Source organism: Phalangium opilio, unplaced genomic scaffold (genome assembly GCF_054372755.1).
Source record: "Phalangium opilio isolate 3A_F unplaced genomic scaffold, DU_Popi_V2 ptg000013l_1, whole genome shotgun sequence".
Lineage (NCBI taxonomy): Eukaryota > Metazoa > Arthropoda > Arachnida > Opiliones > Phalangiidae > Phalangium > Phalangium opilio.
Window position 1 is genome coordinate 10,149,579 of NW_028324148.1, and position 123,279 is coordinate 10,272,857.

Here is a 123,279-nt window from a genome sequence, read left to right on the forward strand (position 1 = left end):
TTTTATCTAAACCACTATTATTCTAAGCGAGGTGTCCGACATTTCGTGAGTTCTTCTTTGATTTCGCGATTTCTTCAAACATTTCTTGATTTTGTGTGAAAGATTTCACGATTTTGCGAGAAGCGTATGGGGTTTCGTATAAATGTCCGACCTCTCGATTCCAAGACTTCAATTTAAAGTTAATATTAACTGAACCTTCCATAAACACATTTCCATCGGGAAATTTAACCTATTATAAAACTAACATTATTTTTCTAATTGTCATGTTCTTTCTACACGCAATTACTGACAAAATTTGGAATTCATTAACTATTTTTTTCATTTCATAAACCTAGAACTATCACTATGAAAGAAATGGGTTTGTTATTCATCTCACTAAAAATGTCTATGTGGACTGGATTGAAATGTTTCGCTTTGCCAGATGCTCAGGGAGAAGATTCATTAAGCGTCATAGCGATTGACAAATTCGCATTGCCTTTTTACGCTATTTTTATGGGGTACTTTCTGGGACTGTTAACTTTGGTTTATGAATTTTGGTATCAGTACCGCGCAACAAAGAAATTCGACGTACGATCTTACTAATATTATAAAAGTTTGTTAGTTTAGATGTTCGTTACTCCATCCTTCCCACTAATATTATAAACGTGAAAGCTTTAACCACTGAACGGATTTTGATGAAATTTGCCGGAATGATATCTAGTTTATTAGGGAGGTCTAAGATGCCTAAGTATCCGCGCGCCATAGTCCCAGTCCCCCTTTCAAATTACAACGGGGATGTAAAAGGAGGCCGGGCTATTTCGCCTCTCCTCAGTCGGAAAATAAGTAATTTTCGTCATTCGCGTCGCGCTGACGTGAGTTTTCAAGAACCAATGAGATGCTGGTTGTAATTTAGAGGCGGGGATTAACTCCGGGCCTACGTTTGGACTGGAGATAAAGCTGGAAATGTGGCGAATTTATATATTCTCCCTAATAAACTAGATATCATTTCTTGATATGACACCACCATGCAATGAATCCACATTCTTTAAAATACTAGCTTTAAAACGAAATACTAGCTTGCTTAAGTTACTCATCTTAACAAATGTACAACTTCCATGCGAATGAGGTCGCCGGTAACAGATAGTGGAATATTAATAAGAAACGTTTTGTAAATGTCCTAGGTTTTGAGAAATACCAATTTTTTCAATCTTCATCATTTTAAACTAATGTTTAAGCAGACCCAACGACTAGGCTGACTTACTGTAACCTCAGACCACCTAACCATGGACAGGCAACTGAATAGAGAGCTAGGTTTGCTTAGAGTAACGCCTGACACTGGCGCTGTCGCGGCGGATGTCGCAAAGTTTATCACCGAACCCTAGGAAAATTGTAAAATTCGGCGATAAACTGAGGTCGGTAGAAGCGTGAGGGTACATGCTATTGCATTACCATTTTCTAAGGCAGGTTTTATCCCGGCTTTGCATGTTTATTCTAGAGGGCCGGTAGGCCCTTCTAGATAAGAACCCACACCCTCCCGTAATGTTAAAGAAATAATTCACAGATTTTAGGCTTAGCGTCCCATTGAAAAAGCATGGGATTTTTGGTGTTCCACTCCATCGAATAACTTAGAAACTACTGCGAAGTTAAGGTTCGGAACACTTTTGAATTATCAAGCAACTATGTATTGTTGATCTTCTGAAGTTTGATTAAGAACAATTAAGTCTAAGTATTTTATTTTAATTAATTTATAAATCATGTTAAAGCCGTTACATATATTACACTGTTTGCATAGCATTTATTCTGCCTCCAACGGGTTTGTGGCGAATAGGGTAACGCTTCAGCCTACGGAGCAGAAGATTGCAGGTTCGAGTCCTGGCAAGCTCGGTGTTTATTTTTACAGATCTTTTATACATCATAAAAGAAATAATCCTATAAGTACAATGTTTGGATAATTTTTTTGTTGTTGTTACAAATACGGGCATGTGGCGTAATGGATAACGCGTTTGCATTCAAGGCAAAACATCGCAGGTTCGAGTCTTGGAAAGCTCATTGTCCATTTTTGATGACGATTCTTAGTATGTAGAAGGGAAAATTCTTAAATAACAAACTTTCAATGAAATGTGCGCGTGCTGGCGCATGGTTTAGAAATAACTTTTTTTAAAACCTATACAAAATGGTTAACTAAACTTTACACTGAGCGATGTGGCTTTGCTAATATATTGCTGTAAAGTTTTGTTGTGAAAAAAGTGCACCCCCTTGGTTCTAACTCTGAAAATTATTTTCACGTCGTAATGTTAAGCTCCGTAGAGATTAACGATAAGAGTTAGGTTTGAGTATAAATAGAAAATCCCTGGCGCGATTTTGTAAATTATGGGTCATTTAAAAATTTTATTAAACAAAGTTCAGTGTGCTGGTTTTATTTCCGGCCCAGGTCAGGATAGGTGAAACTATCTCAGGGCCGTAAATAAGCACAGGACACTGGACATTGTCCAATAAATATTTATAATGTTCCATAATTTTTATTTAAAACTAAAGGGGTCACCGGACGGTTGACCAGTAAATTTTTCCGAAGTTTTGATGGCTTGAACATTGATAAAGGTTGCGCGTGAAAAACATTCGTCGCTCTATAGGATGTGCAACTCCCTATACTAAAAAGTAGACAAGTAGATACTAGCGCCACCTGGCTACCAGTGCTGGAAAGCATCGCGTGAAAAATAAAATGTAATTAATACAAATTAAGGCTGAAGGAAGAGATATTATATAAAAAAGACTTGGTTTGCCCAAGCCTTAAAAACAAAACGATAAGAGTTTTTCCAGTTGACTGAAGCGTGGATATTTTTTTTTCTATTGAATTTTAAAAAAAATCCGTATTTTACTTCTCTTTAAAATTTAATTCAATCACCTGATTTTACTGCTAATGGATTAGTTTCCTATAAATTAATTGAAATAAAAAATTACTTATCTCAGATTTTTCAACAACAATTCCATTTTCCTGAAACATTTTATCGTGCAGCTATTATTTTGAGGGATATAAAATTGACACTTTCTTTTTTAGTTACTGGGAATTTTCCTTTCAAAAGGTTTTAAACACATCAAGTTTTCATAATGTTGTCAACTAAACAGCAACTCAACCAACACTTCTAACATCTTCCCCACAAGTACTGATATACACAGTTCAATAATTGTCACTGGGCTTAAAGAAACGGACCCCTTTATTAAATATAAGAAAGGTGATAACAGCCCCCTTTTGTATTCGAAAAGACCGCATATAATACATTATTAATGAGAGTATTATTTGAAAATTAAAGTACGTTCTCCCTTGAAAAGAGAACATTTCAGGAAAATGGGATTGTTGTTGAAAAATATGAGATAACTAATTTTTTATTTCAATTAATTTATAGGAAACTAATCCATTAGCAGTAAAATTAATTGAATTAATTTCTAAAGAGAAGTAAAATACGGATTTTTTTTAAAATTCAATAGAAAAAAAATATCCACGCTTCAGTCAACTGGAAAAACTCTTATCGTTTTGTTTTTAAGACTTGGGCAAACCAAGTCTTTAGTTATGTGGTCTGAGCTGTAACTAAAATTCTATACGGGGTCTCAAAAAAAATCCTAGTTTTCAACTCCGCTTTCCAAATTACATTCTACTTGATTGCAGTACACTTTTTAATTTTTCCGCCCATCGATAGATGGCGTAAAAATTTATGGGGAGCATAAACGAGAGTTTAACTCCTCCTTCGTTTCGTCTTCGTCACACCGCTTATTGGACGGCGTCGAAAACCCCGCCTTAATTTTCACCCTCAGCTGTCAGTCAACTCTAGCTTTACAATATGTATACAGTACGCAAACAGAAGGGAAGTTGCAGAGCTCTTCGTAGCCCAGTGGTCAGAACGCTGGACCGTTTTTTCCTCGTGGATTGTTTTTAAATTGAGACTCGCGTGTTCGAGTCTTCCTTGAAATTTTGGTTAAAAATTTATATTTATTTTAAGCTATTTAATTCATTTACAAAATATTATTTTAAATTATATAAATTATTTATTTTAAATAATATGAAAAAATAATATTTTAAATAGTAATTTTAAATATAATTTAAATATATATTTTGGAAAATGCCAGGTGTTGATTTCGCTAAAATATACAAGATGTCGCCAGTGTTTCCACTTTGCAATTATTGACTGTGGAGCTACTCTTCTTAATGCTATTTCTGCATTAGTTAATCCAGCGAGATAACCTAATTTTTAATTTTATTTCATATTTATTGCTTTATTATAATAGGAGATAGGACTCATAATCTGTGCTTAATTTATACGAGATGTGGCGCAAAATTGTAATGGTCCTCTTGGGACCCTTGTTTCTGTGTGGATCTATAGTTATGTCTGTGAAGTTCAGATAATTTCAGTTCTAACGAAGAAGATACTATTTTACTAAGGATTAAAGAATTGGTGTTAAAACTTATTTCCATCTCCCCAATTACCTTTATTTGCATTCTATCGTTGACTAAAAAAAATAATTTAAGGAGTTTAAAATTAACAATTGCATTTCTACTATAAATACGTTCTGGAAATGACAAATTCGTTTATTGCAAAGTATTTTGACGCAAATATACACATAATATGTCACATAAAATAATTTATGTAAAACAAACGTCTTTAATGTCTGGAGCTACGTTTTATTAAACTTAATGCTTTTCGTACACTAAGATAATTTTTGGTATTTTGGTCTTAGTAATTACAAATCCTTTAACTTGGACGGCTTAGGTTGAGTATAAGCGCTCTTTCCAGAAATACGAAGTTGTGGGACTTTGAAAATGTACTGACGAGGCTTTATTTTTGCTGTTACAGTGCGAAGAACATAGCCCAACCTCGTGATAATTGGTTTGTGCTCAATAATGGGATTCGGGACGTAAATTATTTGCTGTGGCAATCTAAAAATGACGTCTTTTGGTAGGAAAATTGGTTTGGGGGCTTCGACAACCGGTACAGCGACGTTAACTTCAAGATCCTGGTTTTGAAGCGTATCCCCCGGAAACGAAACAAGATCAGGCTTGATGTCAACTACTTCAGGGGTTCCTTTGGGTAGGCTGATTTCTGGTGCTGAAACTGCGATATTGGGAGCAGAGAAGTCCAGCGTTTCACTTGGCAATGTAAGTTCTTCGTTAGAAACACCTACTTGGGTGGTCTCGACGGGCGAGGGCTCATTGATTTTAATTTCTCCACTCCAGGAAGAACTGTCTCCGGGAGTTTGTGCTTCTTCTTCGCCTGGATTTTCATTTTCGTCGGCTGGTTTTTCTTCTTCTTCAGCTGGTGTTTCTTCCCCTTCGGCTGGTTTTTCTTCCCCTTCGGCTGGTTTTTCTTCCCCTTCGGCTGGTGTTTCTTCCCCTTCAACTGGTTTTTCTTCCCCTTCAACTGGTTTTTCTTCCCCTTCGGCAGGTTTTTCTTCTTCTTCGGCTGGTTTTTCTTCTTCTTCGGCTGGTTTTTCTTCTTCTTCGGCTGGTTTCGCTTCTTCTCCGGGTAGATTCACTTCTTCCTCGGCTGGTTTTTCTTCCTCCTCGGCTTGTTTCGCTTCTTCTTCGGCTAGTTTTTCTTCCTCCTCGGCTGGTTTCGCTTCTTCTTCGGCTGGTTTTTCTTCCTCCTCGGCTGGTTTTTCTTCCTCCTCGGCTGGTCTTTCTTCTCCTTCGGCTGGTTTTTCTTCTCCTTCGGCTGGTTTTTCTTCTTCCTCGGCTGGTTTCACTTCTTCGGGGAGTGTTGCCTCTTCTTTGGGTTGTGTTGGTTCTTTCATTTCGGGTTTTGGCTTTAATCCGACGTTGTGGGAGCCATTCCTTTTAATGCCATTACTAATTGACTTCTGTTCCGTGCACTATTCATAACATGAAAATTTTAATAAGGCTTCAACGCATAAATTATTAATGAAAAAGACTGAATGAAAGGTATTAAGATAAGGAAATTCACTTACCAAGGCAACTAACGTCAAGATGAGAATTATTTTTAACATCATCTCAATTTTAGCAAACTAACCGTATGAAATACGGAGTAAGTTTGACGATTTCATCTTGTCAATATCCTTTATATACAGTTTTTTCAAGAGGTTTCAAATATACTGTACCCAACTACATTTGAAATCCCGTAATCTAAATTTTATTTTTTCAATGAACATCTCGTATGAGAAAATATATTGAGAGTTTAAGATACTTCTTTTTTATTTCAATTACTTTCCTTCTTTTTAAAAGTTTAATCCAAGGGGTCGGACATGTTCATAAAATTTAAAAATACTTAACACATTACCAAGTGCTAGTTGATACGTATCCGATATCTCGTTTTGAAACGTACTTGTAATTTTTGTAAGAGAACTATATATTTATGATCTGGTCTCGAGATAAAAACCCAGTATCTAACTCCTCAAAATGAGGATCCGAAAAAATTCTTCATTATCATATTAAAGTGTTAGTAAACAGATTTTTGGAGAAACTAAAATTATTGGATTTTTTGAATCTATAATCTCATAAGTACGCGTACTTAAATTTTCATGAAATTCTGAAAACAAAGGGAAAAAAGTGCCCCTTTTTTGACAGCTAAAACGCGTGGCAATTGCAGTCTGACGTCATGATTTTAGTTTCGATATTGGGTTCTAGAATACCTTCGCTTTTTGTCTAAGCGTGTATGATTCAACCCCCTCCCCCCAATAGATAATTCTCCCATCCTCTACTACTACCACTACAAATTTCTTGAAAAAAAGTAATATTTCCTTTCGGAAATAAACATTTTTAGGGAATTTATTAAGTAAGCCTAATAAGTTTACTGACACTTTAACCGGAATTTATAGATAGTAGCATTTAGGAATTTCCCGCTTGCCCTAGAACTTAGCTCAAATGATGGAACGATGTCTGGAGGTATTAGACCGTAGGAAACATATCATTATAATTACGCTATAACCTAACAAGTTGGGAAAACCAAAATATTACCTCTCCGATTCGAGATGAAGACTGCCTTCAAACATACCTAGATAAGAAACTAATGCTGTTTATTGAAAAGCAACAACAAAAGTTAAAATTAATTATGTATTTGAAGCTCGATCCACAACGACATTCTTAGTTCGCCACCAAAACTGATTACCTCTAGCCGCACTAAAAGTTAATGTGCACAATAAGAATGGAATCCCCGACGCTATAACCCGATTAGGTGTCATGATGATACTAATTCTATTAAACAACCTAAAGCCTTTAAGTTCAATGTGTTTGTAACTTTCGCCTCACTCTAAACCATTAAAGTCCTTTCACAGCGGACACGTAAACCAAACCACACATCTCTCTTCTTTCGCTTTAAATGATTATTTTTGGTCCATTATAAACAAATAAAACACCATTGGTAGAAGTGTTAGTCGAAATCGGAGATAAGGCTACGTATAGTATAGCTTAATTAATATGTAAACACTCATTTCCAATAACAATACCAAAAGACTTTGGAATTTCGAAATGAAGAGAGCTTGAAAGAAAACTGCTAACGTGGTGCGATAGTGTAACAACGGACGCACATACACAGACACGCAAATAGCCGACTTTATTACTCTTCAGTTGTTAAACAACATTATCATAAAAATAAAATAAATATAACTAACATTATATATTTTCTTCGTTCATTATTCACCTTAATGCACGTTACAAAATTTTAAGAAAGAAAAATTTAATATATCGGATATAGTAGACGCGACTAAAATTGACGTTAGAAGTGCAGCGTATGCCTGTTGTTTACCCAAATCGGTTGAATAAAAGGGTTTCCAATCACAACTAAGAAGGAGAAGAACGACACTATTATGCGAACCTCTGCTGGAAATCCCGCCATTGAGACGTTAGACGTAAGTAATCTTCTTCACTATGAACTTCAAGTTTATGACTGTAGCACGTTGCCATTTATTTCGTCGACGCGGTTGATACGTGATTGCATATTTTCCAAATATTTCTTAATATCATCAAGTTTGGAGTCAATTTTTTTCAGAAAAGGCAATACATTATTTTCGACCATTTTTGACTGAATCATCTTTTGGTGGTTATGCAACATCATTGTAATTTCACTACACTCACTAACATCCTTGGCTGTTTTTCCATGTCGGTTGTAAATATAGGTATTCGCCCCTTTCGACAATAATGTCCAAACCACGTCAGTCTGTTTATTTTCAGCAGCTAGATGCAAAGCTGTATCGCCACTCTTATCAACCGCGTCAAGTTCTGTCCCTTTCTCTAATAACAATTTCACAACATTATGATGGCCCACTTGGGAAGCGTAGTGCAGTACTGTGAAATTCCTTGTTTTTACTTTGGTATCCACACCATTTTTAATGAGACACAACAGTAAATGTTCCGGACAAAATTCCATATTTTTCAATGCGGTGTAAAGAGAGTTGTTCCCATCTGGACCTCGTTGGTTTACATTAGCTCCCTTTTCCACTAGGCACATGGCAACGTTAGACTGTTTGTTTTTTATTGACAACAGTAAAGGTGTCATTCCCGAATTGTCGGTAGCATTCACATTGGCTCCGTTTTCAAGTAAGATTTGCAAAACGGCGAGGTGATTGTAATATCTGAGAGGTTTACCATTTTTGTATCCCGGAAAGTGGAAATACTTTTTCAACAAGACGGCGTGAAGAGGTGTTCTACCTTCCCTGTCAGTAGCATTGATATTAGCGCCACTGGCCAATAAAGATTTAGTCGTTTCTAGATCTCCCCTTCCCGCAGCTTCATGTAACTCAGTCCATTGAGAATCAAACATGTTGGGTTTAGAAGCTGTAAATATTCCCAAAAGGAGTTCATTGATTAACTCACGAATATACAAGGTGTTTCTAAAAAGTCTATAAGAATAGAGATGTTCTTTGGACTAGTTATGTTTGGAGTGTTTTACGGTCGAAATAAAAGGCATCTTCATTGCTAACTTAAATGAATTTATTCATACACACACGATAAACCACCATACAATACACCATATGATTATAAAAACTTGACAAATTGCTGACTTAAATTACGCCTCATAACAAACGTGGGGCCTCTATATGTATGTGTAGTCAGCAATCAATAAATCAAAATTTAAAAGTCAATCTGATCAAAATGTGCTCTGATTTTCATTTCAAGAGGCTCTCTTATTATAAAAATTATATTCTATGGTTGATACAAATATTTTACAGTTGATGAACTGGACTAAAGAAGTATATTGAAAGGATAGATATTTGACGAACTGTATTTTCAATTTTTAATCTTCATAACAAACAATTGTACCAAATAGGAAATCTATCAAAAGCGTCAAGCTCATTGGTAACACCCATATTGTGTAAACATTTCCGTTAACAAAACGACAATATCTGAACAGCTTCTAAAAATTTCGTGCTTGTGTATAGTAAATCAATAACCTTTCCACCAACTTCCTAAGCTTCTATTCAGTACAGCTTAAAAAACGACCTACATTTACTCAATTATAATTTCATAAATGCCACATTCAGTTTTTCTTGACACAGCTATGGTAATAACCTGTAATTCGATAAAAGCCAAGACGAAACATAATACAAACAGCAAAGGCAAATAAAAATAACAGAAGGGCATTGGTGTATCCTTCTCAACTCTTTGGTCAACCAATCATCGCTCTACTTTTTGACCATTATTTTTATTGTTTTCAGTTAATTCTGGTGTTAGATATGTTTCGTTGTTGGGGACCACTGACTTCATACAGCAGAGCTGGTATATGTAGTTCGTTAGATTTGCCTCGTATTTGTGCTAGTATTCATTCAAAAGATTTCAACTACTCTACCAAATGGGGGCAGTAAATATGCAATAATTATCTTTGTTTTATTTGCAACACGAATCAGACTAGATCTCAGCATTTTCTATTCACTATCCGCAAATAAGTGGATAACCAATTATTCGCAAGCAACGTAATGGTTATAATACGATTTAACATGCAAGTTCTGCGGATAGTTTTCGAGTATATATAAAGATAAAATGACGTGGACCATGGACAGGGCCGAAGGGGCACTGGTCCCCGGGCGCCAGGCTTCTTTGGGTCGCATTGAGTTAAACTATTCAACCTTAGCAACATTTGCTATTCCTTTTTTCCGACTTAAGAGGGCGCACATTATCTCGGCCCACGGGTGCTAAATTGCTTAATCCGACCCTCGCAATAGATAGATAATGCCGAACTCTAAAACAGACGTTACCGGTACTCTCCCTACTGTCTCACTTTCTAACGTGTCTATTTGTCTTTGTAAATGTTGGTGCTAAGAAAAAAACAGATCGCGTTTCTTATGGAACACAGGTCAAAAGACTCTAATCGATAGCTTTAGCTAGATTAAAATTGCAAGTAAAGCTTTGTTGCAAGTTAGTCGGAAAGTAGCGTTCTGCGTGCGAAATTCCAAACAATTTAAGTGAAGAAAATTTACGTGAATATCTTTCGAAAATGAAGCATCCTAAAAGCGAAATCTACTCATCTTTAACATGGAAAAGTTTCAAATATACCCTAATATCGTGGATCGTAATTGCGACTCTATATACGCATTACTACATCATTGGAGTCGTTCATATGATGTGCAAATCAACTTCGAATGAAAATATTGTTGGAATGATTGGCTTCGTCACGTCCGGAATTTCAAGCGTTTCCTTTTTAACAATCGTTTACTTTCTCATTGCAAAACGAAACAAGTTGCCAATTCTAATAGACGACATCTTGGATCACGTCTATTCGGTCAATAAGGATAAATACAAATCTGTTTTCAAGTGGATAAAAATCACTTTCGTAGCCACTGTTATTTACACTGTAGTTATTTTGGCATTGGGACTCGCGGCTTCTCTTACAGAAAAAAGCATATACAATTTTGTTGCCCATGAAATATATACCTTTGGAAATAGTCGAAGAGGAGAAATTTCAGCGTTTGAATGTAACATCATTTTAGCGTTTGATTTGGTTCTATACGCCATGTCTCAACTTGGTTTGGGAATGTTTTTTTCACTCAGCTTCACGGCAATCTTGTATTGCGTTCTCATAATTTTAGACGATCTTAGAATTAGTTTAACACGTATTTCAATGACTGAAGTCACCAACATAGAGTGTTCATTGACAACCTGGATCAAGAGACATTTAAAAGTTTGCGATTTAGTCGACCGAATCAACTCAACCTTTGAAAACATATTATTTGTGTGGTACTCCTTTACGCTTTTAACAACCAGCATTAACATCACGAACTATTTGTTGGAAATCAGCGTTATGGAACGCATTTTCATCGTCTATCACTTTTTCGTCAATTTTCAAGACTTGTTCGCATTGACTTTCGTCACAATGATCGCTTCAAAGGCACCAGAAAAGATGGACACCATAATTGAAGGTTTCCCGCTTTTATTTGACAAAGCTCGAGAAGTTGGTAAGGAAAAGGATGTTCAGGTGGTTTATTTAGGTGTCATGTCTAATCCAATCGCTTTGCGGATGGGAGAATGCTTTACTATTTCTAAAAGTCTATTTCTCTCTTTTATTGGGATGGGCGTGACTTACGCTGTAGTGGTAGTGCAATTTTTGCCACCATCTGCTATTGGAATTGATAGGGGAAAGCTAAATTTTACTTGTTGATGAAAAATACTTGAAGTTATAGACTTATTGATTAACTATTATAAATTATAAAGTCTTAAAAATTTTAGAGCTTGGCATTATCTATCCATTATCCACGTTATTTTATCTTTATCCATACTCGAAAATTATCCACAGAACTTACATGGTAAATCGTATTTTATCCACAACTTTGTTTATAAATAATCGGTTATTCACCTATTTGTGGATGATGGATAAAAAAGGCTGAGCTCTAAAAACTATAAAAAAATGTTAGTTTTGTTATTTGAAAAATGAAATCACAGGGAAAAATTAAAGGTACTCCGTTCGACTTGGTAATGAGCAGTCTGGGAAATAGCACACGTCCTCAGGTCCAAAAACCAGTTTTTAAATTGACGAAGTGGGGACTACTGTCCCTCGGGACCAGTTTATTATTAGCAAATCTATAAGATAACTAAAGGGGACCTGTCCTAAGGACCAGTTTACTTTTTTGGATGCTAGGGGGTCACTGGTCCCAATGGCTGCTGGATTAAAAATATTCCAAACTGGTAATGTGGTCAGAAGGGTACCGGAAAGATATGTCATGTGGCTAAAGGGCGTAGTTATAATGTATATATTTTTTTAAAGATATCCCCTAAAATGATTTCAATAGAAAATTTGATAAATATTCGCAAAATATAAGACATGATTTGCATAAGGATTTAATTTTTATAATGCATAAGAAAAAACCTATTAGTCCAGAAATTAATCATACGCTACGATCCCTTTTAAACACGAATCACTGCTGATTTAGAAAACTTTAACTTAAAAAACATGAATATTAAATAGTAAATATATATATATGCATATATATATATATATAACATCATATTATAAATTAAAGTTAACGAAGATGTTAAGTTTACTTACCATATGTATAAAAGTGATCTGAAATTTTAATCGTATTCAAAAGCAATTATGCTTTAGGCCACAGTTAATGCTGCAATCGCTAGTACAATGTTGTCGAAAGAATTCAAAAATAGAAGTGCGTTTGTGTTGTCTGGATTACGTTCAATCTTTTTCTGTAGCACTATTTAGGCTTCTAGTGACAACAAAATCGACCACCTCACGAACGTTCACCCGAAGAAAGGTCCAACGAGATTTTTTTTATAAATCCGATAATACTTATCGATTGTTTTGAAAGATTGAATGTTTAACAAGAACAAACAGGGCACATGCGAGTACATAATAGGATTAAACCAAAACTAGTCCTGCGTCGGAGTTAATAAGTGCATTAGTATAAGTGACATAAGATTCTATTAATCTATGTTCTCAATTGTTCATAATTATCTCTGATAATATTGAATTAATTCAAGTTTAGATTAGTTCAGAATTTATTTCACTTTTGAGTCATCTTTGTATACCTTTGTAAAGAAAAAGTTATAACGGTTGACGAAGTAATTTAAGGAGCATTCATGAAGGACACTTCCTATAACTATGAACTAATATTAAAACATTTAAAGAGAGAGTGAAATGAAAAATCAAATGATTTTTTATCGATTCTTCTACTAATTATAAGACCAATCTGCATAGTGAGACATAAAGGAAATATCTCCAAATGATTTTGAAATTCAAATTAGGTTCAGACTTTATGGATAATTTGAAATAAGCCCCTCTGACCAATTGCGTAACACAGAGCAGAGACGGAAATATATTAAAAGATCAAACCCCTTGTATGTCCCGATATTGAGGGTTGCCTACCCCATGTTCTACGTCGAAATGGTCTATAAATAGAATGCAATCCACGACCAACTATTTCGGTAACAAATTGGATATTTTCTTTGTAAAATATAAAGAATTGGTTTAACGTGCTATTAATGCTATCATATCAGTATGATGTCTTTTACTGTACCTAATTTACAAAAAAATTCGAATTGGTGTTATTCTATAGTCTATTTGTCACGCAATAAATTTCCATGTGTATCTTCTTGTGAATCCTAGTGGTTTCTCAATATGCACAATAAAAATATCATTCATTCATTGTTATTTACAGGACATTTTACTTTAAGAAAGACTTTGTCGAAACATGTTTGTTTTAAATCAAACCTGGAATATTGAAGTTAGTGATATTATTAGACAACCATTCCATATCTTACTTTACCACCGATGACTCGTTTAATTATGAGGGCATTCAACGAATCGCAAACAATTATTTTTTATTTTCTCTATTTTAATTTTTAAAATTTAGTTTTTATGGCTCTGGTTTTTCTATTAAACTAGAATTAGATTCAACTTTTACTTCTGATTCAAATGTGTCAGGTTTAATTTCCGTATCCGTTTTGATTTCCCCTTCTGTCTTCACTTCTGGGTCTACTTTTGTTGATGGATCTACGTCATCCTTTTGCTGCACCTTTGTTTGAGTTTCTCCTTTAATTAACGCTCCACCTTCTGCCGCCGGCTCTTCCGCTGGAGCAGGAGCCGCTCCACCACCACCTGCTCCACCGTCAGCTCCACCATCAGCACCTCCTCCTCCGCCTCCGGCATTAGAATAGTAAGCGTATGTCTCTCCAATAGCTTGTTGTATAATTTCAATTAACTGTTCAAGAAGATCCGCATTGCTTAAAGTAGTACCAAAGCTTCCAGTGAACCCGTTGATACCATCTATGGGGAAAACATCTTGTTGTATCGTTCCACCTCCAGTTGTCGCGGGAACGTAGTAAACCGGTTGCATCGCGTAGGCCATAGAAGCAATGCCTTGTCCGTATCCACCATACCCGCCGTAACCACCGTAGCCCCCGTAGCCGCCATACCCACCATATCTACCGTAACCTCCACCACCACATCCTCGACCCCTGTATCCATAAACGTAAGATCGAGACACATTTCCCATGCTATTCATTATCATATCGTTCACAGTATATAACAAGGCGTTGTTCCCGAAAGCCATTGCTGTTTTCATCGTGAAGAGGTAGATTCGTTGCCAAGCTTGAACGTGTTGATTCACCACACTGGAATATTGCCGTTTAACTCTCACAGTACCATTTTTCATTGAGTAGAATGCTGTAGTGTCGCCATTGTTGCGTTCTGCAATAAATCAAAAATACGTACTGTTGCATGAACTGGTGTCAAACATTGACGTGCCTAATTGAATAACGTATGTACAGTATGTTTCGGATAAGTCTGGCATATATCCAAGGGTCTGTTCATTCGGTCAGACTGAGTGAAAAGTGGCAAAAACATAGGGCCTAAAACAATTAGTTTCGGAGGTACGGACCCCAAACATTGGCCCCTAAAACAGGAAAATTGGCATACATGTGGAATAAGACATATCAGAGTGCCCATCTTGTTTAGACAATTTCAATAGCCTAAAATCTAAGAATGTTAGAGAGCCTTTATCTATAGCAGGAATGTACGTTTAATGGTAGTGTGTCTAAGCTAGTAATGTAAAGTAGTAAGACACCACGGACATCGAAGGGTAACTTAGCTAGTCTGCCTATAAATGAATCCGTAAAATCGCGAAACCTAAGTTTAAGTTAAGATATATATGTAGCCAAAACGCCAAATACGGCTTAATTCGAACATAATCCTTTTGTTTGAAGCCATTTCTAACGTCTTTGGAACCACATACCGAATGTTCGGTCTTAATAAAACAAGGTGATCAAAGAGAAAAACGTTCTATTTCATCCTCGCCATTTGAAATAGCTCTGTTAGCGAAGTTTCAACAGTATTTAAAATAAAAAATACTTTATTGTTTAAAAATGTACGTAACATCTCTTTGCTTTCAAATTGTTTCTGAACTTCTTAGTATATTAAACATAAACGTACTCACTTGGTATGGCGGTGCTAATTACAGCGAAGAAGAGAAGAACCGTTGCTAAAACATTAGTTTTGAGAAGTAGAGCCATATTTTTCGTAAGTAAAACTTGACCTAACTCTGTATCAACTGAAATCCATTAAACATTAAAAATTTCTGATATTTTAATTACAGGTACTGTTTTATCAAAGACCATTCAGGCTCACTCAAGCAGAAGGTCAGTCACGAGAGACGTAGCGGGGCGGAAATGGAGATTTCAATGTTTGCACTAAGAGCAGATGAAGTAATGTAAACTAAACAATATCACGAAAGATCGGTTCTCCATAGCTAATTTATTCTATTTTTATAATATTTTATTCCCCAAGTTTAGAATGTTTGGTCCACGTTACGTGCCATAAGCCATTCTATTAATTTCAAGATGTGCACAAATTTAGCACTTTTCAGAAAACAGTTCTTCCTTATAATTGACTTTATAAATGAATTTGATGCAAAAATAAAATTTTTCAAATTTCCCACTCGTCTTTTGAGCATTCTGGAAACTCAGTATGTTAATATCCTTGGAATGCTCAGCCTTGAAGGAGAGGGATGGCGTGCAATCCCCATGACCAAACAGGGTTGGAGCGGCAAACGGAAAACATTAGAGCATTGAAAAAATTAGTCAGACTTAAAAGAGGAAAACAAATTTCTATGTCGACGCACATAACCTATAACTAGTAATAAATCGGTCCAACTATCTCCGCTAAAAACTTTTAAAATCGGTGGGAATTGAGTGCTGTATTAGGTATACATTAAAAATGTTCTAGCTTGATGAAGGCTATTTTGAACTTTTGAATTCATATTAATTTCCTTTTCAACACAAGCGTTTAAAAATTGCGCAAAATACCTATAGACCGCCAGTTATTTTTTTAAAAATCGGAAAAATAAAGTGGACTTCTACTATTACATTCACAACCCAACACTATATATGGAACAACTTGTTTCCTTCCGCGCTCTTCTCTCTAAAACCTTTCCTCGTTGGCTACCACTTACTTCCGTTTGCTTGCCCCGCTTTTTAAAAATTTCTTTCGCGCCAAAATTATTCCTCTGGTTTAGTTTACAAATTCGCCGCTGCGTTTCGCATATACCCTTTTCACTTCAGTGCTGGGAGACAATGCTGATGCACAGCGATGTTATATCGTCCTGTACTTCTAGGGAGCTGTAATATGATCCACTTCTGATTATACATTGTCGAGGGGTCCGACATTTACACGAAATCCCGTACACTTCTCGCGAAATCTGATACGTCAGCAGAAAGCCAATTCATTTAACATTGGATAATCCAAAGTCAAAGCACTCCCGAGTATTGACTTAGAAAAGTGATAATATATTGTATTAGAGAATTAAGAATCTTACCGAAAACGTGTCATTCACAACTTTAAATTGCTCAAGAACTTATAGGAGTGAAGCCCAATATGCATCGAAAATTGAGATTTATATTGTGCGTGTAAACATTAATATGTTTTGAAAATTGAGATCGTTGTATTTGTTCTGGCCAAACTTTAAATCTGAAAAGTCTTTAGTACATATTCTTTAGTAAATTTCTTAAACTCGCTAATGTCAACGAAGCAGGATTTTTGGTGCCGTATGAGTAAACATGACATTGCGTGCAAAATGGAAATTAAGGTAGCGTGCGTAAGATTTTAGAATTTATTTTTTCGTCTCCACGGAGTAAAAATAATTAAATATCTACCCACTCTTAATTCTTGCCTAATGATGATTTGCCATAATTATCGTTACACTCGCCAAGGTATGTCACATGTCCCTGAATACGCGTACTGATGAACTTCTTCTTTCAAATCTCTCTTGCGTTAACTCTCTTGTTTCTTAATGGATCCTTGCATGGTATGGTTTAAATTTTGAAGTATTTTATTTAAAACTCTAAGATTGTATTAGAACATGGGTACCAAGCAGCACCATTCTAAAGTGGCTATTGAAAACGTGAATCTATACCCCGTCTAACCTCTGGGTAAGATTTGAGAGGGTCGTTGATAAATACGGCACTTGTCACGTGGTAGAAGCTTCTTTCCAAGGTTTGATCAAGAGGCTAAGAGCCAAGCCAGCAGTGCCTACCGGCTTAAAAGAGCCAAGGCTTAAGACTTCGCTAACAATTTTTGATTTGTATTACTACGAAAAAAGCACACATGGTGTTAGGATAGTCTCACTGGGTTCTAATAAATGGGTTAACCAGTGAGTGTGAACATATCTTAAATAATAAGGCAATAGTAAAGTAATCAGCATTATAACTTGGTTCGCCGTAAAACTATTCAAGCCACAGTCATGTGTTATTTTAAATCTTGGTTATGAATATGAGGTAGCTTTGCTTTTCTGATTTTTTGCGCTGTTCTCAAAATTGACGTACCAACTATTACTGCTTCAATAAGTTAATCGTTCGAATCTTTAATAATAAATTTTAAAATTGCGATAGAATTGTTTAATTCAACCGTGCTAAAAACATTTAAAAGGGAAAGTGACAAAGTCATTAGGTATGCCTAGGACTGCAATGTTTCTTTTGAATTAATTGGATGTTTTACTCACATCAGGTAGTGCAATTCATACAAGATTCATATCAATGAACACCACCAACAATGGTTTACTTCACAACCTAACGAAACGGCAAATTAGTCTCTCACAAGACCCTCACGTCAAAGCCTGGAGACGAATTTACTTCTTTTCTGTAAAACTTGCCAGAGCTTTGGGAAATAACGCCTTGGTTTGGAATATGAACGACATGATTCAGAATAGCATGGGCCAATTGCGAAGAGCTTACACGTACGGTTACTACAGATCTAGAGGAGGAGGTTGCGGCTGTGGATGTGCTGGAGGTGGTCGAAGAGGAGGTTACGGAGGCTATGGTGGATACGGTGGTTACACAAGTGGTGCAGTGGGTTCTATGAGTTACGCCATGCAACCTGTATATTACACTGTTCCGGCCACCACTGTGGACACGGGATTTCAACAGGAGACATTTCCAATTGACGGAGTTAATGGTTTTACTAACAACTTTGGAACTGCTGTAAGCAATAGCGACGTATTGGATCAACTTATCGCCATCATACAAGACGCAATTGGTGCCACCAACTCGTACTACTATTCCAATGGTGGTGGAGATACGCAATATGTCACTGAAGGTGGACCGAGTTAATGAAAATAAAATCACTGATTAAACGCGAGGTAGTTGAAATTTGTACGAAAGGAAATAAAGTTCTGTTTAATTCCATTTTTATTCTAATTGCATTGCTTTAAATTCAACTTGCAACAAAGCACCAGTATAAAAAGGTATCTTAGGTTTCCATACGCCCATCGTCGTTATGTACAGTACTTGCCAATGTCGGCGGTGATCAGGAAAAGGGGGTAAATTATGGACTTCTAGAACATTACTATGTCCTCGCTGACAAACTCTTATCTAACATGAGCTGAGGCTCATTTTTACCTCTTACACCACCAGGAAATTTCTGATACTTTACTGCAAAAAAACTCACGCTCATCTGTAATTCTCACCCAAATATTATGACAAAATTAAAGTAACTTCAAAACAAACCATCACCATCACTGCTCGAAACCAATTAGGCACCTTCAGACGAGGCGAGATCTTTATGGAGTTTCTTCTCATCGAATTCGAAAATAAGATTGCTTCATCATTAATTGTAAATGTTTCATAATAGTATGGCATCGTTTTTAAGATTATAGAGGCAGATTACTTATCAGAAGTTTATAGATATATATATATACTTTCTGTGCTTCAAATTGAAGGAATAACAGCGTAGAAGGGGTTAAGATATATTTTTAAGAAAGTATGGTTTCTATTTAAAATTACTTCGCTTCAAATTGTAAAGACGGCGATAGGCCTCCATAAACTATGGTATTTCGAGATATTTACACCAGCTGATACCCGGGATTTTGTTCGCGTACAATTTGTATCATTTTTTAATTAATTATCGCAAAGCAAACAAAACCTGAATCGCAAAAGCAAAGGAAAACGAATAACACGCCAGTCAAAAAGACCGCAAATGAAAATAATGTTCTCACGCAAACGTAAAGAATAAATGAAGAGAAATATAAATTAATAATTTATTTCATTGAAAGGGAAATAACCGAAATGAAAAACAGCTATGTTTGTTCGCCGTTATAGCGCAAAACCTTTAAAATTAAAAAATTAATATGAAACGATAAAGCAAAAAAGTCAAAAACAAATGCTCTAAAAAACGATGAACTGATCCCACGGAAACGTATCCTATATGTTAAAAGCACATTAACATCTTAAAAGTAGGAATAGGAATTTCGATGCAATAAGCGCAAAACTCTCGAAATTTACTTGCGGAAACCTTTTACCAGGATGATGAAAAGTATCCTAATCTACCAGCGTGCCAAATTTCATCCAATCTGATCAGTCGTTAAAACGTCATTGAGTTAAAAAATTTAAAACTCACAAACTTGTTGAACATTCGTAGGATGTTAATGGGTGAGCGTGGATATTGTACAATATTCAATACTTTTAGAAACGTTTGTAGCAACTAGTTAGAGAAAAAAGCAGGGAATTATTATAATTTATATAACACTGCCCTACATATCGCTTTTTGGCGCCTGTGCTGTAGCCTTTTTGTATCAGAGTGCGCAGAGACGGCACTGTATCAACCCCCTAGCATGTCCCGATACTGAGGGTTGCGTACCCCTTTTATTACATCGAAAAGACATGCATAGAATATTCAAGCAATAAACCACGGCTTATGACATACAATAGCAGTGTTGTTGAATAGAAAATACAATGTTTAGGAAGTGACAAACAATGTTGGAGACTGACGAGTTAATAGTTGAAAATATATAAAATTTAGTCAAATTTATTTACTTTAAATATAATAAATATACCAGTAAAAAAGGAAAATATTATTAATGTTTTATAAAAACAGTTCTTTATGATAGAAAAGAGGTTGGCGTTCTTCTTCTTTGCAGGGTAAAGGAAAACATCGAATAAATCCAGTTGACATGCACCGACATTCAAGGCATGGGCCAGATAGAGACGAAATCTTCTCGTCCACTTTGAAATGACCACCAGCAGCTTCACATTCTTACGAAATTGAAAATTATACAACGATTAATTTGAAATTCCAAGCAATGAGTTTTTAAAAAGACGTTAAGCCATAAAAAAGTTTTTAATTGCAGGAAATTTCGAATAGACCCAAACAACAGATCTTTTGAATTTTTATAATGGCTCAGATCTTGTTCTCGGGTTTGAGGCGAGAAAGGTATAATCTGGCTTGATTTTTCCATGCGCAGAACCTGTTTTACCCCAAGAGTCAGACTTTAATCCAATCAGAAAAATAAGAGAATTCTTTTCGTTACTGAACGACAGATGGTACTACAGTCAACCTTAATAGTCACGTGATCCGGTCCCTTAGATTGAGGCGAGACCAAGCGAACTTGTTTATTTGTTGGTTGGGTCCATTGAGATCACTAAGAACCTCAAAGGAGTCCATTTCTATCATAACCATATAATACTATCTATAAGTATGAGGCATATAGCAAACCCACAGTGAAATTTAAATTAAAAAGTTCTTTAGACATTTAAAACTAGTATTGGAATTTGTAAATTTTTTAAATAGCAGTTTAAATAGCGTAAGCCAGTTAAGAAGTCGGCATTATCTATACATTATTCACGTCACTTTATCCGTATTTGGGAATTATCAACAGAAGCTGTATGTTATCGAACTTTTTCAGAAACGAAACTCTTACCTTTTACTAAACTGTATTCCTCTTTCGTGTTATTACTCCCTTGTTCTTGACCTTCTACCATCGGCGACTTCGAAGGCAATAATTTCACTTTAGCTGCGTAAATTTCAAGGCTTTAAAAACTCGTCTACTTTGGGTTAATTTCTTCTATACTTACGACATTCAAAAATAGGACAACAACTATTGTGCAATTCGGCTACAACACAATCGGGAGATGGCTTTCCAGGGCACTTAATTACTCGACACATAATATTCCCGTGGAAACAAATACATGGCTGACAAAAGTCTGTGCTGTTGACGGGACTACCGTGGCGATAGGCAATTTTTCCATAAATGCAAGCAGCTTCTTCCGAATCTAAATGAATTGAAAATAAAACTGAACCATATGCTTTTAATCCTAATTTTATAGGAAATTACACCGGGACGGATTTTTTTCTTTTCGTTCGACAGAATTGTACAAAATTGTGAATATCTCAAATTGCTTTCATGTATCCTTCTGTAGTTAGTTTAAAAAACGAATGTAATTAATTAAAGTTTTACCGATATTGGTGCTATTGAGTGAAGATTCAACTGCTGATTTTGGTTCCTCGGATATGCTCGCTGTTAACATTGCATGTATGTATAAACCTGCAAAGATGTTTTTCATAACTCCAAAAAGAAAACTTCTTTATCAAGGTAGTGTATAAAAAGTTATATAAGAACTAAATTAATTTATATTTATGGTTGTATATAAAATTCACTGAATATTTTGAATTAAAAACTAATAGATCCGATTCTATTAATAAAGTTTTACAATCGTTTCAAGCCATAGCTATCCGATTTATCAAAAAATATAAAATTTTCCAATAGTAAAATTTTGTTACAATTAAAATTCTTTTAAAGAGAATGAAATTACCAATTATCATTTAAATATTACTCCTAACACCTTTTAATAGTAAAAGTATAAATCCTACCAGCTTTAAATATTCAAGATATTACTCCTACCAGCTTTAAATATTCAAAATTTTACTCTTACCAACTTTTAATATTGGAAGTTATAATCCTACCAACTTTTAATATTGGAAGTTATAATCCTACCAACTTTTAATATTGGAAGTTATAATCCTACCAACTTTTAATATTGGAAGTTATAATCCTACCAACTTTTAATATTGGAAGTTATAATCCTACCAACTTTTAATATTGGAAGTTATAATCCTACCAACTTTTAATATTGGAAGTTATAATCCTACCAACTTTTAATATTGGAAGTTATAATCCTACCAACTTTTAATATTGGAAGTTATAATCCTACCAACTTTTAATATTGGAAGTTATAATCCTACCAACTTTTAATATTGGAAGTTATAATCCTACCAACTTTTAATATTGGAAGTTATAATCCTACCAACTTTTAATATTGGAAGTTATAATCCTACCAACTTTTAATATTGGAAGTTATAATCCTACCAACTTTTAATATTGGAAGTTATAATCCTACCAACTTTTAATATTGGAAGTTATAATCCTACCAACTTTTAATATTGGAAGTTATAATCCTGCCAACTTTTAATATTGGAAGTTATAATCCTACCAACTTTTAATATTGGAAGTTACAATCCTACCAACTTTTAATATTGGAAGTTATAATCCTACCAACTTTTAATATTGGAAGTTATAATCCTACCAACTTTTAACATTCAAAACATTACTCCTACCAGCTTTTAATATTGGAAGTCTTAATCCTACAAACTTATAGCATTGAAAAAATTACTCCTACCGACTTTCAATATTCAATATATTAATAATACCAACTTTTAACATTCAAAAAATTACTCCTACTAGGTTTTAATATTGGAAGTTTTAATCCTACCAACTTTTAACATTCAAAAAATTACTCGTACAAGCTTTTAATATTGGAAGTATTAATTCTACCAACTTTTAACATTAAAAAATTATCCCTAATAGAATTCAATATTCAACTTCTATCGGCTTTATTTAAATATTCAAGATATTACTCCTACCAGCTTTAAATATTAAATGTATAAATTCTACCAACATTAAATATTCAAGACATCACTCCTACCAGCTTGCAATATTCCAAGTATTAATTAATCCTACCAACTTTTTACATTAAAGAATTACTCGTACCAGCTTTCAATATTCAACATATTACTCCTAGGCCTACCAACTTTAAATATTCAAAAAATAACTCCCGCCAGATTTCAATATTCAAAAAATTACTCCTACCAGCTTTCATTGTTAAAAGTTTTATTTTAAAGTTATTTTAAAATTAAAAATGTACCCGAAGAGCATTGGTTAAAATATAAAAATTTTGTTTTACTTGAAATAATTGTCGAGTAAAATACGAAATTCTTCCGTAAAGCCATCTTTGTCGTAGTCTTCAGTGTGATACTATTTATAGAGAATTTTAAACTCTTCTGCTGCAAGGTGAGCCGAGGATGAACAATATTTTTTTGTTTTTATTTAACTAACCCCAAATACTCGAGACAACGAACTAGTTTCATAAGGAAGATCCGGTCTTCAAATCAAATATCTAAAAAAGTTGTGTTCACACTGTGAAAGACTTTAACTCATTATTTATTTTTACCAATAGCAAATAAAATAACAGTAAGTATCACACGGTGTGAGTGAAATACTCCTGTAGTACGCAGTATCATGTTTACAACGTCAAGTCTCGATTTCTCTGTACCTTCATTGTCCGAGCAATCAGCTCTGTACCATATGACGTTATTTGGTCCCTTTCTCAAACGTAAATAGTTAGAAGAATTAGAAGAACGTGGGTTTTAGCCTATCATTCCAGTTCATCTATGTTTAATGGCCATTGGTGTATGAGTGGCATACGCAAATATATAACATTTAGATAAAGGCGTAAGACCATATTTCTGGAAAATAAAAGTAATACGAACAAAACTTTTAGAATTATGGTATCTTCGCCATAAATGCTGCTATTGTCCCGAAGGCATCTAATAGCCTGGAGAATCGAATTCGCAACCTCAAATTTAAAATATACTTGGAAGGCTTTGTCTGATCCTTTAGTTGACCGGCTTCTTCTTTCTTTTTTACGAAAACTAGTTTGCTTATGGCTCTTAAAACGTGCATTTATAAACATGCTAAACAGTTCAAACATGAAGGGGAATTGCCCTCCCTGGACGTTTCAAACTGCGCTTTCATTGTTAACATTGGCAATAAAAATACCACAAAGCGACGCACTAACGAGTGACGTGTTCAAGGTACCTGACCTCCCTAGGTTACAAATCGCATGTGTAGCTGTTAGTACCACCAGAAGGGTATAATAGAAGAAGGGTGACACTCTGTATTCCCTAAATACTTTAGTTACGTAACATGATTCTTCCCAGGTTCACCCTTTTCGTTTGCTCTCCTGCTCATCAGACTTTAGATGGGCATCGCACCGTGGGTTGAATTATATAACTGTTTGGTACTAAATCCCCAGAAATCTACCCACAAACCTCGTCCTGACGTCGGAAAAAATCCACAAGCGCGCCTTGGCAAATAGTTGAGCAATAATAGACTATGTGATTCGGTTTAGTAACCTTTCTCCAAATGTTCTGATGTTGAGTAGAATCATGTTACAATTATTCCGCTTTGAGGTACACTTCTCTCGAAGACAAGTATTATATATAAGTATTATTATAAGTATTTTCACGCGCCATTTTCAAAATTAGTTTAGAGTGAGAACTGTGATTAGCTTTTTTTTTAAATTACTAATACTTCACAACACGGGGTGCTAGGTCGCAAGATGAATCAAGAAAGGAGTTGATGTTTGTACAGGTGGTGACGGAAGATGGATTTAGGATAAGTCACCTCTATCGGACACGGGATAGTCGGCATACAATTCCCTTATTTTTGTCGCCCATTAGCTTGGCCTACAGGAGTGCGTCACATTCTTAATTAACACTCTAAAGTTAAATGAAAAGATTAGGTAACTCGATTCCGCAATTATTTGAATCAGTTTAGTTCTACAATCGAAAGCTCTAAGTAACATTTAGTGTACCATTTCAATATATCTCATAAATGGGCCTTATGGTGTTTGGGTTAAAAATGTGGTAACCTAAACGTACTGACGGGTCCCTTCCCTAATAGGTTAGAAAAATATAACAGACCATGTATAATAAAGTGGTTTATTATAATTAAAAAAGAAATGCATTTAATCATCTATACAAAATAAATCAAGCGAAATCAATTGTCTTGTTTTATCTGAATAATAACAGACAATACTATAATAACATTGCATTGTAGTAGTTTTATCCTATTTTAATATAAAATAAGGAATGTACAATTTATACAAAAATGGTTTGTCTTGTTTTTTAAGTACTTAATTTTTTCGAAGACTTTATATTTTTTAAACTTCGATGTTTTACATGGCTTAAACAGTATATTAGATTGAGAAAATAAATGCCCGTATATATAATATGGAACTTCAGTGACTGATGCTTTGTATTCGGTGCTAATTTCGATTTTTAACCTTTTACAAACGGTTTTCCCAATTAACGGATTTTTCATAATTGTTTATGGTAAATTATTTTTATTTAACACCAGACTGTATAGGATAGATCTGAGGTATGTAATTGTTGAGGTTTCTGTAACGCCTGTTTTGGGAAAGACATGTAAAACATGCCTTGGATATATGGATACTAAATGTGTTTTTATATTATAAAGAATTAAAGATTAACCGCTGTAAATTTAACATTGAAAATGTATGATTATAATCAGGAGTGGATCACTTGAAGTTAGAAGCTAAACTTGATTATTGAAACTTTCCCCCATTTGGATTCTACCCCCATAATTCTCGAAAACTGGTCAGATATAAAATATTTCAGTTGTTCTTGGTCTCTCACCCGACGGAAATAAGTTTGGATAAATTTTCATGAAATTCCGCCAGCCTTACTATTCTCAATACAGACATGAAAACGGGGGCCATAGACTAATGAGAAATTTTACCGGTGAGGGCGTTGCCAGGGTAGGGATTCGAAGTGATACCGGAATAGATATTACCTGCCAGTAATTCATTCCTGCTCACAGTTTCAATTCATTATACCAACCAAGATCCAAAAATTAAAAATTAAACGTAGTTTTCCACCAATTATGCTTTAAAGTATCATTATTCGTTAACTTCAGTATTGTTTTTTTGCAATTTAAAGTTGATTTAATATTAAGGTTTAGAAATTGATAAAGAGCTAGTCGATCAAAAGTAATTTATAATTCATCCCATGGCTTAATGAAGGAACTAAAAACCAAATTTGATTGGTTAATTAAAATCGAAATTATTGTGACTATATTTGATAATAATTAAATTAGTAAATTAGTAATCCAGAAAAAAATAGATATTAAATAACAAAATATTATTAAAAAAAAGTTGGTTATTATGTTAAACTGATAGTTGAAAAGTTTTAAAGCTACTAAAAAATGGCTTAAATTTCATTATAGAAAGAACATTATTTGTGAATGGAAAATTGTAACGTTAGCCAATTAGGTACATCGTACAAATTATTAACAATTTGTCAATTATATGTTCTCTTGATGATTTAGAGGCATATAAACAACTGCGTTTGAACTGGCAAATAACATGATTTGGCACTAACATATTTTTGATGTAATTATTGATTTTCGATATAAAGTAACATTATGACAACAGATTTAATTTGTTATTCGGATTCATTTGAATAAAATTTGAATTTTTGAATATTTAAAAAAAAATCAGTCAATATATATAATTTGAGCTATGAAACATGAAAAAACATGTAATTCAGTCGGTTCTAGATTCTGAGACAAATATTTTGCAAAATAAAATTTTGCCAAATCAAAATCAAAATGTTCTATCATGAAATATCAGCCAAAAAATAGAACTATTTCATCTGTTTACATTATACAATTTAACAAAAAAAAATATATACGGTTGACTGTCAGTTTTCTGTATTGTCTTTGCGAATTAAGTACATTTCCAACGAAACGAAATCGTTTTTCGTAAATCGATACTTGTATATCTTTCTAAAAGTTACGCTCAAACAAGCTAAATTCTAAAATCATTTTTATATATATATATATATATTTATAGATTTTTTTTGTATAATGGCTACAAAATTGGCCTACAGTATGTGAGACTACTTATCTCGTATTATCGATAAGATAATAAAATTCAATCAACGTTTCATTTTAACAAGTTTTTTTTTTCACTTATGTGAATTAATCATCAAAGAAAATTAATTATAAAAGAATTAGAAATGCCACTCGGGTTTGAAATGTAAACGTACGTTCTTCAACAGTTGATAGCTTTTTCATTTTGAACAATCATATTTATTGTAAATTGAGAACTAGGAAACACTTGAAATATTAAGTAAATTTGAATTAAAATAGACAATTATTGATATATTGATTAGCTTATCAATCATAACTAACATACTAACAATATTGGTGACACTTTTCATTGTCATAATGCCAAGTTTCTTAGCTTTACATTAGTTTTTGTGTGAAAACCGGATGAACCATTGTGGGAAATTCTATAACATTTCATTACTTAATCCGATTGACCTTTCCTCACCAGGGACCACTTAAACGTACTTTTTTCGCAAAATGCAAGTGAGTAAGTGGAAATCATGTTTACTCGGAAAGAAACGCAAATAAATGCAAATCACTTAGTGTCATATTTATTGTTCTTACGTTAGTTATGCAGATATCATATTTAATATTTAAACTTCAAATTTCTCTTCCTGCAACATTTTTTTGATTTTAAACCTAATTAACCGAATTATTGTACACCGGTTCCTAATACGCTATAACAGAGCTGTACAAATTCTTTTTCAAATTTGACTATGAGAGTAAAATGTTATATAGTTCAGTAGATTAAGAAATTCGTTTACAAATGAGAATTTAGGAAATTGATCGAAAAACGTGTACTCAGATATTAAGAACTATAGAAGTAACGAAATTAAAATGCAGAACGTCTAGTGTTCAACATGTTTTAAAACACGTTTTTTCTCCAACTCTATTATATCGGTGGCCATTCTCGGCAACTCGAATAGAATAGAATATTTTTCTTATTTATAAACCAATATACTGTACATTAATATCAAATTCATGTATGATATGCTTAACATATGTTTTTGAAAATAATTTGAATATTGTACAAGTATTATGAAATATTATACACTTTAGCTAATTAACAGCTTAATTTTCTAAATGCTTTGTAATTTTTGTTACGCGATGAAAAGTTGCCGATTGTTTAGAGGATCTTTTACATTGAACTTAAAATACCGTATTTAGAAATTGAAATGTAATGTTTCCGGAAAATCATAGATAAGTTTAAAAAAAATGATTATTTTATTAACAACAATTTAAATCCTAGAAATTTAATTTAATCTTAATTCCAAGTGTTTCCATGAGCTCTGGTTATACAAACTTGAACATAAATGTGAAATAATTAAGCTGACAATTTCCAAATCTCCAGTACCTACACACTTGTTCTTTGTAGAAAACTAGAGCAATTAAATGTAAAACTAAATTAAAAAAAGTAATTAATTTCTTAAATCAAAAACCATCGCGATTATTAAAAATAGTCCTACAAATTGTTCGTATTAAAATAAAACATTCATATTCGAAAATATCTTTCATTATTCATTTAGGAATACCCGGGAATTGTATAAAAATGTCCAGGCTTTTTTTTTTCTTTTTTTCTTGTTGTTGTTGAAAGGCACATTTGACTTTGTCATATAAACGAAGGTATGTCCCATTCATCTGACACTTAATATTAGTTAAATTTATTCAAAAGCGTTGACTTTCACTATTTAATGCCTCTGAAAACTATCAGAGGCTTACACTAAATCGCGACATGTCCAAAGAAGATGGTAATTTTAATTGAAAAGGTGGCCTAAAATCGTATATATAAAAATAGTGGAACTGATAAACGAGGAAATTTAAACCGAAATTTACAATTTATTAAAAAAAAACTGCAATATGACTAGTTATAGTGTTGAAATACGCAAATGAAACGGCAGTATTTTTTTCACTTAATTTAAAACATATTCGTCTTTTACACGGGCCTTTCGATATTCAAAACTAGGGCTTTTTATCACAATCTTCGCTACACTATTTCCACTTGTAGTTTGAGGCTGCATCCGGTGCAATATTTCACAATATTTTATTATCTATCGCGTCAGAGCCGGACATCTTGGACGTCAGTCGGAGTCTCGGCCAATGAGGTAGGAGAATCTTGGCTATTCTGGGACGATAACTTGTTTTTGTCGCTAATGTCCGAACATTCGTCCATTCCCGATTGACTGGCGTTTCTCCTGTCTTGAAGCATCGTTTCGATTTGTTCCAAACATTCTCTCAGACAATCCTGAAATAGTTAAAATACGTGAGTTCTTTTCTATTTTACTAGTTAGGGCAAACATAGTGAAGAGGAAACCACTTCTCTTAATTTAGAGACTTAATTTGAGTTTTCTGGGAACTTCAAGTTCAAATGGGACTTCATTAGTGCCTCGCAAACTTTAGTATATAGGCTTTGAAGAACGGTTTCCCCTCGTAATACAATATAATGGTAATTTTTCAAAGTAATTGCACTTTCACAAAGCCAAAAACTTGATAAGCATTCCACGTTTTTATTTTAAAAGGAACCACGAATTCATTTCTTAATAGAAGTAGGAATGAAAAACCCCTTTACTTCAGTCTGACTTATTAGCTAATTATCATTGGAATTCACATGCCACTCAGTCACGTGTTATTCAACTTAAATATGGGAAAAAATTCTTATATTTAAATTTTAAAATTTGGTTCTATTGCGAAAAATTACAGAACTTTCTGTGAATTTTAATGATATTATTAATAAATAAATAAAAATTATTTAACGTTTATTTCCACATCAAAAGACAACCGGTGAAATTTCCAATAAGGAAACTATTTTCCAGAAATTTCTCTGCAGTAATTTCAACGTAATCTCAATAGAGGGCGCGATGTGTCTAAGCTACAATATCTTTTTAGAATGAATATAAAATATAGCCTATTGGTAGTTTCCCAAAAATGTTCTTGGGCCATCCATATACGAACAAAATCCGCTACAACTAAACTTGGTAACAGGTCGCTAGATGTAAAAGTTTTTTTACTGTGGGGTTTAGACTCACACCCTTCTTCAGCACCCGTTTAAGCTTGAAGCGGGTACTTGGCTTAAGAAAAACGGAATGGAGTTTAGAACATTTGCCCTTGAGCCCTTGATGGAACGAAAAAAAAAAAAAAAAAAAAAAAATACGACCTCACGCGGAGTTCGGCCTTTTTTTCCACTGAAAAAAAAACGAGTACGAAAAACTTCTTCAAATTATTTTCAGTGTTTTTTATTCAATATTAAATTCAATGATTTTGATTTCAAATGAGGAGAGAAATGAGTTCATTAAGTGAGGAATATAAATGCGACTAAAGTGATAAAACTAAAGTAATTCTCAAAAATTAAACTTCCACGTTCAAAATATATATATTGTTTTTCGAATTTTTTAAAGTTTGTATTTAAACCGGCTAATACTAAGCTAAGTTGCCATGCTTAAGCAGGGGTGGTGAAGCTTGCGTAGCGAGGGGTCAAATTTTGTGGCGCGAAGCGAGATTTTGAGCCGCTCTACGTCAAAACGGTGTCTTTCAGTGGCTCGTAGAAATTCAATACATTGGGACTTTGAAAAAAGGAAAAACGCCGCTTTCTGAAGTTTTTCCGAGAATTCTAGGGGAAAAGATGGGGATACTAAATGGAGGAGGGTGCGGTAAGAGGGGGGGGTGGCTCTTCCAGAATAGCTGATGGTCCTGAAGATAGATAGAAGCCTTAATGCTCAATGAGAAGGGAGAGACAAGTTCAACACGAGCAATTTATTACTGCAAGAAACGAAGTGTACTGTGTGTACGCAACTGCAAATACTATAGCTTTTTAGTGTTTTGCTTCTCTTTCAGAAATATTTGGGAGAGTTTTGGACTTTGACTCGTGTTCCGAAGCGAGTAAAGGAATGGATGGTTATGGCCAAGGGCTCTGGTTTAACCGGTGTTATAGCTATTCTTTCTGTCTAAATATCATTTAGTTGTTTTGGCAAAGACCAGATTTATTTAGAGAAAGAAATTGTAATTATTCAACGCTTAGGACTTGTTTAGTGTTGAAATTGGATATAATACAGTTTCGCAGTTTCTATTTTTGCTAAAGCACCCTTATTGAGGCCTTTGGTATAAATTACCACCATTAAGGATGTCAATCTAAATACAGGAAATATAATGATGAATTAAGTATGCTTACCACTTCAATGCCTGTAATTCTATTTAATTGTTCTAATAGTTCCGATGCGGTCCATTGCCTGGTCAAACCCAAGACAGCAGCTCCAAGACTAGCGGCGGAAATCATCGATGGAGGGTACATCGAGAACTTGAAATCTGTAACGGAAAAAATTAAATTAAGCACTCTTAATTAATCAGAATCATTAAAAACAACTTCCTATAAAATTACGTTTAAATAGTCATGAACATTTTTGTACGATCCAAATTGTAACAGAATAATTTTTATAACAAGAGAACTTCAAAGGCAATTCTAGAAATTTAATTCGTTGCTTTCATATTAAATTTTTACGATTTCATGAAGAAATTAACTAACCAAGGGTTTTACGTTTATTTAAGCGTAATTCCTGTTAACCTCAACCAAAACTGTCATTCCAATTCGGTACAGCTCTATCCTCAACAATGTAAACAAATTATTTGTCAAACTGCAGCTTCCATACAGCTGCGAAGCGTCTAACCACGTTCACTAAAGCACACACTAGAAAAACATTCGAGACACTTTAACGATGTTAAAATGAAGCGTGACAAAACCTAACAATTAGTGTATGACCCCCAATAATGGGAGAACGTGTTTGGATAACCAGTTAACCAAAAAAATGTCTTACACAATTAAGAACAGGAAAGATGATTATATGTACTGCATCAACCGATTTCATGAAAGCGAAACAGAGTATAAGTGGTTACTGCAGACACTGGGCAATTTAACAATGTTGTTATTTCTTGTAACACGCAATTACACACTCCATAATTTCAATGTTATCATAATAATGTATTCATGGTTACCATCGGATTGATTGATATCCAGGGAAAATATATATCGTCTACTTCAGTAGAAAAGTTAAAAGTGATGTAACTAATTGTTATAATACTCCTTTCCTGCAATTTTCAAACTCTTGCATGGAGCGTAAAGAAGAAAATATTATATTTATCACTTAATTATTTTTAACTCCCACCATGTGTTTTTATGTGCTAGAACAAGTGCAAATTATTTTTTAAAAACAAGTTGCACTGCGATGGAGTTTGCCTTATTTTCGCACGAGAAAAATTTGTACGTCGTATTCTCTTTCCTTTCAGTTACTAGTAATCGTGTTTAAACGCAAGGCTTACGAATGGGCCTAACATAAAGTACAATGATTTGCCATTGATATAAATTGAACGTTAGATTTTATACTCTTTTACCAGCGTGGGCTAACAAACTGTTTCAATTAATTGACCCAACTAGTTGAAATAAAATATTGCCTGTTGCGCGGGCGCTTAAAGGAAAATATTCTCACTCTACACTTTATCCCTTAAAAGAACGGTCTTTTTCTAAATATTAAAAAAATGATCTTTTATTGCAAAATAATTAACATTTAATTAGTATTAAAAACGAAGACTACTGCGCCGCCATGTTTAGAGGCGTCTGCTAGCCAGAATTCCATAATCGCCCCTACAGGATTGGTTTAATCAATCCGGTGCGAGTTCTGGCTAGCAGACACCTCTAAAAATGGCGGCGCAGTAGTCTTCGTCTTTAATACTAATTAATGTTTACAATTTTGAAATAAAATATCAATTATTTATTTATTTATTTATTTTTTTAATATTTTCTCATAATTTTTGAAAAAGGCTGTTCTTTTAAGGTTCCTTTACACTTAATAGATATTATTCTAAATTTGCTGTAGAATTTCTTTTAGAAACACGTCGTATTTCACACTTGTTTTAGAATATATCTAATAACAGTGTTCAGACTAGTTTCAATCTTTGAATCTCTGATATTTCATTGAAGCCTTATTCAAACTTTATCAACAGATATTGCGTATCAAACCAAGCTTGGATAATTAACAATTACCCAGAAAATTGTTAATAACGCCACCTGAAATTACGGTATTCTAATTGGACTATCACGAGGTAGATGGTGCTAAAGGTTATATGACCATCTAATCAGCGCACGCTCTAACCATTTTACAGTCTATCTAGTTCTTTATTTTTTTTTCACGATATCTACGGATTCCAATCTTTGTAGAGAGAACTACCCGCCCCTTTGGTTTAAAAAAGGAATAGAGAAAAAAAATTAAATTCAAGCGAGTGCTGCGCTTTTCAACACAAACTCGCTGGGTCACATTCCAGACTTTCTCAACCCTCCATAACTCGCTCCTTCCCAGACTTGCTAAAAATTTTCCGACCGAGAAATAACGGACATAAACGGGAGGAGGATGAGGAGGAGGCAGCCATTTTGCCAGAGGAAAAAAATGTTCGCCAAAAATTGGTGTTTTTTTACGAGGGACTAGCCACTCAGTACCTTAGAATGAACTATTAAACATGATCCTCGAAATCTTAACAAGTTGGGAAACCAAAATAAACCTCTCAGAGTCGAGACGCAACTAAGAGGGGTTTTTGTTGAATAATTTTATAAATATAATTGATCGTAATTATTTTAATCGTCATTAATTTACCTTAACTCTAGTTATATCGTTTTAAGAATTTTTTTCCTGAAATCGTTTTAAACATAGCTATTTTTGACGTTTGAATTCAAGCGTATGCCTCTTTAACAATTTTTGGAAATTTAGGGTATATAACCTCAAAGGCGATTAATTCACAGTAAATAATAAGAATACCCGCAATTGCCTGAACCTTTTGTGGAAACCCTGCCATTGGGATTCTAGACGTTTCTCGTAACCCTAGTCGATCGCCGCGTACTAGAGCTCGGCATTTTCGATCAATTATCCACAAATTGGTCGATAACCGATTATTTATGAACAATTGTGTGGATTATAATAGGATTTAACATAAAGTTCTGTGGATAATTTTCGGGTATGGATAAAGATAAAATAAAGTGGATAATTGATAGATAATGTCGAGCTCTACCGCGTACTTCTTAATCCTAACGATGATAATGCAGAAGAAACAAATATTGCTTTCTGCGAACGCGTTTGCTCCGATTTGCCAGCTGCGAACGCGGTGACACACACAGACATGTCCAGAGTAATACCTCTCCGTGACGTTATCGTCACTCGGAGAGATAAAAAGCCTGGCAATGTTAAAACTATTATAAGCGACACTTAATCGGTGTACAAGGAATCTGAGAGTGAATATCCCCTCGGTTTTTATACATCATAAGCCGTCAAGGAGAGAACATTCCATCTACCTTATTATATATGGTGTCCAAAAGAATTACCATTAAAGGTCCAATTATCTCTTTATAATTGTGTTGAAATGCCACCACCCCTAATCCGTGAAATCGAGATTTCATTTGCCTGCTTTATCACGCTTATGTAATGAATATCACTACTTTTAATGAACTGTAGTTTTTCACGGTTTGTAATGCGGTTGTTGTCTGATATAATATAGAAGCCAAACATACTGGTTACGGACGGAATTGTAAAGGGACAAAACGATTACACGTGTTGGGCGTAATGCATTCCTTTCTCCGGAGTTAAATCGCGCATTGTAATCAAGTTATAAATAGCGCCATAATTTCATAAGATATGTTCCATAAATTTGTCACTGGTTACTGGGAGCTGAACGTGAAGTGACATACTTGAAAAGTCATTGATTTTCGTAAAGCAACGCCTGGGAGGCGCTGTCAAAGGTTTAGTATAGAGTAAATAAGAATATGGACTCCAAAACGGCGTGTAGTCAATTCTCGTTTCGTTTTCGAACTAGCTTTCAGTAAGTCTCTAGCATTACGAAGTATAGGAAGTGTACTACTTTTAGAACATATCTTATGAACTTTTGATAGCTCCATAAGTGATTAAAATATTAATTCGGCCACCAGAATGCTTATTGAACGAAAGGTTAGCTGTTTTTCTCGACGTGTTCAGCCACATGTACCACGTGATAGAGGTTATCGTGATCGTTGTTTCTCGCTGAACGATGTTAATTATGTAACAAAAATCGCTTTGAAACTTGGGCGTAAAGTTAATGCCATAGACCCAGATTCCTATGCGCATGACGGTTAGTAATTCTGTTGTTTTCGTGTAGTAAAAATTACAGTGATGGTGAGGATCCATTTCCCCCACAAAATGTGAAAATGAAATCTAAGCTCTCTAAATTACCAGCAGACCAACAACCAAAGTCAAGTCAGCTTACTGTATATTTGCAGAAACACGATGGCCATTTGCCAGTTTCCTTTCCAGGAATCACTTAAAAACTAATTCAACCATTAGAGGTAATTATAGATGGAACTAGTAACACATGATTGTATCACCTACTAGGCCACGCCATTCTAAAAACTTGGGCTCGAATTCTAGGACCGACTCTGGATCTGGTTATACTTATTATTAAATATTGCTAGATTGGAAAAATTGCGTCTAAATTTTCATTTAATTATTCAAATTGTGTTTTTAATTATAATTACTAAAACGAGGCGTTTACATTCCTTAAAAATGTGATAACCATTTCAGAGGAAAGGTTCCGGTATATCATTTAAGATTTAGGTGATAAAAATTGGCTATGAACCAAGACTGATGATACTTAAAAGTAACTGATTTAATAATCAGGCAATTTATTTAAATTGCTGTCATTCAAGCAAATCGTATGAAGTCCTTAATTTAAAATTTATTGAAATATAATTTAAAATTCTTTCAAAAATCATTAGTGGAATAAAAGTTTTTGCAAATAAACGTAGTAAATGGATGAACGTTCATCAGTCGAATATTATAAACGAAATGAAAACTATACGATAACTGTAATTCTTGTGACTTGATGGATCATCCTAGGTGGCCTTACAAAGAATTTTTTCCTGATAGCCAGAGGCTCTTCTAGCAGGTTTTAGGCGTGATTAGAAGAATTCCTCTCCAGTGGAAAAATATGACAAAAAAGGTAGCCGACAATCATGCCTTCTGGCTAACTAGAACTACTACTGACTCTCATTCCAACGTCATTTACATAAAAATTCCCTTTAACAAATTTAGACATTAATTTGAGAAACGATTAAGGGGTTTATAGTTAGTGATGAAAAAACAAAGCATGGTGCGAATCTCGCAAGTTCTAATTGTACCTAGAGCTGGAAAGTGAACCGTGGATAACTCGAAAATGTATCACATATTCTTATAAGATTACTGGGGAACTGCGTTATAAAAATGTGCGTGGATAATCGACTAATTATTAAGTGCTTGGCATTTAATATTCATTATCTATATTATTTTAAATTTATCCTTATTTGTAAATTATCTGAAGTAACTGTTTTTGAATCAAACTTAATCGATATCATAAACTGATTACCCACATATTATGTAAATTCTCCGTAGTCTGGTTAGTATAAGTCGACCTGGCATTCAACTCACAGATTTTGCAATATTCGAATTGGACAACGAAAAAAGGTTACTATGCCTATCTCCCTATATTTCAGAAATTGGAATTTAGAACCAAAAAAAAAATGGTTTACCCAAAAACTATGAAATTTCAATCCATAAACATATCCAACAATTCACGACTAAGAATCTAATTGAAATTAGATTCTTATCCAACATTTACTTTACTGAAGTAATTTGTAGAGCGATATTTAATCCCAATAACAATTGTCGAAACTAGTCGAGCATTTCTTTAGAAAGAAGCACCCGTTATTGTTTCCCAAAATTATAAAATTTTATTTCATAAACAAACTCAACTATTCTCAACTAATCACATTGAAACTGTAGATTCTTTCATAATATTTGCTTTTCAGAAGTAATTTTAAGAGCGATATCTAATACCAATAACAATTGCCGAAACTGGTCGAAAAAACATGAAGAAAACTATGAAATTTAAACCCATAAACATTTCTCGACAAAACCAACTGCAATTGTTAGATTATTGAGCTACGTTTTCATCGCAGCAATACAACCAAGAACGATACATTCTAATCCCAATAACAATTGTCCGAAGGGGTGGAACATTTCTTTCGAAAGAAGCACCCTTTATTGCTTCCCAAAAACTATGAAATTTAAACCGATAAACATTTCTCGACAAAACCAATTGTAATTGGTAGAATTGTGCAACATTTTCTACGCAGCAGTGTAACTAAGAGCGATATATCCTAATCCCAATAACAATTGTCAAAAATGGTGGAACACATTTCTTGGGAAAGCACCCAAGACAGACATAGCCAACATCGGAATGCTTCTCAATGAGCGCGCCTTTTCTTGAAATGTAATTGAACCCATTTCGATCGGCATGGCATATTTCCTTATAGGAAGAAAAAAACTGAATGGCGACTTCAATCACGTTGTAGATCTGGCGTTTTTCCCAGGCTATATCTTCGGACCCACGCCGCAGCTATGTCGACTATTTCGGCTTCTCCTTTTACCCCTCCTTGAATGGCAACAGGTACCAAATTTTTGCACCCATTATACCGCCCTGGTCTTACAAGTAGTTGAAGGGGCGCCGCGCGGGTGCAGGGAGAACCAAAACTTCGCGGTGCAGAGAGAAAACTATTCAAGCGACTATAATAAGCGATGGAATGTGGATTTCGACCAAGAAAAGAAGTAATGGCCCACGTTGAAGAATCAATATTTTTCCCAGGTAGGAGTACCTGGGTCGTCTATAAAAAATCCTAGACTGCCCTTTAAGCCAGAGGAGATTGTCGTATTCTGGATTTATCCCGAGCGAGTTCGCCCTATTGGATACGGCTATCAATATCTGATTATTCAAGTTGTCCCATTGGCAAACAGATTTGCGGGAATAAGCGTACGCGAGCTAAATGGCCCCTCTTACAAGCGTAACCCGCAGGTATTTCTTATAAGGTAAGAAAATTGCCATTAACAACAAGCTTAGTTTCGCCTATAAAATCCACCTTTATTTGATTAGGGTATACCTTGAAAGTACTAATGCATTGACTCAATTTGAGAATGGGGATCTTTTTCCTATTTTTTAAATATCCAAAACAGTAGTTAAAAATTTTAAATTCTATTTTACGCTAAGTGGTGATATCAGAAAAAGTTAATATGATATATTCCTTAAATATGACACTACCTATACTTCGTGATGCTAGAGACTTACAGCTCGAGCTAGTTCGAGAACGACGCGAAAATTGACTACGTTCGGTTTTGCAATCCATCTTCCTATTAGTCTGTATTAAGCCTTTGACAACGCCTCACCAGGCATCGCTTTACGAGAATCTATGACGTTTCATCTACGTCACTTCATGACAAAGTCTCAGTAACCAGTGACAAACTTATGGTGATATCCATAATGGGATAGAATAGAAACTCCCCACATCACTGACACATAAAGATGACTTGTTTAATTTTCACCATGTTATTATGAAAGTAAAATTAACGCCGTTTTCCTATGGCATTTAACATGGAGTAGTTCAACCAGAGTGAAATTTGATGTTACCTTAATCGTTAGTTACATTATTGCAGCTAGTAATGCATTTATAGCAAACAATGGAACGCAGCATTTGTTAAACTAACCTAGAAACCTACATTTGGGTGGTCGTACAAACCTACACAGTAATTTAAAATTTACCGGTGGTTAAAATGAAATTAAACAAACATATTTTATTTTCTTTAACATAATTAATAAAATTATGATTAATGACTCTTATGACATCAAATTTGGCGAAATTTTAATATTATGCATTGAAATTGAAACCCTCCCATCACGAAACGTTTTTACTTTCATTTTATAAAAAATAAAATAAACCTTTACCCCGTTTCATTTCTAGGGAGGATTTTCGAGTAGACGACGCCCATTTCTTTCGCAATACCGCTTAACATCCGTTTCAAATAACTCAAGATTATTAATAACATGGCTAAAAGTTTTTGATGTGCCATTTTAGATGGCTTAAAACGTCTCGATCGCCTACGTTGTTTTTATCGCTATTCTAAAAAATGGTCGCGTTTTTTCGTAGTTGTCAACTTTTTTTTAAGTGTAATGTCGTATTTAACCGCAAAAAATTATGTCAAAGCAAAAAACGAATACGAAGATAGGATCATGTATTGAAATATTGAAGGTAATTTTGACGTTATAATTTGAAAGTGATTATAGAGGTGACAAGCATTCACTTTTGTTGGTATTTTTCTCTGAATTTTATGAAATGAAGCTAAAACAAATAGAGACCAAATTCGATGTCTATGAAGAAATCTCGATGTCAATCACGAAGTCAAAAAATCTGTGCGAAGAAACTCGAAATCGCAAAATGTATTCGAAGGAACTCGAAATCGCAAAATGTATTCGAAGGAACTCGAAATCTCAAAATCTATGCGAAGGAACTCGAAATTCCAAAATCTATGCAAAAAACTCGAAATTGCAAAATCTATGCGATGAAACTCGAAATTGCAAAATCTATGCGATGAAACTCGAAATTGCAAAATCTATGCGATGAAACTCGAAATTGCAATATCTATACGAAGAAACTCAAAATCTGAAAATCTTTGCGAAAAAACTGGAAATCGCACAATCTATGTGAAGAAACTCGAAATCGCCATACATATGCGAAGAAACTCGAAATCGCCATACATATGCGAAGAAACGTGAAATCGCAAAATATATGCGAAGAAACTTGAAATCGCAAAATCTATGCGAAGAAACTTGGAGTCTCAAAACCTATTCGAAGAAACTAGGAATCGCAATATCTGTTCGATGAAAAACGAAATCGCCAAATCTATACGAAAAAAAGTCGGGACCAAAATTGCGAAAAATCACAAAAGAAATCAAAAAATCTTGGGGGAAAATGGGTAAATCTCCAAAAAAAAATCATAAAATCTTTGGAAAAATGAAATAAAGAAATCTTTATGCAGACTTCAAGATTTAAAAGAAATCAAGAAATTTTGAGGACTAAATCACGGACGACATCACGAAATCCCGTACTTATTGAAAATGTCGAATCCTCATAGCTTTTGGCAAAAAATAAATTTTTGAAATTGGAATAAAGAGAAATTTACACCTAGTACTGTACTACGCATATTGAATAATTACAACCATCCGTCTAACGCTTTAAACTTTACATAATGGATAATTTATAATATAATGGAATTCAAACACTAAAAATTACAGCTTTGGTTTAGGGATTATATCCGTAGATTTTATCTGAAGATTATTCGGTATGCAACATTTATGCACGAACCGTTGTATACACCGCAGAAAAGTAACCTAATCCGACATAATTATAATTGAAAGAGGCACGAATTAAAAAATGAAAGAAAAAAATTAAAAACCACGGTAAAGCGCGTAGACTGTAGAGGAAAGCCTATATTCTGGTCCCGGAATACCGCGAGCCACCCGTTTTTTTTCCCCAAGATATTAGCTTTTGCACGTAATAATAATGTATACGAGGGGATAGACGTAGACGTCGAAAGCAAATCTGGGTTTTTACTTCTCAATCTAGAAGAAGCGGATGGCCATGGGAACTTTGCCGCCCACGAAGCGGCCTTAACAATTTTGGCGGTCCATTCCCCGCGTATTATGTACACCCGGGGGAGTAAGGCGCGTTTGCTATACGTTACTTGGATTTCAAACGAGAGTTCCTACTAATGCCAAGACCCCAAGAAGTTTGCATTACGTAGCTACGTCCAAATCTAAGTGGAATACTACGTCTTGAGTGTAATTCTTTTAATATTGAATGCAAGGATCCTTCGTCTAAAGACATTACAAAACATTATAGCAATATGAAATATCACTATTATGTAATAGTAATATCTACGTGTGATAACACATTTCTTTCTATTTAAAAGTTTAACGTTAAATCCAAAAATTCATTATAAATATTAGGCTAGAACTTAAATAAGCAATCAGCACCGCGCATTTTGAAAAAATAATTATGTACTGTGCTCATAAAAGGGTGGTATGACCGAAGTGCATGGATTTCTTTGGTGATTTTGAGTCGAAAATAGTCACAAACGTAGATAAAAACAAAACCAGAAGCTTATTTTTCTTGACTCCCATCTTTAAGAACGCGATTTTCAACTTGATTATCTTTAAAAGCGCCTCTTAAAGAAGGACGTCATTACAATTCAACTGCGTGGCTTTTAAATTGTTACGCATTTCTGGCGGAAGTTCAGAACATATTAAAAAATACGGTATTTTATCATTTGACCGACATCCCGATGAATATTGTACCATCATGCAAAATTGCACCTGCAAAAATTTGGAGGTTTTTGAAAATCCCTCGACTTTTCTCCAAGGGCCAACTTTTAATGCCTTAAAATATGCTCCGTAAAACAGTTTACTTGGTGTGAAATTAAAATTTTTGTCAGTTTGAACTCCTTTTGAACATCGACTACTAAGTAACAGAATAGCTAATCCCCAACTGGGATCGTTTCTGTGCCTACGTTTTGCTTCATTTGGAATTTTGAGGTTGGCTATGCAAACTGGAGACGATAAGTGAATTAATATGTACCTATTACTTCTACTTCTTAAACCCAAGATTATTTACTCGTGCAGGATTCAAACTGAATACTAATAAATCCATAACGTTCTAAAATATATTTAGATAAAAACAAAGTTACGAAAATAGAGGACGATATACTCAAAGCACCGAGATAGTCTAATAGATTCCTATTTTTACTTCTTTAGATATTAGATTCAAACTGAATATTAATATCGTCTATTACAACTTGTTTATCTTGAAAGAGAAACAAAGTTACGAAAGTGTTCTACCTTGAACCTTAAGAAACGTTTTACCTTCGATACGAGCAAAGCCTCCCTTCCTTTGGCAACTTCTTTCTCTTGGCGGTAATATTTAAAGAAAATTCATCCCTATTTGACGCCGTATAATACAAATCTACGATCGAAGCACATTCGTTAGAAAGAAATCTTCAAAAACAACCGGTTCACGTTCCAGCCAAACTATTAGAATTCCTCAGTTTTACTACTTTGCATAAAATTATCTACTCTATACTTAGTCTCAGCCGTGATGAAGGTTTTTTTTTCATAAATAGAAACTAAGCAGAACTTTGATAAGTTTGACTTAACATAAAATTTATGACTACTAAATTAAAGTATATAAAAAGATGTCGCAATTTGTAATGGACAGGTTTAATTTCAAAATAAAATGAAATTTCCTCATCGTTCGGTTCAAGCACTGATTTTTGTCCTTCGTTGCGGTAGAACTGTTGCAATAGACCATTCCTGTAGTGCCATTGGAAAAGCAAACAGCACAGGGAGGCAAGCCGCTATAAGAGCCTATTTCCCTCGTGCTAAGAAGCGCCGCAAGAGGCAGTGTAAGACGGCTAGTCTCACGCGAGTAGCGAAAGGGGGTCCGTCTGGCGTTTTCCCTTTTGCCAGAAGAATCTTATGGCGGCCCCGCACCTGTGCGTTGGTTTCTCAAAGTTACTAATGGAATGGTCTATATCTGCACCTTTAAGGCTAAAAACTGTTCATCATTCGGTTGCATCACGGCTTTTTGTCCATCAGAGCAAGAGTACTGTTGCTATGTGTACCATAGAAGCTGCAAATTACCTATTCATTCGATTGCAGCAATAATTTAGCCTTCAACGCCGCAGTTGTGTTATTGCAATATCTGTGTTTCAGAACGTTTTTTCCCCTTAACCTCTAACAATAGCTGTGCCAAAAAGGCTAAACATTTTTCATTATTCAGTTGCAGCACAGCTTTAAGTCCATCAAAGTTGCAGTAGTACTATTGCCATATTTATCCCATAAACGCTACAAAGTATTTAAATTTTTTATGAGTAAGTACTAAATTTCGTCTGGACGACCAAGGTTAACGACGAGGACCGTGAGATAAGATTAGGCTCAATTTGGGTTTTGAAGAAATCTGAATACCTTGTTCTATAAAAACCTTTACAACTATTCGTCCTTTTTTTGTTTGACGTAATTCTATCCCAATTTAAATAAGTATCCTTTAATTAAGACCAACCCTTTCATGGGAAAAATTACGAAGTTTCCTTACGTTACTGGACCAGCATACTTAATGCAATAGGTGAGACTAAACAAGACAGTTTTCTTTCTTTTCTGAAGATTTTCCTCTTTGGGTGGAGTCAAATTCCATTTAGCCGCGAGAGCGTTTGAGCATGCACCTTCGTCTTTTTCCCGCGCTTTTCTCTCCGAGGCTTCTCGAATTATCGCCATTCATATCTCGACCTTTGGCGGGAGACCCTAACTTGAGCAGGATATAAGGAGAAGACAGCGAAGACAAGGCTTAGAATACAAGAGGGTGGAGAAATTCTGCCTTGTTCTTATAAAACTTTTAGAGCATCTAATATTAGAGGGACGTACTCGCTTCGTTCAAGGATCAATTACTCAAGCGGCTTCTCTTTAATATAAATTAGCCCCTGTCATGAAAAAATAACAATAAGACTAGGCGTTGCTGAAACAGGTATTGGATCTTCCCCAAATTAATACTAGTTTAATGGTAGGATCTCGCGGAAAGTTTTAGTCATCGAGGTTATTATGCCTATCATGAAAATATCAATTTGCTAGAGCTCTTCCTGCTTAATGAGTGGAACGTTGTCGGTTTAGTGAGATTTCAGCTGGAATGTTGTCGGTCTAATGAGATATCAGGTTGAATGTTGTCGGTCTAATGAGATATCAGGTTGAATGTTGTCGGTTTAATGAGATATCAGGTTGAATGTTGTCGATTTAATGAGATATCAGGTTGAATGTTGTCGGTTTAATGAGATATCAGGTTGAATGTTGTCGGTTTAATGAGATATCAGGTTGAATGTTGTCGGTTTAATGAGATATCAGGTTGAATGTTGTCGGTTTAATGAGATATCAGGTTGAATGTTGTCGGTTTAATGAGATATCAGGTTGAATGTTGTCGGTTTAATGAGATATCAGGTTGAATGTTGTCGGTTTAATGAGATATCAGGTTGAATGTTGTCGGTTTAATGAGATATCAGGTTGAATGTTGTCGGTTTAATGAGATATCAGGTTGAATGTTGTCGGTTTAATGAGATATCAGGTTGAATGTTGTCGGTTTAATGAGATATCAGGTTGAATGTTGTCGGTTTAATGAGATATCAGGTTGAATGTTGTTGGTTTAGTGAGATTTCAGCCCGGAATGTTGTTGGTTTAGTGAGATTTCAGCCCGGAATGTTGTTGGTTTAGTGAGATTTCAGCCCGGAATGTTGTTGGTTTAGTGAGATTTCAGCCCGGAATGTTGTTGGTTTAGTGAGATTTCAGCCCGGAATTTTGTCGGTTTAGCGAGATTTCAGCTGGAGTGTTGTCGGTTTAGCGAGATTTCAGCCCGGAATTTTGTCGGTTTAGCGAGATTTCAGCTGGAGTGTTGTCGGTTTAGCGAGATTTCAGCTGGAGTGTTGTCGGTTTAGCGAGATTTCAGCTGGAGTGTTGTCGGTTTAGCGAGATTTCAGCTGGAGTGTTGTCGGTTTAGCGAGATTTCAGCTGGAGTGTTGTCGGTTTAGCGAGATTTCAGCTGGAGTGTTGTCGGTTTAGCGAGATTTCAGCTGGAGTGTTGTCGGTTTAGCGAGATTTCAGCTGGAGTGTTGTCGGTTTAGCGAGATTTCAGCTGGAAAGTTGTCGGTTTAGCGAGATTTCAGCTGGAAAGTTGTCGGTTTATTGAGATTTCAGCTGGAGTGTTGTCGGTTTAGCGAGATTTCAGCTGGAAAGTTGTCGGTTTATTGAGATTTCAGCTGGAAAGTTGTCGGTTTAGCACGATATCAGCTGGAAAGTTGTCGGTTTAGCGAGATTTTAGCTGGAAAGTTGTCGGCTTATTGAGATTTCAGCTGGAGGGTTGTCGGTTTAGCGAGATTTCAGCTGGAGGGTTGTCGGTTTAGCGAGATTTCAGCTGGAGGGTTGTCGGTTTAGCGAGATTTCAGCTGGAGTGTTGTCGGTTTAGCGAGATTTCAGCTGGAGTGTTGTCGGTTTAGCGAGGATTCAGCTGGAGTGTTGTCGGTTTAGCGAGATTTCAGCTGGAGTGTTGTCGGTTTAGCGAGATTTCAGCTGGAAAGTTGTCGGTTTAGTGAGATGGCATCAAAAAACCGATGGTAATATCAGTGAATCAGAAAACGCTAGCAGACTTATGAAGGGATATTATTTACACTAAAACTTTGAGAGTCATACAACGTTGTCCCAGCCTGCACTCATGTTAAAAACCTACAAGAATAGCTATGAAACCGTTCATTCCGCAAAAATGTAAATGTTTAGTAAAATGTATCACTTTAGCAAAAAAATTTAATTTAAGAAACAAATTAATATCAATGGCTGAACTTGAATCTTCTTGGAAGAACTGAATAGACTATTTTTATTATAAAGATAAGTAAATGAAAGATAACGAGTAACGTCTAACGAGACGTGATGCAATAAATCATTCACAAGTGCTTTTTCTTTTTTCGGAATGTTATTGCACTTGACCGGCCGGCGGGGTCATTGGTGATTATTTAGGATTCGGAAATAATAATAGAGGATGGAAGCATGGAAGTGTCTTTTAATAGTTACGGACGCCTTTTACGCCTTAGTTGACAGACACTTATAATTGAAATCAGGAAGACTGGTGGTGAGCCTTTACTAGCAGCTGAGAAAATGGGGGTCCTTTTGGGATAAAGCGCTATCTGCCGAAAAACTACTGTACTCCATAGAACCGAGCGCAACGTAGGCGTATCATTGTCGTTCAAGCTAAAACACAGAGCATATATTCACACAGAGGAATTCAAAATTAGTCTTGGCAACAACGATCTCGCGCATGCCTTAAAGGGATAGAATCAATCTTTTGACTACAAACGAAAAGCTTTCATTTTTTTAAATCAGATAGAACCTAAAATTACGTTTTCAAAAATATATATATATTGATAGTTTTAATAACTTAACTATTTTTAATTAATGTTTAAAAGAATTAGTTTTCGGCGCCGCTCCCATCACTGCTCCCTCTACAGTCGTTCGGCAAAAACACGAGCGAACCACCTACATTACCCCGCTAGCCTCCTCTCACACGGAAATATAGTAGATTTACACCTAAAAGTAGTTTTCATACTATTGTGCATTTTGCATTTTCGCCAAATTAGTATTTTTCATGGAAGCTAAGCCTTTGCCAAAATAGCGCAAAAATGAGGTGTTTTGGCCATTACCCGTAACTATTTTGACAAATCTCTATCATCCCAACTCTACAACGTAACCAAGAGTTAAGGAAACAAAGGATAATAAACATGATAAATCAGAATTATGTTTACAAATGTCTTCTCGAATATGCGCCGCTTCCCCAGTGAAGGAGAAAAGCTACTATACAGTGATCTAGAGCTACCTATATACTCCTATTTCCAAACAACCAATGAATCAGTGGACGTTAGCAACGTCACTAGGGTAACAAAACAAGTTGGGTGGTATTCGCGGCTAGTTTGAATTTCAAAATATCTAACGTACTTTTCTTAATTTTAAACGGTTTAATTCGATTTTTTTTTTGGCACACATAATTTTAGGCACATTTTTTAACCTAAAACTGCCCTCATCTTGTACTAGTCGGAAATCCTTGATTCTATCCCTTTAATTTAGAGTAAGAGATGAATTCGTTGACTCCCTTTTCCTATTTCACGGGCTAGATAATCAAAATAATAATAATAAAAAAAAGCCGACGATATCTATGAACTTTTTTAAAGACGTCACATCCTAAGTTCATAAGATATGTTAGCCATAAGTTTGTCACTGGTTAGTGAGAGCTTGTCATGAAGTGACGCAGGTCAGATTCCCGTAAAGCGACGAATGGTGAGGAGCTGTCAGAGGCTTAGTATGGACTAAATAGAAAGATGGACTGCCAAACGAGTGTAGTCAATTCTCGTGTCGTTCTAGTTCTCAGTGAGCCTATAGTGTAAGTAGTGTCATACTTATGGAATATATGTTATAAACTTATGGTCACATAAATAGTATTCACACAATTATGTATGATAACATTACGTAAGGCTTACAGTTATCAAGTTTACATAATTCCGTTTGTGTTTTTGTATAACTGTTTTATTTTAGAAAAGTATGGTGGAAAGGCTTAGAACCGATCACTGCGTTGTAAAACAGGACTTAAAATGTTTAAAGGGTTACACTCAGACGAAATTACATTCCTTATTTCCCTTTTGAAAGTAGTTTATGTATTAGGTACGTAAAAGTTGAATATCCACTTTTTGTTACCATCACTAAAAATGTTTTAATCTTACGATAATAGTTTGAAAAAAAAAACCGATTAGCTCGCTCTTGGCTCCACCCTATTTGAACTCTTGAATCGCATCGATTTTAAGTAACCCCGAGGTATGTTTTCAAAAATAAAATAAAAGCTTTCCAGTTTTCGTGTCTGTATTCCTTTAAAATACGTTGATGCCAAGAACCCATATACAACTTTAGAACGTATGAACCTTTGGTCTACATGCGCTCATATAATTGTTAAACACTTGATAAACCGAAAACCCCGAGGAAAAACACTACAACCTAATTATCTCTCATGGGTTCTTGTTTCAAAGACAATTAAGCTAAAATATACCGTTACAGGCAGGTTCAAAAACGAAAACAAAATATTATGAAACAAAAACTATATTATTAATCAGAAATATGAAAGATTAACAGCTTCAAATGTGACTGAATAATGAGGTATTAAGCACGCCCCCTAGGTTTCGACAGAAGAAGTAAAATACCAGTTTAGACTGGAGGCGACGGATCTAGATGGAGGGTGTGATATTTCATCAAAGAGTGCAGAAGAATAAGGCCGTGTAGGATGCAGCACGAGCGGGCCCGACCACGAAGAAGATAGGCTATATCTAGACGAAACTTGAATGAAATTAGAAGGAGGAGGGGAACGATATCTACATGTAGAATAATAAGTGGGAACAGGATATTTCGTCTGGCGTTAGCGACAGATCAGGGTGTGGGAAATTAGACTATGTCAGGGTAGAATCCGGCCCTGAACCCCAACTATAGCGCGCGGCGCCGCTTCTACTACTATTCTTTTTCATCCTGAAAAACCGCCAGACTGGGAAGTTTCAAGTGATGATTTCTGTAGTAGTTAGTACTAATACCAATAGCCGAAACAAGAAAAGTATTTAAATTTTGATTTTTGAATAGTTATGGTAAATCTAATTTTTATGCGTTAGCGTATGCACTTAACAGGGTTCATACAACGTTTGGGAAAACCGATTCCCCTGACATTTGCAGGTTATTTATTTTTCTGAAATTTCCAGGGTCAATGCCACCTAATAATTGCAAGAGTTATTTTTTCGGTAATATTTTCAGGGTATTTTTTAGTTGAAGCAAAGCTTTCATGAGCAAACTTATTCTAGCCTAAGAAACAAGTTTCTCTGATTTCCATAAATTTTAATAAAAAAATTCTAGCTTTTCCTGAGTTTTCCCTTATTTTTTAATCAATAATTAATTTCCCTAAAATTTCCAGGTTTGTATTAACCCTGACTGTGTTATGTACTGTTCTGGAACAGAGATAAGTTGGCGATATAACCTTCAAACTTCTTCCACTAAAATATTCCCAAATATGATTCATCCATTAGCAGGCAGAAAAAAGGAATCTAATCGTTTATAAATAGTTTTTCACTGTAAGATCAAAACAACCGTACACTAGTCTATAAACTTAAATATTAGTTCATTGCCGCAGCTTATTATAATTATTCTTTCTTAAAATGAGTTAAAGCAAAATAACATACATTTATGCCAAAGAAAATAAATAATTGTAACTAAATTTATATAAATAATCAATTATTTGCCTTATTTTAAATAAAAATAAAACAAATAATAAAAACCATTTCTTTCTAAAGTCGGCAAAAAAGTATATTGAGTATAAAATGACGTCTAGGTTTAAAAATCACTATTAACTCATCCTATAGCATTAATTTAATAGGATTGTGCAATCACTTTTTAATTAGGCTTTCAAACTATAAAGTGAGCATTTCGATTAATTCATCCACCCCTTCTTGTTCTATTTCTTGATTATGAGCCTTCATTCGGGGCTTTTAATGCCAAACGATATGAGAGGAATTTTTTCCCGACAGACATTTACGTGGGAGGCTTATTTATGACTGAAGAGCGTAAAGACATTAATATTACATATAAAGACTATATTGAAGATATTGCGGTATCAGACTGTGTTTGCCGGCAAAGACACCGCCACCACGATATTCGGTAGCTGTATTTGGAAAGCTCCTTTGCTGCTTAATTCAATTAAATGACACATCCACAATGCAAAGACTCTATGTAATTGAGCTCATTTAAAAAACCATTATGAGCGCGAAAAGGGCAAAATATGTCACCAAATTACCCTGTTATCACACTATCAATTCACGTAGTCAAGTTAATTAAATTTATTTACACAATATTGCTCTGCCTTTTTTTTTCGTTAATAGGGAATGAAATATGCGAAGGAAACGAAATTTTTCATAGCAAAATTGTAAAGAATAGATGACGATTGCAAATGGCATGTTTAAAAGCTCAATAGATAAAAACAGCGTTTTTTCTAATCCCAGTAAGTAGGGCATTCAATTACTGTAAATTCGTTTCAGGGTTTCAAAAAAACTAATCACAGGGTTTTATTGGGTTTTTTTATAATTAGCAGTTGTCTAGTTGTCTGAATTAGTAATTGCCATTCAAATGTCACTGTTTTATAAAATAAAAAATCTTAAAATCTTTTTCAAAAAATGATAAAATCTTAAAATCTTTTTCAAAATATAAAAAAAAGCTTAAAATCTTTTTCAAAAAATAATAGATATTAAATAAAACCAGAAATATCTTAAACTATATTATTGTAGTATTTAAATTCAACAAAATTGAAGATATAAGAGATGGGTTTTATTAAGTGGGTTTTTATGTTGGGTAAAACCAATAAAACCTAGGGTTTTTTGGGTTTGAACCCAGCTTGATTCATTTCTAAACTTGCTTAACTGAAAGTGTTATTTGAAAAGTCAAGAGATGCGATTTGAAATAATTGACATTGCATTGTTACAATAAAATAATCATGTTATCCAAACAAAGTTGAACAATTACTTATTATTTACTTCTAATTTAATTCCAAGTATGTCGAGAAACGTCTTAAATGTCGAAGAAATTAAATAGAAAAACCATAAGGTTTTTAGGTATGTTTATCAGTTCCAATCTGTGTAAATCTCATGACAATAATTTGTCATTATTGAACAATGAAACGGTGTTGAAAAAGCAATTACACGTATGATTACACAACAGAACAAACTCTCCAATCTGGTGAAAGGCGATACATTTAATACAATAACTTATTATGTTTTAGGGAGACTTCCAATGTGTGGTCCGCAGCAATGAATCATTCAACCGAGAAAATAATTACCAAATTCGTAATACGCGCAAATTAAATTATTACCTACAGAAATTCAATATTTACTAATATACTTGATTTTCTTATCACGCTATTTAAAGGGCCAGTCTCATTTTAATCATTAAATTTTAAACCTAGTACTTTTAAATACAACAATAATATTTTAATAATAATATCTTAAACCGTTAAATATAACAAAAATGAAAAATATTTTCTCTCAAAACAAAATATTCAAAATTTAGCGCAACCGGAAGTTGATGACAATTGCCAGTGACGTAGAAGGTGAAAAGCATACAATAACTAAGCCTTAGTCGTAACTTTATTGGCAAGCCTAATTAGGAACTTTAAATTGCAGCGCGTCACGAGCTCTCACCTTATTAAATTGTATTTATAAAGTGCAATTTAAATGAGACATGCTCTTTGTTCTTAATGTTACAAAATTTTCATTTAATTGTTACAAGAAGGAGACCCAAGTCTGGCTATAGAATATAATCCCGCTGCACGGTTATATCCTTATCAAAATTTAATATCGAAGCTGATATACTAAGTCCTAATTGTTCGCATGAGCTATTATGATAGCCGTATTTTTCGGACAACGTTGCTGCTAGGTGTCCCGGTAATCGCCTCGGGACTTGTAAAAGAGGGTGGTATTAGTATTAAGGAGATAGAATAAAGAATTACTAATTTTTTTTCTACCGTAATCTAGTCACGCTTAGCGGCGCGTAAAATTGGCCGCTTTCACGTCGTGGTGCACCGCTTAGAGGCGCTACATAGTTGACCTTTTGTCTTTAAGGTATTTTGTATTATTAAGAAGAAAAATTTCCTAGTAAGATAATACACCGAACTGAAAACTCGCTATTAGAGAGCTTTTAGAAAAATGGGGGGAAATTAAGACTCGGTTCTTTCGTCCCTCCAACACAACAACGGCGCCCATTTTTTCTAAAAGAATAAAAACGCTACGGCGGATTAGCGAAGGATTAACTTCGAGGTGTTTTTTTCATCAAGTGTTGACTTTCCGCGTTTATATACTTAAGTCTGTTACGTAGACATATGAAAAGTTGTGGGCGATCTTTACAAGGTCGAAACTACCAGCCTGCGTAGAGGTATATTGTAAAATTTGGGGGTGTTTACGTTACGTTCGGCGAAATAGTTTTTCCTTCCATTGCCCAACCTTCAACAAAAAGAAAAACCACGAATTCCCGCCAATCATAGCGCCATTATAATCACGTGACTATGGATTCTTATCAGTTGGGATGAGCAGTTTAAAATATGAATTTTTAAACGTGTGAACCGAACTTTAATACGAAGAACCTTGACCTGTTTCTTTATTTTGTTACTTTCTTCTTTTCATCGATCTCAGCAAGTGTAATTAAACTAGGAGTTGAAATCTCAGGGTTTCACTTAAAGAGACAAAGGAGGCGCTGCTATCGTAAGAAATCGAAAGGCATATAAAATGGTGTCAATATGAATTGTTGTACGTCATTTTGCCATAGATCTTTATCATCTTGTTTTAAGTCCTACTCTAGCGCCATCTACCCTTCAAATATTTTTAAACAAACCCTAAAACATAGCCGTCACCATTTCAGTTACCCCTTTTTGTACGTCATTTTGCCATAGGTCTTTATCATCTCTTTTTTAAGTCATACTCTAGCGCCATCTACCGTTTAAATATTTTATAACCAAACCCTAAACCAAAAAGAAAATGGTCGCCATCTTAGTTACCGTTTTTTTGTCGGGGGGACGAGAATGAATTTATAATGGACAGTTTGTTGCTTAAGTACTTGTCGCAAGAGCATTAAACACATATTTGCGGATTGATACTAATTATGAAAGTAGTAACATAAACAGCATTAATATTTGCGCATTTATTCGCCTATAGTTATAAAAGTGGCACAGCAGAGGGGGTAAAACAAAGCTGGAAAAACAGCTCAGCCTCTCTAACAACAGCAATGACCGCGTGGTCTTCTCACGAATCGCAAATAGTTTCTTACTGCTAGTTCAATTACTCTTGATCTTGGTATTATAGCTTAAAAACCCCACAAGGAAAATATTTACGCGCTAATTTATTAATGTTATTCAGTAAGTTGAAGTAACTGTTATAAAAACACTTCATAATCCGGTAATAAAGCGCATAATTAATGATCTAACGCTACGTGAGTAAAAACAAAGACTTAGTACATAACAGACTCCTAATAAAACGAAAACAGACACAGTGAAACCCTAAACGAGTATTATAAATACAATATATTCGAAAACAAAGATCCGCATTCACAAAATGAATGTTGAAAATTTTCATTATTACTCAATCCGTAAGTAATATAATAACATTAAGTTTGACACTTCTCTTTGCTTCAGCGAATGAATGATCTCATATAAGAGATACGGAGTTTGAGTACTAACTAAAACAATAACTTTCGTTTAACACTATGGCCATATTACTCCATGGTGTTGCCTCTGAATCACCATGGAGGCAAATCACAAGCAATTTGGTGGGAAACATGTTTTACTAAGACTCATTCTTCATTGAGTGACATACTTTTTGTTGTTAAGATATTTACGCTATTTTTAAGGTTGAAAATGGGTTGAAAACTAAGCGGTGTTAAAAGTTCCTGAAGCTTACTACACATTAGCGCGTTTTGTAGCCTTGTGTAGCTTTAATACATGAAAAATGGCGCCGAAGCTCGCGTTACGGTCATAGCGACGCCTGGCGACGCTATTCAAGTGCGAAAACACATGCACTACACGACGCTTCAAAAGGCGTTAATGTGTAGTAAGCTTAATAGGCAATGTTAGAGAGTTACTAACAGATATTATATATTACATTTTAATTATAACAGAGTTATATAGTTTTCTGTAAATCTGGGAAAACAACTATTTGTAATGTAACCAAAACGTCCCCTGACGTCATAAAAACCGAACCATTTAACTGGTTGAACTATGCAAACTGCTACATTTTACCACATAACATTATAACATATTTCAACCTAAATCAGCTACCATCACGCAATACAAAAATCTAATCAAAAAATCTGTGCAACACTCGTTTAGTTAAAACACGCCCTAAAACAAAGTAGCAACCTTTAAACGGCTACATTTCTTGATCAATGTCAAAAGCTCCGTAACAGAAGTCACGTGTTCATTAAACTTGGAATCATTTCATGCTATATAAAGTGTCTCGAGAAAAAAAAATTAGCCCTTCACTTCGAAGCATACGGAGAAGGAGTGATATATAGGTTTATGGGTTAAGTCTGCCAAGCGATAATATCAAAGGAAACCGACCTCCCAAAAGATTGCTACATTTCGCTTGGGGCAAAATTAATGAGTACTCGTACCCCCTCCCTTGAACTTGGATTACGCAACTAGAACTCCAACTGCTTTAACAATTTAAAGGGATAATGGACCACCAATTAAACGGTGTGATGATCGAGTTGTACATTCATACTAAAATTGAATTAAAACATTTTTCAAACATAATATAAAACGAAAAGCCTTTGATATATGCATGCTCATGTTTTGTTAAATATACAGGGTGCAACAGGTCAGATTAACACTTATTTTGAGTACAATTTCGTTGTACTACTTGAGAAATCAGATCCGGCGTTCTTTATTGCTAGTTTTACACTCGGTATTATGGCCTATGTCGTAGGCCTGACATTCGTTATACCCTTTATTTTCATGCGCAGTACAGCAGAATTTTACTCAATATAAGTGTTCGTCTGAACTGTTGATACAGTTACTAGACGTTAAACGGTTCGCCCTATGGAACAAACGTCTTTTGTCACGAGCTACGTATCTTTTCCATCAAGACACTGTTACGACGTCATCACCCACTGAAACGGTGAGCTATGTACAGTTTTCCGTTTTTCAATTATTTTCGATTTTCAAGTAACGTATCTAATATGTATTGATGACATGTTCATTGCAGTTGAGATTTTATATTAAATTATACGTTAAACATTTTGAGAACTGTACAAAGCTATTAACTTATTATAACAACAATAATATTTAACAAGCGAGGAAAATAGTGGGCGTCCCCAAAAACCAAGCCTATTAGTGGTGGTTACCGGGCCATTACAATCACAATAATAAAATTTAAATAAAAACTTAGCTAATCATCTAATTTAGGCACTAATATCTGTAATATGGCATGTGTACTGCATTTTTCAACACCAAATAAATTTATCTTTTGCAAACTATGATGTACGTCTAAATATGCGACCAGAAAAATCTATAAATAACATTTAAGTCTTTGAAATTTGATGGTCATTACAACCGAAATAAGACTTCCATTTCCATATCCCTTTTAACTAAACCAAAAGGGTTTAAGTCTGGCAGATGTATGCAATGGACGTATCCCTTAACCCTAACCAATATGTGCGCGGCTTTTACGAAAAGAACCTTCATTGGGTATCCAACACGCCGTCTGTGAATAGTCTACACAAGTACTTTGATTTTAAAGAAAAAAATCACTGCTCTTGCATATAGTTAAAAAGAGACACGTACAATCTAACACCCGTTCTATTTCGAGGAAAAGGGCTTTGACCAGCTAGATCTTTCAAGATCTTTCGAAATAGACTCACGTATTTCTCGCATAAATATTCGATATTCTACCTTTTTCTAGGGATTAAAAAATATACTTCAACCACGGATTAAATATCTAGAAGCGGTAAAAATTGCTACTGATCGACTGGGTTTGAAGAAAAACCGGTTTCATAAAATTAAAAAGTTTCTCAATACCTGTACAAATTATTATATGACCGTGAATATATTCAATTCTACGAAGGATGATCATAAGATGTTCCATAAGTTTGTCACTGCTTAATGAGGGCTTGTCACGAAGTGACGTAGGTGAAACGTCATAGATTCGAGGTAAAGCCACGCCTGGTGAGGCGCTGTCAAAGGCTTAGTACAGACTAAATAGGAAGATGGACGGCAATTTTTACCGACTGTAGTCAATTCTCACGTCGTTCTCCCTCGAACTAGCTCTCAGTGAGTCTCTAGCATTACGAATTATATGAATTGTCATACTTATGGAACATATCTTATAAACTTATTCCAAATACTAAATACGAATACAATCAGAAACAAGTTGAATTGTCAACGCAAACCATGCTATGGTTCGGATGCAAATTCGCATGGTATCAGGGGTAAAAACCCTCGTCTGAAAGTGATGAAATTTACGTGGCAGATTATTATTATTATTATTAATGGGATATACTATACTGTACTATAATGTTTTCATTCTTAATTGAAATAGCACATAATAGAATATATGTACATGAATTGGAACCATGTTTCTGTCTACAATATGAAAGAAGATATGAGCATTTAAGTTTCCTATGTGTCTCTACACGTTAGGCTTTATAGCGAAGCACAGGGGAGAACCTCTATTGGAGAAATCCGTCACATGGTAGTAGTCGTCCAATAGGGGTAGTCCAAAGTGCTTCTCGGAGAAGCCTAACGCGTAGTGTCCATTACGCGACATTACGTAAACTTAATTGCTTGTATCTTCATCAATACTGTAGACAGAACCATGGTTCCAATTCACCATTCACTATTACATATTCATTATTTTATACGCTATTACGATTAAAACAGAAAAATATTTATATAGCCCGGGGTATCGCTTTTATTCACAAACATTAGGTTCTGAAAATATTTCAGTTGATGAAACCATTAAAAATTGCTTTAATTATTGTTAATTATTATCTAATTAATTTAATGTCTGAAGTTGTATATAGAAAAAGAACCAAAAGCATTTCACCCGTATTAGGAATAGATCGGGGCGATAGGCTAGGGTTACTTTACAGTGAATCAATCGACTTATATAACCTAAATTTCCAAAACTGTTAAAGAGGCATACGCTTGAATTCAAACCTCAACAATAGCTATATTTAAAACAATTTTAGGAATAAAGTTTCTTAAAATTATTTAACTATAATTAAGCTAAATTAATGACGATTAAAATTGTTAACATCAATTATATTTAATTAATTATTTAAGAAAAACTTCTTAATTGCGTTTCGAATTGGAGAGGTTTATTTTGGTTTCCCAACTTGTTTCATAATTAGCATAAATAAATTAGTACGAAAAGCACCTTTACAGTTCAAACTATCGAACACCTTTTCCCGTATAGCAACGCAAATGCAACAACATTTTCTTTGAGCAAAATATGACCCTGCAACCGTGTTGTCAAGAGAACGTCGGCCCATATCCGCTAAAACTATTAAAAGTCTAGAATGCTCGCTAGAAAAACAACAAGATGGATAGATTCTTTTTCCATGGTATGAGAACAAAAATGCAGGTAAACATTTCGTCCAAAATATAGTAACTTCAGTTGACTTTTGTTACAAGTTTTACGTGGTCCAGGCTCTCATCCATGGACTTAGAAATCCTTTTTATCTTTGAAATGTTGCCGACAAGTTTAGAGTACCGGCATTTCTGAGTTAAAAACGACAGCTTAAGGTAAAAGCATTCGAAACTTAGCGATGGTTTACAGTATGGTCGTTTTAATTAAAGCCAGGTTAAGGTGCTCCGTCCAATCCGTGGAATTATAAAAGTCTCGGGGAAAACATGACTAGAACAACCTTGCCGCTGGCCAGAATGAATTTTTATACAACGGGGAAAGAATTTCGCGGTTCCGTGTGTGTGGTATAGGAGCTAGACTTCTTAGAGCATCAAGGAGTCTGTGCCAAACACTGTGCCGACTTTAATTTGCCAAGTTTTTGGTGGGTTGGAGGTTTGGTGTTGGGAAATTCCTCTATGAATTTCATCTTTAAAAAGCTGCTATACTAAAGTAATCATACAGGGTGCTACAATACTGGACTACAAGAAGAACGAAAATGTTTTTCACAGTCAGTGTAAGACCTACTGCTTCCCACCAACTACAATTGTCTAATCTTTAACATCACCTTTATCTTAAGACCATTAATCAAAGTTGGACTGGAATGGTAAGCTATAACCCTCGTTCTTCTAATGGCATCACCTATCGTCGCCCCTAGCGGGAATGTCCCGAAACTTTTCGACTCATAGATTATGTTATGGCTGTGCTTTGAGTCGAACAAGTTTCGTTATTGATCACGGCGTGGCGCTAGCTCTGCGCAGTCCAAAAAGAACAACGTGCCCTATCTCAATTCTAGCCCATCTCTGTTTAATGTTCTTAGTTTCAACAAACCTTGCTACATCTATGGAAATAATTTCATTTGGTCACAACTATCGTTGTTGGTTTGATAATGTCTCGACTGTAAGCAGACGACGTTATTCGTATAAGTGAAACGGATTCACCAGGACGCGGTTTCAAAGAAGAGAGTTCACACCCTGTACAACCTCTTAACTTGGACTTGACACGTTGGCTGAGAAACTAGCCGATAATGTATTAGAGAAAATTTTGTTCTGAGCTAGCAAAGAATAAGACGTTAATATAAAAAAAAATTTGACGAGCTGGTATTTACAAAAATATTAAAATGGCAGTTAAAGAAAATAAATTTTCAACGAAGGAATTTCGTATATTTAAATTTTTTATCTGTAATTAAATAAAATCAAGTTTTGGATTCGCTTTTGAGAACGACCTTTCATATTTATGGCTTTTTCAAAGAGCTAACGATGGCTTATAAAGCTCTCGACAAAAATAATTGGTGTGGAACGATAAACAAGAGAATATCTAAATGACTGGTCCCCGGTTTTTCATTTTATTTTTTCGTAATTTGGTCTCTACTCTTTAATTTACTCTATTATAGGTGCCGCCGTGATTAGGCTAGTCATTTAATTACGCAAGAACCTCTATGTAATTACCATATTTCATGTCAATTAATTTTTGTTTTCATCAAAACATGGCTAGCCTACGCCCCCAATTAGAAAGTTTCTTCGAAGAAAAAGTTTGCTTATTTTTAATTAACGAGATAGAAAAAAATATATAACTGTACTTAATATAAAATTCTTTTAAATTTGGAAACTCAAGTCAAAATTACGTAATATAATTGCAGTTATTCCTCACGTGTTCTGTGTTCACTAACCACGTGACGTTTTGTCAATTCGTAAGGAAAACAGGCTTTAACATATTAGATCACTTAACATTTAGCAAATACACGATTATGAACGGACTTTCATATATTTGATCGCATATACTTTGCCATCTAGAAGGGGTACTGAATTAAAAACAGAAACCAAGGCTTAAAAAGTACTACATCCTATATGCTTTTGCCCATTGCACTAGCCGCAATGTTATACTCTAATCATCAACAAATGAAGATAAAAGTATAGTAATTGTGTCAAATAAAACCATTCAATGCACAGGATTGATATTGTACAACCTTATTTCAAGGTGTTGACAGAGTTGATGATTTCCGACACAGGTTGACAAAACATATAAAAGCATATCTAGGTAACCATTTAAACCTCCAACATTTTTCAATATAATGCGATACGTGAATGCGCATTAAATGTACATCGAATAAAAATGCCCGCGTGTAGGTCGAGGGCCCATTCACTTAACATAATCGATGTACACGCCGTACTAAGGGGGTTCGATATAAGTTTTAAAAGCAATACCATTGAGAGTGATCATCACACGTGTGTACAGAGAATCTAAAAGTGAATGGTCCCTCGCTATGTATAACAAATAAACGCGGTGTCCTTGAATTCTACGTGAAATTTATAGCTTATAGTAAAACACTAAAAAAGTCCTACCCTAAAAAATATTAAAATTAACCTTCCAGTACAGTGCCATACTGGCATACTCTGGTTTTACTTCCCTCAAGAAACTTTTCTATTTCGTTTAGTTTCATTCCCGAATATCACAGTGCTCATATCAATGAGAATCAAGAATGCTGCTGATGGAACATATATTAAAAATGGCAAAGGCTTAGTTTGAGTTTTCGCGGGCTTTATACGCCAAAGAGCAACGTGAGGAACACTTCTTTACTCGGTTTCACTTGTTCTACCTCTAACTTACCCCTGAAAGTAGATTTTTGCATGAGATACTATTTGTAGCCGAGTATTTAGCGTCACCTGTTACGCGCTGGGATTTGCCGAACTTGAAAATCCCCACAATATCCATCCTTCTTACGACCTCTCCCATACCCTACAATCTACCATTGAGAAATGGTTTTCTTTACTTGTCTCTCGTAGTCGTTCGTTAATTGTTGGCTCTTTATGTCGTTTATTCTCACGAAATCATGGGTACCGTTATATTCTAAATATCAAGGACGTGAGACACTAGCCTATCAACTATCGAGAAGCTTAAAAACGTATCAGAGGTTACGTTTTTGAAACATTTCACGACCAAAGATTTTTTTCAGGCTTATTTAATTAATATTACAACCTAAGGGCTGGAAGGCAAAATTCTAGAAATACTGGGTAATTTGCAAGCCCGGAAGCTTTCAATATACACCCTTGAGCTTGTTTTTAAACAAAGATTGGGATTATCAAAGTTTGTAAATTTATATTCAAGAAGTGTCTTTTGAGACTGAATCCCGTTAGTTCTCACGTTTCGGACAGAATTTCTTGAATATTATCTTTAAACAGCCTGCACTTACATCAATTGATAAATTTAATTAAAATAAGTCCTGAGAACGTATAACAAGTTTTTTATTTACCATGGCTTCGAAATAAAACAAATCTACAAGTCCTAAACCAATTTACTAACTTTTCTAATTCAACCCCCGAGCCTCACTGGTCCCAAGGACCACTTTAAAAATTCCCACTTAAATACATAGGGTAGGGGAACTGGACTTTTTGTCTAGTTTAATTATTCAAGACACCAGGGGTCACAAGTCTGGAGGACCAATTCGTAAAAATCCATATTTCGCAGCTTGGCCCATACCTTAATTTGCACCGCTATAATGGCGGCTTTGCACGAGGGAATAGAGAATAGTAGGGGTGATTAAACGTGTGTGCAGTCTAGTGTGGATAGCAATATTAAAAACTTGCAATTTCAACAAGCTTTAGGTAAATAAAAATGGGTGAACAAAATGTGTTACGTAACGACATTAGTGTTATGTTTTGTCAATAGACCATCCCTTCTACAACAATTCTGTAAGCATTCGAAATCCAGACATAGATCTAATTGCGTAGATAGAAAACATTGCGTTTCATCCACGAACAGAATTCGACCTTCATTAAACACTAAACGAATGCCTTCAATTCTACGGTTTACGAACAACACCCTTATGGTAAGTAAGCCCGTTAAGCGAAACATTATGGTAATTCAAAGATAATAATTTAAAACCTAATTGCTTACCTGCTGCGCACAATGAAATAAATATAAGCGCGTGTCTTCTGACTGTGTTTCTGCATTCGCCCAGCGACATGCGACGAAAAATGTGATGGAGGAAGTCGTTTGGTGTGATGGCGCACAAGTCCCATTTCAATCGACTCAGGACTAGTATTTCCCATCCCTGAAACAAAAAAAACAAAAAATACATCGAAGGTTAGAAACAAAACACTGTTAAGCCTTTGTTTAAAACTTCGAAGTGATCGGTTAAATTTTGCGTTTCAATATCAGAGTAAAAACATGTCTATTTTAAAATCAACGTAAACTGTCTGAATTTCAAAATATATGAAAATATTGCGCCATTGACTTAATTTATGACATTTAGCTCGCATTCCATGATATTTCAAGGATTTTAGAAGCTGAAATATTTTTATTCTCCACGTAGAAAAAAACGTATATTGATATGTTTTTTCCTTTACTCACAAATATGTTGATTTAAGCTATTTGGAAATGTAATTTTTAACGTCTTAGCGTTTCGAAAAGGGAGTTGGGATGAGGTGAAATATCAGGTATAGAACATTCATTGAAGGAAAAATTTTTATTCCAAGAGAAAAATATTTCTTTGGCGTTAAAATAGTTAAGAGTTGTAAAACCGGTTTCTTAAGGCTAAGTTTGCGCAATTCCCGTGTTTTTCGAATAAAATACTTCACCTACTTATAAACGCATACCAGCAGCTTCATTTCTAGACAGACAATACCTATACCCCTTACACATTGCGCGCTAGACAATATCATCGTTACTGCTGGAGAGATATTTTGGAATGAATTTGAAAACCAACTTTTAACAGAGCTTTAATAAAGATATATAGTTTTGATAATTATATAGCGGCTTATGAATAAACCATTTTGAAAGGGATAGCCGAATGTCGTCTGCTTTTGTCCAAGAGCGCAGTACCGTGCATTCCATCGTGTGGTTAAACTTATCGAAATGTTTAAGCAAACTAGGTTAGGTTACATTAAGAGATAGATGAACAGCACCACAGAACGTCCACTCGATCAAAGCTACGCTCTTTATGCATTTGTTCTTCACGTCTGCAAATGCGCATCTAGATAGCAACACAACGTGACGACGACAATGCTATTTGCAAGAGGACACAAGAGGCCCAAAAACACGTGCGTGTAGCACGCGCCAACATTGATGAAAGACTATTATTTTTTCAACGCTAACATCAGCTTCCCCTTTTTGAATCCACAGGCCTCTACAACACTTATGAATGACCCGGGTCTACCTTTATTACTTAAACAGCAAACTGTAGAACTATATGTAAAAAAACGTTTATATACAAGCCTGGTTTTGGGGAAAAAAACTGAATCGAGTCTCTTTTAGGGTATGGTATGGAATGTTATGCATACCTTAAGCATCGGTGGCCCTCTCCCAGGTATACCTTGATCATTGTTAGAGGGTACTCAAGAACCGAATTTGATATTTGGGGAAGGGAATGAATTTTTTCACCGTTTACCCTATTGTATGCATGCCTCATAGTAAAATTTGAGACGACTCCCACCCCATGTATGGGTTAGTATTGTAATCGCACCGAGGGAGAGCTGTTTAACCATTTAACCACTTTTTCTAAAAAAATTCATTAAAGAACTGAGACGTAGCATCAAGTTCTCGAAGAAAAAATAAAAAGTAAGACGATCTTAAGTTTAACATTTAGTAGAGGATGAGTGTTATTATTCATGAAAATTACTAATGAATCATGGACTAGACGAGTGTTTAACGACAGCCGATGGTGAATTGAGTACCAGATTATGTGCGATCGATTTTGTTGAAACTTAAAGGGAAAGACTTGGGGGTAAAACCTTTGCCTTCCACCTTACTTTTTGGCGCCTGCGCTGTGGTCTTTTTGTATCGTGAGAGTTGGCAAAGACGGCAATGAATCAACACCGGTGCACGTTTCGATACGTCGAAAAGGTGTATAAAACTTAATTATATAGCAGAACAAAATAACTTTCATAAAAAGGGCCAATCGCATGGGCCTACAATATCAGCATCGTCTACGCGAAATAAACTTCATTTAGCAGTTTCTGCTTCAAACCAGAGAAGAATAGAGGCATGGTCTACTGTAGATATTCTTCCTTGGTCAAATGGACCTATGAACGTGATGGTTTCTGTTACTGGCAACTCCTCCACCAGGAGTCGCAAATCTCGTAGCAAATTTCCTATCAACCAACTTAAAGTATATTGGGTTATATGGCAGTCATCACCTCAGTGGATGATAATGAACAAAGAGGTATTTTACTGGACACACGATCGACGCGTACCATGGCTTAAGCTTGGTAAAAGACGGATGATAGTTATTGCAAACTTAAATTTTCTTCATTCCCAGCTTGTCATCAGCATTCACGACCCTAAAACCGGGGAGATGGGTCTATAATGTAATTCTAAGGGTCTGGAATGTGGTGTTACATATCGCTGGTTTCTGAAGAAAAAGGGGGTTCGTACGATGGTGGTGGCTAGACTCGGACCTTCGTCTTCTTCTGCAAAAAGGTGCCCCCACCCTCGAATGCTGTGTGAATGGTTAATGCCGTCTTGTTTGGGCGAAAAAATCTCCCAGACGGCAGTTAGCATTCCATAAGAGGGGATAGCACCGGAAATGGCTTATTTCTCCGCCGTCATTTGTTAGAAAAATGAGATTTGATCCAAATGTACCGCTCCGTTGCTCTTATACGGTGCCAATTTATGTTCGAGGTAAAAACACGTAGCGATAAGGAAACAGAAAGGCCATTCTTAATTAACCCGTTCATTACGAGATCAAAAGCGCAGAGACACCGTTGATTATAATAATAAAGACACGGCTTAATCGGTAAGTCTTACGCAGTAGCAAGTGTTTAACTTGCAAAACATGTTCAGTAGCTATCGTAACTTAAAATATTAATAAATTTGGGGTTGAAACTCAAGGATAGGCAAGCAGTACATACATGTTTCACATTAAATTGTAAATGCGTTGTTTTACAACTGAATTTTTACTCTGTACGTTTCAAAGCTACAACATTTATAAATTTAGGCTGTAAAGCGATCGCAGTGACGCTGTGACGTTTAAAACAACACAATGCCAATAGTTGCCACAAGTAGAGTTGCAAATAAAGGTGATAAATTCACACGACAACAGCGCCATCTACCTTGTCTATTTTTTCAACATGGTTGTCCTTGCGTGGGACTTATCAGGTTTAAAGTGATGGGTACAAAGTGAGAGATTTACCTTAACCAGATGTTCGATTATTCGATGATATTATAGGGGTACATTAGATACAAACTTGTGGCTTTATTGTTCTTTAGTGCTTATAAAGTGTTACTTATTATTTTACGAGTTAACACGCTGGGAGGCAGTAAAAATGTTGCTACCAAAATAATACCATTGAATATATAAATTTGTCATTAGAAGCTACCTACATAAAATCTTGGAAGGTACGTTTTATCGTTAGTCTGCATTAAAATAATTTGAGGAATTTTTAGTACCAATTATTTCACGCTGAGAACGTTTTAATTAAATCTTGATGAGCGTGGAAAGTCTCGAGGGAAGGGAACCTATTTCTTATGTTTGAGAACGCAAGACGGTTCATGACTAACAAATATATAATATCACGTAATATATCCAAGGCCTCGCATATATTTAAGCTTGAAACTTAATTGACATAAGACGATCAAACATACTACCGCGACTATCCCGGGAAACTTCCTCAACTTATTTTGGAGTTTCGAACGCCTACGGCGATTATTTCAAAGCATTATGAGAAAACGGGTTCCGTTCACGCTCACGTTTCCCGTTCGTGCCAGTTATGTAATCGAATAAATAGGTTTGTATGAATAAAATATTTCAGAATGCGGGGAAACCCGTTATTTATGTTCACTTTCGCAATACTTGGCAATTTCGAGCAATGAGGAGAACAGTTTACATTTGATAATTTTACCACGAGTATAAATTGCTATTACGACAACATACGTTTGGAAATTGTTTTATTTTGTATTTAAAATTCGATATGAAGCATTTCTCTGAAAGTTAACTATATCTTTCATAATTAAAGACTGGAGCGAACGTTTAGGTTATATGGTTAGGATTGAGTTGGATATTAATGTTTAGCGTTAATATAGGTTACCGATAACCATCACCAAATAATGAACTGCACTCTTTCAATACCTATCATCTATGCAACTAAATTTTTGATACCGGTCATTTATACTTGTACCCTTACGATAATGACCATCTGATCACGTACCCTTACTAAACCCTTAAGTTTGATCACGTACCCTTACGAAACCCATCATGTCATAATTTACCCTTACGAAACCCATCATGTCATAATTTACCCTTACGAAACCCATTATGTCATAATTTACCCTTACGAAACCCATCATGTCATAATTTACCCTTACGAAACCCATTATGTCATAATTTACCCTTACGAAACCCATCATGTCATAATTTACCCTTACGAAACCCATTATGTCATAATTTACCCTTACGAAACCCATCATGTCATAATTTACCCTTACGAAACCCATTATGTCATAATTTACCCTTACGAAACCCATCATGTCATAATTTACCCTTACGAAACCCATTATGTCATAATTTACCCTTACGAAACCCATCATGTCATAATTTACCCTTACGAAACCCATTATGTCATAATATACCCTTACGAAACCCATCATGTCATAATATACCCTTACGAAACCCATCATGTCATAATATACCCTTACGAAACCCATCATGTCATAATATACCCTTACGATACCATCATAAAATAATGTACCAACCAACTGATTATATCTAAAGACATACCTAATGTCTAAAATATCACCCGACGATGTGTTTGAAACGGTGGAATTTTTTGAATGATGCAAGAAAAAAATAAAATACACTAGTATAAAACTGCAGCATTCTACACCCGCCCGGGAAATTATCTTTATTTCAATGCCTCCCAAAATTCCACGCATCCTACGCTTTTGTTTCAAAGCCAAAATGTCGTTATTACCGGAAATATTCAGGGTTTTCTCGCTACGCTAAAAACATCGTCATTAAGTAAGTTTTCCTAAATCCTACGCGCAGTGCAAAAAACAAAAATTTTTAATTCATAATTTAATTAAACTGAAACAAAATATTTAAAATTAAAGGACGTTAGTGTAGGTGCGAAGTGTTGTTGAACTCTTCTCTATTTGTCTTGATAGACAGTGTGGAACAGATCAGAAGTGAAAAAGAGACAACACTAGTAATAATGATCTACTTGAAGGATAATTGATAAAAGCATAAACATATTTAACAATAAAGATAGAATCCTTTAAATAAAAGTATGACTTGAAAATTTGGATTTATCAAAGTTGCATTGCAACTCAAGTTCATTTATCGTTAGTTTTGTATCCAATTAGATGATAATAGCCACTACTTTTAAAATGAAATTAGTGTTGCTTAATTTGGTGGTCTTAACCTTTCCACACGGTACGTATATTGTAACGGTACTCAACCCCGCCTTGCTATTAGGTATAGGTACTAAAGAAAAAAGCTGCCGTTTGAAACATTGTAATACAAGGGAGACTTTGGCAAAGTGACAAACAATATCGAGTTCATTGTCTTATAAGAATTGGCTGTCAAGAATCGGCTCGAATACATTTACCAAACTGCTTATATTAGAAAGGAGAAGAAAGATTTTAACAGTGGCATTTTAAGTAATTTTTCCATTCCGATACAGCACATTCCACTCGGTTTAAACACCCATTTATAAGCATCGTGTATAGTGACGGGCGTAAATAAAATTGGATTTGCTTTATTATATCATAGAATTTCATCGTTTAAAGCATAAGTAAACTATGAAATCTTTGAATTTTTATTAAAAAATATTGTATTTCTAAGGTTTGCTGATCCCCATTGTGTAGTGATGAATCCTCTCGATCAACACCGGATTTTAGCAAAATCGGAGGAAATTATAAAGAGGAGATTCCCGAGTAAAACATTTATGAAAAGATTATGTGTTTCGATGAATTATTAATTCCCCAAACAGTAAAGTGCACTCGTCAGTGTTCTATTGTTTTTCTGAAACTATACTTTCATCGAATAATTTTACACCGAATTAGTACGCAATTCATTTTGTCACGATAACAAAAGAAATTGTGAGAGCCATTTTAGTGTACAACGTACGGGTTAGAAAACTTATTTCCTCAAATACGAAATGTTTCATATTATGTCTATCACCCGTTGCTGTTGATTCATCGTATTTCTAAATCCATTTTTATCGAAGAATTATTTCTATTTCACATTGTTGTTATTTTACGCCAAATTAGTACGCAATTCATTTTGCCATTACATTACTGGACATTATAAATGTACATAAAGCGCAAGGGTTGAAAAATTTAGCTCCGAAGTAGATATAACTACGCATATCCATCAAAAATATAACATTTCATCAGATATCTATGACGTGTCATGAAACTGAAGAATGCGATTGAAAAGAGAAAAAAAATCAAAGTTTGCTAGAAAAACAAATAGGAACACAAAATGGTTCTGGACAAATAGGAGATGATATACGAATCCAGTCATACAAAACGTATTATATAGAATAGCGAGTAATAAAAATATCGAATGACGCGTGAATTTTAAAATTGAGCCCTGACTATGTAGAAGCGTTGTGACAATTCGGCGCCGGAGCGACAGTCTTCATCCTGAATAATTCAGAGCGCGTCGATATAGTTTACATTGTCGTCATATCTGAGATGCCATTTCACAGTCTCCAATTCCGAGACTGTCAGTCTTCATATCTATTACTTTCGATTTCCTTTAATTCGGCATTTTCCTACTTCACTATCACAATGAATGCACTTTTCTCATTCAATTTCTAGACTGTTCCAGGAAATTACGTGAAAACTACAAAGTGCATTACTCAGTACTGTATTTCTAATTAGTTTTAAACTTTAACACGTTCTTGTGAAAATTCGACTTAACGAAACTAAAGTACCAAAGATCTAATGCAAAACACGTTTTTCGGTTAATTTGAACGCTGTTTAAAGATTGTTTTCGACATACCTACTTTAAATCTCGTAATACGAAAGATTTACATATTGCATAATGTCAGCTTTAAATTTTACAACATATTTTAATAATGGCGTCTTACTGGATTCATATACAATAGACATATCGACACAAGTAGGACTCAGGTGTTTCACGCGTGAAAATATTATTAGCTAAAAAGTAGCTAATATATTCGAACAATGGAACACATTTCATTTCGTTCAAGTTCTCAATGGAGAGTTCTATTTTTTTAAATAAACTTAAAAAGAAGCTTTCTGAAATGAGGCCAAGTAATAGCTTACCTATAGTTGTAGTGTTGAAATGGCCTAAATTTTAAGAATATTTCGGTAGGGGCCGTGAATGTCTACTGCAAATCAACTTTCACGACCGTAAACACACTTTTTCTATTCGAAAATATCAGAAGAAAATTAATATTTAGAAAATACCATAAAAAATGTTATAGCATCTCAAAAGGAATTGATTCATTTTAAGAAAGTAGGAATGAATGACAGTTTATCTTTACTTCGTTCCGACTCATAACACAATGAAGAACACTACTTTTTAAACAAATCTAATTGGCTTTCTAAAATAAACGTTGTAGCAATGAAGGATGAAACTTTATTAATTCTTAATGCTTTATGGCTGAAACATGACTTTTACGAACCTCAAATTGCCTTCCTTTCCTGATTAGCTAACGAACTGTCGTCGTTTCGCAGTTTAATGTCGTAAGGGGGCGCGTTGAAAACTAAATAAGAGTTAAGGGTGTAATCTCCATTCTTTAAATGCAATTTGCTGAAGTTATCGTCGTGAAACGGAATCAAGTTATTCACACATGGGAATGTGGAGTAACCTAGGGACTATTTTTTGTGTAAGATGGTTTTAAGCTATGCAGTTTCGCGAAATTTCATTGTGTTTTTGAGGTTGGTTGGACTAACGATACAATACTATACCCTTCTCTTATTATTATTCCCTTCTGGTTTTGATGAGGAAAATAAATTGTTTTTCAAATACTGGGGATCATTCTGTTTCCAAATAGCTTGCAGACAAAAATTGACAGACTGTTTTACTTTGAATTTTTAAGGGGTCACTACACTTGATAAGAAGACTAGTCTGGGGAGTCTTTTTTGAGTCTTAAACCAGCGGAAATGAACCGAGTTATCGCAAATTAACCGGAAATTGACTTGTGAAATTCGGGCTTCAACTCTGTTTTGTAAATAAGGGCACTTCACTGTCTTCAGTTTGCACTCTCTAAACGAAGTTCAAGGTGCAACAACTAGTCTGAAATTCTATAGCCTAATTTAGAATCTAACGCTTCGTTTTACCAGAAGTGAGATGAGACTGGAAGTGAAGGGCTCTAGCACTGGTAGTTGATCCTAGCACTATTGAACAAATTTGAGGATTGTATGCCGCTTCCCACGCGCCTACACTACTGAGAAGCAATTGGTCGAGTTCCAAAAACATCTCCTACCCCCTTCCCCTCAACCTAAAGCCGCGGAACACGGACGCGGCTCCTTGAATCTAGTTCGGCCGTCTACCACCGCGAGCGTTGCACGTTTTGGAGGAAAAATTCAGAAACCGCTACTAGAGGGCCAACCGCTCTTGTGTTATCAAGAATATTCTCTTTTGCCGAGTGAAGAATTTGGTTAGCTCAGTACTTCTGGTCTCATCTCACTTCTGGTTTTACTTATCAGCTTCGTGGTACACGGACCAATGCCAGCTGGCTTCGTAATACATTGGAGAAAAATTAAGCCTTTCACAATTAATTTGCATTATCACGTGAAAAAATGGATTTTACTAAATAATGATAAAAAAGAAATCTAACTTCAAGGAAGGTCGTTGCTTCGGACACTTGCATAAACATTAAAATATTCGATATAGTGGCTTTCCTCAAACGTCTGCGGCTGTAACAGTATTTAGACGTAATAATTAAAGAGATAAGGTAAAAAAGAGACTTTCATAAACAGACATATAAAATTAATTCAAATAAAATTCCTTCTCATAGAAATTTGTAATACTTGTTCCTGTACAGCATCTGGGGAAAGCCCTTAGAAACAAATCTATTTTTAACTTCCTTCGCCAGTTTTGAAAAGAATGAACGGATAGGATAATACATGTATAAATGGCAATAGACGTGTTATTAGTGTGATACGATATACGAGACCTCTTTTACTATACTAGACATTGGCACTTGTTAAGAGATTAGGATATGGAAGAGAGGGAGTGGGAGAGAGTTGGATAAATTTGTACCACGTGACCGGAGACCTATGGGGCACCCGGCTTGATAACTAGCTTCCTGTCAATATATCGGGCTGAAACTGATAATAAAAAAAACTCCTATATCTCGCCGCCGCCGTAAAACTACGGAATGAAGTGTGTTTTTAAAGAACAAATATACTTTGAGAATGAACTACTACGATCTTTTTATCTTATTCGCGGTGTTACTGAACGAGGAATTTCTCATCAATTAAAACCAAATGATAACGACAGTGTAATGTTAGATACGCAAGAAAAAGTGAATTCTTATTATCACCTTGAGAAAATCAGAGACTTATCGCGATACAGCCGACGGAGAAATTGGTATGAGGAACTGTAGACCTATGAAACTTGAAAAAGTTCTTTGTTCGTTTTGTATATTTCTTCTTTCGTTACCGAATTTGATCAATCTTCATGGTTAATTTAAGTAACACCATAAGTTCTTAAGATATGTTCCATTAGTTTGTCAATGGTTACTGAGAGCTTGTCCTGAAATGGCGTAGGTGCTTTCAAAGGCTTACTACAGACAAAATAAGATGATGAACTGCAAAACCGAGTGTAGTTAATTCTTGCGTCGTTCTCGAACTAGCTTGCTCTCAGTAAGTCCCTAGCATTACGAAGTATAGGTAGTATTATATTTGTGGAAACCTTCTGGTAACATTTAGGGGAATGTTTTCAACCACATCCTTGGTTAAAAGTGATTTGGTTGTGTTGCACGAGATGGGTCCGGTATACCCGGTATTATACAAGTCCTATTCTAAACCCGTAACGATTATACACAGATATTTCATATGGATACCGTTTCCAATTACAATTGTACATTCAGTATGATAGGTCCTTGTTTTAATCTAAGGTTGCTAGTAAGTTATTTTCAGACAAATAGGGTTTTGCCTAATCTATTCTATACTGTGTTATCACCAGCAAACTGTTAGAAACTATGAGGTACTCAAACTGTGCGTAGCACTTTCTATATGCCTTTCTCTCTGTTCATATACCAATGTATTACACGCGCGTTTGTACTGTATTTGTTTCACCAATTTTGACATAGCATTTTACACAGATTTTGAGTTTTAAATGATTGCAACAAAGTAAAAATGCTTACCCTAATTTCTTCCAATGTAACAGACTCGTCCGTGTAGAGTCTAAGTTTTTCAGCTCGGATGGAGGGCGTTTGACGTAACTTGGATGACAGTAGAAGACAGACGCAGCCCAGGAGCTGAAGCTGGCTCTTTGAAATGCGAACGATGGATAGAAATCGGTCCAAGTAGTTCATGGCCAGGGGAAAGACTTCTTCTTGACACTTTTCTTCCTCGCATACCTACAAAATATATAGTTTCTAAACCACTGCTTTGTTTCAAAACCGTGTTTTGTTTCTTGAATGTGACAACTATATGCGTTCAAATATAACCTATTCATAACTAAGCTATTAGAATTGACTGATAAAATTATACCCATTCGGTTTAAAATAAGAACATAACCCTATTATATTCTCTATAAATATGGGCCTGATGTATTGGCTTATAATATCGGCATTGTCCGTGTGACCCTAACTTGATCAGAGACACTTTTCAAAGGTAACGTAAGAGTCCGGCGTTTGACTACCTTGCGATCGTATGTGGACCCAAAGACGTCAAATGACTTATAAAAATACGGATCAAATTTAGTGGACTGGTAACATTTAAGCCCTATCTAGCGTCTTTGGATTCATATATCGGATGTTTCGTCTTATCAAGTGGACGATCCTGAGGCCCTCTTTCCAAAAGGAAGTACAAAGGCATGGCCTACTCTGGTTTCCATCTTAACTCGAATGATTTTAGATGTTGATCACAGTAGGCAATGGTTACTGTTTCCGGAAAATTCACCAACAGCAGACGCCCCTTAATTATAACTCTTTTCAAAGGAAGCGTTACTACATTTCATTTTTTCAAGTCTCTGTCCATAGGGCTATTTTCTATTAATCCATGCAAGGTCTGAGAAAGTTTCCAGGTGACCTGATTGTCCGAGTGGTTAATCGTTTCACGCTTGCCAATATGGCGGCCATGCACGAGAAAACCAATAACAGATAGCCCAATCTTTGAACGTTCTCATGTTTTCCATGGATTCTCATTATATTTTAAAATCGTTTGAATATTTTGCAACAGAATATTGAACAAAATTATTTTAATTTTTCGTACGTTGAAACGTAATTTAAACTTTATTTATCATAAAATAAATATACGCAGACATAAATTCGACGTAATCAACCAGTAATATTAGAACGTAATACAGACGAAAATTCAAAGTCCGTGTTTGTAAATTAAACAAATTTGCTAAACATTTCCGGCGAGCTTAGAAACCCAAACATTTTATTATAAAAAAGAAAGTTTTTTCGAGTATACATAAAAATAATCAAATTGGTAAAGCCAAAAAGTATAATCTTATTAACAACACAGCATTGTGTTCATAGCAGATAAGCGGAAACATTAAATGTTTATGGGAAAATGAATAAAGCTTCCGTCAACAACTATTTCGATTAAACTTACAAAATGATATCGCCTCAAAGGCATTTAGAAATGCAAATAGAAGCAAAAATATCAGATTGAAACAGATTAATTATAGTGTTGAAAATTGTACGATTCGCAGTGTGAATTCAATGGTTGTCCATAGAGTTTAGCAAATTGACTCATAACGAGAACGTCTGGCGCTCAAAACCTAAGAATTTTCAAGCAAAACGCTACAAAATTAACATATATATTTTTTTTAATTTTCATTTTCAAATTGGTCTTAACACCTAAAAGCGTTTGGTAAATTTCACCTTAAAGAAGAATTGTGGGGACAAAACACAGTGACTACAGTGTTCTGGCTTCTATACCAAGGTATATAGCGCCATTTATCCACGGTTCAAAACTGTGTTAGTCACGTGATTTGATTGTGGACTTTATACTCCCTTTAATGAAATTACGTAGCTAAAATGTATTATGAACCTAAGATGCCTAAAATAGGGCCTAAAACACGAAGGTCTTAATATTCAGTTATATGTTAGGAAGCATGAATGCCAGTAGAATTTTAGTAATCACCTAAAAATTTCGGTTAATGCCCATTTAGAGCTGTCTTTATAAGCTCTATTAACCTTACCCTTTATTGACAACACGTGTTCAAACAGGAACGTGAGTGGTAAGTCAGCTTAGAGTCGATCATCTTACGTTAACGTTAGGCTTAAATTATCAAAAGTATTTGCTATGTCTTTCAATTAAAGGATAAGTCTACAACCCAATCCCTATCAATTGTCTTTAAGTTGAGCTAAAAGGTGTATATTTCTTTCAATGGGGTTTAATATACCATAATAACCATAACACTTTGACTTTAAATATAGAAGTTTTACAAATGCTAAACTTCCCATCGGAAAGCGATAAGATATCACCATTATATCGTGAAATTCATTGAAAGACGATATAAAATCTTTCTTTTATACTTAGGAAGTCGATTAGAAAGCTTCCTTCGACAAAAGGGAAGCAGTTTTCATATTTTACATTTGTATGAAACATAAGAAAATTTCACTTTAAATTCCAAGAAATAACAATGATTTAATTCATAACCCAATAAAAGTCTTCATAAGTAATGACCTATGTTATAAAGATAGAGAGCTTTCAGTTGGAGGAGCTGAGTCTCCTGACATAATTTACGCTGCCATATTGGTGGGTTTAAAGCAGGAATGAAGCTGAGACCACCCAATATGGCTACCAGAACAGCGGTAAGACTTGGGAGGGTGTGTGTGACGTACTACTATCCCATCTGAAAGCTCTCTATTGAATATAGGAGAAAAAATATATTGACTGTTGAACCATCTCTGCTTAAGAAAACAAAATAAAAGGCTTGACCTACTGCCATTTTGTTACGTTGGCCAAGGGGGTTACAGGTAGATATAGAGATGACAGTAGGCTATCATAGTGTCTACGGAACGTTCCATCTGCCGCAGGAGACGCCCATTTACCACTTTTAAAAATAATTCTTCCTGCTAACAAATATGCTATCGAACTAAACTTATGAAGAATATTATAGGGTTATGACTAAACCATACGTTCAAAAAACAAAAAATGACGAACGGTTGCGGTCCAATTAAAGAGATGGACCCGTGAAAAAATTGCGAGAGGTAAAATTTTAACGCGTACTTGGAAATATAGTCAAGAAAAAGGTCAGATTTCGTTTCGACAATTCTGGTGAATTTTATGACATCATAACCAAAAGCTTCGATGACTAAATTGATAGATTTGTTTTTCAGCGCGCTGTTTGAAAATTATCATTTTGACATGTCAAGATCGCAAAGGATTCTGATACTTTATAGACTAGATTTACGATGTATATTATCAATTTTTATATGAAAATAGGTTAAATGATAAAGTCATCATTCAAAAATATTTTTTCAAACAATTCTCGGCACAACTTTCCATGAAATTTATACTGGGGCTAACCTAACTTCAACATTCTTTCATGTTCCAATTTCCAAGATGTTGAGAGCGTGGCTTCTTCGACTTCATACCATGTATCGTGGCTTCGCGGGGTTCGGTCTAGCTTTAGAGCAATAAATGGGCCTTGTCCCAACCTTGAAAATTTCTTGGAAGCCCGCCTGAGGAATAAGTTAAGATTTTTGTCGGACTGCTAGACTTTCCAGTCTTGCTTGCCATTGGCTTCTTATTTGTAGGGGTAAAGCTCTCGGCGTTCATTACCCTACGATACCCATGCGAGTACAAGCGCACTTGATAAAGCATACCTTTCCAACAAAGCTTTAAAACACCCATGATTTTGTTTAGAATAGCAAAACACATAAAAAATACAATGATTTATGAATATACATTGTGTTCTAAATAGGTGGTAGTTCAACTTTGAGTTGAAAATATTCTAGGGCATTTTACCATAAGGGTCAACTTTTAAGAGTTATGATCGTGGTGTTTTATGGATGACCCCTTAAATTGATGTAAGAAAGTGAAAGACCATTGTAATTTAAATAAGGGGTCATCCGTTAAACACTCAAATCATAACTCGTAAATGGTGGCTCTCAGAGCAAAATGTTTACAATAGGTAATCTCTTTGGCAATGTCAAATTGCACCAGTAATTATGGCTACTTCACCCTTTATCATTGGCAACATTGACAGAACGTTTTCACAAATCTTTTTTTTTATTTCACATCTTTCTAATGTTCATTATGTTAAACGTGTTTCGAAAAATAAATTTACCAGGGTCCTGTAAAATGTTTGACCAAGACTATATAGACCCTTCCTGTAATGCCATAGGAAAGGCAAACAGCATAGGGTAGGGGAGGGGAGGGGAGGGGCCGCCATATTAGGCTAGTTCCCTCGTGCTAAGAAGCACCGCAGACGACAGTGTGAGTCGACTAGCCTCCCGCGTGAAGCGAACGCCAGCTCCATCTAGCGTTGCCTCTAAGCGCGAGGGCACTCCTAATATGGCGGCCCTTCCCCTGTGCGTTGGTTTCTCGGCAAGCATTTAATGGAATGGTCTATAGTTGCTGAAGTACACGCGACGACTTATTCGCGTTTATGAGCCTATACGGCTCATGGATTTGTTCTGTCAATGCTACAGAGCATGATGTGCCGAGAGTTAATGTCAGGCACTAGCAAAGGCACGCATACCCTACCCAAAATTAAAAAATCTTAAGTCTACCGCTAGATGGCACAGTTATTTTAAAAAATGAGATCACTAGCAGTAAAACACGTACCCCTCTGGTGAGAGCGGTCATTACAGAATGACAATGGTGTTTTCGTGGTTTACAATATCCTAACACTGCTAATTCACAAAATAGATTCCAAAGAAAGACAATTACAAAGTAAACTGTAACAAATCACTCTACACCTAAATCTTATTCAATATTAATTAATACATTTTGTTTAATAATTAGTATTACCTATTCAAGCCTAAAGCGTAACCATGCGACAAATCTAATTTGCGATTAATTTCTAATTAGGGTTCGTTCGGGTTCACAAGTTTTAACTAAGCATGAAAAAAGAAGACGTGAAAACTAACAAAAATTCAGTTCAGTTTGCTCAAAAATCTTCTAGGCCTAATTTGAAATGAACGCCTTAATTATGATTTCTGTGATTGCAAAGATTTTAAAAATGCATCATTGCCCTACTCATACACGTTCTTATTTAATTTCTTTGAGTTTCTAATGACTTAAAAAAAGTGTGTCAACTAACAGCGCTCTAGTTTGCTACAATTAAAATTAGTCAAGTAAAAAACCTTGCTCGAGTTAAGCCTAATTTGAAAATGAAACTGCGCGCAATTTGTTTCGCGCCAAAACGTTCACGAATTCGCTCTTACTGCACACATACACTGGTTTTTCTGCAAATTAATTAAACTTTCTATTCAAACAGTGTCCGTTCTATAAAATTTAGTCCTAAAAGGGTTGCCACTAAAGTACAAACATCCCTAAATGTTAACTATTTCCCAGTACACTGATAAAAAATTAAAAATATCATACATTTTGACCAAATAACTTGTTAGAATTACTGTAAATTTATCATATGAGTAGAAGAATGTCATTATATGTTTACAAGATAAGCAATGAATAAAGTTTGAGCTGAACTTTACCTCGAGCATCCACATGGCGACGACCTTTCTCATGTACGGCTTGATTTCGGTTTGCAAGCATTTAAAGTAGGAAGACGAAATGGTGTACTTCTCTTCACTAACTAGTAAATTATGCAAGACACGGTCGTCGTCCAGCAGAGCTCGATCGGGGTAAGACTGGAGCAACTTATTCGCCTCCATACAATATAAATCCATAATGAACCGTTTAGGGTAATTTCCCACAAATCACCGATTAAAAAAAATAGCACAAAAAGAAAAGGGTAGGCTTTTTAATAGCCTAATTTAAATTTACTCAAATCGAAATCGACATTTTAATATTTAAACACCTAAAAGCTAGTTCCAAAAACTTGAGAAAATTAATCCCAGTACGGCGTTGCGTTGTTTTCCAAGTATTAAAGTATTTTAAATTGTCTTTGGTCAAACGATTGGTTAATTAAAGATGTGAAACATGGCCGCGAGTTATTAAAAGGATATTAATAATCACTGAAAGCTTATGGCAACAACCGAAAACGAGAGTGATGGTTACTGGTTAGTGCGTCAAAATACAAGAATCCGGGAGAGCTCCAGGCTCCGCCGATCCCTACCAGATACTGTACATGACTGACTGAGTAGGGGATTTCAAGCTTCGTAACTGGAACCAGCTGATTGCCCCCGAAAAATAAAAAAAAACGGGACGGGACCGAGAAATTATCATTCTCAACTTCTTCAGAATATATAGAGGGCGGTTGAATCGCGCCTATATTACAACTAGAGGGACAATCCATTATAATTCAATGCTAAAAAAGTGCTTGCCTATTTCGTTGCTGTTGTTGGGTGCCTTTTATCAGCAAATTGAAATACGAATCCCATTCCCGATTTGAGCTTGAAGTGATACGGTCACTGGTTATTTTTTTTTTTTGGTAAAATATAAATGATATTCGACTATAGCATTTTTGAAAAAAGCATGGAAATGCGATTTTAAATGTGTGATATAAAAATTGCAAGAAGAATTATAAATATGTTAAGATAGGATTTTTTAAACTTTTAACCTCTCCGTGTGACGTAGTCCAGGAGAGGTTCTGTAACGGCCGTGTCTGTCTGTGTGTCTGTCTGTCTGTCTGTCTGTGTGTGTGTGTGTGTGTCTGTCTGTCCGTTGTTACACCCACGTGACCGCGTTCGCAGTTTGCGTATCGGAGCAAACGTGTTCGCCATTTCCGAACTGCTTTCACAGTCACGGAAATGGCTCCTCTACTTGAGTTCTCACACCACCAATCTTCTGGTCTTTGTCCATACCACACGGACACTAGTCTGTTCTTACTGGCTGCTAATCACCACCATCTTCTGGTCTTCGTCCATTCCACGTGGACACCAGTCTGTACATACTGGCTTCTAATCACCACCATCTTTTGTTCTTTGTCAATCCCACATTGACACCCGTCTGCACTTACACTGCCTTCTAACACCACCATCCACTGGTCTTCCGTCTATTCCACATAGACACCAATCTGTATCATTGGCTTCTACTCCATTATCATCGTTTGGTTTTAGGATATACGCGGCGATCAGCTAGGGTTACGAGAAACGTCTAGCCTCCCTAAGGTAGGATCGCTACCAAAGGTTTTCGCATTTGCGGTTTTTCCTTACTATTATAATGGAAACGAATCGTATATATACCCCAAAATTTGAAGAAAGCGGGAAGAGGGGTACCCTTCACTTTAAACGTCAATATTAGCAAAGTTTGAGAAGATAATAAGTATAACTTTATTTTAAACGATTTAACTATTATTAATGTTAATTATTGAAGATTAAAATAATTAAAAATAATTATATTTATTTAAATATTAAAGATAAACCTCTCGTGCAAAGAGAGAGATTATCATTGCCTCCTATATCTACCAAGGCCCGCGCATGCGATATATTTCCTTCATTGCCTCCTATATCTATCAAGGCCCGTGCATTGTGATATATTTCATTCATTGCATAAACATAAGCGAGATTGTTTTGGGAAAAAAATACTGCTTCCACTAATGCGTTTATACTCCTTGTTACTGTTGTATAGAGTAATCATGATAAAAGCTTAAAAAATTACGAGAGGACAGACCTTTTTTATCCTCATTCAAAAATATTTTTTGGTGCTAAGACTGCTTTAAAAAATCCAAACGGTTAGGCATTGGTAAAAAAGACAAATGATATTTTTCAAATCTTATGAGATAACGCCCACCTAGTTGAAAATTGCCGTTTTTTATCCGCGGGAGCCATTCCTTATGAGAATTTCGATGCTAGTAGGTTGTCAATTAAACTACCGGTATATTATTGTTGTGGGAAATTGGATATTAAGTCAAATTAAGTGGTTGTAAAGAGCCAGCAGGTTTTTGCCACTTCTTTTTGTGAGTATTTGATTTTTATATGTAAAATGGAGGAAGATAATGTTGAGAGTAAGGATGAAATGCGGAAGCGCAAAGCGCGGGAAAGGATGAGGGCAAAAGGTCGACGTTTTCATTGGATACTTAAGGTTATATAATCTTCTCGACACGGAGAGGTAATATTTTGGTTTTCCCGACTTGTTTTTTCTAAATAGAGATAGTTTTTAAACTTATGTATTGTACCGTACTGTACGTCATAAACTAAAAGAATCAAGTGATAAAAATAGAAACTAGACGTGATTTCATATGATTGCAAATTTGCATGATTCGTTTTCGCCAACGGCGGGCGTTCCTGTAAATTTCGTACACTTTCAAAAATATCTTTGGAATTTTTAGAAAAACACGAAACTTTCTGTAAATTTAAGGAAAAGACCACCACCTTTTAACATAATCGAAGGCCATGATATGGGGATCTAAATTTGCTAGTACTTTGTGTTTCTGAAATAACTTCAGTTAGTTATAAATTTAAATCCAAATTAAAAATTTAATGATATGAGGCACCCTTGCGGTTTTTTTTAAAAAACTATGACGTTTTACGCGGCTTGGCGATTTATTCGTCAACCACGTTTCGTGGTCACGTGATGGCGCTATTGCTGCATTATTGTTCTGTTTAAAAGGTAGACAATACAGATTCCCTCCCATTGGACCGAAATCCCATTCAACCGAAACCAAAGAAGGGAGGTCCCATTGGACCGAAATCCCGCACCTTGGGCGGTTTACGAAAAGTGGAGATAGCCATTCATGGCTGCACTTAACGTTAGTGTACACTGCCTAATTATCTCCGATAAAAACGAAGTAGCAATGAGTTAACCGTGGAATCGGTTTTAAAGGCTTATGTTAATTTAAGGGAAAGCTAAAATAAGCCGTAAACCGTAACATTTTCTTTAATGTTACTTAAAATTACAAAACGCTTTAACTTGAATAAAAAGTCTAATAATTTTTTCTCTGTTTATTTCAACTTGGTTGTTTCAAATTGAATAGTGTTCTAAAGTAATTTTCCAATGGTATTTTCATGAAAAGTACGAAACATTTACGTCGCTCAACCCAACCTAACCTAACCTAACCAAACCAAACCTAACCTAACCTAACCTAACATAACATAACATAACAGTAATGTTTTGGAAAAGGCATATTATTTGAGAAGTCAATGAAGCTAAACATCAATATTCTGGAAAAGGCGTAGCATTGTTAAATGATTTATAAAATATTACTAACCTAACCTAACATAACATAACATAACATAACATAACATAACAGTAATGTTTTGGAAAAGGCATATTATTTGAGAAGTCAACGAAGCTAAACATCAGAATTCTGGAAAAGGCGTAGCATTGTTAAATGATTTATAAAATATTACTAACCTAGCCTAACCTAACTTAACCTAACCTAACCTAATCTAGCCTAACCTAACCAAACCTAACCAAACCTAACCTACCCAAACCTAACCAAACCTAACCTAACCTAACCAAACCTAACCTAACCAAACCAAACCAAACCTAACCTAACCTATCCTAACCAAACCTAACCTAACCTATCCTAACCAAACCTAACCTAACCAAACCTAACCAAACCTAAACAAACCTAACCTAAACAAACCTAACCTAAACAAACCTAAACAAACCTAACCAAACCTAACCAAACCTAACCTAACCTAAACAAACCTAACCAAACCTAACCTAACCTAACCTAAACAAACCTAACCAAACCTAAACAAACCTAACCAAACCTAACCAAACCTAACCAAACCTGACCTGACCTGACCTGACCTGACCTAACCTGACCTAACCTGACCTAACCTAACCTAACCTGACCTAACCTAACCTGACCTAACCTAACAGTAATGTTTTGGAAAAGGCATATTAGTTGAGAAGTCAATGAAGCTAAACATCAATATTTGGGAAAAGGCGTAGCATTGTTAAATGATTTATAAAATATTACTAACCTAACCTAACCTGTCCTAAATCAACGTCACCCCGTTGCATTCGAATCGATGGGATCTCCTTATCTTACGCAAATCCCAGTGGTTCGAAAACCCGCCGTTCCGCTAGTTTCTTATCTAGTTTGGCGTATTTCGGTTGAATGGGATTTCGGTTCATTGGGAATTCGGTCCATTGGGAGGATACCGACAATACATGCCCCTTATAGTAAGATTTGAGATGATTTTCAAGCAACATTATCCGTATAACCCTTACACGTTTTGCATTTAAATTTTAGAGTGGCTTGTAAGATTTATCCAAATTTGAAAAATTGAAATGAGTGACTATTCTCGAGCCAAACTTGAAAGACCTTAAAGCAACTGTCGGCACCTGTCGCACCCCTAACATTGTGGCTTAACTTCTACACACAAATTTTACCTTACCAAAGGCGGGAGCCAATCAGAACTCGTCCATGAGGGCGGAGCTAAGCCTAGCCTTTGCTAAGCTTAGCGGGCCAGACAACTACACCCCTCGATTATGGGAGCATCAAGTGGCATTAGTTTAAACTAAACCACAGACGAGACCTGCTTTAAGCCTAGAGCGTTTATCCATCAATTTCAAACACCGTCAAATTTCACAGACAGTGTAAATTGAAGTTTGATGAACTGAATGACAAATTATTTGCTATAAATAAAATTGATCGGTGATCCTTTATTTTTTTACTAAGTGCAAGCAGTGTTCGATGAACTTTATATAGTGATACTGAGCTAGGCCTTTGTATTATTTTTACACGCCTTCGAAGTGTGCCTTTGTGCTATATTGAACTGGCTTTATAGGTCTGAACTGAAAAATAACTAGAAATCAATGAAAATCTGATGGGCTGATAACGATCCGCAAATGAACCTTGTTGCACTGGGTTGAAAATGAGGATAGAGTTGCAAAGTGTTATAGAAAAGTGGTGGTATAGAAGGAATAAACTATGATTCCATCTCTCTGAGTGTGCTGGGATACCGTAGTTCAGTAGGAGGTGACACTAAGCAAAGACATACAAGGGTGTGACGCTGCCAACCTCTCATTCATTTTGTCGCTACTGACCTTTCAAAGAACAGTACTTTGCCCTTGAACCTAATGGGTTCACGACCTAATGTTACCCTACGTCCAACCTTCTAATATTCAGACTCTGTTGATCAACAGGGTGTTTCCTACGAGACCATACATCGCTTTCTTTGTTGGGTACATTATAACCAAGCTTCATACTGAATATGAGAAACAAATTCTAGTGAACGGTCCCTGCAGCACAGTGCGGAGAAAAGGGATGAAAGTGTGTGAACCAACGGTATCTCCACCACCCACTAACATTCCAACCTCTATTTAAAATGCAACCGCGTTGTAGAGAGACTGCAGGGAGAGAAAGAGAGAGAGAGAGAGAGCAGAGAGGGAGCGAGCTCTAACGCAGGAAAGAAGAGGCTTCTCTCTCTTGCCAAAAGGCAAACCCATTTGCGAATTTGAAACGACCTTCAGAATCGAAACATCAGTGCGCCGCCGAAGCCTGTTTTCAGCGCTTCAGGCTCTGTAATTTTCTTTTTCGCGGGATTCTCTTCACCAATGTACGAAGAAAAGTTCTTACACTATGCGCGCATAATCTTTCTAGCAGCAGCCACCTGATTCCATAAAAGACTACATGTAGAATACTCGCCGTGACAGCCTATAAAGTCAGGTGTACCAAAGTTGCTCTTCTCAAATCTAAACCCAAAATCTATTTTATCGAACTCCTTTCAAAAATGCCCGCACCCGAGAATTGTAAACATTGAAAGAAGCCCTCGATATACCTTTAGCAAAGAACCCATATTTGAACCGAGAACATCCAAAGATTAATAGATCCTTTTCAAATGGGGGCAGCAGTGTTGTGCTCTTGTTTATATTAAGCAACCTGATCCGGTATGTGGATCCAAAGACGTGACATAATGCATTAAAGCGACCAGTACAACAAATACGTTACATAATGCTTTAAAGCGACCAGTCCACCAAAGACGTTACAGAATGCTTTAAAGTGACCAGTCAACCAAAGACGTTACATAATTGCTTTAAAGTGATCAGTCCACCAATGTCCTTTTGTTTTGAAGCCATTAGCTAACGTCTTATGAATCAGACATTCCGTTTCAATAATACAAGGTAGTCAAACACCTGGCTCTATTGAACCCCCGAATTTTGAACTGGTCTGTAGTGCCTGATCTGTTTTAACTTCACTATGACCGCTTCCCTCTCATTCCTAACGGTCCAATGCTGAAACTTCTGAGTTCACGAGAACCCAAGAAGGGTAGTCATACGTTCTCAGATTATTTTATTGGTTCTTGCTTCAGCTTACTTTGTTGTCATGGGCAAAAAACCTTTTCTAACTATATCAAGATTTATTGCTACATTTATAGTAGGCGTAATAACAATTCAAATTGTTTGAAGGGGTTAACACTACACTCCGGAGTCATTATTTCATTAAATAAATTTAATTGAAGTAGGCCTAGTAAGTTCGTGAAAACTTTTACTTGGGGTTGAATTAAATTTTATCGTGAAGAAAATATTTGCAAGTTTTCTTTAAAAAAAAATCTACTTCAAAATATTTTCACGGTTTTATTAATTTTTAAAACCATAATAATTTTCACAAGCCAAAAATTAAATCAAAAATCATTACGATTGGTTTTTTGAGGGTATTTTTTCCAATGGGTCCAACATTTACACAAAAAATCACGAAAAGGTTTGGAAATATTTCCAGAAATCACAAAAATCTCTCTATAAATCATTATATACTTATAAACTTTAACAAGAAATACCTAGCTAAATCGTTGAAGAAATAGTGATTTATCTTTAGAAATCACTAAATATTTGCGAATAAATTGGTTTTCAAAGATAAAATCACGAAATCTTCCACGATTTTTGGGGAATTTTTGTGCCCCAGCTACGCAGTTTTCTGGAAGATTGAAATACTTTTACTTCAACCTGCTCATGAATTTAAACAACCTGACAGGACTTGACTTATAAAGGCTTTTAGCGGAAACCAAGAATATAGTCATGACGTCATAAGAGCGTAGAAAATTTCAGCAAAAAAGGGGATATTACTAACAACACAACAGACAAATGACAATTTTGGTATTTATTCTAAATGTTGATCACAACTTTTTCTTCTATCTCAACTGTAATCGTAACTGCGCTAAATTATTTTTCCACTGAAATACGAAACATTTTGCACAGCTGCAGATTTGGATTTTTACGTTGGCCATCTTTAAAAATGGCAGCTTCTTAATTAGGCTTAAACGTTACAGATCCAATTAAACACATTATATTACTTAAGATTAAATTATTTTACTCATATATTTTATCATTTCAACCCACTCATTAGCTTAAGAATACATTCATTTTAGTAACTTAAGACCACTTGAAATATCATACGCTCTTTTTTCAAAACAAGAATCAAGATTCGCATCAACAAAAATTTACGTCATCTCCAGAAATAGTGGTTTTCTTATACGTCGATTGTGGAATTTGTCTTTTAAATAAATACAGTCTATGAGACGACTTTGGATCCCCGTCGCAAACTAATCTCTATTACCAACTTTTTCATCGTACCAAACCAATTGTACGTTATTTTTAGGTACATTAAGCGTTAATGCTTAGCTACGTGTGGTTATGTAATAAACGGACATAGCTATTGCGATCATATTATGTTTGTTTGTCTGTGTGTGTGGACCTAGGTACACGAAAACAAGCGTGGCTAGAAACGAATTAAAGGGATAGAATCAAGGATTTCCGACTAGTACAAGATGAGGGCAGTTTTAGGTAAAAAAATGTGCCTAAAATTATGTGTGCCAAAAAAAAAATCGAATTAAAACGTTTAAAATTAAGAAAAGTACGTTAGATATTTTGAAATTCAAACTAGCCGCGAATACCTTCCAACTTGTTTTGTTACCCTAGTGACGTTGCTAACGTCCACTCATTCATTGGTTGTTTGGAAATAGGAGTATATAGGGGAACTCAAGTTGAGGATAGTAGTTTTTTTTTTCGTCGTCTGCTACAGGAGCCAAATAGTAAATGTCATCGTCGACGTCGAGTCGTAGCTCGGAATCCGAAATATCAGACGGGCCTGACTCTGTAGTAGAATCCGATAGTTTAGACTCGGTTGAATCTTTCGAAATTCGTGAGTCAAGTGAGGAAAATTCAAATTCGGATAATTCGTTACTTGGTAGACTATGAAATGACAGAGATTTGTCCGAGTCTGTATTGGTACAGTCAAAAACAACGCACTTTCTACGACATTTTGGCAAAGGCTTAGTTTCCATGATCGATTTTTTTATTCTAAGTGGCCCTAAATTCAAGCTTTTAAGATTTATTTTTCAAATTAAATGTGCTAAACCTCTTACTTAAACGATTTAATTGCTATGAAACTATTTAGCTTCTTTCACGCCTCTCAAAACACGTAAATCGAAATAAAAGTTAAGGCCAAGTTTATTTGTGATCCACAAGTGAAATAGTATGAAAACTACTGTTAGTCGTAAAGCTACCATATCTTCAAATAAGAGGAGCGTATGGAGGGGTGGGTAGATGTTTCAACCGTGTTTTTGCCAAACGACGCAGGAGGGGGTAGTGATCGGAGCAGTCCCAAAAAACAATACTTTTAAAAATTAATTAAAAATAGTTAAGTTATTAAAAGTATCAATATATATATATTTTTGAAAACGTAATTTTAGGTTCTATCTGATTTTAAAATATGAAATCTTTTCATTAGTAGCCAAAACATCGATTCTATCCCTTTAATCCAAGATCCGCGATACCATCTTCGTGCTCGAATAGTTATTCCGATACAAATTTTAAATCAAATAAGATGGATCAAAAATTTCAGTGAGCATAAATTGGCCAATGATCAGGTTTTAATCTTTTCATTCAACTTGTCCAACTTCTGTTCACACAACCCAACTAGTTAACTCAAGTTGACTCATTTAAATGAGTCAAAAAATTGTATGGTCTGAAAAAGCCTTAAGTTTAGATTTTCTGAACCAAAGATTCTAAACGAACAAAATTTCGGGCAAATATTGACATCGCTTTGTGTGGTACGCATTAAAAGTTTGAATACACGTGTAAATTTTAAAATTTCGGATTTTAACACTAGCGTACATGGTTTTCTCCGATAAATGGCGCCAAAAGCCTTTATAGAGGGGGAAGGAATTTTTCGTTCCCTTCATGGTGTTCGAAGGTACGTTTCCATATACATTGTTTACAGACTAGGAGGATTCATACCATTTAAACGGGGAGGTCAGGCTTCAGGTGTTACACAAGGAGGCCTGACTAACTGGTTGAGTCTAGAGCTGGGCTAGGCCTCCTTGTGTGAATGGTATGAATCCTCCTAGTCTGTTAACTATGTATCGGGAACATATTCCTCAAATTGTAAGGAACATGTCTGAAGTCTGTAATGTCTAGCGAAACGCACTTTCATATTCGTTTTGCGACAGTCTTTAACTTGCCAGTAAATTGGGTGTATTTCAAAAGGGTAACCGTTTTAAGGAAGTCTTTACAATAATGACTGTTTAAAATATGAAAGAAAAGCTTAAGGTGTCGTTTCTAATTTTCTACCGTAAATTTATATATACATATTTTTTTTCACATAAATCTAGTATATTCTAGAATAAATGGTTGCATTCTACAAAATTAAAAACGGCCATGATCTCGTCAACTGCTGTCAATTCAGGGCTGTTGTATCCCTGTGCCAACAGAATAGTTGAAAATATTAGATAAGATTCTAGGAATAAACTTACGACTGTCTATGATTTAAGGCCCGTTTTCAATCACCTTTTTGGCTGCAAAGACTAAAAAAGAAAAAAAAAAACACCATAAAACCTGAAAATCGGATCGTTTTCAAACAAGCTTCAAATGATATCTGATTATCGAAGGCCTAGAGTATGAAAAGACGAAACCATGAAATTATATCTTGTTTGAAAACACCTACATTTTTGCTTCGGCTTTTGGCTGCTATACATTTGACGCTAAAACTTAATTTTTGATAAAAAAATCTTGATTGAAAACGCTTCTTTGGGCCAGATTTCAATTTTCATTATTTTTTCCGACTAAAAATTATAAAATTTCTAGCGTAGTGCTATCCCTTTGCATAACTATTTAACAAACCACAGCTTCGAAAAACCCTATATCTTCGTATCCACCACCTTCTACCAGAGATCAGAGACGAGGCTAGATGAGAAAAGGCGTTTTCTTTGGCGTGAATCTCGACAATCCTTTGGCAGCCCACACATTTTGTGATTTAAGAACGGAAGTGGCAAAGGATGAATTGAAGAGTCCTGCTGAGAAATAGAGAGAATCCCCATCTTTGTTCGCATTCAGTTTTTGCACATCGAAAAATGCCACCACCGACAGATCCGTTTCATTTCTTAAATTACATAGTAAATCATGAAGATATAATTGTCAATTTCAATAAAAGAAATTAACGAATGAATTGTAATATAATATCTCTATCTACCTCTCAGTTTCTTTACTGTGGTAAAGGAAATGCATTTGTTAAAGATAAAGCGGAATCTTAAACCTAACCCCCTGGTTCTGTGTGCTACTGAATAAAATGGTTCCACGATTTGCTTCCATTTCCGTCCGCTTCCATACAAACGCCGTTGACCAAGCTGGCTTTAGTTTCGGAAAATCTGCCAGGTGTTTCAGAAATAGTGCTAGATTTTTAACAATTTCAAACGATAAGAAAATACACAAACATCGTCACTAACTAAAAAATAACCGTTCTGTCGGTAATTTATTTTTACGTCTATTAAACTATGTTTAATTGTGAAAAAAGTGCAAAATTTGGAAACTGTTTGGTAATTTACAACAGTAATTAATTGGTAAATTACATTGTAAAATTACTTTATGATATAAATTGATAATTTACGTTGGTATTCAATTTAGTACTTGTAATTAATTCATGAAAGAGCTAAGCTGAAGTAATTTTGAATTAGAACTTGGCAATGCAACGCAATGAATCGTTTCAGACCTAAAATCTAGCGGGATAATGCGCTAATAACTTGAACTCTGACTAAAAATCGTACCAGAATGTCCATTGAATGTGACACCTGAGGTGATACTAAGGTCAAATATCGGATTTACATTTTAAAAATCGAATCGGAACTGATTTTGAATTATAGCGTGGCAATACAATGCAATAATTTGTCATAAAGTTGAAAAAATTAGAGCTTCAACTCTTGCTAAAAAGCTTGCCAGATGTTGATTGAAGGTGGCATTGAGCTCAGTTACGGAAAGTTCATTTTAAAGAACAAAGCTGAACTGATTTGTAACTGGAAATGGGTAATACACCGCGTTGATTCGTCGGAAACATGTAAAAATATCAGAATAACGCGCACAGTGGCTTAAAAACAGTTTAAACTCTGGTATATGGCTAAAAACTTCCCAATATGTTGGAGCGTAAGTTCATGAGATATGTTCAATAAGTTTGTCACTGGTTACTGAGAGCTTGTCATGAAGTGACGTAGGGGAAACGCCATAGGTTCTCTTAAAGCGACGCCTGATGAGGCACTATCAAAGGCTTAGTACAGACTAAATAGAAAGATGGACTGCAAAACCGAGTATAGTCAATTCTCGCGTCAGTCTCGAGCTAACTCTCAGTAAATCTCTAGCACACTTATGGTTTTAGCTAAGCACAATTACGAAGTAGATCTTGCGTAACCTTTATGTTACGTTAAATAAGAATCTATGGAAATTATTAGTTTTCTTTTACAAAGTATGTATAATGAAGTGCTAATTTTCGCATATTATGTAATAGAGCTATAGCTCATTTTATTTCTATAAGATAATTTTAGATATATTGGCAAGTATTTTGCACCCTTGGGCGAATAGTTTATACTTTAAATAACTTAGCATGACGTACGACGTTAAAACGTTAATTTGGTGTTAAAATGGGGAAAGTCTTCTACAGAGCACTATAATTCTTCTATTAAGAAAGTTCCCCGAGAAACATTCGAGTTTCTCTCTCGTGTAGTGTCAAGGTAATTAAACTTCTCATAAAATATGCCAGACAACCCTACCTCGTTGAATACGAACTAGTCCTTGCCTCCAGAGTGTAACATTCGGAAACAGCGTCCTTGAAAGGAAATATTTTCACAACCATTACTGTTCAAAAAGAGATGTCGAACACTTGGCTCAAATTCGACAACGGGATTTTGAGATAATGAAGATTTAACGGATGCTAAAATTTTCTGCATGTCTTTGATAATAAGCATTTTAAACCTTAAAATATGAAATATGGTTTCATAATCTATTTTCATAATCCAGTATTCTATTTGAAATTTTGCCATTAGAAACTCTTGCAATGTTTCACAAGCTTACTGAATTTTGAAGGAGATTTTGCCATACGGAAATATCAGCCTTAATTGAGATTTTCATATTACAGCCATGAGTTTCAAATTTTCAAATTTTAGAAGTAATTTTCGGATTTTCAAATTTCCGCCATCAGTTTAAGATTTTTAAATTTCCACCCTCAGTTTAAGATTTTTAGATTTCCGCCACAAATTTCAGATTTTTAAATTTCCGCCACAAATTTCAGATTTTCAAATTTCCGCCACAAATTTCAGATTTTCAAATTTCCGCCACAAATTTCAGATTTTCAAATTTCCGCCACAAATTTCAGATTTTCAAATTTCCGCCACAAATTTCAGATTTTCAAATTTCCGCCACAAATTTCAGATTTTCAAATTTCCGCCACAAATTTCAGATTTTCAAATTTCCGCCACAAATTTCAGATTTTCAAATTTCCGCCACAAATTTCAGATTTTCAAATTTCCGCCACAAATTTCAGATTTTCAAATTTCCGCCACAAATTTCAGATTTTCAAATTTCCGCCACAAATTTCAGATTTTCAAATTTCCGCCACAAATTTCAGATTTTCAAATTTCCGCCACAAGTTTCAGATTTTCAAATTTCCGCCACAAATTTCAGATTTTAAGATTTTCAAATTTCCGCCACAAATTTCAGATTTTAAGATTTGAAATTTCATCCATCAATTTGAGAAATTTCATCCATTAATTTGAGAAATTTCAAATTCTGAAAATTTCTTAAAATTGAAAGGTTTTGAAACAAATTACTATTATTATTCGCAATTTTGACGTAGATTTCGAGATTTTGGGAGTTTGATCGAGATTTCAGTATCTCAGGATTCGGGCTAAGAATCAAAATTTGAAAGTAATATTCCGGGATCCTCTGATCTTCAAGAAAGAAATAATGAGATTTTAAATAGGGTATAAGAACTAAATAAACGAGATTTTAAATAGGGTATAAGAACTAAATAAACGAGATTTTAAATAGGGTATAAGAACTAAATAAACGAGATTTTAAATAGGGTATAAGAACTAAATAAATGAGATTTTCTACAATATCCGACCCTTCAGTTCAGACCGAAAGCATAGTGAGACGAAAAGGCCGAATCTAGGTGGTTTAAGGCAAAATCGTGTTTCAGTTACACTGATTTAGTAGAATTTCCTTTCGATAACTAACTGCGTATATAAAAGTCGGGGTATGTTTTATTTTAAAATTTGCGCACCACCTTAAAGATCAAGGGCACAGACAGCCGTACCACGTGATAAACTAAACTTCAGAAGAAAAAAAAACTGTACGAAAGGATCATGCCAATGCACGAGTTTAGTGATTTTTTCGATGTCAAAAAAGTATGAGTTAGTCGAGTTTCTTCGAAAGAACATTTTTATTTTAAAATTATGCACATTCCTGTGGCTTCAGCTTGGTAGAGTCTATTTTATTTTATGTGCTTTTTTTATTTTTAAAAAATATACATCAGTTTAAAATAAATACATTTTTTTGATATTTTATTAAAGAGCTAATATTATTATAGATTTGATCGAACTTTATTTGTGATCAAACGCGGTTCAAAATCATAAAATCTTATTGTTTCATATGACTGATTATGAAATTTGTTAAACTGAATTTCAGTTAATTGAGATACTAGTTATATCGTAAGAAAATGATATATAGGGAGCTATGTATTATTTTCTTGAAGTTATTTTTATTAACTTTCAAATATAACCGAAGTATAACATCTCTCTGTTTACAAAGCAATGACCGTGGAAAAATATAACCTCGGTAATAGATAATGAAATCCACACAACCATTTTTAAAACGTATTAGGTTTATCAATAAAATTACATTTAGTAAGTTGTTTGTAACAAAAGTCAAAAAAATTAAATTTTTTTGATAAATTTTCAGTTTCAAAAGCCAAACTTATCCTTTAATTTTGATAAAGTACCTTTTTATTTTATTGAAACTTAAAATCACGAGAAGTTGGTGCTACGGTCGCTAAGTGGTTCATGGATTAACTAACGCTAGGGATTGTTCACTAACCGTATTGCTATCAAAGAGAGTATAGGGGAGGAGTGGAAAGAGGGGCAAAACTTGTCTCGCTTTTCTACCGCGCATCTTCAATGCGCAGTACCGAGGCATTTCCGTTTGAGACATTAAATGGTATCGTAGGTGGCGCTATTGAGCCGGAAACTCCCTCGTACCGCTAGCCTTGCCGCTAGTATAATTTAAGCGAGACATAACTATTTACGCTTGTGGAGCGGGGGAGCTTCCACTCCTCCCTTATATTCTCTGTGTTGCTATTGCCAACAACATGTTCCGAATTATTCCTTGATTCCCCTCTTCATTCCCCAATTTATTGGACCATAACGGATCTAGATATAGAGCGCCATCTCTAGGCAAAAAATAAATCGTTTTTGCGGATTTTAAAGATGACGGTGCCCAATTTAGGCGGTATTTTAATTTTGACTTCATAGGACACGTGACATTTGGTCCAATTTTTTTATAACTTCCAGTTAAGGATAGTAGCTGATGTTAGGGGGCGTTTGGAACATGTATACTTTATCTTTTAGGGGGAGCAAACAATCCCTAGCGCTAGTTAATCCGTGAGTTGTTAGAGCTCATTATGGCGGTCGGTTTGCCGGTTTCAACATTTATTAAGAGAAGTAAAAGTTACAAATTACAACCCCTTTGTAAAGGGGCGGCTCACCAGATGGAGCACTGACCAAATTATTGGTTTTTTTAGCTCCTACATTAAGAAATTATGTAAAATTTTGCTGGTTTATAAGTCAGAAATGGTGCTAGACTTAGCACGTCCACTTTTGAAAGTCAATATAAATGAAATATTTTTGGTAAGTTTTGTTAATGATTTTGATGTTATTTTAAAAATTTATTATCTGTACATTTCATTATCCTTTCAAATTAATCGTTAATTTCATAAAAGATAGAGACAAATACCCCTTCTGAGTTTACGGAAATAAATATCACAAAAGATAGCGTATCGCCAGATTTTTGGGAAGAAAACGCGGTTTTTAACCAATTTTTTGTCTTTAATCAACTTATATAAAAAAGCTATCACTTCCTAGCAACGAAAAAGAAATCAAATTCCGAAATATGTTGAAAGCGAAAGAGGAATGAAGATTAAAAATTTTTTCTTAAAATTGCCGACATAGGCTACAAATCTAATTAACATAAATTACGTAAATGTTTCCATAACTAAGAAATTGATCTAGACCTCGGTTTTGACGTGTGTGATTGGCATTTGGCAAGGACGATGAAACTTGTCGACAGATAATTTAAAAAATTTAGTAGTTTAAAAAAGCTAGTCATTCAAGTTATAGAGCCATCGAATATTTAATGTATTTAAATGCTTTTTGGAAATTGTGAAATATAATTATACCAAAAGTATATATATTAAAACAAAAAGTTTCGATCAAGAAGGCAAAAGAATGCCAGGTGAAACCCGTTCCACAATTTTTTTACCCCCTTTAAGCAGGATGTGGTTACAATCGCCTAAGCCTATTTACTGTACTTGCGATTTCTGGTATTTTACGTTCATGACTAAAGCTATAACCAGGGATAGATTTAATTTTAGAAGTAGGAATGGAGTACAGAGTAATATGGGCGCGCGTCAAAGTCCTGGACCCCCTTCCCCGGGACGGAGGGGGGGGGGGTGAAAGAAGAGGCGGGTCATAGCGACAGAGGTAAAAAGGAATTACGTATTTTTCGCCGTCTCCGTCAGAAACGTCATCAAAACATAGTTTAAGTGAGCCAATAAGATGATTTAAAATTTTCGTTACGTGTTGAAGGGAGGGGCTCTATAATGGGCTATGAGTCTGACAGAAGTAAATTCTAAACGTTCTCCATTCCTGCTTCTAAAATTACATCTATCCCTGCTAAAGCTACAACATTGCTCGCTGAATTATGGTGAAAGACCGAGGGGGAAAAATATTTGTCCAATAATTAAGATATAATCACGGCTTTTTAAACCAAATTTAACATCTAGCTCAAAATGTGTCAAATACAACTTTCGATCAGACGAAAAATGTAATCTGTCAGAATTATTAGCTATAAAACCAATAAATCGTTCACGGTAACTTTAGCAACACCTGAGTGCTTACTATGAATAGTTAATGCAACACCTTAACCTGATGCGTATTAATTACTCACGTTAAACATCGAAGAGATTTAAGTATTTCTTGAAATTACCTTGAACCGCTTTAAGATTAAATAAACACTTTTCAATAAAATATAAATTTTATGTAAAAACTGTTATCACAAATAACATAAAGAAATAAGTATGACATTTTCAATTAAAGTAATTGAAAATTTCTGAAGGAAGGTTTGGTCATATCAAGAAGCGATATCTAGTTTACTAGGGAGAAGGTATAAGATGCCCAAGTATTCGCGCGCCATAGTCCCAGTCCCCCTTTCAAAATACAAGGGGGACGTAAAAGGAGGCCGAGCTATTTCGCCTCTCCTCAGTAGTCGGAAAATACGTAATTTTAGTCATTCGCGTCGCGCTGATGCGAGTTTTCAATAACCAATGAGATGCTGGTTGTAATTTAGAGGCGGGGATTAACTCCGGACGGACCTACGTTTGGACTGGAGATAAAGCTAGAAATGTGGAGAATTTAAACCTTCTCCCTAGTAAAGTAGATATCACTTCTTGGGCATATGTTATAAATATAGGTTTTTCATAAAAGTGGGAACAGCAAGTTGCGGTCAACTCTAAAACCAAGGTATTTCTTCAAGTATCATACTTTTTGACGTTACTTCTGCCTGTTATTATCATCTTTGATAAAGATGTAATTGCCTAGATCGAATTCACCAAATTAATATCAGCACGAAGTTTATTTAATTTTTTTTTAAATTTATGTTTCTCGTGATATTAGGTAACGTCAAGCATTTGCAATCTCACCATAAAATATGTATCGAAGAGTAATAATTATTTCAACCAATTTAATTCAAGATATCCGCGCGATTGAAAGTGTGGATTTTGTAAACTCTGCGAATTTTATGAATAAGGTTATGGACACCGATAAAATGTTTATAATACAATGTATCAAAGGTTCCAAAATGTAATAAATCACAAAGCAACACTGATATACTTTAAGAGTTTCCTTTTAGATAATTATGCTAATTAGGATCGTTCAATATACAGCTTGTCTTTGGTATTTGAGGCCAATAGCGTTTATGAGCCGAAACGGTTCACGATGGGTTAGTAACACGTGGGAATTAGCGTAAGTAAATTCATATCCCTGCATAACAACGGAATGGAAAATAAAACATACAATATAAGTGAACACAGATTCCATCTTGTGTTTCGTCTTGGCGCGAGGAAAATAACCTAAGATAGAACCTTCCGCTTAGGTGTTTGCTTCTCTGCATGTAATTAATTTAATAGTGTATACCCTTTAAATCAAACTTGCTGCAAATACATTCTGATCATCACCCCATAATGCATAAGTATTGATCTGCCGTAGTAGCATATAATATCGGAAATTTTAAGTGACAGCTCCACCATCTTTTTACGTATTTTTGGTCCAAATTCGAAAGGCATCCAAACCATTATGGAGAAACGCACAACAGTCAACCGGTAGAGACTTTTCCCTTCGAATTTGACCCCCTTTTTCTTTTTCAAGTGTCAGCCAACCAAATCCCTTTGCATTTGTCACCTCTTTCTCTTTCAAGTGTCAGCCAACCCAACCCTTGGCATCTGCCCCAACTCTTTCTCTTTCAAGTGTCAGCCAACCAAACTCTTGGCATCTGCCCCAACTCTTTCTCTTTCAAGTGTCAGCCAACCAAACTCTTGGCATCTGACCCAACTCTTTCTCTTTCAAGTGTCAGCCAACCAAACTCTTGGCATCTGACCCAACTCTTTCTCTTTCAAGTGTCAGCCAACCAAACACTTGGCATCTGCCCCAACTCTTTCTCTTTCAAATGTCAGCCAATCAAACCCTTGGCATCTACCCCCCCCCCCCTCTTTCTCTATCAAGTGTCAGGCAAACAAACCCCTTGATATTTGACAATTCCTTTCAATTTCAAATGTCAGTCAACCCAATTCCTTCGTGTTTGGCAAATCCCTATTTCATGTAGGCTATTAGCAAAGCCATTCTGTACACCGCATTTAATGAAATAACTTTATATTCTCAAGTGCGGTATGGGAATCAATTATGCGCCAAAGGTTTTTAATAATAATCTGTAGATACTAGCTAGCGCTTACGCTATCGGTTATTTATGAGAATGAGGTGAACTAGGTTCAAACATTTTTAACCGCATGCTAATACACAGATACACTATCATTTTATAGTTCATAAAGACGACCGTCCTAAAAATAATGTAACGCTCTGTAAGTATGACAATCGTTACCGAGAACATGGTGCCGTAATGAACGTACGCCTCAAATTCTGCTTAAACGAGACCTGTTGAATGATGACGAAGCGCTGTCAAAGGCTTAGTACAGGTTTTGCAGCCTTTACCCAAAGTGTCAGACTTATTGATTGGATAGTACCAGATACTGACGTTAATATCAAAATTTAGTACCATTACGCGAGAAAATGTCTTACGATTATTGTGGCTCATTCGGTCTAACCTAAGCAACACTAAACTTAAACGGGATGTCAAAAGAATAGAAAAATATTAAAAAATAAAAAGTTTAGATCTGAATTATTTTGGATTGGAGTTTTGAGACCTAACATAAAATTGTACTGTTTCGAGGAAGTTCTCATTTTTAAAGAAAATTGTGTAACTAACCCTTATCTCAGTAGGAGTCTAACTTGCGTAAGCGTAACTCATTTCAATATATTAATTTCAGTAATAAGGCGTGCCAAAATCCTTATCGTATAATAAATTACAAAACAAAAGTTAATCCTTAGGAGTATACAGCTTGAAATATATTTCAGCTTTACACGACGTCGTCATGGTAGGAGGAGTAAATATTCAGTTTCAAACCCCATCTTCTATTGGAAATTCTCAAACAAGAATGTATAAATTAGTAGCACTTAAAATGGTCATCATTGCACAAATGTTTGATATGCATAAAAGCACATCGGTTGTAGCCAAGTCATCTTGGTATTTGAACTTTCTTTTCTCTTTAATCTATCAGCCAATCAGGAGTTTTTAGATTATGACGTAAGCGAATTAAAGTGTTTTTGCCCGAGTTTAATACCATAAACAATAGTTTTCATCATTTGGAGACGGCAATACGGGATTAATAACCATAATATAACTTTACAAAATGGTCATTTGAGAGTATCCATTGAGGTAAATATACAATCAACACTAGAAGCAAAGGTCAAGACTTAAACTGTATGTAAATAGATATAGATTATTATTTGTTTATAAGATATGTAATGCTAGAGACTTACAAATGAGAGCTAGTTCGAGAACGACGCCAGAATTGATTACTCTTAGTTTTGCAGTTCATCTTCCTATTTAGTCTGTACTAAGCCTTTGATAGCGTCTCACAAGGCATCGCTTTACGAGAATGTATGACGTTTCAATTACTTCACTTCGTAACAAGTTCTCAGTAACCAGTGACAAACTAATGGAATATATCTTATGAACTTATTGATTACTAAAAATTTAATAAAATTATCAACCTTGTTTAATCAATTATCAAAGAAATATTTCCAAGTGCTCGTTTCTAAAAATTCTAGCAATATGATTTTACATTCGTATATAAGTAGTGTTTAATTGACTCTTGGTTGAAGAAAGTTGTACGTCGTAGAGTCTAGAAGATAGTGACAGTAAATATAATGTAGGTATATTTGTCGGAGTTTTCTGGTTCCGTGTGAATGATTAAAATGTAAATCGGCGCCGAAGCCCCCACATCAATTAAAGATACGAAGCCGCTACTTTAAAATGACTTGAAACGTAACACGATAACGATAACCAACAGTGCTATCAATCAACTAAAAAAGGCTTACAATTTTTCTGTGTAAAAATCACATAACCTTTTTTATCTGAGAAAATGTAGAATTGAAAGAGTAACAATAAATGGTTGCAGTAACCTGAAGAAGTAACGGGTTAGTAAGCGATTTTTAAAATTCCACAAAAAAATCGCGAAAACTGGCTAACTCTTATGTTTCTGGAATTAAGTTGAATGCAGGTTTAGGTTGCGTATGCTAAGAATTGAGGTTTCGTAGGTTCCATTATCCTTACCACTATTGCAATTTGAATAAAATTTTTATTATACTAAAACGACTAAAACAACAAACAACAAAAAACAGTTAAGACTGAAAATATCAGTACTGACGAAGGAAGAAAGAGTTATTCTAAACTGCACATCAATTAAACTCGGTATAAAATTAAAAACAATCAATATTTCGCGTTTTTAATTGTTCCAAAAATTATCAATTGTCATCTAATTGGATACTGGGTAATTGCAGATAATTCAAAATTAACAATAGTAATCAAACCCGTAAAAATATAAGGCCCAAGTAGTGCAAAAATATTGAATTTTTATTCACAGATCTGCAGTTTAGAATTCGGATTTCTTTCCTCGTCAGTACGTCAGTACTGCGATTTCAGATCAAACTGTAAGTGTTGGTCTCTTCTCTTTCACAAACAGTGAACCAAGAAAAATATTAATTAATCTTCATTTCGGATAACTTACGTTTGCTATTTAACTGAATTCGTGCGCATTTTCAAAAGTTTTTGTTTTTCTTTCATCTAGCCGCAATATTTTGCAAAAAGCTTTCTCGAAAAGAAAATTTTTATTCATTTTATAATGAGACAAAAACGTCAGATTATTTTACATTAATGAAAGCTCTTTACACATACCTATAAAATTTATTAAAACCCTTAGGTGAAATAAGATTTTTTTTCAGGAATTTCAATTTAATTGGTTGAATTTGAGTTATCTTACAACACGCCACAATCTTAACGATATTTCCTTAAAAACACCGTTATTGTCTAAAAGAGTTACAAGGATTTACCTTTTCGTTTGGGGTTCTTCGTGAGATACTTAAGGTTAATTTTACGCATCACTGGTTTTGGGTTAAAAGATCAAACAATTACATTAGAGGGTTTTTTAAAACCGCACCCTGTTAAATTATGGAAAATGGGAAAATTAAACTTAATAAATAATTATATAGATATGCACCCCAAAGCGATAACAGACCCGCAATTATATAAAAAAAGAAAAATTTAATTTTAACTTGGAGCTATTTTAATGAAAATCCAGGCTCGAAAACGAAAAAATCTTATATATTTACGGCAGTGGTTTGTTTGTTGCTTAATTATGCACAATCACGAATCTTTACCTAATTGAACCAAATTGCATGGTTCATGTCAGAAACACAAGGGAAGGTATTAGAAGGGGTTAAGTTGAGATCCTCAAGGCTGGGTTCGCGAACCCTTAGCCATTAAGCCTGTTAAGAACTTCCTATTCTAAACCCGTAACATAGTGGCTTTCAAATTAACATCTAATTAAACATCGGTTTATATAATTTGAAGTAAGCTTCTGAAAAGTACATCATGGAAACATTTCATATGGATATTTTGTAAAGACTATTTTGTGCTTAGTATTAACGTGGATTGGAAACTCTTCATGCTTACCTGTCCCTTTTAAAACCAACGCAACACTGGTTGGTGTAGCTAGTTAGCGGTTACATCGGCATTTGAATAATGCTTGAAGAGTTTATATCGATTATTCTATGCTACAAAAACCAATTTTAGTTATGAACTAAGCTGTGTGTCTGTTTCGTGTTTGTGGGTCTGTTTCTTGAGTTCATCTGACACACTAAAAATGTTTCGTGCAGAACTGATTTAGAAAAAAATATGAGATCCGTATTAGGAAAGGAAGAATTGGTACAGTTATATTGTTTACACTAGTTTTATGCGCCCCTAATTTCTTGGATAATCCTGTACATACATCCTCTACTGCCAGGTTAAATAGAGAAAAAAGGTTAAGCTTTATCCACATTGAGCTCGGTCTCGCGTGTTCGCGCCTACGTCTATTCGCATATTTGCAACATATCACGAAAACCGTTTGCTCTACTGTTCAGCAAATATTTTGCTTTCCCTATTCTGGGAGTCAATGAAATTTGAGAAATCATTGTGCCATCTACAATTGTCTATCTACGTTGTCCATATTTATTAATAGTGACTCGACTGCACTGTTGTGAAAACATGGACAAAGCAGTACTAATCGACGCCCTCCACACCCCACCTTTCCTCTCATCTGTGATTGGTGCTTTTCTAGCAAAGGCGCGAAATCCCTAAATTAAATTAGCATTTACATTAAGTTTCTTGCTTTTGATTTAAAGGGTCATCCGTTCTAATCAAACTTATAAGCCTTGGCCCTTAGGGAAGAGTGTTATAGAATATATTCGACTCGAAATAGGAACATCAAGTATATTTTTATTTCTTTATGGGGACAAGTGCACAACTGCATTATATGAGAGTCCTTAACGCTGTTAAAACTAACACAAGTAGACATAATATTACGTAATCGTTATGTTTCTTGTTTATTTCTAACCTAGTTGTATCTAAGATCGAACTAAATCTTCCACAATATTTTAAAAGTATTTAATAAACAGAACGAATACACAAGTTCGCGGCGAATGTTGTCTATACTCCATTGGTACGGCGTATAAAGGCTGGCATACATAAGACCCTATTTGGCCCGCAGGGTTTCTAAGCTTGTCTTCATATTGAATGGAAAACATGTTAATATTTAATTTAGTGTCTGGAAGAAATCCGCATTCTCGACGGGCGTAATAACCAATCGAAGCTCAGAAGGGAGTGGAAAAATCCTGGGAAGGTTAACCAAGGTTGCTTCCGGTGAGATGGACTCAACGCTGCGCTCGGCGTGACGATCGTGAGTCTTCCATCGTTACTTTTATATACAAAATTTAGGTCAAAACGATGAAAATATGTTACAGTGAAAACCAGTTATGTTATCTAACTATCTATGCAGAAGACTGGCAATATACTTTAATTTTACGTAACTAGCTGGTGAAAGCTATAGTCGTTGCCTGGTGTCCATGTTGACATTAAGCCCTATGGTTAGTGTCATACTTAGGGATCATGTTTTATAAACTTATGATATCACACATGCTCAACCCACAAATATTTAACTCTCCGAGTGACGATAACTTCATGGAGAGGTATTACACTGGACGTATTTGTGTGTCTGTCACCGCGTTCGCTGTTGGTAAATCGGAGCAAACGTGTTCGTAGAAAGCAATTTTTGGCTTCTAATCGTTAGGGTTAAGAAGTACGCGGTGATTGGCTAGGGTTATTAAAAACGTCATGCCTCCCAAAGGTTTACGCAATTGCGGTTTTTCTTATCATTTATTGTGAATCAATCGCCTAGTATACCCTGAATTCCCGAAAATTGTAAAAGAGGCATACGCTTGAATTAAAACGTCAACAATAGCTATGTTTAGAATGATTTTAGGAATAAAGCTTCTTAAAACGATTTAACTAGAATTAAGGTAAATTAATGACCATAAAAAAATTATATCAAATATATTTATTTAATTATTTAAGAAAACCTCTTAATTGTGTCTCGATTCGGAGAGGTTTATTTTGGTTTCCCAACTTGTTTAACTCTACATTCGTTTACTTTCGACTTAGAAACTCCTGGCATACAATAGTACCGATTATTATAGATTAAGGCTAATGTTTACGAATGCTACACAAAATCAGTGTCGATGATCATTGTTTTATAGTTAGATGTTGCGATGTTGTCCAATAAGGCATGTCTAAACAATATAGTCTTATTCATGTCCCGTGCCCTGACCCTGTGATTCCATAGAAAAGAGATTTACAACTATTTATGACCTAAACAGTCCGAATGGGCGATATCTTTCTACAAAGACAACCCACCCAGGACACTGGCCTGGAGCTACTCTAATAAACATTTATGGCCGTCAACTATTCGATTTTGTACTCCGTTTAGTTATGTATTATCCAAACCGTGTTATGCACTGATAATTTATCTGTTAGAGAGTACCCCGGACACACGAAAAACAAGTAGCGAAAGCGAAACGAATAGAACCGCAGTCAAAGAAACAATGACATTATGATACGTAATTGCACTAAAGGAACTACAGGGTTAAAAAAGTTTTATATAAGTTAAAGTTTAGAAATTAACTCTGTTTGTTCGACATTTTAGCGCAAGAACCTTATAAATTAAAAATAAGAAGTTTAAATGATAACGTAAGAATGCCAAAAGCAATGTACTAAAAAATGTATCCTACCTGAGTGCCAAATTTCATCCAAATGCTTTTAGTCACGTAGCAAAGATCCAAACTGACAGGCTTTCATATTCATGATTTTATGTATTATTATAGCCTTGATGTAATAAGTTTTACAACCTTTTCACACTGGAAATCACACGTAGTATTGCGAAATGGTTTTTTTGCTCTTGTTACTTTCCATGGAAGAACGGTTGAACGTTTGTGAGCCAGTATTCACCATGCTTAATAGCCAAGCGAGAATAAACGTACTTTAAAACACTTTCTGCTTCTAGTTTTGCTGGAACGTTGGTAGTTAAAGAACTTTACAAAAGATGTAATGTTTTTGTCCATCTTGGAAAATGGTCAACAAGTACAGGACCCATAACATTATTTGTACTACAGGAAAATAGATACTAGTTGTGCATTGAAACTTATACACTTCTTTAGCACTTATTATAAGACTCATTCAATGTGAAATAAAATATCTCAAAATCAAGTACTACTCAAAGCCTGCTAATATCTTAAAAGTAGGTTTTGCAAATTTCGTAGAGCTAGCTGGCTAGTGGAGTTGACATAGGTAAAACCTCATAGATACTGTTGAAGCAATATCTGTTGAGGCACTGTCAAAGGCTTAGTAGTTAGTTCAAACGAAATGGGGAGACAAACTACAAATTATAAAGCAATGGCCCCAAATCTCGCATCGTTATAGAACTATTTCTCAATAAGGCAGTAGTATCACAAAGTTTTGGTAAGCGTCACACTTATCTGGTAGACTTATGCTAGTAAACATAAGAGAACAAACACGCTATGGCTTAGAAACTTGAAACGTTTCTACTCACTGAACATTCGGCTGGATCCTTTATGGGGGTTGGACGGGAAATGGTCGGCGGGTGGCTAAATGTTTCAATACTTACGCTTCTTCTACAAAGTATGAAGTCTTAGTACTAGGGAAGCTGGCCAGTTCTCGGAATTGGACCGCCCATTCCGATTTCCTGAGGGCTTTGTAGCTCCGAAATATCTTATATAGAGAGCAATACACGGTGCGAATTCGCCAATTGTAATAATAATTTTTTTTTTTTAAAGTGGAGAAGTTTTTTAGCCATTTCTCAAATTTTAATGAATATTTTGGTAATCGAAGCAAAGTTTGTTAGTGATTTGTCAAATTGTAATGAATATTTTGGTAAACACAATAAAACTTGATTTTGCAATGAAGATTTGGGTTAAACGTGGCTAACTTTGCTACTAATTTCAAATTAGATGATAACAGACATAGGCTGGAACTAGATTGTCTCTCTAAAATATCGTAAGACAACTATTTCTGGTTAAGCATTGCCATAGTTTAGTTTTCTACTCATTCTTTACTTATTCTGGCAAGTATTGTAGACATATGAGAAATCACAATACTCCGACAAATACGGACTGCAGTGCATTCTTTACTAAGAAAACAAAGGTAGTAAAACTTCCAGGTCAAAACAGTACACCAAGGTTGAGATTGCCAGGCCAAAATAACCATCCAAGAAGAGATTTACATTTGCTGTTTTCTAAGTTTAGGTCAACTCCGTTGGTGTCTGAGACGCCTACGTGGGTCCTGTGTCAGTCTTCTCTGTCTTAAAGGGATAGCAGAATATAAATTGAAACGATTACAAAAATAAAACTTCGACATAACGCATTTCATTTGGGTTCAGTTCAACTAATCTTTGGCGATCGACATCGTATGGAAAACGACACTATTAAGGTGTGAACATTTGGCTTCAAGAGGCTCACTCTATGAAACTAACGCCAGTCACGTGCTACAGATCATTTCCACCAGCATGTGCACGACAATGTTATGACGTCATTAGTTATGTAACTTTGCGTTTTCGAAATGTTTTCCATTTAACTCAAAAGGGTGACTTATCAGGCTGAATTTTCACATTTTGAAGAATTTAAAAGTATCAAATCCTTGTGTGTATAGTCGAGATTGACGCAACTTTCCCTTTAGGAATTTTATAGCATAGGGGTGATATTCCAAGAAGCACACTGAGACACCACCGCTCGCTTTACGGTTGGTTGAGTTCAGGAATGTAGCATCCATGCTCTCCTTTTACTGCCGTTTACAATTTATAACTAAATATACGACACAGCCTACTTTTCGAGCCTATACTTAGAAGATAACATTGACGCGTTGCTATATGGAAACCAAAACAACAACTTTCGGTTTTTGGATTTAAAATTTAGATCTTAAGGTTATAAGGTTAATAAGGTTAATATTCATTAGCCTTGGTTCTAAAATTTAGACTTCGAAAGCATAATGAGAAGAAAGGTTCAAAGTATGGAATAGGAATAAATTGCCAAGAAGTATACAAATAAGGGCGATTAAGAACACTGCGGGAATTAGAACCCAGATCAACAATATTTGGGAAATTCACTCACTGACTGTGTATACAAAACTCATTGACTTACGATGCTGATTAAGGAAATTAATCTTCAGTACTAGATGCTTATAATAACGTTTTTTCAAAAACCAAAAGCAGACATTTTGAAAAATGGAAGCTAAAGTTTTTACAACAATCTGTAGAATTCCGCAAATAAACAATCTATATGTATTTTTTATTATTATATATGGTTAAAAAATTGCAATATATATCAAGTTGTTAGACACTTGTTTTTGGAATTAATTGTCTTTCCCACTAAATAGGTTAGAAAATTAATGAAAACATTCACCATTCTTTTATCTAAACCGTCACTAAGGGTTTGAGAGCCAGGAATATTTGTTAGTTATAACTTTCATATATAACAATTTATATTTAGTTTAAATTGCGAGTATTCCGGAAAGTCCTACCCGGCATGCACTACAAAATTGGTAAGTGAGCAAGAACCAATCAATAATACTCTAACGTCCCTAATGCCTCAAACGCTCAACTATTTTAAAATAATTCCTTTTGGTTCAACTGTTTTTAAGTCAAAAATAATCGTCTGCAAAAACTTTAAATGTCAAGGTGTGCGAAGATTGGACGCGAATTAATCAAGATATCGGGTATCTTTATTCCAAGAGAAACATTATAAATTCATAAGTATAGTGTAAAATTTTAAAACAAAGCGAGTGGTTCTCACGCCATCTTAAAATAGTTATAAAACCACGTTATAAAAATGAGGGATTAGTTCCCACTTCTCCCCTGTCGAATCTAAAGTTTCCCCAAAAAAATGTCTAGCGGCAGGTGAAAAACAATCTACACACCGCATACCTGCCATTTCGAACCTCTAGCGCCTCAACCTGAGCGCGTACCACTGAATAAGTTCCGTTTCCCACAATATCCACACCCAAAAATGGCTCTCAACTAGCGCTAGCGGTAGTTTTTGAACTACGAATTTAAGTTTCAACTCGGCTACGAAGTAGTTCAAATGATTCTCTGTTTCTGACCAATATAATCTTCTTACACGTGATGCAAGTGTGGTATATTCCTGGGCAACACGAATTTTACCTTAATATACCGCCAGGGACTGTAAATATTTTTTGTTGGCTCAGAGCAAGGCGGATGTATACATTCTCCTAGCTCAGAGGCAGTGTTTACGTCCTCCTTATTCTCTGTTTATCAAAAAGGGGTTTCGCATCCCCCCAGTGTTTCCAGGCCATTGATGGGTCAAAAGATTGCAGCAGTTCAGTTTGAATCAGTACTTGACCAACTTGATTCACAGAGAGCCAGACAACATTGCACTGAATTTAAGCTGAGAGAGGGGGTAAGGAAACTACATTTCTTTGGCGTTACATACAGAGAGTCAGACGACGTTGCGTGGTTCGTATCTCATGTTTCAATGCACAAATGCTAGAGTTAGAAAGGCAGTTTTTACTTCGTAGCCGAATATTTCTCCTACAATCTCTCCCCGATTTCTCTGATCTTTGGATGACCCTTTGCAGGGGGTCATTTTAGTCGAGGCCCTCGGATGCTATTCAAAATTCTCCCCATTGCTTGGAATGAAGGCCTTTGCGCTAACACTACGCTCCCTCCCTCCTTCTCATTCTTTACCCTACTACACTTTTACCAATGCCGACTTCATTGAAACAATGATTGAAAACAAGTATTTCCGATCTTTCTTCCATTTATAAAGTATGATTAAATGCCACAAGTTCTCATGGTGCATCAGTTTTAACATATATTTTTCAGAATACACTACGTTGTTACATTCATTCAATTGCAGCCTAACTTCAAAACATTATTCATACATTATAATTCTAAACTATCGGATTACGATAACAGCATAAGCCTATTATAGTCTCCTTATGTATAAGTCGAGATTATTTTGGTAATATTTCTAGTTGGGAGGTGCCTCCTGGTGGCGGATTCACGGGAAAGAGAATCAATGATAACCTACTGTGATCTCTATCTCTACCCGTAACAACAATGAATCGAGGAACATAATCAGTCGGGAATGCATTGATTATTAAAAGCCTTTTTACTTATATACGTAGTTAACAGCGAATATAACAAGTCCTCGGTAGTATAGTGGTGAGTATTCCCGCCTGTCACGCGGGCGACCGGGGTTCGATTCCCCGCCGGGGAGGACATTACTTTTTTCAATTTTTAAAAGTGAAAAAAACATGGATGTATTTTTAACTTAGGTTTTGTTTACTCCAAAAAATCCTAATTAATTTCAAAAAGTATATTTCTTTTATATCTAAATTTTGCAATATGTTGAAATTTAAAGCACTAGGTCTATAGGCAATGATAGGTACGTTTTTTTTATCCATTCACTGATTTGTCTCCTTGAAAAATAATTATGATATATATGTAGCCTCCAATGAAAAATAATATGATAATAACTTATCGCATTTTATCATTAATTTTCGTGAAAATACTAAAATTAGTATATAATGTTATATTCGATTTTCTTAAAATCTTTTAATCAATGAAAATACTTTTACCGACTAAACTGCCATCTATCTCCTTACACGAACATCGTTCAGTACATTGAAATTCAATGTTCATTAATGATTAATTTTACCCTGAAAAGAAATACCTCTCAATCATGTATATTTAATTTAAACATGAGGTAAACCGATGTTGATGAAAGTATTATCTATTGTTACTCCTGTTTAAAGACATAGATGTCGCTAGAAACGTTTATATAGATTTTGTTTTTTGAATTTGAAAATTTTCGCGATTATAGATAGTTTTCACACATGGAGGATTCATACCATTTACACCAGGAAGCCCGGCTATCTGGAGGACAAAAGCAGACGGGTTTTTGTCCGCCAGATAGCCCGGCCTCCTGGTGTAAATGGTATGAATCCTCCATGTGTGAAAACTATCTATTGTTTGTTTTACACAGATACTTCTCTTATAGAATGGTTTATGATTAACCCTTGTAAATATCAATTTCAGTAAATAAATTATGATTTCCACGATTAGCCTTCTTAGTGGTAATTTCGCGCTAAGCCTACACAGAAACAGCCCTGACCAGGAACACTAGATTATTGTCAATTTCAAAAATTATTTACCCGATATCGTTTCTCATTGATAACGAAAACTTCCACTACCGCCACACCAGCGGACGACTCAGTGCAAACTTGTAGTACCAACTTTCGGATTAGATTAAAAATGTGAATGTAAATACATATCACTTGGACTTGCAAAAATTACTGCGCTAAAAGGTTACTAGACACAATGTTTGAAATTTCCTATTTAAATTTATTGAAAGCGATAATTGGGATTTTTTTGCAGATAGGCTCTTCAATTTCATGTCAAGAAAATGAAGAAAAATTCTGTGAAAAAAACAAATCAAAAAAGCACTTCATTTCACAAAGAATAAAATAAGGTCAACTCTATGAAACTGATAAAGGAAACGAAATAAAAAACATTTGGACAAACCTATTGTAGAGTATCTATAGACCAAGTAGCGCCAATAGTCTAAACTTTACGTCAAAGGGATAAGGAATGAGAAAAACATAATGCGTCCGCTTATAGGCGACAGGTAACGCTCTTAGTTTCTTTACCCTGGTTCTATTAACAAAATGAAGCATGCGGACACAAACCGATTCCATAAAATAGCGACACCTATCACTAATAAATGGAAATATAATGCGTTGCCATTTCTTTTCTCAAATAAAAAAATTCAACTTTGACGCTACTCGGTTTATAGATACTCTACCCTATTGACGCCGCTTTCTATTGGCTACTTGGAATCTTGTCACCATGGTGTAATATTTATGGATACCTACCTGCAATGTAATTCGTTCTTAATGCAAGGATCCTGCTACATCCAATGAAATTACTTCATGGAAAAAAAGTATAACATCAACAAAAGAATAAAAAAGGTTCGTGATGGACAATGTTTGAACGGTTAAATTTTCATTGCGTGCTATTTGCTAAAGCAATTCATAGATAATTTGCAATAACCCGGGTTGACTGTAATTAGAAAATCATGCAGTCCAAACGTATCTGCGTAGTTTTTACAATGATGTTGCTAGCACACGGTAAGAAAAATAAATAAATTTTTTAACAAATACCAATAAATTTACAATCACGTTGTTCAAAATTGAAGCTTTGAATGCAGTTGAATCTAGTGTTTCTGGAACCCCAAGATGCTTTGGCGAGTACGATAAATGCTCAAAATTCGCTGCCCAAGAAGGAATAAAAGCCCTACAAGTTTTATCTTCGCTGGACCAAATAGAACTGTCAAGAATAACTTTTTGCAAGTAAATGAAATTTTAAATCATAGATTGTCGCAAATGAAATATTTCACAAACCTCTACGAATCAGGAACTAAATTTTGGTCACTATATTTAGTTACAAAAGTGATATCTCTAAATGCCACGAACTGCTCAAAGGTAAAAGATGTTACAACAGCAAAATATTCCGTGATACTTTCTCGAGACTTAACGGATATAGCACTTCTTATAAATGTCATTAACGATTTAACTTCGTTGTGATTTGTACCTTTACACGATAAAAATTACATTAAAATGCTGTAGTTTTTTTAGTATTTTAATAAAATGAAAACATTCCAACTAGTTGTGTCATTCAATATAGGTTTAATATTAATTCTGTGTTATTGATGCGACTCCAACGTAGGCAAAGGCGGGTGGGTTAAAATGATTTGAAATACGTCAGAAGCACGTGGCCGAGGAGCGGCGTGGTTTTAATTCGATAACTAATACTTTAGGGAATTTGCGCTGCAAAAAACCAAGGACTAGGTATCAGTCCCACTCCATACGGAATCTTTGGATCTTTGCATCACGTGGTGCCTGTGACGTACTTCAAATAATTATTACCCTATTTGAAGTCCCTTAAACATATTTAAAGTTGAGTTACACAATATAGTGGCCAGACATGAAGCCTTGAGCTGATAGGTTTAATTCGGAATTAAGGGGTATTTATCAAACATGGTGAATGATACCCTTGATTAGGATTTAGAAGGTAAAAGACATGGGAAGTTCGAACTCTTTAAATTATTATCGTGGGAGTAGAATTTGAAAATTAAATGCGAATTACAGACAAGCTTATCAAAACCAATAAGGCGACCAAAATTATACTTCGATCTGAGAAAAGTCAATCACTGACGTCACTCGAGCTACACTTTTCCAAAAAATCAGTTTCAAATATTTTCGAATTTACTTCTTCGGTTTCAAACGTCGTGAGAAGAAAAATATTAAAAAAACGAGAAACTTTAGTTTTAATGGTTTAATAATTTAAGTTTAAATTACACTAATTATGAGTGCACCTGGAAAGTGTAAGTGTAACACTTGGGTATATTTTGTTCTATTTACAAATTGATTTAGTTTGCATTTTTCAATCAAGATATCGCTACTGTTAAATACGAGATTAAAGACGTCGACATGTTCATGTCAAACAGAATAAAGAATGAAGCTGTCAGTATTTCGATTAAAGCCTACGTCATTCACCGTAACAATGAAAAATCTATACGTGACTGCATCGAGGAGACCTTTAGACAAAAGTTTGGACGTATGTGGAATTGCGTTGTCGGAGAAGATTGCCACGAAATGTCACAGGACGAGGATTTGGGTCAACATTTGTTTTTGATAGTGGATGAGCTACCAGTATTAATTTACAAAATGTAAAACAATTAAAGATAAAAAATAAATAAATCACCGTGAAAAATATAAGTAGATTCCTTGGTACTTTTGCTTAATTGACCCATTTTCATATTTTCCGCTTTATATTGGGTTTAGTCGGGGTATCCAGTATTTTGATCCAAAGATGTTAGATACGGTGTCAACGTCAGCAGTCCACTAAAGTCCTTTTGTTTGTAGTCACAAAAACGTTAGTAACGTCTTTGTTGCTCTTAAGAAAACTAGGTTGGTCAAACACCAGACTATTTCACCCCCGACCTTTGAAAAGGGTATATTCTCGTTGCACACAAGCCGTTTTGGTCTTTGTCCAAGACTTACCAAACTCGAGCACATGTATGCCTAAAAGCTCGTGAAAGTTCGTCTGCTTCTATTTAAAGCTAAAGGGAACTTTGATTGGTTTACGTGATTATTCTTGTCTGACAAGATTTGGATTTGAAAACTTTCTAGTTTTTTTCCATGAGAAAATCCATGAGAAAACTATATTTTTTTCTTTGTTTTAATAATATACAGTTCAATGGAAACTTTAGCAATCCATCGCAAATAAAATTGTGAAGTTATTAGTTGGATTGTAATCAATAGTTTTCGTGGTTTATCTACTTGGTATCGCTTTCTAAGCGTCGAAGAAAATTCCCGGAAATTGCTAGCTTTCGTTTAAACAGTATTTGCTTTGCTTTATCAGTTTCTTCCCATTATAGAAGAGCGTCACTAAGTTTGGAAGTTTTTTTAGCAGTGGCCGGATTGAATTACAGTATCAACACCGAAATTATTTTCAAACATTAGCATTAATTGGCATCATAAAAATTGGCACAAATTGTATTTATTATGTTAGTTATGATTATTAATGATACATAAATGATGAGCTGCCAAATCTCCGTCAAATATTTAAGTAACAATTAAAAAATGATTTAGTTTTAATGGAACCATCGTTATTTAAAGGTAAAAAACATAAGCGAAAAGAAATTTACTTTCCCAGTAAAAAAGGGTGTTATTTCAATTAACCCCTGCTTTTGTTGGAACAAACACACCTCAAATCGAGGAAGCCTTCGCAGTATCCCCAGGCTTTACCGATAGAACGGCAGTGATTATGGCAGGATTTATCTCTTGGACATCCGAACCCAGCTTCTGTTACATCCACTACTATAGTTTGTAAACAAATAAGTTGCATTTAACATAATCTGTTTGCAAATTTTGCACTTTTAACTTAGCATTTAGACTACACAAATAAGCTTGAGCAAAGAGTGTGTAACTTAAACATACCCAAGGTTGAAAACGCCAAAATAACTAACAGTGCTACAAATACAGATTTCATCTTCAACTTGATTTGTTTCTGTAAATATAAAATACCACAGTGTAATGAAAGCCTTCCTTAGTGCACAGTGCGAATCTCGCTTTATTTCTTTTTTTTTTTTTTGGAGGGTTTCAATGCGAGTGGGTCAGTGGACCTCGGCAAAGATGTGATTATTCAGGTATCAGTACGTGTGTAAGCAGGGGAAGAAATGAGGTTTACTTGGGAGGTGACGGACGGAGTGTGGGGGTCAAGTCACCTCCGGCGGACACGGGGCAGTCGGCACCTATAGGGTAGGATCGCCGACATGTGTCTTATTCCCTCAAACTTTGCCGCCCAGAAGCTTGGCATAGAGGAGTGCGCCACACTCCCGGCCTCGCTTTATTTCTTCTGCAGCTTGAGCAACTGCAGAAGCGCTTGAAATATCTCGAACAAAATAATAAATCAGTGCATAAATTGATTATAAAAAAACGTCTTGGTTTGGACCAAGGCCGAAAAAACAAACGATATGTCTGAGGTTTATCAGTTGACTGAAGTTTCAGATATTGCAATTTCTTTTTAAATTACTTTTATTCCTTTAATCCTTAATCAATATTTAATTCAATCAACTTATTTTTACTGTTAATCGATCTATTCCCTCTAAATTAATTTCAAAAATTACATATCTACGCTTTTTCAAGAATAATTCCATTTTCCGAAAACATTTTATCATGAAATTAATTATTTTGAAGGGAGTACGTGTTGGGTGACGAATATTGAATATTTGAAATATTATACGAAGTGTCTAAAAAGAGCAAGCGATCTTTGATATAACTCGAAAGGAAAATGTAAATATTTGATAGTGGATGCATATATTGGGGACGCGAATTTATACATTTAACTTCGAATATCGAAATGTTACATTTTTTTGTCGCGACTATGAAGGAAAGGTTGCACTGCAGTTTCCCTCTCCGAACTTCAAAGCTTCTTGGCCATAACTCAATCTAGATTTGGAACGTCATCACCCCTTACTACATTGTTGGCGTTACAGTTGTACACCGGTTACGTATTACGCGGAATGATTTTATCAGGCGTAGAGACCATTTCCGAAAACACACAGGGGCGAGGAGACCATTGGGGTATTCTTCCTTGCACCAAGGGCCATCGTCAGACGGTGCCAAAGTTCACTACAGGCGGGAGGAAAGTCAACTCGCACTGCCTCTAGCGGTGCTTCTAAGCGAGAGGGAGAAGACCCCAATGGCGGCATCGCCCCAGTGTTTTAGTTTCTCCTTATGTAATTTGTGTACGATCGGTCCATGGCAGTTCTGGTAAGGTATGATGTGTTCAACCATTTTATTTCCTCAGGAAATAACAAGTCATCGGAACTGAGAAGTATTTCTTTTTATGTAAACTTTACCCTTTCCTTTGGTTATATTTACACCGATATCATATTTTTCCAGTGCATAAAAGGAGAGCTACCTACTAAAAGAAACAAGACAGGACCGAGGCTGTTGCTTTGTCTTAAGTAGACAACATAAGTTTATAAATTAGTTTGAGCAAAATAAATTCTTTATCATAATTTCTTGACATCAGTCTTCCCAGCAACTTACAACAGATTTAAACTTTTTTGGTGCAAACTTGAAAATTTGTCAAGGCAACAAGAATTAAAACTGTGCTTCCAACTTAGTAATCATCGACACGAAATCCCTTCAAAATAATTAATTTCATGATAAAATGTTTTCGGAAAATGGAATTATTCTTGAAAAAGCGTAGATATGTAATTTTTGAAATTAATTTAGAGGGAATAGATCGATTAACAGTAAAAATAAGTTGATTGAATTAAATATTGATTAAGGATTAAAGGAATAAAAGTAATTTAAAAAGAAATTGCAATATCTGAAACTTCAGTCAACTGATAAACCTCAGACATATCGTTTGTTTTTTCGGCCTTGGTCCAAACCAAGACGTTTTTTTATAATATCTGTCCCTTCAGTCTTAATGTAATTAAAATTTGAATAATTTCATGTTTTTTCTACCGACATACATTTGGGGTTGATCTATTTCTAATAGCTTAAAGAAGTACTTAAGTATAGTTAATTATATGAACTCATATCCAATAACATAGTTTTCGAAAAGCATATAATGTTGTACTTTATATATGAAGTTAGTTCAAAAATGACAGTATTTGAAATGTAGAATAAATTTTTTTATTTGTTGTGTACACTCTAAACATATATCAATGAGAATTTTTGAGGAAATGCATCATGAGTAGAAGAGCTTGAAGACGATGTCTATATAAGCATATTGTGTTGTACTTTATTTATGAAAAGTTTAAAAACGACGGTATTTGAAATATGGAAGAAAAATATTTGTTTCGTACACTGTATACATATACAGTGTTGTCGAGATCAGACCAACAGCTTCCTTTATGTACAACCCCCAATACTGCCAACGGGTGATGTCGTGCTAAATTATACAGGGTGTAAATAAATGTTTAGAATTCATGTTTTATTGTATTTAAGTGACAACGAGTGGCAAGATACACAAAGAATACAGGAGAATATGCGTGAATGCAACAAAATATTTTAAAGCACAGTCCTACGATTAGTCTTAGAACCTGGGCCTCAAATTGCAACCTCTAAACTGTTTAGTAAACAACTCAACGTAAATATTCGAAGTGTCTACCATTGTGGTTGAGGCACTCTTCCAGATGACTGTCCGTGTCTTGCATTACATTTGCAACCACTAAACTCATGACGCATGGCAAGACTAATGGTATTGCCGTCTTAGGTACTTCTCGTCCGTTAAGGCTTGATGTAGGGGGATATGATTATGCCTGTAGTAATGCCCTTGTAAACTGGCACGAACAGTAGAATGGCTTAGTGCAACTTCTTGTTCCACCGCTCTACTACAAGCATGAGATTGGCTTCAAAACTTTCTACGATGTCAAAGTCTGTATCCTCATTACAGACTATACAGTCTCTTCTACGTTCACGATCTTGCACTATCGAAATGACGAAAGTCCTCGCACCCAAATGTCGGTGTGGAGACCGTTCGGCATAAAGCACTACCTTTAGTTGAACCAGAGAGAATTTTACACATGTGTAAAATTCTCTATGGTTGAATGTTACCGCGACCTTCACCCAAAATAAACTTGCTAATCAATTTTTCCTGGTTAGAATAAGTTGGCATTTTGCTAGGAAACGAGACCAACTACTGTAATTCTACTACTTAGCGACACTGAAAGCCCCTTTATATCTAAAAAGACCGGAAGTTCCTCAAAGTTGAGTTTTCAAAGATTGTCAGCTTGAGCAGCAGGTCATAGTATGTATAGTGGTGAAGGTCGCTTTAACATTCGACACGTGACACCACGGTATGTTTGGTCCTCCAATGTCCTGACCCTATAGGTCCAAACAATTACCATCCAGTTTTTCGGCTCAGCGTTGCGGTATTGCCGGTCCCATTTGAAATACAATTTCTGTAGTGTTACAATTTTAACAATACGCCTGTTAAAAAGGCACAAATACCGAAAAAAGAAACCATTGTAATAAAGGTCGGCCCCCTAACCTTAAACTATGAACAAAATAAAGAAAACATAAAGGTTTCTTTGGGAATGACTTTGAAGCAGAAGGTCCGAGTTGTCTGAGGAACCGAGAAAAAAGGCCGTAGTGAAAACTAATCGTCGTTACGTAGCAGTTAGGACCGAATTTAATTAGTTAGTCTCGTCTTTTAGCAAAATGCCAGTGTATTCAAACCAGGGAAAATTGAACATGATGTTTACGAGGATTACCCAAAACGGCAAAACCTTTGCGTGAACTAATTGAAGCCGATCCATTATTTTTAGAAAGGTACTGTTCTCTGACGAGGCTATTTAAGGATGGTACCTTAAACCTTCATAACGTGCATTTTTGGGAGGGCATTCTTGGAAACCAAATTATCGGACCCTTTTTCTTGATAAGAAAATCTCTGAAGGCATTTACTTGGACTTCCTGCGTCATGAGTTCGTTGCTAGTAAAGTAATTGAAAGACATGGACAGATGAAGAGTGCCTGCACCACAATGGTAATCACATTGAACATTTACGTTGACGTTGATGTGTACCAAACGGATTCGATTAGAGGTTGTAATTTGAGGCCCAAATTCCAAGACTTATCGTAAGACTGTGCTTTAAAATTTTCTGTTGCTCCCCCCACTTGACTGGTATGCTAGGTGGTATTTCAGTAGAAGAAAATTTATTGAATTAGGGATAGCGAGAGATGGCTAGTGATATGGCTTAGTTATGGGCTAGACGCCCTTGTTTTATTGGCAACATTATTACATTGAATGTTGCCAGATTAAATTGTTGCTGGTGATTTGGCGAACTATGCTAATGATATATTAAAATTTAAATGGAAAAGTTTCATTTTGACACATTCCTTACCCTAAAATTTTGTGTTTGGAGCCTATTAATGCATTATAGTGATAATGTAATTAATTTTAGTGTTAAATAGGAAAACATTTAGGCTGAAAGAACAACTGGCGTAGTTTAATCTTATTTTGTTATTTCAGTTAAGGGTTATCTATAGTTACCCAAAAAAAACCTGTTGTTTTCGATTAATTTTAATTAAATATGATCATTAAGTTGAAATTAACGGCTTATCTTCTTTTACTAGTGTTATTTCAGTTTATTATACGAGTTTGAACAAGAAATTCTGCAAACTTTAGAGGAGTGACTGTTTGACTCTTGCAGAACAATCACTACTTTGCCCCAAAACTTTTAAATATCACGCCTTTTCAATGGCTCTCTTTTCAAAATGGGGAAAAAAGCTTTTAAATGACAATTTAATTAATCGTAAGAATTAAACAGGAAAATGGAGGCTGGGTGAAAGATTTGTTAGTTTAATTATAAGGTATCCATGAATTTACCCAAAACACGAATCTTTCACATTCTGGGAGCACTGCCGTGCTCCCAGCCAAGTCGAGCACTGACATCCTTTTCTCGAAGCAACTCGTGGCACTTTTAAGCCCACTGTAACTTCGTGATGGGTATAGGTGAAAGTCTGAAATTTTGCTTGCCGCGAGGACTGTCAATCCTAGCTATTGTTTCCAAATTTCAAGTTCCTACCCTATATGCTTTTCGAAATATCGCAGGTGAAATTTACCTTATTTTGTCACTCACTCACTCACTCACCGATCATCAAAATTCTAAGGTACTTCTAGAGGAGATAGAAACTTAAAATTCAGGATTTAGTTTTCATTTATTTTATAAAGCACAGAAAAATTAAAACATCCCGAATTTTTTATAAAATTGTTCTTTAGATCTTTATTTTAAAACTAGATGGCGCTGCCGTCTTTTCAACAGAAATAGTGTGTGTTCTTGATGAAAGGACGTAATGGTCCAAAGTTAACCGAAAGTTAAATATATATTAAAGCTAATAGGAGTAGTAGTTTAATAGAAATGTGTCGTAACTGATGCTACATTCTTTTATTAGGATATCGCGTACAATCTTTATTGCATATTCTCTGCGGGTCGAAAGGGGTAATTCAGCGTAAATATGGACAAACGTTAGCGATTATATTGGCAAACGAAGTACCACGAGAGGGTCTTGTTTTAATATAACTACCGAAGTATAACGAGAGGGTCTACAAAAAGAAGTGAGATCCTAAGAAAAACATTACCATGTACAAAAATGGGCCAAGCCTCGCTTCGTGCCCTCTCCGCCGTAAAAGTTCTGAAATCCCATGTAGAGCCAAGTCTGCCTTTTGGTCTCATTCAATCGCCAATTGAACAATTATGTTATAAATTAAGTACTTTTCCTAATTAATAACCAATATTCTTTGACTCTATCATTATTATACATCTTTGTTCGTATCAAAAATATCGTGACTTGGCAAGCGCAGGTGTACATAAGGTTATGCATAACTCGCCTTATAAACTTGTAAATAGGGTTATGCATAACTCACCATATAATTTGTACATAGGGTTGTGCATGACTCATCTTATAAACTTGTACATATCCCCTCGACCATAAACGATTTAGTGAATATCCCTTCGACTTCCTTTTAATATTACTTACTTGCGATTGCCAAGTCACGATCTTTTTGATACGAACAAAGATGTATAATAATGATAGAGTCAAAGAAGATTGGTTATTAATTAGGAAAAGGACTTAATTTATAACATAATTGTTCAATTGGCGATTGAATGAGAACAAAAGGCAGACTTGGCTCTACATGGGATCTCAGAACTTTTTAGGGCGGAGAGGGCACGAAGCGAGGCTTGGCCCATTTTTGTACATGTTAATGTTTTTCTTAGGTTAATTATACTTGATTGAGTTTAATTTAACGGCTTATCTTGTTTATCTTGTGTGGATTTATTTTATAATAAAAGTTTCAATAAAATATTAACTTAAATTGCAATTACCCTAAAATTTTAATGTATGCGCTTTTGATGTATTTTAATGATCATTTAGATTAATTTGAAAGTGAAATAGGAAACTACTGTGGCTGTACGAAAAACTTGTGATGTTTTAATCTTAATTTGAGCATGGTTCGTGAGAGTGGATTAAGCTTAAAATTTATTTGAATTTTTTACCCTATTTGCAATGTTTAGTGCAGTTTAATATTTTTGCCATATATTCATCATTATGGTACCCTAAACTTTTGGGTAGTTTAAACAGTTTATTTAAAAGTTATTTGAGATTTTATCCAAAAATGTATATTTTGGTTTAATTTCACGTTAATTATATTTAATTGAGTTAAAATTAACGTAGGATTGTGTTTTGGCAGTGTACATTTAGGCTATAAAATGAGTTTAAATGTATACTTCACCTTAATTGCAATTTTTAGTGGAGTTTTCGATTCTCATTTTACGCTAAGTTTTGAATTTCGCGCCTATTAAGGTGCTTTCGAGATAATTTAAATTAGCTTAAGTGTGAAAGAGAAAACATGGGGCTTTACCAACGGCTTGGTTAGATACAATCTTAATCAAGGACATCATTTAAGAGTTATCTGAGTTTTCATCCAAAAAAAATGTACATTCGGGGTTTAATTTCACGTTAATTACACTTAATTACGTTGAAATTAACTTGTCGTCAGTGCTCATTAAGCTTATAAAATGACTTTTAATAAATAATTCACCTTAACTCTAATGTTTAGAGGAGTTTTTTATTATTTCCAACACATTGCGTTAAATTTTTATCATATCCTGTGCTAGGTTTGTGGTAAAGATTATCTATACAATATGTTAATGAATGATGTTATTCTATAGTTTAGCTTGAATACCAGTAATTAAATCAAATACCTATACAATTCATAGCAATTTAAACCAATAAACAAACGGCAACGTGGACTGTGGAAATAGCAAACAACGTAACCCTCCGTTTCTAACGTGGTTACGTTGAGAGAATCTGTGATGTAAACATGAAAATTATTTGACTAATTAAATTATATAACGACACTGTCCTCCTGGATTAACCAGCACCACTGTTACTTATGAATTAAACAATCCACTGTTGGTAACAAATAGTTTATAAAATGATAACGTAACATCACAGTATAACTGATTCAATAGGACCAAAATTGTTTTAACGAATAATCTGGTCCTCTACATTGGTTTAGTTTTAAGGAATTATATCACACACCTTCACAATTAGTAGCATTTTAGTGAGATTAACAAATAATGAAACCGCGTATACCTGTCCTCAAATGAGAATGTTGAGTGAACTGCGCTAACCAGTAACCTATACACCACTCTTTTAACTGCCGTAGGAAAACACATTGAACATTTTGTGATCTTTCCTGTAATATTTTGAAGTTGAATTCTTCACAGGGTGAAAACACTACCGTTGATTTCTAAACCATTAACAAATAATGAAACCCAGTATACCTCATACGTAACTCTCCGTTTCCAACGTGGTTACGTTGAGAGAATCTGTGCTGATGTAAACATGGAAATTCCTCTACATTGGTTTAGTTTAAGGAAATATATCACACACCTTCACAATTAGTAGCATTTTGGTGAGATTAACAAATAATAAAACCCTGTATACCTCAGTCCTCATATATTTGTTTGTAGCAGGAAACGAAGCAGACTGCGTATTTTTGGAATACAGAGCTGGAAATGAGCTTTTTTTATCTTGAAAGGGGAAAGACTATATAAATACTATATTACATAGACAAACTAAAATACAACTTAAGCCTTGGCCGTAAAGAACGTTCAAAAACTTACTTTAAATGATATAAAAACCTCTGTTAACTGTAATTATTTACCTGAATTACTTTTCTAGACGAAAATTCGACCTGATAACGACCTATTTCTTATTAAGGGTGCTACAGTTAATTAGAAAATACATATAAAGGTGCTCAAGCTCGGATGAAATAGTAAAGTAATCTGTCAGCGTCTACTGCTAGATAGTCTGACTCAAAAGTAATTTTGACGTACTTTCAGAATTAACTAAAATTAACATACTTAGAGTTAATTGATTTAAATTAAACTAGCCGATAGCACACCTTGAATACATAATTGTTAAATTAAGAGTATTCCGAAAAGTAACTTCGCTCTAGTTTTTCAGTTAGAGGTGGCTAAATATCACGAAAAACCCCATGTTAATCTCCATAGGAAAAATGGTAAAAGCATGTGAATTTTGCTTTAACGTTACAAAAGAGTATCAAGTCATATCTACAAGGGCCTACCGGCCCTGTAGAATAACCTACCAATAAGTTTAAACGTATCTATTGATAATTAGTCTGTCTAGTCACAAAAGCAGGTTTCATAGTTAATGTCACAAAACACAAACCATAGAGGTGTGAAAATTGTTTTTCATGTGCACGGATACTCTAGTGAGCTCGTGACGCGTTATCAATTTGGACGTCAATAAAAGATGCAATGCAAGCTCCTCCTACATCTATGTATATCATAGAGGTACACCTCTTTAATGTCTTGGGAGTAAAATAGTCAACCGCACTTGATTAAGATTGTTCATGAAATAGTGATTTCTTTTTATTCTATTTTCTGATTTTTCTCTCCACCAATAGCGTTTCTTTGTATTTTTACATGAAATTAAGGGTGGGAAAATTTGCTTTCTCTAGACTCTAACCGTGGGACTATACCGATTTCATCACTTTATATCGAGGGATAGAATTTCGAGTCGTTCTCAAGTCCTAGTAGCAATTTCTCTTAAACACATATTTGTTAACCGACCCAGCTCGGCTCGATTGGTTTCGAGCCGAGCCGAGCCGAGCTTTTAAAAGACTGGCTCAGCTCGACTCGTGATTTGATAAACCCAACTTTCACTACTGTGATATATAACATAGCTTATTTATACCCCTAATCTTTCACTATTTTATCAAATGAACTTGCTCAAATTTAAAGAAACAGACAATAAATACCTGAATATGATGTGAACTCCGAGGTTAGAAAGGCTGCTTTATCCAAAGAAAATAACACGCTCGTCTACAAGTCCGTGAAGGCTCCGGGCCTATTTATATACCGCTTTAAATAAAAGGCGGCGATTTGATTGACATCCTCCTGTGTAACGACTTTATCTTCTTGGAATTTTGATGTTGTTGCGTTGCGAAACTATTCAGAATGTTTTCCTATTATCGTCATCAATGTAGAAGTACCGACTTGAAAGAGGGAATACGATGGGTATCTGCGTCTTTGATACTAGTTTTAGGCGAATTTGTTGCAAGTCTTTTTAAAGACTTCAAAATACGAAGAAATATATTTTTTCAAATAAGAACGTAAATAACAAAACAAGTCAATAGGCTAGTGACTAGTCACTAAAATAATATTCATTGATTTCTTCTCAAAACCCCAACGTGCACTAGTATTGGTTGCTTATCTCAATCTCAGGCATATGTAACATCATAATAATAAGTATGACACTTGCCATTGTGGTAATACCCGAATTTTTAACGAAGGCTTGTTCCCTTGTTGTAGGTTGAGGTTTTGCGTGTCTGGTCAACTTTAAAACCATATTACAGGGAGCCCAGCCAAAATTTAAATTCCTTATAGGAAAAACAGGAATTTTTTTTGCAGAACTATAGGATTTTATAGGAGAAAAAATGTATTTTTATAGGAAAATATAGAACTAAAAATGCTCATGGCTTAAACTATGTAGAAAAATTTAAAAAAAAATAACATGTTGGATTTTACTTAGCGAGGAACTCAAATGCGATCTCGATAAAAGAGCTAAATTTTGATAAATTTGATTCTAAACTATATTAAAACTACGCCTAAGTCAAAAATATAGGATATTATAGGACCTTTCATAAAATTATAGGATAATATAGAGCAGGTTAGAAAATATAGAATTTTATAGGAATTATAGGGCCGCTGGGCACCTTATAATATTAATTCTAGGTGTTTATACCTATTGCCTCTGTCCACCAGGTGTCACATCTACATACCCAAAATTTCAAACTCACCACTCAGGATCCTCCTGAGAGTTATAGTTCCCTTTCCCCACTTCATCTAACCGCCTCGATTTACAACAGTCTCGCTGTGTAACGTATATTTGGTGGCCGACTTTTTGGCCTAGTTGAGAATCCATAATACGTTAGTATTTATACATATCCATGGTTTATATTCACACGCAAGTCGTCACTTTGTTGGCAGATGACTTCTCGATTGGTTTTATACAGTTTTTAAAAAGTTAGTTATGAGAGAAAACTTTTACAAACTCTGGTTAGTAATTAAAAAGTAATTAAAAATGCATTTTCCATATACAATGAAATCAATGTATTGAAATATAATTAACGTAGCTTCTTTCATTTATATCTTCTGACTATATTAATAAGGTTCAACAGATAACTGCATCACAACACAACAATTTCAGAACTCAACTTAGAACCATGTACAGTAAAATCAAGTTAACACACTATTCTTTGATATGTTTAATTTCGATTACCTGTTGTTATCAAGTTCTGCAATCTGTAGTGGATTATTTCCATTACGATACCGTAGTATCTGTTGAGTTTTTAATTGAAATTAAAGCTGATCCTCCTGCTACAACAATATGCCTAAATACAAGGTAACATTATGCTAATTTTTACTTAACTTTCGTTAGTTAGGGCAATAGAAATAATAAAGTGAGGCACGGGAATCTTCAATTGAGTAATGGCATCTCCATGCTTTTGGCTACTTTACACTCTATGGCGAGTTAACTTCTGTTTTCGAACAACAGTGTTGTACTTTATGACGTACAATAGTTAGGTTTTCGAGGCAATCAGAGCATCAGAACATTTTTTATTCTAGGTAATCATAGAATTGGTATTGCGACTTCAGAAAAATTTCTCTTGTCGCTTCAATGTTTTCCATCAGGCATATTTATTTAAACAATATATTTTCTGTTCTTTTTACGTTATTTCATACACGTATAAAACATACTCTTTTAAAATGTGCATTTTCTAATATTATGACTTAAAATTTCAACAGAAAAAATGAGTTGGCTTCAATCATGCATTCAGATAACGTAAGTTTTATTCTGTGATTCAGATTATGAATTTCGTTAGATTTTTTTCACGAATGATTTTGGGCCTAAAGTTTCTGGTTATAGCGTACGACGCTGTAACGTTAAACGTTTCAATTTTTGTAAACCAAGACATTCTTCCCACTAATATCAAATTCCTCGACTTCTTTTAAATTCTGAGATTTCCCTGACCTTTCTGGTCCCCTATTAAATTTCTGGACCTGTGACAACTTTGCATAGAGACTTGAAGATTTTCTTTTTTTTTAATCGAAGAAGCATAGAATATATCAATTGAAACCATATTTCTATCTATAATATTAAAGATGATACAAGAAATTAACTTTCGGATATGAGCACTATAGTCTGTCAAACGAAAGAAGAGCCCTGAGAAATTTGTCCAAATTGGTGTCGCCACCATCGACCCCATAGTACTTTATCAACTTGTTTTGTTTTGTCAATAGTCGTCTGTAATATAGTCTGCTATAAACAGATAGGCTTAATGGCAATAGAAGCAATAAATTTTGCTATATATATTTAATATGTTTATGTTTCATGATTTTTTACGATCATCGAGTATTAAAGAATAAAAAACAAAATTAACGACAAGACACCAGTTTTATCTTTGTTGAACTAGCATTCCAATATATTTTAATGCCATAAGTTAAAGTACTTGTCCAAAAGTAGTTCAGCATCAAAGCGTCTTCAGTCCACGTTTTCATCACAGTCTTCGCTGTCTTCTTGCATATTAATTTTAAGAGGTTCAATTGTGGGGATGATGGGATCTGTTTCCCAATACTCATGCATTATATTCTCGACGTGCTCTATTGCCTTACGCCAATTCTCTGGTGTCACACGTTCAATGGTCCTCAATGTTGCATCTTTGACCGTCGTGAGTTTGAAACCAGAATTCTGCTTCGCAACTTCGTTCTTCACTTGTGCCCGTATTAGTTCAATCGGGTTAA

At 35.0% G+C, this 123,279-nt stretch overlaps 5 protein-coding genes, 6 long non-coding RNA genes and 1 other non-coding gene across 20 annotated transcripts; 5 read left to right on the forward strand and 7 right to left on the reverse strand.

Annotated features, from left to right (window-relative positions):
- Positions 1-4,533: 4,533 nt before the first annotated feature.
- On the reverse strand, positions 4,534-6,075 carry LOC149708962 (uncharacterized). Its single transcript, XM_089864406.1, has 2 exons — positions 5,935-6,075; positions 4,534-5,838 (listed from the first exon to the last, which is right to left on the reverse strand). The coding sequence occupies exons 1-2, from the start codon at positions 5,974-5,976 to the stop codon at positions 4,711-4,713; spliced, it is 1,170 nt and encodes a 389-aa protein (XP_089720532.1). The 5' UTR covers positions 5,977-6,075; the 3' UTR covers positions 4,534-4,710.
- A 1,057-nt stretch (positions 6,076-7,132) lies between these two features.
- LOC149708963 (uncharacterized) lies at positions 7,133-18,596 on the forward strand. Of its 2 annotated transcripts, none has more exons than XM_089864410.1 (2): positions 7,133-7,830; positions 17,922-18,596. In XM_089864410.1, the coding sequence occupies exon 2, from the start codon at positions 17,951-17,953 to the stop codon at positions 18,521-18,523; it is 573 nt and encodes a 190-aa protein (XP_089720536.1). In that variant the 5' UTR covers positions 7,133-7,830; positions 17,922-17,950; the 3' UTR covers positions 18,524-18,596. The 2 variants fall into 2 exon arrangements, with proteins under 2 accessions (XP_089720536.1, XP_089720535.1); XM_089864409.1 differs by lacking the exon at positions 7,133-7,830 and adding an exon at positions 16,967-17,568.
- A 1,586-nt stretch (positions 18,597-20,182) lies between these two features.
- LOC149708964 (uncharacterized) lies at positions 20,183-25,170 on the reverse strand. The gene is made up of 6 exons (XM_089864408.1): positions 23,696-25,170; positions 23,429-23,641; positions 21,646-21,732; positions 21,263-21,460; positions 21,109-21,201; positions 20,183-20,443 (listed from the first exon to the last, which is right to left on the reverse strand). The coding sequence occupies exons 2-6, from the start codon at positions 23,472-23,474 to the stop codon at positions 20,274-20,276; spliced, it is 594 nt and encodes a 197-aa protein (XP_089720534.1). The 5' UTR covers positions 23,475-23,641; positions 23,696-25,170; the 3' UTR covers positions 20,183-20,273.
- Positions 25,171-25,233: 63 nt separating this feature from the next.
- LOC149708965 (G1/S-specific cyclin-D2-like) lies at positions 25,234-77,308 on the reverse strand. The gene is made up of 5 exons (XM_089864407.1): positions 76,664-77,308; positions 71,183-71,398; positions 60,792-60,948; positions 31,382-31,515; positions 25,234-29,461 (listed from the first exon to the last, which is right to left on the reverse strand). Exons 1-5 carry the CDS (start codon positions 76,856-76,858, stop codon positions 29,276-29,278), a joined length of 888 nt encoding a protein of 295 aa, XP_089720533.1. The 5' UTR covers positions 76,859-77,308; the 3' UTR covers positions 25,234-29,275.
- LOC149708966 (uncharacterized) lies at positions 57,429-58,118 on the forward strand. Its single transcript, XR_016381239.1, has 2 exons — positions 57,429-57,504; positions 57,718-58,118. It is a non-coding gene; the product is annotated as an uncharacterized LOC149708966 (long non-coding RNA).
- A 7,932-nt stretch (positions 77,309-85,240) lies between the features above and the next one.
- LOC149708967 (uncharacterized) lies at positions 85,241-86,645 on the reverse strand. The gene is made up of 2 exons (XR_016381240.1): positions 85,391-86,645; positions 85,241-85,335 (listed from the first exon to the last, which is right to left on the reverse strand). It is a non-coding gene; the product is annotated as an uncharacterized LOC149708967 (long non-coding RNA).
- A 4,259-nt stretch (positions 86,646-90,904) lies between these two features.
- LOC149708968 (uncharacterized) lies at positions 90,905-97,074 on the reverse strand. Its single transcript, XR_016381241.1, has 3 exons — positions 96,944-97,074; positions 96,710-96,885; positions 90,905-96,623 (listed from the first exon to the last, which is right to left on the reverse strand). It is a non-coding gene; the product is annotated as an uncharacterized LOC149708968 (long non-coding RNA).
- Positions 97,075-106,000: 8,926 nt separating this feature from the next.
- On the forward strand, positions 106,001-106,072 carry TRNAD-GUC (transfer RNA aspartic acid (anticodon GUC)). The gene has a single exon. It is a non-coding gene; the product is annotated as a tRNA-Asp (tRNA).
- Positions 106,073-106,868: 796 nt separating this feature from the next.
- On the forward strand, positions 106,869-109,635 carry LOC149708970 (uncharacterized). Its single transcript, XM_089864411.1, has 5 exons — positions 106,869-107,162; positions 107,233-107,482; positions 107,651-107,984; positions 108,053-108,206; positions 108,298-109,635. Exons 3-5 carry the CDS (start codon positions 107,933-107,935, stop codon positions 108,419-108,421), a joined length of 330 nt encoding a protein of 109 aa, XP_089720537.1. The 5' UTR covers positions 106,869-107,162; positions 107,233-107,482; positions 107,651-107,932; the 3' UTR covers positions 108,422-109,635.
- On the forward strand, positions 109,106-109,635 carry LOC149708971 (uncharacterized). The gene is made up of 2 exons (XR_016381242.1): positions 109,106-109,240; positions 109,309-109,635. It is a non-coding gene; the product is annotated as an uncharacterized LOC149708971 (long non-coding RNA).
- On the reverse strand, positions 109,177-110,599 carry LOC149708972 (uncharacterized). The gene is made up of 2 exons (XR_016381251.1): positions 109,651-110,599; positions 109,177-109,562 (listed from the first exon to the last, which is right to left on the reverse strand). It is a non-coding gene; the product is annotated as an uncharacterized LOC149708972 (long non-coding RNA).
- Positions 110,600-113,049: 2,450 nt separating this feature from the next.
- Positions 113,050-119,249, reverse strand: LOC149708973 (uncharacterized). Of its 8 annotated transcripts, none has more exons than XR_016381246.1 (4): positions 118,895-119,030; positions 118,732-118,840; positions 115,770-118,643; positions 113,050-113,331 (listed from the first exon to the last, which is right to left on the reverse strand). It is a non-coding gene; the product is annotated as an uncharacterized LOC149708973 (long non-coding RNA). The 8 variants fall into 8 exon arrangements; XR_016381245.1 differs by lacking the exon at positions 113,050-113,331 and adding an exon at positions 119,115-119,249 and having other exon boundaries at positions 117,990-118,643; positions 118,732-118,804; positions 118,895-118,980; XR_016381244.1 differs by lacking the exon at positions 113,050-113,331 and adding an exon at positions 119,115-119,249 and having other exon boundaries at positions 117,990-118,643; positions 118,895-118,980.
- Between the last annotated feature and the right edge of the window lie 4,030 nt (positions 119,250-123,279).

Bases quoted from the DNA above. Each gene is read 5' to 3' on its own strand.
- LOC149708962 (XM_089864406.1), bottom strand. From the start codon at position 5,976: ATGATGTTAAAAATAATTCTCATCTTGACGTTAGTTGCCTTG. The intron at 5,839-5,934 runs GTAAGTGAATTT...TGTTATGAATAG, and splicing joins TCTTGACGTTAGTTGCCTTG to TGCACGGAACAGAAGTCAAT.
- LOC149708963 (XM_089864410.1), top strand. From the start codon at position 17,951: ATGAACACCACCAACAATGGTTTACTTCACAACCTAACGAAACGGCAA.
- LOC149708964 (XM_089864408.1), bottom strand. From the start codon at position 23,474: ATGGCTTTACGGAAGAATTTCGTATTTTACTCGACAATTATTTCAA. The intron at 21,202-21,262 runs GTAAGTATAGAA...AAATTTACGCAG, and splicing joins TTGTCCTATTTTTGAATGTC to CTAAAGTGAAATTATTGCCT. The intron at 20,444-21,108 runs GTAAGAGTTTCG...CAATTTCGTAAG, and splicing joins GGAATACAGTTTAGTAAAAG to AATGTGAAGCTGCTGGTGGT.
- LOC149708965 (XM_089864407.1), bottom strand. From the start codon at position 76,858: ATGGATTTATATTGTATGGAGGCGAATAAGTTGCTCCAGTCTTACCCC. The intron at 71,399-76,663 runs GTAAAGTTCAGC...TATATTTTGTAG, and splicing joins TCGCCATGTGGATGCTCGAG to GTATGCGAGGAAGAAAAGTG. The intron at 60,949-71,182 runs GTAAGCATTTTT...TTTTTGTTTCAG, and splicing joins TTACATTGGAAGAAATTAGG to GGATGGGAAATACTAGTCCT.
- LOC149708970 (XM_089864411.1), top strand. From the start codon at position 107,933: ATGCAGTCCAAACGTATCTGCGTAGTTTTTACAATGATGTTGCTAGCA. The intron at 107,985-108,052 runs GTAAGAAAAATA...TCAAAATTGAAG, and splicing joins AATGATGTTGCTAGCACACG to CTTTGAATGCAGTTGAATCT. The intron at 108,207-108,297 runs GTAAATGAAATT...CACTATATTTAG, and splicing joins TCAAGAATAACTTTTTGCAA to TTACAAAAGTGATATCTCTA.